This window comes from Phyllopteryx taeniolatus, chromosome 16 (assembly GCF_024500385.1).
Source record: "Phyllopteryx taeniolatus isolate TA_2022b chromosome 16, UOR_Ptae_1.2, whole genome shotgun sequence".
Lineage (NCBI taxonomy): Eukaryota > Metazoa > Chordata > Actinopteri > Syngnathiformes > Syngnathidae > Phyllopteryx > Phyllopteryx taeniolatus.
Window position 1 is genome coordinate 8,215,650 of NC_084517.1, and position 144,179 is coordinate 8,359,828.

The 144,179-nt window shown below is 41.9% G+C and overlaps 5 protein-coding genes across 16 annotated transcripts; 1 reads left to right on the forward strand and 4 right to left on the reverse strand.

Annotated features, from left to right (window-relative positions):
• Positions 1-5,834: 5,834 nt before the first annotated feature.
• Positions 5,835-34,732, reverse strand: smarca4a (SWI/SNF related, matrix associated, actin dependent regulator of chromatin, subfamily a, member 4a). Of its 4 annotated transcripts, none has more exons than XM_061750206.1 (34): positions 34,574-34,732; positions 33,152-33,415; positions 32,645-32,777; positions 29,222-29,674; positions 27,451-27,549; positions 23,680-23,935; positions 23,448-23,574; positions 23,176-23,349; positions 22,765-22,938; positions 22,486-22,653; positions 22,351-22,401; positions 21,917-22,047; positions 20,120-20,183; positions 19,922-20,031; positions 19,442-19,589; positions 19,184-19,347; positions 18,668-18,734; positions 18,477-18,587; positions 18,156-18,398; positions 17,823-17,936; positions 17,496-17,603; positions 17,300-17,386; positions 16,781-16,827; positions 16,501-16,667; positions 16,011-16,174; positions 14,322-14,549; positions 13,770-13,847; positions 13,469-13,687; positions 13,126-13,388; positions 11,175-11,283; positions 11,005-11,106; positions 9,325-9,457; positions 9,101-9,240; positions 5,835-6,509 (listed from the first exon to the last, which is right to left on the reverse strand). In XM_061750206.1, the coding sequence occupies exons 2-34, from the start codon at positions 33,371-33,373 to the stop codon at positions 6,477-6,479; spliced, it is 4,887 nt and encodes a 1,628-aa protein (XP_061606190.1). In that variant the 5' UTR covers positions 33,374-33,415; positions 34,574-34,732; the 3' UTR covers positions 5,835-6,476. The 4 variants fall into 4 exon arrangements, with proteins under 4 accessions (XP_061606190.1, XP_061606191.1, XP_061606189.1 ...); XM_061750207.1 differs by having other exon boundaries at positions 11,175-11,280; positions 34,574-34,731; XM_061750205.1 differs by having other exon boundaries at positions 11,175-11,280; positions 14,283-14,549; positions 34,574-34,731.
• Positions 34,733-35,766: 1,034 nt separating this feature from the next.
• LOC133466468 (cysteine protease atg4da-like) lies at positions 35,767-44,848 on the reverse strand. The gene is made up of 11 exons (XM_061750208.1): positions 44,698-44,848; positions 42,207-42,453; positions 42,033-42,116; positions 41,762-41,935; positions 40,118-40,418; positions 39,947-40,011; positions 39,684-39,832; positions 38,924-39,002; positions 38,754-38,830; positions 38,324-38,443; positions 35,767-38,225 (listed from the first exon to the last, which is right to left on the reverse strand). The coding sequence occupies exons 2-11, from the start codon at positions 42,400-42,402 to the stop codon at positions 38,055-38,057; spliced, it is 1,416 nt and encodes a 471-aa protein (XP_061606192.1). The 5' UTR covers positions 42,403-42,453; positions 44,698-44,848; the 3' UTR covers positions 35,767-38,054.
• Positions 44,849-44,935: 87 nt separating this feature from the next.
• LOC133466466 (microtubule-associated serine/threonine-protein kinase 1-like) lies at positions 44,936-106,801 on the reverse strand. 8 transcript variants are annotated; one of them, XM_061750197.1, is made up of 28 exons: positions 106,479-106,801; positions 106,160-106,288; positions 86,809-86,840; positions 73,582-73,676; positions 72,291-72,366; positions 71,018-71,090; positions 66,089-66,249; positions 65,863-65,938; positions 64,693-64,902; positions 63,696-63,797; positions 60,617-60,749; positions 59,053-59,120; positions 58,682-58,758; positions 58,350-58,558; positions 57,804-57,942; positions 57,489-57,621; positions 56,686-56,851; positions 56,492-56,593; positions 53,586-53,711; positions 53,364-53,473; positions 53,059-53,219; positions 52,573-52,832; positions 51,688-51,870; positions 51,368-51,597; positions 50,563-50,685; positions 50,345-50,478; positions 50,057-50,244; positions 44,936-49,169 (listed from the first exon to the last, which is right to left on the reverse strand). In XM_061750197.1, the coding sequence occupies exons 2-28, from the start codon at positions 106,196-106,198 to the stop codon at positions 47,530-47,532; spliced, it is 5,046 nt and encodes a 1,681-aa protein (XP_061606181.1). In that variant the 5' UTR covers positions 106,199-106,288; positions 106,479-106,801; the 3' UTR covers positions 44,936-47,529. The 8 variants fall into 8 exon arrangements, with proteins under 8 accessions (XP_061606181.1, XP_061606180.1, XP_061606183.1 ...); XM_061750196.1 differs by having other exon boundaries at positions 106,433-106,801; XM_061750199.1 differs by having other exon boundaries at positions 86,809-86,837; positions 106,160-106,801.
• Positions 106,802-122,580: 15,779 nt separating this feature from the next.
• Positions 122,581-132,264, forward strand: rtbdn (retbindin). The gene is made up of 6 exons (XM_061749993.1): positions 122,581-122,755; positions 124,534-124,695; positions 124,783-124,882; positions 127,688-127,816; positions 128,609-128,705; positions 131,223-132,264. The coding sequence occupies exons 2-6, from the start codon at positions 124,536-124,538 to the stop codon at positions 131,574-131,576; spliced, it is 840 nt and encodes a 279-aa protein (XP_061605977.1). The 5' UTR covers positions 122,581-122,755; positions 124,534-124,535; the 3' UTR covers positions 131,577-132,264.
• Positions 132,265-141,163: 8,899 nt separating this feature from the next.
• Positions 141,164-142,894, reverse strand: junbb (JunB proto-oncogene, AP-1 transcription factor subunit b). 2 transcript variants are annotated; one of them, XM_061749877.1, is made up of 2 exons: positions 142,618-142,894; positions 141,164-142,528 (listed from the first exon to the last, which is right to left on the reverse strand). In XM_061749877.1, exon 2 carries the CDS (start codon positions 142,518-142,520, stop codon positions 141,615-141,617), a length of 906 nt encoding a protein of 301 aa, XP_061605861.1. In that variant the 5' UTR covers positions 142,521-142,528; positions 142,618-142,894; the 3' UTR covers positions 141,164-141,614. The 2 variants fall into 2 exon arrangements, with proteins under 2 accessions (XP_061605861.1, XP_061605860.1); XM_061749876.1 differs by having other exon boundaries at positions 141,164-142,894.
• Between the last annotated feature and the right edge of the window lie 1,285 nt (positions 142,895-144,179).

Here is a 144,179-nt window from a genome sequence, read left to right on the forward strand (position 1 = left end):
TTTGTGCAAGTTGACATTTTAAAAATACTTCGACAACACCTAAACCAGTGGTGTCCAAATTATGGATGACATAATTATCCACCAGTCCATTTTTTTTTTAATGCTGTCCACAGCATATATATATATATATATATATATATATAAAACATTTAACACAGCCCCCAAAGAAAAAAGGTGGAGGGGTAGCATGCAAAATGTGGGTGTCAAACATCAGAGTGTCGCAAAACCCACATTCTGGGTGCAACACCCCTAAAAACTATTACGACTGTTCATTGGTTTTATATAGAGGTTATTTAGATACACAAAGATGCAAATAAATGATTTACAACTATAATAGAAACATATTTGTCTTAATTACATCCAGACGAATCAAAGATAATTCAGTGTCAGAAGCAAAATTGGTTTTCTCCACTTTTTACTTGGAGCCAAGGTCCAATCTGTGAACATATCACATTAATGATCCTCAAGGAACTGCTTTTAAAATGTTAAGCTTACTGCAGTTTGCTCTTGTTTTGATTCTGAATGTGGAGATGTGATTTGGCTTCTGCTCAGTGTGAGGTTGGCCCTATTCTAGTGGATACAGGGCAGCAGGCCACCCCAAAATCCTGAAAAATACTAAATTATTTGCCTGTCATCTTTAACAGACTGCTTTAATGTAGCAATTTTTCCAAAATATTTGTAATATATAAGTGCTGGATGGACTGGTTTTAGCATGCTTGATGAATTCGGTTAAAGAATGTAAACGTGGTTCTTGTATTTGTAGATTTTTCTGTATATGACCCTCGGAGAAAAAAAAGAGTTTGGACAGCCCAGCCCCTTACCTGCACCTCTACGGCTACATGTATTTGTCAATGTTGGGTGTTAGCTTCAAAAGGGCATCTTTGCATCCATAACATTTGGCATTTACAGCTTGGGAACACACCTGCACTTTTTTGGAACTGGAAAAGGTCCACTGGCATTCATTAATTATCAATGTGGGGTACATTAGCTATCGATTCTGCCTTGAGGGACAGAAATGAAACCCTACGCTACGGTACAAACAGATTCAGTTAAGCAAATTATCATATTGGAATTATATCAAAAGTACATCTTTGATTAAAAGGATGCCATTACATTTGAGGCAGGTGTCACAGATCAAATCATGAAGTTTAATGTAGATGGAAAGCCCAATTTACACAGTACAAAAAGCAATAGCATGTTGGGGAAAAAGATTTTTTTATGATATAATAATTGGGTATATATATAACAACCTAATTGCAATTTTGTAGCTTAGTGAAAATAAAACAGATTCCGTGGGCTAACAAAAAAAATGTAACACAAGCCATCAGACCCATGAGCGCAAATGCCGAATCCGATATTGTTTGAAAGTAGTAATGCAGTGGCGTGCTCAATGTGGAAGACCACAGAAGACAGCTGGATGTTTGCAAAATTCCTTAGTTTTACGAGCAGGAGACTTCTATGTGTGTAACCTCGAGGATTTACCACGTGGACCAAGCCTCTACTGTCGTCCAAAAAGAGGTTTATGTTACTATTTACCAGAAAGTATTTAAAACAGACAGTTCAATTCCACAAAAAGAGAGTTACAGCACAGGAATAGAGATAAAGTGCACCCTGCAGACAAAACCTCAGAACAGTCATCTAAAATCAAAAGAATTATTGAGACTCGTTCTTTAACACATTCACTGCCATTGACGGCTTTAGAAGTCAGATATCCATGTTAACTGGGAAGGATGACGGTGATTGAGTTTTTAATAGTTTGACTACACTAAACGTCATCCATTTTCTCTAGCGTTTGTCTGCATTAAGGTAAAAGGTCAGGACAAACAACCATTCACACTCACATTTTCATTCATACTCACATTCTCACCTATAATTACGGTACTAATTGAGCATCTTTAATGAACATAAACATTTTGGGGGTATGTGGGAGGTTGCAGCAACCACAAGGCCACTGGACTGCCTTTCATCTACTTGATAAGAACATTGATTATTACAACTATGTAATACTACTATACTAGAATAATAATGCTAGCTACTTGATGGTAGCATTGAGATGATGCATTACAGAAGAGAAATGTGACGTTAGTTCTAACGATAACATGTTGACATTATCAGAGAAAGATACAGTATATAGAGTGAGATAATGCTAATGTTCTTTGGTGACCATCTGTGTGCTACACCAACAGTGATCAGTGCATACTGTACCTTTTTTGTTTTTCTTTCAATGGGCAGTAAGAACAGTCCATTTGTGATCTACCCAGAATACATTTGAGGCTTCTAGATCAAGAGAATAGACTATTTATCGGAATACTTTTCAATTAATGCAAGTGTATCCACCATTACTTGATCACACATCTGATCAGGGAAGAAAAAAAAAAATTAAAACAGCCTGAAGCAAAAAATAGAGAGCAGATCCCTTCCTCATAACATATTTTCTGAGAAAGCCAAGAATTTAACACACCCCTCTGTGGGAAACCATGGGCTCCGCTCTTTATTTCGTCCTCAGGTCATGTAAACGTTTTCTGGTTCTTCCGGTATGTTTGCTCTCATGTTACGCAGTCACTTTCATACGGCCTGCTTACACACGTCAAAAAATGTGCTACCTGCCTCCATCTTCACCCTGAAGGTTAAATCAGGTTCCCGTTGAAGCACTTTAGACAGTTTTTCTTCCCCCCTTGCTTTGCTTCACTGACTGTTTTTGTGGTTTGATATTATCTTGTCAAAGAAGCACGTCAATATGAAATCAGAGTCTGATGTCAAAAGTTGAATCCCCATCCAAGTCAAATGCATGCTCAGGCGTCAACTAACAACTAACATGTAATTATTAAGTATTCAATTTCACGTACATGAGGCTTAGGGACAAATGACTGTTACTGTTGTTCAGATCACAGACTGACCTCTTGTTGAAACAATGAATGGTTTGCAAACATTGGAAAAGCTCCCAACTCACAGTTGGGAACAGGGATCAAACAGCCGGCTCCTGCAGCCACTGTTTTGTTGACCCACCATTCACCTCTTGGCAAGAAGAGAAAAAACATATTTTGAGGTGGAAATATTTTCCTTCAATGTATGGGTTATATATGTGGATATGAAATTGGTTCTCACGTAAAAACAGACATTTTCTTTGATGGCTAAATAATGCATAGTTGATCTTAATTAATATTTACTCATTCGGAAACGGTAGTGGCATGTTGCAGATTGCTGGTGGATTGGGAGTGGCGTCTTAGATAGGTTTAACTGCCTAGTGAGTAACCTACTTTTATAGTTTGGTCTCATCACCTTGAACTTGAAAAAGATAAGAATGAGAGTTGGAGCGGGAAATGTCAACAAAGAAGCTGCAAGGTAAACAATCAATGTCAAAGTTTGCCGCTGCCGTAATGAAAACTACCGCTGTACAAATATCACATAGATCAACTTCTACTGAAGATTGTTGGACAAATCATCTCATGAGATCGTTTCATTCCTGGAACATGCTATGTCCTTACATGCCATCAGTCACTGGAAGTGAAGGAAGCTGTCCAGGTCAACCAACCACGTGCCTAATGTTGGAAATATTTAATGCGACCTTCTCCTTGTCACCTCAGCTAATATGGTGAATGGATTTACTATACTCTATGCAAGCATAAAAAAAACGATGAATGATTAATCTTGTGTCGACAAACAACTTCACACAACATGTAGACTATGCAACAAGAGGGTATAAAACTTCACCAGTAGAACCCAGCAATCGGCATATTCGCAGTTCGGCATTCTCTGATTCACCTACTTGCAGATTTTTGGCGGGAACTTATATATTATTTGCGGAACCCCCGCCTATTAGCAAAAATGTTTCCTTGAGGCCCTGCTTATTCACAGTTTGTTTTTGTTTTGTTTTTTTGGGGGGGGGGGGGAAATTTTTGATTAAATATTAAATGGACTCCACTTATATCGCGCTTTATCTACACAATCACAGTGCCCAAAGCGCTTTACAAAGCCTCACATTCACCCATTCACACACACATTCATACACCAATGGGCGGCTGCTGCCATGCAAGGCGCTGCCAGGCCCACTGGGAGCAAATTACCGTTCAGTGTCTTGCCCAAGGACACTTCGACATGCGGAGAGTCGGAGCCGAGCTCACTGGACGACCTGGATTAAAAAAAAGAAATCCTGGCAATTACATTTTCATTTCCTCAAAGTGAATGTATTTTCCCTAATTAAATGTATATACTGCGTTCAAGTTATTTTCCAAATGATATTTTTCTTGGATTTTCCTAAATAGTTAAAGCAAATGATAGTCATCATAATTTCAAAATTAGCAACTATTAGGGCATAAATGGAATGTTTTTGAACAAACCTGCCAATGATCTGAATATTTCTTTGTAAACTTAAAATGCACTGTTCCAAATTATTATGCACAACAGTTTCAAGGCATTTTATAGGTTCTAAAGAGCTGAAAATAGTCATTAGTTGAATTTGAAGCATCCGGAGGCCATATTTGCTAAAATCTTAAAACAAAAACATCTCACCAGGTCGAGTTACTTTTTAACATAAGAACCCCTATTTGATAGCAGCTGCAAAATTCTGACATCCTTGTTAGCTTGTGAGTATTTTGAAAGTTTCAGCTTGAATTTCTTTGGAGGATGTCAGAATAGCCTCCCAGAGCAGCTGTTTAGATGTAAACTGCCTCCCACCCCAAAACGATCTTTTGTTTGAGGATGCGCCAAAGGTTCTCAAGAGGGTTGAGATCAGTTGAGGATGAGGGCCACACCATGACTTTCTCTCATTCTATGCCCATAGCAGCCAATGAAGCAAAAGGATTCCTTGGAGCATGAGACTGTTCAGTGATGAGTGCCATGTAACCCTGGATGGTCCAGATGGGTGAAGTAGTGTTGGGAGATGGCCACCATGTTCCAACAAAGTTGCGACATCACCAAGATGGTGGCGGATTCATGTTTTGGGCCAGATTCATGAAAAGAGACCTGGTCGTACCCTTTAGAGTCCCTGCAAGTGTGAAAATGACCACTAAAAAGTATGCAGGTTCTGACTTACTACTTTCCTCCGTCGTACAAAAATGAACCGTGCTGTCTAACAAAATCATCTTCATGCTGCAAAGAATACCTTTGCATCAGCGGCTGCAATGTGCATAAAAGAAGAGACACTCATGTTGTGAAATGCTAAATAAAATAAAGTTCACTGGATGTTTTGTGAAGCTGCTATCAAATAAGGGATCCCATGTCAAAACGTGACTTGACCTGTTAGGATGTCCTACATTGAAATAGCTTTTGATTTTAGTAAATGACCTCCTAGTGCTGCAAATTCAACAAATGACTATTTTCAGTTCTTTAAAACTTACGAAATATCTAGAAACAGTTGTACGTAATAATTTGGAACAGTGCATTTTACATTTTAAATTTTTCAAAAATACTGTTATCATTGTTCAAAAACATCCCAATTATGGTCGAACAGTTGATAACTTGAAAATGATTTAGGAAAATCCGAGAAAAATATATGCATAATGATTTCGAACGTATTGTGTATTTACAGTATACTTTTATTCAAAATAAATGAGACAGCTAAATGCATGAGATTGGTGAAATAGCAAAAAGGGATTTAATCAGAAAAATTGACAAAATCATGTTTAAATGTTGCATATCATACCAATTAAACAAATGAAAACCTCAACGGTAACAGCAGTAGTAGGACATTTTAATAACAGTTTCAAAAGTTATGTCAAATAGCTGACTTGAATCAAACGAAAGCCACTTAGCATAATGATTTGCAGGTAATCAAGAGCTAACTGTGATCAGTAAGACATCTAGTGGTCAGGAAAAAAAAAATACAAACTAGCCTGCAAATTTATTACGAGATGCCTTTATTGTACTTTTTGGAATCCAGTGACATAGACCCGAGAAAATGGTCCCGTCCCTCCCTCCCTGTTTACATACACAACCTGAGAGGGAGGGGCTGCAGGTGGGCCGTACCATGATCCCGCTTGTAGTCTTAAATTACACAGAGATAATAACAAAGACACATCCAGGTGCATTTCCACAGACGCACAACATGCATTCAAAAGGGGATTTCAGGAAACACAGTGCGTCTTGGTTCACTTCTCAAAAGGATGACAAAACTAACACAACTTTAAAAAACAAACAACAAAAAAACCTGCTATCTATATGGCCCATGATCAGTTGTTGAGTCAATATCTTCCGTTTGAGGAGGGGGCGAGGGGGAGGCAGACACACACTATCTATCATAAGAAAACATGTTTAAATATGGAAGTGGATAGTTCATATCATACGTTCGTTCATATGTACTTTTTTTGCTTTTCAATCATGATACACTTTAATGAGAATACAACAGTCTCACTAAAAATCATATCTAGGTAAAACTAAACGTTCCCACTGAATGTCTCCCTGCTGTAGCTAAAGAAAAATATCTAAGTTCCAGTCAAGTAGCTCAGTGGGCTGTTGGTCCATTTAGGAGTGGTTCATGTTCAGTCCTCTTCGCTGCCGCTGGCCGAATGCTCCTGAAACAAACACAAATGTTTATTTGACTGATGAGCTTAATAAAATGCTTTAAAAAACATTTAAGACACCACAAATGCTTCAGGACACAAGTCTTCACCAATTACTGTATTTTCCGCTCTATAAGGCGGACTTACAAGCCTTTAATTTTCTCAAAAATCGACAGTGCGCCTTTTAACCCGGTGCGTGTTATGTCTGGACTAAGTTCCAAAATCTGTAAAAATGTTGTGCGACTTTGGTAAGCCCTCCGCTTCATTGACTGTCGGACCATTTCCCGCCGACATAGGGACGTAATACGTACACTACGTACGCTGACGTACGCTTACCTCCGCCACGCCTCCGGTAGGTATACTGTACTACCGGTATGCTGCTAAACACCGTTTGTTTGGCTAAGGGCCCCCCAAAATCGCATCAGCGAAGAGACATGCTTACGAGGGATAATACAAACTACAGGCTATCAGTTATGCGGCTGTAAATGGGAATAGAGCAGCCGCGAGAGAATTCAAAACCAAGCACAAGACCAGCCGGGAGAAGCGTCGCTACAGTCACCATTCGACCGAATGCAATAACGATAGCACAAGACATGAAGATCGAACACTTTCAAGGCGGTCTGTCTTGGTGCTTTCGTTTTATGAAAAGGCGCCATCTCGCCATCCGCGCAAGGAATACCGTGGCGCAGCAACTGCCAGCGAACTCCAGCCGCTGGACATTGGTGTAAACAGGACGTTGCGAGCGGCGTGCGAGCGATGGATGAGAGAGCGAACACACCTTTACTAAGACTGGGAGGCAGCGCCGGGCGAGTTACGCCACCATATGTGAATGGATTGTGGATGCCTGGGCTAAGGTATCTGCTTTGACTGTTGTCCGAGCTTTCGCGAAAGCCGGCATCATTGCTGAACAGCCACCCGGCAACGAGACTGACTCTAACGAGAACGAGAGGGAACATTGCATGTTTGATGGCGAAATTGCCCAGCTGTTCAATTCAGATACAGAAGATGAGGACTTCGATGGATTTGTGACATAAGATTGATCAAAAATGTGTATTTTTAAATACGTAGTAGAATAAAGTTCAACCAATCTCACTCTTTTGCTTCCGTTACCTTGTTTTAGCATGCGCCGAATAATACGCTGCGCCTTATGTATGGCTTAAGTACAGAAATAGACCCCGTAATTGAGACTGCGCCTTACAGTGCGGTGCGCCTTATGGTGCGGAAAATAATGTAGTCCAGCAGGTGTTGCGCTTCACCATTCATTCTTCAGCAAACGAAGGCTTTTTGGACAATACTGTAATGTGTGGGAACATGTTTGGAAGGCCCTATTCTGTTCAAACACGACCATACCCCAGAACTCAAAAGAAGGTCAATTGTACTCTGTTCCATCCAAACTATGTGTACCTTCGAGTCATCTAGATGATTTGAGGAGAATTTGAATGGTTCAAACTGTAGTCCTACTTTAATAGCATCACCATGACTCCTTCTAAAAATAATTCTTGACAATTATGGCAAATAGCATAGTATTAGCCTTGTCTTTTTTGATTTCCAGAAGGCATTTGGGTTGTTCATTGTAGGCAGCGGCAAATTTCTTGAAGGTATCAATTTCGGAGCATGGGCTTCTTTCTTGGTCATCCCCCTCTAAGTCCACGGGAAAGTAAAAACTGCCTTAACCGTGGTAAGCGACACTGGTGTTTAACGGCAAGCTTGAGCCTTGGTGGTTCCTGGGTTTTTTCTGAACATCCTAACCAATTTCCTTTAATCTGAAGCTGATGTTTTCGGTAACACATGCTAATAACTAGTACTTAGTATGTACAATAGTTTGAATAGATGATCTTGAAACCTACGCAACTCTTAGATGTTCACTAAATTTCTTGTACCTTCCTTCCTATTGTTCTGAGTACTGGCCTATCCAGTTTCATTCAATTGTGATCCCTCATGAGAAGTTAATAACACTTATACGTGTATGCATTTCAGGATGTAGCGCGGATTAAAGACAATTCTAAATAATATATAGCGGCACGGTGGTAGACTGGTTAGAGCATCAGCCTCACAGTTCTGAGGACCCGGGTTCAATCCCCGGCCCCGCCTGTGTGGAGTTTGCATGTTCTCCCCGTGCCTGCGTGGGTTTTCTCCGGGCACTCCTGTTTCCTCCCACATCCCAAAAACATACATTAATTGGAGACTCTAATTTGCCCGTAGGCATGACTGTGAGTGCGACTGGTTGTTTGTTTGTATGTGCCCTGCGATTGGTTGGCAACCAGTTCAGGGTGTACCCCGCCTCCTGCCCGATGACAGCTGGGATAGGCTCGAGCACGCCCGCGACCCTAGTGAGGAGAAGCGGCTCAGAAAATGGATGGATGGATGAATAAATAAATAACTCTTTGCAAAGGTACATTGTATAATCATTTAACCTCTTGAAAAAGAATGGTTCAAATAAAATCATTAAAATTAGTATGACATGCATGCCCATAATGAGTGTGTGTAAATATCTGGCCACTACTTTAAATTTTAAAACACTAATTGATTGCGCAATTTTTCATAGCACTGGTTAAGTGAGGTGAGAGGCCAACCTTTGGAGTAGTAACATGAACAGTGCTCACCTCTTCCTGTTCGTCCTCACTGTCGTCATCGCTCACCACAGGTTTAGCCCGGACGCCGCGGCCCCTCCGTCGCTGTCCTTTTCCACCACGCTCCCCCTTTTCTTTCCGGCTCAGTTTAATCTTTACCTTCACAGAACGGGCTGGAAGGGAACACAGCTTGTCATTACCTCTGAACATTTGTAAACATGATTTGGTACAATCCATTTGCAATTTCTGATACTTACATTCAGACTCAGAACCTTCGTCAAGCTCTTCCTCTTCTTCTTCGCTCTCCTCTCCTTCACTGTCCTCCTCCTTTTCAATCTTTTGTCTCACACTGGTGAAGACAGACTGAAGCACAATAGAGTCTTCGTAGATCTGATGGTTTACAGAAAGGGGAAAAAGTTAGCCCAGAGCTGTGGATTGGAAAATATACAGTTATACCTTGACTTATGAGTTTAATTTGTTCTTTGACCAAGCTCGTAACTCAATTTACTCGTACATTAGGGGTGGGTAAAAATATCGATTCAGTGCATTCCAATACTTTGCCCGACGATTCAATAAAGATTCAGCAAATCCTCTGAATCGATTCACTTCCTGGCCAGTCGGGGGGCGCTTTGCGTGTGATGAGTGTTGTATAGGACAAAAGCCGCACTTTTTTTTTTTTTTTGCACAAATAAGTTATTGTTTAAGTTTTTCAATTTTATTTCCAGAAGGAAATAAACACAATTTAAGTTTACATGAAAATAAGTTATTATTGTGCAAAATTTAATTTTTATTACAAATTCCAAGAGGAAATACACACTATTTAAGTTTATATGCACTTTACTTTTTGTACTCCATACGCACAAATAAGTTGTGATAATTCTTATTTTTAGATGTTTTATTGCTTAAAAAATGTGAAGTGACATACGAAATATTTTTACATGGCATCAAAAACATAAAAAAATTAACAAAATATACTCTTAATTATCAATGTATTTCAACTTCTTGCTGAATTGATATTGGAGCATTTAAATCAATATCGAACTGAAATTGAATTGAATTGCGAGTTTAACAATGCACTATTGTACATGAAATCAATTGTTGCCGCTGAAACGGATTGCAGTGCCATTAATTCTTTCCAGCACCCCAAAAACCATCATACTTTTTGGTTTTCATAAAGGAAAATAGCACAGTATTATAAAATATACAATTGAAGCCATATGTTTACAGGCATAGCAATCTTATTATATGTAAACTTATTTTGCTCCTGCTGCCTTTTTAAAAACATTGTTTTCGCGTGCGTGCATGCTACTGTATGTTTTACCATCCCTGCGCCCAATAATACGGTGTGCCTTATGTATGTGTTAAATACAGAAATATACCTCATAACTGAGACTGCGCCTTTTAATACGGTGCGCCCTATGGTCGTGAAAATATGGTAGTTTTCTGAAGTGAAACTAAGCAGAAAGTCCTGCACGTATCCCCATCGCCCCCACCTCTAAGAAACGATGATGTATACCATTAAGAGACGTGGCCTATTGAGTAACATCAGGAACTGGAGCCTGTCTGGTTAGCAGTTTACCAAACGGTTAGTTCAGTGTGAGGATCTGTTCCATCTTCCTTAGGAGTGTTTTCACGTTTTATGTTTGACTGTTTTCCCAAACGGCTTAAAGTGATGGGGCGACTGCCGCTCTCCATTTGTTACACCTAACTTGAGCGGCGGTGTATCTGAAGCCAGCTCCTCACTAAAATTTTAGGTGGTTACCTGGAACAAAATTTTTTAAATAATAATCAATTAATAAATCCTTCAATATATAAGTAAATTTAAAAAAAAAAAATCTGCCGAGTGGCGGCTCGTAATTTGGAAAGCTCATACGTTAGGGAACTCACAAGTCAAGGCACCACGTATTTGTAAAAAGCAGCTGGAAGTTGACACCAACCAGAGATCCCTCGAGGTTGAAAGTCTGAGCATTCTGACATAGCAACATCACGTCCTTTTCAAGGTCATTCAAGCTGCGGTACTTATGACTGCGGATCCTCTCCTGATAGATGGAACGCATGTGAGGTATGGATAGGCATGAAAAAAACGAACCAAAACCATCATACATACCTTGATCTTTCTGAAGTCTACTGGTTTGCGGATAAGCTCATAGTACTCAGGCAGCTCCTTGCGGGAAGGCAGCTGGATGAAGACCTCACTCAGCTGTCGTCCATTACTACTGAGGCGATAACACAGATGTACGTCAAATTGAGAACTAAGGCTACATTTACACTTTGTTCCAGGTGGACATGGCAGCCTTTTTTTGCCCAAAACCTAGTGCGGTGTGGGATTTTGGCCATTTTTTTACTCCGTATTCTGGCATTAGGTATTCAGTCTATTATGGCATCTGCGACGGTCCGTGGGGGGCGGGACTACTGAGTCCTGGATGCTTAAAGGCGCGCTACGTTTCGGCCTGTAGTTTACCACAGATGTCAGTAGGTTTCCTCCCAGTCTATCTAGTTTTGATGGGTTCCCTTACATTTCTCACATTCTGTCAAAGCTTTCTATAAATGAAGCGTGGACGCCATGCAGCTTTGGAGCCCTTCCGTTGCCCCGGCAGAATCGAATGAAGCTCCCCTGCCCGGCCCAGCTCCATAGTAGGCATCACCGCGGAGGATAGGGTTTTAGGTCATGTACTGTATACTGCCACTCAATAAATGTTTGATAATTACTAGTTTTCTGTCAACAACCTATTTACTAATCCATCTATTGTACAAAAACATGCAAAACAGCCTGTTATTTACATACACACGCTCTGAGAGGGAATGCGAGAGCGAATGCAAGAGAGAGAGCAAGTGAGAGAGAGTGCGTGAGGTACTCGTCTCTCTCACACACATATTCAACATTAAGTGTTATTAAAAGATATCCCACGGCTTAGCTTTGCGGTGAGGGTAAGATACCGGGAAATGTATAAGCTTCCCGCCCCGCTATGGGCCTCCTCCAAGTTGTGTTCTGGCCTATTACATACTGTCAGATTTAGTTGCGTGCACCCTAGGGCTGGGCGATTATAAGATTGAGATCAAAGACCGTGATAAATTTCCCGTCAATCTTGGTTATGAGATGTGTGCGTATTTCCTCGATCTAACACAGCAGTAATGTGCGTGACAACAGCCAATCAGAGTCGTCATTTTCCTGCTCCAATTCCGGTTGCTGGATGTGGGAGTAATCAGAAACCGCGCCTCCTCAGCTGACCTGGCCCGTAATGAAACGAAACTCCCTGTCCGACACAGTCGTCGTCACATGGAGCACGCCCTGGCGATTGAAGCGGCCGGCCGCTTAACGTGTTTGCAACGGCGGTTGTGTGGCGGCGTCTCCAAAGTGAAGTGGAGCAATGCTATTAACTAGCCGATGTGCAAGGTATGTCGGCGCTCTAAAAAACGGGCAAAACTTTATTTATTTGAAGAAGCACCACCCAAGTGATTATGTGGAAAGCATAAAAATGTGAGTGCAGTCAGTACAGCCTATCACTCACTGCTACCAGCTCCAGGATCATTTGCAGTTAGTCACTGCTAGCAGAGAGGTCATCATACCAAAGCAACAAACCAATCAATCGATCGTGTCATCATTATTCAAGTGGTTTGTAAAATGACAACCTTGTTAATCTGGATTGTTATTAAAGATGATGCACATTTGAAAGTAGCAATAATGTTAAGAGGGTATGTAGCATCACAACTGGAGAATGCTAATGTTTATAATCCAAAGTGTCTTCATTAAAAAAAATAATGCAATCATTTTATTCGTGAGATCACCCAGTCCTAGTGCACCCCATTTTACTATGGGCGACTTGGTTTCTCATCTGCACCGCAACTGCTGCGGCAAATGTTTTGACCATTTAAACATCTCACCGGGTATCCACAGTAATCACGGCCCATCCCGTCCCCCAGCGTTCACTCACAAACATCCCGTTTAATCCACTGTGGCCTGAAACGAGGCTGCCGGGAATATAGTATAAATGTAGTCTAAATCCAGAAACAAAATTGTTGTCATAACAACTGTTTGCCAAACCAACAATTTAGCTCACCCGTCCTTGTATTTGATGACGGCATCAACTGTCTTTTTCATCTTCTTGGTGAGGGACGCAGGGTTAGGAGAGAGTTTCTCAGCAGGTGGCCGACCACGTTTCTTTGCTTTCTTCACCTCCTCGTCCTTGTCGCGTCCTCGCCCGCTGCTGGAGCTGGGTGTAGCGGGTCCACAGTCATGGTCGCGGTCTCGCTTGCGCTTTCTGGTTGTCTTTTTGTGGCGCACTTCCTCCTCGATGTCTTCCAAATTACCCTCTTCAATGGCCTATTGAAGAGACATATTAGAGAGTTGACCCATGACAAAAGTACATCTGTTGTTTGAACTACCCGCTCACTGTGACAGACCTTCAACCACTGTTTCTCAGTGAGTGAGTCGCTGTAGTCCACCTCCTTACGCTGACGGGATCCTCGGCCAAACATCTTCTCCTCCTCCTCTTCGCAGGTAAGCCTCTCAACCTCAGCGTCATCTTTCAAAATCCAGCTGGGCAGATCATCCTCCTCCATCAGACGAGGTTTTCTCTTGGGGTTGCGGGCATCCTCGCGGCGTCTGTCGAGATCCATGCGCTGTAAACGACAACACCACAGATGGTTAGTGGATTCAGATTATTAAATGACATCTCATGATTGAAAGTGGGTAGAGATTAACCATGAACTGTTCAAACTCTTCTTCACTTCTGGCAATCATCTGATTGACTGTCTCATCATCAGGCACTTCGTCTTCCTCCTGCAGCGAGATTAAACAGTGGGATTGAGACAAGGCAACTGGCAGAATATTCGGGTACCTCTGAGCCACTTCTTTCAAACAGAGACTAACTTCAGCAAAGCAGAGCAGAAATCCTTCAGTGCCTGGTGTTATACTGAGTAAGCACTGACAACTGCATGTAAGATGTTTGCACTGATTAATGCTCAAATTAAACATAACAAATTAAGCAGGGATAGCAGAAATAGGAGGAAAAAAGCATAGAAGATCAAGTGTTATATTAACTATCAATGAGAAGCATAAATACAAAAGAGAAAAGGAAGGGTCTGGATTGACGAAATCCTGGGGAAAGAAGGATGAGAAATAGGGGGAAGAAAAATGAGAGAATGAAGATGTGGGAACAGCGCACAGGCAGATGTGAGTGGGTGGGCAATGTGGGAATGTTCAGCTAACACCCACCCACGCCCCCCTAGTGCGGCAGCCTCCACGAGCCCCGACCTCATCCTGTTCCTCGTGCTCCAGAATGGCCTGTAAGAAGGCCCGGCGCTCACAGCCTGATGATTTCTGGTCAAACATGCCCGCCTGGATGACCTTCTGGTCCACGTTCAGTTTATACTTGGCTGCCGCCAGAATCTTCTCCTCCACACTGTTGACAGTGCAGAGCCGAAGGACGCGCACCTCATTCTGCTGTCCGATACGATGGGCCCTGTCCTGAGCTTGCAGGTCCTGCAAGATAAATGGAAAATTAGCAGGTTTCCACAGTCCCATGAAAAAGTATTTGCCTCCTTCCTCGTAAATATTTATCACACTTAAAGGTTGCAGTTCATCAAACCAATTGTAATATCTCACTCATACTATCTAAGTAAATATAAAAATCTGTTTCATAGGGGTGAAAAAAAATCCAAACCTATCTGGCCCAACTTGAAAAACATAATTGCACTCTCAACCTAATAACTGGTTATGCCAATAACTGAAATCAAGGGTTTGCGATAACCGGAGATGAGTCTTTCGTATTGTTGGAGACATTTTGGCTCACACTTCTTCGCAGAATTGTTTTATATTGTCATATTGGAGGATTTTTTTTTTTTAAGCTTGAACCGCTTGTTTAAGGTAATATCACTACATGTCATTTAGATTTAAGTCCGGACTTTGACTTGGCCACTCCAATTCATTTTGTTATAATTATTTTTTTGCCATGTGGAGGTGGGCTTGGTGGTGTGTTGCAGGTAGTTGTGCTGCTGCGTAATCCAAGAAGGCTTGACCTTAAGGGAGCAAACTGATGGCCGGGTGTTCACCTAAGGATTTTCTTGTAGAACATAGAATTCATTGTTACATTAATCACAGCAAGTCCTCCAGGTTCTGAACTAGTAAAGTAGCCCCAGACCATCACACTGGCACCACCATGTTTGATTCTTGGCAAGTTGTGCTTTTAATCAAATGTTATTATTATTATTATTATTATTATCATCATGCCAATCTTACACACCTTCCGCTTCCAAAAAGTTAAACTTTTTCCTTGTCACTCCACAGAATAATTCTTCAAGATATTTCTTGGCAAAGTATGAGATAAACCTCCATGTTCATTTTTTGTCAGCGGTGGTTTTTGCTTTGAAACTCTATGGATGCCATTTTACCCTCATGGTTCCCAATTTTCTCCATTGTGACTCTGGCCATGGTTCGCTGGATTGCCAAAGCCTAGGAAATTGCTTGGTGATTTTTTTCCAGATTGATAGAGTTCAATCACTTTGTTTCTCATTAGTTCTTGATTCTTTTTGGGGGATTGAAGCATTAAGCGTTTCTTTTTTAGACCTTGCAGCCGACTGAACTTTGTCTGACAGGTACGTTTTGATTATTTATTTATTTTTATTCAACAAATCTGGCAATGATAAGACCTGGATGTGGCCATGGAAATTGACCTCAGCTTTCCAAAAACGGTGGTCAATTACAGTTAACAAGGAGTGGAGGATGGGGATGGGTGAAATGTTTCCACATATGGCCAGATAGGTTTGGAATAAATTGACTTGATGATCTGAAACATTAGTATGATAAATATAAACAAAAAAACAGGACTCCGGAATGGGGGAAATACAGTTTCACTGCACTGTGTATGTTGTAGAACAACTTTAAAAAAACAATCTTCACTCAAATAAGATCGTTCACAATTCACCAAACCTGATAGTACATTACCTGATGGGGGTTCCAATCGCTATCAAAGATCACAACGGTGTCAGCAGACTGCAGGTTGAGACCCAAGCCTCCAGCTCGGGTGCTGAGCAAAAACACAAAGTACTCAGACGCTGGGTCATTGAACGTTTTCAACAGCATCCCACGGTCCTCCGCCTTTGTGGTTCCTGTGAGAAGGTAATTAAAATTGATTAATATACTGATTCTGACTGCTATTTTTAAAATTTGGGCCAGTACAGTGATTAAGTGGACAACAGGTATGCCTCACACTTGAGAGGTTCTGGGTTTGGTTCAGAACCTCCTGTGTGGAGCTGCATGTTCTCCCTGGGGTTTCTCTGTACTGAGATAAATGCTATGACAACCACATTTGCAGCTGAATAGAAAAACTGATGAGCAATATTTGCACTTTGGTAGTCAACAGAATTACCATAAATACATTTGGGACCGGTTATCTTTGTTGTTTAAAAAAAAATTTAAAAAAAATTTGTCTCACCATCTAGACGTAGGTACTTGAAGCTGCGGTAGGCAAAGTAGTCTTCCATGATGGTCATGAGTGAGGTCATCTGACAGAAGAGCAGCACTTTGTGGTCGGTGGCCCTCAGCTTGGGCAGGATACGATCCAGCAGCTCAAATTTCCCAGAGGAGCGATATAAATCAGGACTGGACCGACAGAAGATTATAATAATGAAGAATGAGCAGGGGTGTATATGACAATATTTCTAAAGGCACACAACGCAGGCGTGCCATATAAACCGAGTTTAAGCTACACATACCCAGTCACGATTCCGCCTGAATAACCCAGATGCTCAGAGAAAGACTCCTGTAAAAACACATCATATAAAGTTTTATCTCAATTCTTCACTCATCACATGTATTCATATGTAAATTATTCTTAATCCATCCATCCATCCATTTTCTTTACCGCTTATCCTCACTAGGGTCGCGGGCTGCTGGAGCCTATCCCAGCTATCTTTGGGCGAGAGGCGGGGTACACCCTGAACCGGTTGCCAGCCAATCGCAGGGCACACATAAACAAACAACCATTCGCACTCACATTCACACCTGCGGGCAATTTACAGTCCTCAATCAACCTACCACGCATGTTTTTGGGATGTGGGAGGAAACCGGAGTGCCTGGAGAAAACCCACCCAGGCACGGGGAGAACATGCCAACTCCACACAGGCGGGGCCGGGATTTGAACCCCGGTCCCCAGAACTGTGAGGCAGATGTGCTAACCAGTGCCGGCTAAATTATTCTTAATCTCCCACTAACTTTCAACAAAACATTTGTACCTCAATGTGTTGGAACATGAAGGGGTGATTACAAATCTTTCTCAGCTGCATGATCGTGTTCATCAAAGTCTTTGTGCCACCTTTACCCTGGTGGAAAACAATGAGACATACACCTGTAAATTGACTTTCCCCCCTCCCAAACATTTACTGATATATTAATGTTTCCACTATTATATTTAAAACCACTCTTTTTTACCTTCTTATCTTTCTCTGACCCATCTGTGAGCAAGACCCCCTTCGCTTGCATGTGTCTATACAACACTCTTTGAAGGGCTGACATGTCACATTTGATCACATACTCCACCTAGAAGACAACACAAAGTTAAATCCGGAAACTTCTACTTTGGTGTGGAGAGAGCCAGAGCGAGAGAGTGAGTGTGTGTGTTAGAGAGAGAGAGAGAGAGAGAGAGAGAGAGAGAGAGAGAGATGCTTTTACGCTAATCTAGACTGTCTATTAATCTGTGTGGGAATTTTTTTAAATTCACTCATCAGACATGCTATTAACATGTGGGAGGTGCCAAACCTTCTCTGGAAGCTGGGCCTCGACCTCCTTCTTGAGCCGGCGTAGTAAGAAAGGTCGCAGCACCTTATGTAGACGTCGAATAATGAGAATGGTCTCTTCTTCATTGAGGTCAACCTGGAGAGAGGGGGAAATTGTAGGGAAGAGAGGATGAAAAGACTTATTCAAAACAACTATATATTGATTCTGTGGCGATTTATGTGTACAGTACAGTATTATTGTATTAAGCCTCTTGTTGACACACTGTTGAGTTCACACCATATACAGTATCTCAAGTTGCATTGAGCTTAACAGGACCAATTTTTGGTAAACTAAAATCTTATGAATAATGCTCACTTTCTCTCCAGTCATGGCGAACGGGGCATTGAACCATTGTTCGAAGGTGCTGCAGCTTTTGAAAATGGTGGGTAGGAGGAAGTTGAGCAAGGCCCAGAGCTCAGGGAGCTTGTTCTGCAGAGGAGTGCCTGTGAGCAGCACCCGACGTGGGGCCAGGTAGTGCGTGTTCAACACCTGGGTCAGCTTACAGTGGTGGTTCTTCATACGATGGCCCTCGTCCACAATCATATACTTCCAACGAAGCTTTTAGAGGATATAGAAATGTAATGAGTGAAGCATGGATTCCAAGTTCACGGTTTTGACTTTACAGTGGATACATACCTTTGCTAGCACCTGCTTGTCTTTGATGATGTATTCATATGTGGTGAGCAGCACATTGAACTTGCCACTGCGCAAGATGGGAACAAATGCACGACGAGCAGCTGGAGAACCCTGAAAAATGAGCAGAATCACTCCAAATTATTGTTATGAAGTCCTGAACAATGGAGTTTGATATAACTTGAAAAACTGACCTTGTAGGAGACCTTCACAACAGATGGGGCCCACTTATCAAACTCATACACCCAGTTCGAAAGAGTTCTATGATGCAATTTGGATAAGGATTGGTTTGGATTAGTGTATAAAAGTAGATAAAATTAACATGCAAACCTAAGCAGACACAAAGAAGCAAAACTGTTGGTAAACCTTCACCAAACAACTCAACAGTCACTGACATAAAAAAAAAAAAAAAAAATTAACAGAAGAGATTCATGGTTTTTCGTGGTCTGACAAAATTACTAAAAAAAGCAACTATAAAGCCAGCTTGGACAAAAATTATAGTGCTCTTAAAGGGGTTAGCAATTTTCAAAAAATGACTTCATGTTATTTTTTTTGCTAAAACTGTCAACACAACCTTACAGTAGCAGTACATGAGGAAAATTATCTTTGAAAAAGTTGTTCTCTCTTTACCACAACGGTACCAACTACTCTGCCTGCGTGTTTCAATACATATCCTTGCAATGATCAACAATGACAATTTCTGGACTCACGAGAGTGGTACAATGATGAGGAAGGGCCCATTGATGCGCTTGTTTTCCATGAGGTAGGTGATCAGGGCAATGGTCTGGATAGTTTTCCCCAGACCCATCTCATCAGCCAGGATGCCGTTTAAGTTGTTGTTGTAAAGTGATACCAGCCACTCTAGCCCTTTGATCTAGATAGAAAGGGAAAGTTAGGATCATTTTCAATAATGCTACCTGTAAGTGAAAGAAATGAGATCATTCTGTTGTTTTCCCACACTTGTGTACCTGGTATTGTTTGAGTTGGCCATTGACCAACAGTGTAGACTGTCTGTCCACTTTCTCAGTGACTGCATGAGCAACAGCGTAGTAGGACTGCAGGCCTCGGTTGAAAGATGCACTTCCATACTCATCATCCACATCCTGCTTGGCATGCCTGAGGGAAATAAAAAGAATGTGAGTCACGGTAAAAAAGTTTCAAAAACAAAACCTCAATCAATATTTGAAAGTAACAAAAATGACATACTTCCATAGGTAGTATAGATGTATGATTGTGACACACTACACAGTAGGCAATTGGGGCCTTTATAAACATACTCAAAAACAGAAAATGCTCTAGGACTTTTGAAAAGCATTTGATTTAGTTTTGGCCTCCAATAATTCGCTATAGTCGGGCACCCACCACAGAAAGATAAAGACGGACTGACAGACGTGATGTGGTCTTCTAGTGTAAAGGACACAATTCCAAGGATAATGATGGCGTCTTACTCGATGATGTGCTGGACATCCACTTCAGAAACGTCTTCACTGTCTGGGTCAGGGATCTTCTTTTTCTCCTCGTTCTGAGCTGAAGAAGCATGAGGTTTCTCACCCTCGTCCTTCACAAACAAGGGTGAGAAAAGGTCAGGGAAAACCATACAATACACCTTTCTTCTCTGGTTATGAAGAGTAACTTGCTCAGCGTACCTCGTCTTCCTCCTCCTCTTCTGAGCCACTGTCTTCACTGTCTGAACGTGGTGCTACTTCATACCTTTAAAAAGCCAAATTATTCAAGATATAAGTATATGGTTGAAAACAGGATATTCATCCATACTGTAAGTATACAAGTATTTATGCAGCATAACATTATACACATACAGTGGGTATGGTAAGTATTCAGACCCCCTTAAATTTTTCACTCTGTTATATTGCAGCCATTTACTAAAATCATTTAAGTTCATTTTTCTCCTCAATGTACATACAGCACGCCCATATAGACAGAAGAAAAACAGGAATGGTTGAAATTTGTGCAGGTTTATTTCAAAAGAAAAACTGAAATATCACACAGCCGTAAGTATTCAGACCCTTTGCTGTGACACTAATATTTAACTCAGGTGCTGTCCATTTCTTCTGAGATGGTTCTATACCTTCATTGGAGTCCAGCTGTGTTTGATTACACTGATTGGACTTGATGAGGAAAGCCACACACCTGTCTATACAAGACCTTACAGCTCACAGTGAATCTCAGAGCAAAGGAGAATCATGAGGTCAATTGCCGCTGTACTTAAGGTTCCTAAGAGCACATTGGCCTCCATGATCCTTAAATGGAAGACGTTTGGGATGACCAGAACCCTTGCTAGAGCTGGCCGTCCGACCAAACTGAGCAATCGGGGGAGAAGAGCCTTGTTGAGAGAGATAAAGAAGAACCCAAAGATCACTGTGGCTGAGCTCCAGAGATGCAGTCGGGAAATGGGAGAAAGTTCTAGAAATCAACGATCACTGCAGCCCTCCGCCAGTCGGGTCATTATGTCAGAGTGGCCCGACAGAAGCCTCTCCTCAGCGCAAGATACATGAAAGCCCGCATGGAGTTTGCTAAAAAACACCTGAAGGACTGCAAGAGGGTGAGAAATAAGATTCTCTGGTCTGATGAGACAAAGATAGAACTTTTTGGCCTTAATTCTAAGCGGTATGTGTGGAGAAAACCAGGCACTGCTCATCACCTGTCCAATACATTCCCAAAAGTGAAGCATGGTGGTGGCAGCATCATGCTGTGTTTTTTTTCCCCCTCAGCTACAGTGACAGGACGACTGGTTGCAATCGAAGGAAAGATGAATGCGTCCAAGTACAGGGATGTCCTGGACGAAAACCTTCTCCAGGGTGCTCAGGTCCTCAGACTGGGCTGAAGGTTCACCTTCCAACAAGACAATGACCCTAAGCACACAGCTAAAATAATGAAGGAGTGACTTCAGAACAACTCCGTGACTGTTCTTGAATAGCTGAGCCAGAGCCCGTACTTAAACCCAATTGAGCATCTCTGGACAGAACTGAAAATGGCTGTCCACCAATGTTCACCATCCAACCTGACAGAACTGGAGAGGATCTGCAAGGAGGAATAGCAGAGGATCCCCAAATCCAAGTGAGAAAAACTTGTTGCATCATTCCCCAAAAGACTCATGGCTGTATTACCTCAAAAGGGTGCTTCTACTAAATACTGAGCAAAGGGTCTGAATACTGGCTGTGTGATATTTCAGTTTTTCTTTTTCAATAAATCTGCAAAAATTTCAACAATTCAATTTTTTTTTTCTATCAATATGGGGTGCTATGTGTACATTAATGAGGAAAAAAATGAACAAATGATTTTAGAAAATGTCTGCAATATAACAAAGAGTGAATAATTTAAGGGGGTCTGAATACTTTCCTTAGCCACTGTATGTAGAATAAAATGGTGTAGATCATATATACAATATATTAATAAGTGAGAGACACAGCAGGCATTGTACCGACCCTGGGTTCATTTCAAGCCAAGTTTCCAGCTGACCCGCCTTAGGTGCATCAACCCCAGTCAGGATTTTCCCACTGTCCACATGGATGACCTTCACTGGGAGGTCACTCATTTGACTGGTCTCATCCAACGGCTGGGACGCGAGAAAAAAATTATCACATTAATTGTACAAATGTAGGATGTGAATTATAACTCAATCAATCTTATTACATGATTTTATGGCGCATGCCCTTAGGTGCAAGTGAATATGAGTTGTGTGTTGTGTCCGTCTAATTATTTAGTTTGTTAAACCATGTGCAACTAGACATCAAGGAGGCACATGGAGCAAAATGAGTTGTCACAAATCTAACCACATCCCGTTTAAAAGTAAGAGCACTTAAACCAAGGCTTATTGCCATTTTGATTACAGATTTAAATTTTAAACATCCTATCTCACCTCTCCATCAGGTCCAAGAGCAGCAGTACCACCCTCTACAGCCTCTGGCTTCTGAAACCATTAAAGACACAAGACAATGTTTTAACAGTTTAAACAAAAAATTTAAGGCTTAATTTATGATGAATATATAGTTGCCTTCTTTTTCTTCTTCTTTTTCTTCTCCTTGAGCGCTTGTTCAGCTTTGTGGGCTCGCACCAGCTCAGTGAGGTTGGCCACATATTCATCTGTCTGCTGCAAGAGGTAGGCCAGACGCTTATCCTTCTTCTGGTCAATAAGTTTACGATAGCCCTCCTCATCTTCGGCCTGGAAGAAAAAAAACAATATTGCATACTGTGATGGTCCTGCTGAATGCACTCACTGAAATTTGGTAAATGTGTATATATTTGTGCAAGAAAGATTTGAGAGACATCTCACCATCAGCCTCCGCATTCTCTCTTTTTCAATGCGCTCATTTTCTTTCTTCTGCTCACGCTCAGTGTTTGCGTGGTAGGTAGTGATAGCTTTGGTGGCCTTCTGAATCTTTGCAGTGATGGAGCGATGGTACTCCTTAAAGTCCTTGGCGTGCTGCAGTATGCTGTTGAGGTATTCCTATGATGGATACACAAGACCAGAATCTAAGTTTTCACCCTAAACTTTGTTTTATTCTGTATAGTCTCCAATTCCTTGCAATATTTTAGAACAAGGCACAAATAAACCTGACATCAGTGGATGAATACTCCCTGAAGACAGTCATAAATCAGTAATAATTTTCATGATTCTCCCCTGACTATAAATTGAAAAAATGCTACTTTCTTACACCTGCATAGGCCACCTCACACTGCTTACCTGGTGTTTCTGTCTTCGTTTGCGTTCTTGTTCAATCTTCTGTTGTTTTTCAAGCTTCTCTGTGATACGGGCCTCACGTAGAGACTGACGCTTGCTTCGTTTGTAGGCCTTGGCATTAAGAGCAGTTTCTAAAGCAGTGTCACGACGCATGCAGACCACCACCTCTTGGCGTAGCTGAAAGATTAAAAAAAGCAAAAACTGTTCGATGCAAAACAAATGTAATGGTGGATTTAATTAGGAGTCATGTAGGGTGTAACAAATGTAGTTTGTACCTGTCTCTGGAAGTTAAGCAGCCTCAGGGCTTTGAGCTCAATGGTCGCTTTGGTACGTAGGTCACCTGCAAGGGAGCCAGGTAGATTCTCCAGTTCCTGAATACGGTGAGCAATACGGGCTTGTAGCCTGCAAGACAAGGAGCACGAACACCCTTTCAAATATTATAGTAAGTGCAAATACCACCAAAATAGTGAATGTGCAATAATGATTCAAAGAAATCATTATTCTCACCTGAACTCCCTCTCCTGGAGGATCTCCACTGGGTCCAGCCCCCTGGGTTTTTGGATAGGGGTTATGCGATTCTGTTTCTGGTGAAGCATCATTGGAGGGGGCTGTGCAGGCTGACCTGGAGACTGCATCTGAGGGGGCATTACTGGTGAGGCAGCAGGTGGCACAGAGGGAGGAGCAGGGGAGGGTCTGCCTGTGGACTGAGGAGGAATCAGCTTCTGAGGAGGATTGGATGGTGCTGCAGCATTCACCATTGGTCCTATAAGAGAGGGACCGGATGGGATTTTATCCAAGGCAATGTTAAAACACAAATGCCTGACGTAAGTAGGGTGCTGTTATTAGTCAGTGTGAAGAACATTATTTTTTTTCACAAATGAAAAAAAAAAAAAAAACTAAGCCCACACAATTAAAGCATTGATTGCATTTTTATTTGCAGCACTTCATCAACAAGCCGCAGAACACTTGTTAGTGTCCGAAACTGCAAATGCTTGGCTGTGGTACATGCAGCAGACAAATCCGCTAACACAAAAATCACCCACAACATTGATAATTTCATCGAACAATTGCGTGTGTGTCGGTCATTAGAAACTAGTAATTTATTGTTAAAATTATACAACCCCAACCGCTGTGTTTAACTTAAATAAAAACAGAATACAATGATTTGCAAATCATGTTCAACCTATATTTAATTGAATACACTACAAAGACAAGATATTTAATGTTCAAACTGATAAACTTTATTGTTTTTAGCAAATAATCATCTCAATTCCATCGACACGCCTTCCCATGAGGAAGCAGAGTGTGTGTTCTCTGAGGTGGGCTCTCCTATCTCTGGGTTTGAGGTCACCGAGGTAGTTAAAAAGCTTCTCGGTGGCAGGGCCCGGGGTGGATGAGATTCGCCCGGAGTTCCTAAACGCTCTGGATGTTGTGGGGCAGTCTGGTAGATACACCTCTGCAACATCGCATGGACATCGGGGACAGTGCCTCTGGATTGGCAGACTGGGGTGGCAGACCGGAGGGTGTGTTCCAACTACAGGGGGATCACACTCCTCAGCCTCCCTGGTAAGGTCTATTCAGGGGTGCTGGAGAGGAGGATCCGCCGAGAAGTCGAATCTCAGATTCAGGAGGAGCAGTGTGGTTTTCGTCCTGGCCGTGGAACAGTGGGCCAGCTCTACACCCTCGGCAGGGTCCTCGAGGGTGCATGGGAGTTCGCCCAACCAGTCTACGTGTGTTTTGTGGACTTGGAGAAGGCGTTCGACCGTGTCCCTCGGGGAGTCCTGTGGAGGGTGCTTCGGGAGTATGGGGTACCGAACTCCCTGATACGGGCTGTTCGGTCCCTGTACTACCGGAGTCAGAGTTTGGTCCGCATATCCGGCAGTAAGTCGGACTCGTTCCCGGTGAAGGTTGGACTCCGCCAAGGCTGCCCTTTGTCACCGATTCTGTTAATAACTTTTATGGACAGAATTTCTAGGTGCAGCCAAGGCGTAGAGGGGGTCCGGTTTGGTGGCCTCAGTATTGCATCTCTGCTTTTTGTTCATCAAGCCGTGACCTCCAACTCTCACTAGAGCAGTTCGGAGCATAGTGTGATGCGGTTGGGATGAGAATCCGCACCTCCAAATCTGAGACCATGGTCCTCAGTCGGAAAAGGGTGCCATGCGCTCTCCAGGTCGGGTAAATGAGATCCTGCCCCAAGTGGAGGAGTTCAAGTATCTTGGGGTCTTGTTCACGAGTGAGGGAAGAATGGAACGGGAGATCGACAGGCGGATCGGTGCAGCGTCTGCAGTGATGCGGACTTTGTATCGATCCGTTATGGTAAAGAAGGAGCTAAGCCGAAAGGCGAAGCTCTCGATTTACCGGTCGATCTACGTTCCTACCCTCACCTATGGTCACGAGCTGTGGGTCGTGACCGAAAGAACAAGATCCCGGATACAAGCGGCCGAAATGAGTTTCTCTAAGGGCTTGCCCTTAGAGATAGGGTGAGAAGCTCGGTCATCCGGGAGGATCTCAGAGTAGAGTCGCTGCTCCTCCACATCGAGAGGAGCCAGATGAGGTGGCTGGGTCATCTGATTTGGATGCCTCCCGGACACCTCCCTGGTGAGGTGTTCCGGGCACATCCCACCGGGAGGAGACCCGGGGATGACCCAGGACATGCTGGAGAGACTACGTCCTTCGGCTGGCCTGGGAACGCCTCGGGATCCCCTCGGAAGAGCTGGATGAAGTAGCTGGGGAGAGGGAAGTCTGGGCGTCCCTGCTAAAGCTACTGCCCCCGCGACCCGACCCGGCTAAGCGGTAGAAAATGGATGGATGGATGGATCATTAACTTAGAATGTTATGGCTGCAACACGTTCCAAAAAAGCTGGGACAGGGTCATGTTTACCACTGTGTAACATCACCTTTTCTTTTAACATTCAATAAACGTTTGGGAACTGAGGACACTAAATGTTGAAGCTTTGTAGGTGGAATTCTTTCCCATTCTTGCTTGATGTACAGCTTCAGCTGTTCAACAGTCCGGGGTCTCCGTTGTCGTATTTTACGCTTCATAATGCGCCACAGATTTTCAATGGGAGACAGGTCTGGACTCCAGGCAGGCCAGTCTAGTACCCGCACTCTTTTACTACGAAGCCACGCTGTTGTAACACGTGCAGAATGTGGTTTGGCATTGTCTTGCTGAAATAAGCAGGTGCATCCATGAAAAAGACGTTGCTTGGATGGCAGCATGTTTCCCCAAAACCTGTATGTACCTTTCAGCATTAATGGTGCCTTCACAGATGTGTAAATTACCCATGCCATTGGCCCTAACACAGCCCCATACCATCACAGATGCTGGCTTTTGAACTTTGCGTACATAACAGTGCAGATGGTTCTTTTCCTCTTTGGCCCGGCGGACACAACGTCCACAATTTCCAAAAACAATTTGAAATGTGGACTCGTCGGACCACAGAACACTTTTCCACTTTGCATCAGTCCATCTTAGATGAGCTCGGGCCCAGAGAAGGTGGGTGTTGTTGATAAATGGCTTTGGCTTTGCATAGTAGAGTTTCAAGTTGCACTTACGCATGTAGCACCAAACTGTATTTACTGACATTGGTTTTCAAAGTGTTCCTGAGCTCATGTGGAGATATCCTTTACACATTGATGTCGGTTTTTGATGCAGTGCTGTCTGAGGGATCGAAAGTCACGGGCATTCAATGTTGGTTTTCGGCCTTGCCGCTTATATGCAGTGATTTCTCCAGATTCTCTGAACCTTTTGATGATATTATGGACCGTAGATGATGAAATCCCTAAATACTTAGCTATTGTACGTTGAGGAAAATTGTCCTTAAACTGTTCGACTATTTTCTCACGCACTTTTTTCACAAAGAGGTGAACCTCGCCCCATCTTTGCTTGTGAATGACTGAGCAATTCAGGGAAGCTCCTTTTATACCCAATCATGACACCCACCTGTACCAATTAGCCTGTTCACCTGTGGGATGTTCCAAACAGGTGTTTGATGAGCATTCCTCAACTTTCTCAGTCTTTTTTGCCACCTGTCCAAGCTTTTTTGGAACGTGTTGCAGCCATAAAATTCTAAGTTAATGATTATTTGCTAAAAAAAAATAAAGTTGATCAGTTTGAACATTAAAAATCTTGTCTTTGTAGTGTATTCAATTAAAGATAGGTTGAACATGATTTGCAAATCATTGTATTCTGTTTTTATTTATGTTTAACAACGTCCCAACTTCATTGGAATTGTACATACATAGTGTGCGGGACAGTGTTGAGACGAACCCTACCTTCAGGCCATGATTTAGGAGGTCCGTTGGCAGGCTGCCCTTGCATGCCTGGTGGAACTCCTGCCGGTCCAGGGGGTGGCATATTGGGACCAACCATGCCTGAAAGCATAAATTTTTTAGAGAGGATTTACACAATCATGATTTTTGGGACCGATCAGCGAGCTTAAAAAAATTATAACCGATCCGATCACAAGATGGAGCAATGTGTCTATTTAAAGGCTTCTCTATACTCGCGCGGGCAGCGACCGCGCTGACGTCACTGCGGCTGTCCCGTGCGCAGTTTGCCTTTATGCTCGAGCGCAACCCACAAATGGACCTAGATGACCAGATGATACGTTTAATTATGCTACAAAATCAATCAAGAAGGCGGCGGCGTAGAACCAAGGGGCACGCTGAGTAAGTCATCACAGCATGTGACTAAAACAGACCAATCACGAGATGTTCTCCGTGGCGTTCAACGTGCAGCAACAATTTTTGTTGTGTGCGCGTCAAGCTACGTGGAGGGGCCGCGCGGGCCAATTCGTCGGTCACGTGATGAAATGTGGGCGTTGTCGGCCGCGCGGGAGTATAAAGAGGCCTTAAGACTTGTTCATTTACTGTATATACTTGTGTACTTAATTGCTCAAAAATTTATATTCATAATAAATGTATCTTTGTTCGTCTATTTATGCCAGTGAGACAGTGACAGACAGAACAAATTAATGGTCTTCTATTAGATGGCAGGAAGTACATACAGTAATTAATGTATCCACTTTTTGTGACGTTTTTGTTTGTTGGTGTGCCGTTAAGATTTTTTCAATTGTAAAATATGTGCCTTGGCTCCATAAAGGTTGGAAATCACTGCTCGAGTCAGATCATATATTCTAATCAGTCAGGTCAAAGCAACATTACAACATGACAGAAATAATGGGTGCTAACTTACTGTAATCAAATTACTTTATTGTAATAAAATTACATCACACATACCAAAACTTTAGAGCATGATTTGACAGAATGCCAGCATGTTCGCTTACAACTGTTAATGCTAGCACTAGCTTGCTAGGCTACGTAACATTTGTTGCCTGCTTGCAAGCCGTATCGTATTAAAAGTACGTGAATATACCTCAAGCAAGCCTTAAACGAACGTCCTCCCCCGAGCACCGAAGACCACCTTCACACGTTTCCCCCCATTTTATTCTTATAAACACACGGCGCGATCCATTATTGTTGTCATCGACATGGTAACGAGTGTATCCGGTCACGTTTGAGTTGAAGATGCAGCCCAGTGATCGTAAAAAACGGGATGCGGTGGTATCGGAATACAAGATTTTATGGCAGTAGTCTGACAATCGTGAAAGACCAAATTTGTCTTGTCGTCTGATCCGGGCATTACGTGTTGTCTGTCCAAGACACACGACGAGGCTAAAAATAAACTAGCTTTTGGATTTGACTATATTGTACACGACAGCGACGTGGAAAAATGTCTTTTGCGGAGCCAATCAATGACACCGAATTATGACATTAAAGCCGATCAGCATAAAATGCTAATTATCGGCCGATACCGATCAGCTCGGTGTAAAGACTAGTTTTAGATAGTAAAAAAAAGGTTAGCTCGGATAACAGGAGACCACGAGGTAGCGCAAATGACCTCTGCCAGACTACTCAAACATTTAAATGTTAAAACACTGGGAAAGCTCAGTTTATCAACAAGATATTAAAATGCTATTATGCACTGCAGCATACAACAACAACAAAAATAAACAAATGTTTCTAGCATCCTTCCTTTGCTCACCATGAGGTCTGTTGTAATTGGCCTGTGCTGGTCCTGGCCCTGGTCCGCCTACAGGACCTGCAGAAGAGGGCATGTTGGGCATGGGCTGTTGCTGCATCCCAGGCATGGGCCTCTTTCCTTGCACGGCCATCTGCAAGTGGTCTGGTAAGGGCTGACTGCGTGCCAGCATCTTGTAGGCCATAATCTGAGCCCTGAGCTGGTGCAACTGGTTCTGGTTGAAAGGCGTGGGTCCTGCTGAACCACCGGGTCCTCCTACAGCAACACCTGGTCCAACTGGACCCGGAGGACCCCCACGGTTGGGTTGTCCCATTCCCTGATTAGGGTCCCCGGTACCTTCCATTGGGCCAGCCCCTGGACCAGCTGGACCACCAGGCATCATGGAGCCAGACGGAGGACCATTAGCTGGGACTGGGCTTGGTGCATGCTCCGAGCCTCCCAATGGAGAGGGATAACCTGTGGAGCAAGAATGCAGGGATTGGATTAATTTAAGCACCTTTTTTGGAACAGGAATTGAATATGTTCAGGAGCTGGATCATAAGACAGAACACCAAGATGAAAAGTTTTAGCTGGATTGTTAAAATTGTATAAATGAAGCAGTGGACCTTACTAAAACTGTTGCATTTCCTTTGTTTTGCTAGATAATATGGCATTAGTTTGTAAGACTTCTCTCTCAAGGACTTTTTCATCTTATACATGCATCCTAATGTATATTCACACATTTACGATTCAGTAGATGGAACAATGTTTAGTTCGTCTCTCAGTCTTCTTTAGCAACTATCATTTTTGTTGTATGACAATGGAAGTTGGCCTTCTGATTGTCTTTACGTAAGCCGTCGGCGCATGCTGCCAAATTTATAACACGAGAGGAAAAACCGGCTAGATGAGTTCTTTGTGTCTCTCTCACCATTGTGTTTACTATGCTTGGATGACTGGCTTGTCTATTATGACTATGTGCATCTGGGGGGGGACAAGAAACGCTTTACCATTTAATCTCTGTTTCGACCAATTGTAAATTGACAATTCAGTCAAATTAGAAACTGTTATGAGGTGAAAGTCCTCCTAATATTATACAGTACCCTCCAAACATATTGGAAAGGCAAGGTCAATTCATTTTTTTTTTGTTGTATACTGAAGACATTTATTTGAGTTTCAGATCAAAAGTTGAATATGAGACAAAAATTCAGAATTTTCTTTCTATTGGAGAAAAGCAAACCATTTTGAAGCTGAGAGAAGATGGAAAATCGATCAGAGCTATTGCACAAACATTAGGCATAGCCAATACAACAATTTGGAATGTCCTGAAAAAGAAACTACTGGTGTATTGAGGAACAGACATCAAACAGGTCAGCCAAGGGTATCAACAGCAGTTGATGACAGAAACACTGTGAGCGCTGTGAAGAAACACCCAACGACAACAGTCAGTGGCATCACTGCCAACATCTACGGGGCAGGGGTGAAGGTAACACAATCCACTGTTCAAAGAAGACTTTGAGAGAAGAAATATACAGGCCATACAACAAGATGCAAACCACTCATCAGCAAAAAGAATCGGAAGCCCAGATTTTGCAAAGTAGTACAGTGATGAGCCACAAAGGTTTTGGAACTAAGTTTTATGGATTGTTGAGACCAGGATTAACATCTACCAAAGTGATGGAAAGGCCAAAGTATGGCGAAAGAATGGATCTGATTATTATGATCCAAAACACACAAGCTCATCTGTGAAGCATGGTGGAGGTAATGTCATGGCTTGAGCTTGCATGGCTGCTTCTGGAACGGGCTCACTAGTCTTTATTGATAATGTAACTCATGATGGTAGCAGCAGAATTAATTCTGAAGTCTACAAAATGATTTTATCTGGCAATTTACGGAAAAATACATCCAAACTAATCGGGAGAAGCTTTACCATGCAACAAGACAATGACCCAAAACACACTGCCAACACAACAAAGGACTTCATCAGGGAGAAAAAGGGGAAGGTCTTAGACTGGCCAAGTCAATCACCAGACCTTAATCCAATAGAGCATGCATTTTACCTCCTGAAGAGGTGAAACACCCAGAAACAAACAAGAACTGAAAGAGGCTGCAGTAGAGCCCTGGAAAATCATTTCAAATGAAGAATGCAACAGTCGGCGGCACGGTGGACGACTGGTTAGAGCGTCAGCCTCACAGTTCTGAGGTGCGGGGTTCAATCCCCGTCCCCGCCTGTGTGGAGTTTGCATGTTCTCCCCGTGCATGCGTGGGTTTTCTCCGGGCACTCCGGTTTCCTCCCACATCCCAAAAACATGCATTCATTGGAGACTCTAAATTGGTTTGGTTGTTTGTTTCTATGTGCCCTGCGATTGGCTGGCAACCAGTTCAGGGTGTACCCCGCCTCCTGCCCGATGACAGCTGGGATAGGCTCCAGCACGCCCGCGACCCTAGTGAGGAGAAGCGGCTCAGAAAATGGATGGATGGATGGAATGCAACAGTCTGGTGAAGTCAATGGGTCGCAGGCTTTATGCAGTTATTGCAAGTAAGGGTTTTGCCACCAAATATTAAACATTCACTTTTAGTTAATTTAATAATGTCTGTTCCAATACATTTGCTCACTTGAAAAGTGGGTGGCTTCAAACAAAAGGTGCTTTGTCCTGACTTGTTTAACACATCTAGATGTAAATACCATGAAATAAAAGCTGGAATTCTGAACTTTTGTCTCATATTCATCTTTTTATCTGAAACCTAAATGTCTTCAGTATACAACAAAAACAAAGGAACTGACCTTGACGGTCCAATAATTTTGGAGGGGACTGTATGTGCAATGTTCATGTGTTTTAACAAGCAAAATCAGATTATCCTCACTAATGTGGTGGTTCGGATTAGTTACATTTTGTTCAGTGCATCAGCCATGCAGAGGAGAATTATTTCTTTCCATCATGACGTGGCAATCTGCTCGAAGGTGCGCGCAATGAATCTCTGAACTGAGTTGCAGCAACATAAAATTTCCAAGCCTGGATGATTCTCACTTGTTACAGTTCCATAAACTGTATATTTAAGACTACAGGATAACAGGATGTCCTTTGTGAGAACAACAATATTTCAAGTTGCAAACAATTAACCAAGCTTCTTTTCCGTGAAGATTTTCTGTCAACTAAGAGCAATAATGTTTTTTTCAGTTCTTGAATTTTACCAATTTTTAATCACTGCTAATAGACCACAAACTGTTTGCCATTAGTTTTCTCAAATAAATAAAAATCTGCAACACTTTTTAACCTGCTGTTACTTAACACAACTTAATGAGACCGTAAAGTGAAAAAGAGCCCCTCAAACTGTATTATATTCAAGACAATTCTGTCTAGATTCCTGAGAAGTGAAAATCCATCACAGTGAGTGTGGCCAAAAGTCAGCTGAATCCATGGTCACCTGTGTGGCCTTGTGATGCAATACCTTGGGAATGTTGGTCCATGGGGCTAGGAGGTGGCCCCATCCCACTGTGCCCTCCCGGTCTCATGCCCATGCCTTTCATTTGATTGTAGCGAGGGTCGTCAGGCATGCCCTTCTCATGCATGGCATCCATTGGCTGAATTAAAGGTACACAATTACTATACAGCGGACTGAAAAGAAATTCATTGAATTTGAATCATACATTTTGAACTAGATTCTGGTCATTGTAGCTTTACAAAAGTAATTTAAAAAAACAGCAACTACAAAAGTACTCATAAGCTTGCAAGCAAAATTAGGACAATTAGAAATCTGTTCTATATTCATTTAAACCACAACTCAATTTATTCAACACCTATGAATACAAATGGGTGGCCAATATCAGATGATAGCGAAATAGCAAAGGCTTTTTTTTTTTTGGCATACTATGCTTTCCAAGTCACCATTTTTCAATACAGACAGCATATTCAAAATAAACAAAATAATCAAAAATGCAAAGAAAAGCTTATGTACTTTGTGCATCTGTTGCATGTTTTCCTGAGGATATCCTGAGGGTCCCTGTGGAGGGTGTGGGTGTCCAGATCCAGGAGGTCCTGGGCTGGGCCCCATCATACTATGGGCAGAGCCAGGCGAAGGACCTGGACTTGGGCCCATCATTCCACCTGGAGATAGCCCTGGGCCTGGGGAAGGACCGGGCCGAGGTGTCCCTCCCATTGGGGGGTCAGGAGTGGACATCTCTCAGGGGAGAGTGGGGATGTGAGGCTGCAACAAGGACCCCTATAAAGAAATATATAAAAGATAACAGTGGGAAAAGTGTGTCTAAAAATGCTGTCACATTCGTCCAACATGACAAACATGAAAAATAGAAAAAGTCAGTCAATGTTTTGAGTGCTTAATTTTAAAGTCTTTACATTACCAGTAATTTAAACAAACTAAATGGGAACTATTAGGAGACATATCTCAGGACTGACCTTTTGTGTATGTCAAATAGTAAACTGGAGTGTCATCTGCAGACACTGTTCACCCGGAGGCAACTAACAAATCAAAAATAAATATTGTAATATATAGTGCTTACACCTCATATTCCACAGGAATAAGACATTTGCATAGTGTAGGAAAACCTGGTTATTATTTGCTACATCTATAACATAGCAGTTCAAACCCCCTTTAATTAACGAGTCAATTCGTTTTCAATGCAACTGAGCGAGAGTTTACGTCTCAAAGTTAGACATGACAAATATAAATCCACACTTTTAACAGCCCGGTAGAACAATGTCTATACGTAAACATCCGTAAGATGGGGTTGGTAGTCATCACAATATTATAGTCATTTTTAGCCAAATTAACGTCAGCTGGGCCTAGCTTGTTTCATTGTCAACGTTACTTTGTGTCGGTTCACATAACTGTTTGTCTATAACACTATATTTGTTATTAACGGTTTAAATAATACCACCATTAACGTCACATAGAACCGTGCCTTCGAAAAAATACCACCCACACATATGTATGCGAGGTAAAAACAAAACAAAACTTTGAGCTAACAAAAGTTATTTTATGACGGGAGCTAACATGCTAGCGGAGTTAGCAGAGTTAGCCTAGCCGGCCATGCTCTTGGAGGCCAATTAGACAAACAAGTACATTCGGACGAGCTGTTTGTTTAAAAGCAGCGGCGAGCCAAAGTGTGGCGCATCCCTCGCCGCTTCCGTTGATTGATCCAATGCGCCTCCCGTACCCTCGACTCTACTCCGCTCACAACACATTTCCAAATATCATTTTCATTCATTGCTCGCAGTCGCTCCACCGCCGATTAACTGCTGTGCTGTCCGTCTTTTCTCAAACATAACACAACCTACAAACACGAATCCAATCTGGAACGGTCTTGTCGTTCACAAATGCCAGCCCGTCAATCTACTAACAACATCGAATTTGACTTACACGAACGGTGAACAGCGGTGTTTAAAATCTTGCCGGTCGCAGAGTCTCTTGGTTTTCCTCCCTGCCAGAAAACAAAGAGCGACCTACCCAGTCGTTTTTCCTCACCCCTCCTCCTCCCTGAGTAAAACGTAACTGCCAGAACGGCTCAACGGCGCCCCCTTTCCACCGCCTCTCACTGCCTGTAGGCCCCGTGACTGCAGCGACACATGCTCGAATGGAAGCCGGACTGGGGGGATGGTAGCGCGACTTTCACTCTAGCATCTTCCGCGGATAAAACGCACGTGTTGTTGTTGTTGTTGTTTTTTTGCGATTGAAGAAATCATCTGCTTATTATTGTATTTCACTTTGTGGACAGATTTGACATAAAAATAGGTTACGTAATGCGGGCAAAAAAAACAACAATAAAAAAGACTTTGCAGTGGTGGGAAGTACTTGATTACTTTTACTTGAGTATTTATTTTCCAAACTTTTTTTTAACTACCTACATTTGAGAAGAGATAAGAGTTCCCCTAATCCAAGGATGTCAAATTTATTTTTGTCGCAGGCAACAATATAGTTACGGGTTTCCTCAGAGGGTTGTGACTCTGAACCCATATAAATGTTTCATTGCCACATCATATGATTATTTATGCACACCAAATTCATTGATAACTAGTTTTGAAATCAGAAGTCAAGGTCCAACTACTGATCGAGTTACTGGTTAAAGGTGTTTGTTAAACATAAAAATCCTTGATATAGCTCACGATATTATTTATTACATCATATGATAATTTCAAACACATGATTTGCGTTCATGAGCCACGTAAAATGATGTGGCGGACTGGCTCTGGCCCCTGGGCCATGAGTTTGACACCAGTGCCCTAATCTAAGCGACTTGATGTTTTGGTGACATGGTGACCTAGTGGTTAGCACATCCACCTTGCAGTTCTGAGTTTGAATCTTCCTGAGTGAAGTTTGCATGTTTGTGTTCTTTCTCTGGATACTCCAGCTTCCTCCCATATTCCAAAAACATGCATATGGGGTTAATTGAAGACTAACATATTCGTAGGTGTGAATTGGGTTGTTTGTCTTGGGTGTATCCTGCCTTTCTCCCAAAGTCAGCTGGAAATGGATAGGCTCCAGCATGGCTAATGCAGTGTCCATCAGCTTCTGGCTTTTTAAAATATCTGAAAAAACATACATGTAAGCTGTGGTTGTTTTTTCTGTCGTTATTAGTTTATTTAGTATTGCTTATTACAGACCGTCATCACAATCACAGACCGAACTGATGCTTCCCAAAACCTCCCAACCAAGCATGAGTCTCCCACGAACACTGGAGTCATGTCTGACTCCCCCAATCCACACACACACACACCAAAATAATTGCTCCCCATATGACAAAGGATGACGGCAAAAATTATTTGGTGGTATTTTTCACATTTGCCTCAAAGTTCCTTCACAGGAATCGGGAATTAAAAGAAGCAAGTAAAGGTGTGCAAGGAGACACAGATTTTCAAGTTTATTCTTAATCATCCTTGTATAAAATTGTAGAGTACAGTGCAACACTAAACATTCTTTTTAAATCATTTATTTATTCAGATAGTAATATAATCAAAATTTACAACCCCAATTCCAATGAAGTTGGGACATTGTGTTAAACATAAAAACAGAATACAATGATTTGCAAATCATGTTTGACCTATATTTAATTGAATACATTACAAAGACAAGATAGTTAATGTTCAAAATGGTAAACTTAATTGTTTTTCGCAAATAATCATTAACTTAGAATTTTATGGCTGCAACACGTTCCAAAAAAGCTGGGACAGGGTCATGTTTACCACTGTGTTACATCACCGGGACTTGAACACACTTACATCACCTTTTCTTTTAACAACATTCAATAAATGTTTGGGAACTGAGGACACTCTAATTGTTGAAGCTTTGTAGGTGGAATTCTTTCCCATTCTTGCTTGATGTACAGCTTCAGCTGTTCAACAGTCCATAGTCTCCATTGTCGTATTTTACGCTTCATAATGCGCCACACATTTTCAATGGGAGACAGGTCTGGACTACAGGCAGGCCAGTCTAGTACCCGCACTCTTTTACTACGAAGCCACGATGTTGTAACACGTGCAGAATGTGGGTTGGCCTTGTCTTGCTGAAATAAGCAGGGGCGTCCATGAAAAAGACGTTGCTTGGATGGCAGCACATGTTTCTCTAAAACCTGTATGTACCTTTCAGCATTAATGGTGCCTTCACAGATGTGTAAATTAAGAGTTATTCAATTAAATATAGGTTGAACATGATTTGTAAATCATTGTATTCTGTTTTTATTTATGTTTAACACAACATCCCAACTTCATTGGAATTGGGGTTGTATGTAGACCACTGAGTGTACATGTTTTTCCTGAGGTCAGTTAAAACAATTGAAGAAACTTAATAAGCTATATCCTTGGCAACATTAAGTTATGTGTCACATGTTCATCAGACTTTATCATCTCATCTTTAGTCACATGCTGTCAAACAGTGAAAGGCTGTATTTGTTGCAGTAACGCTTCCAGATCTATTTTTATTGTTAGTACAGTAGTACTTATTTCATGTTTTTTTAATACATTACGAGAAAATAAAATGTTGCCCAATGGAGCAATATGTTTGTGAAATATAGAAAATAGACATAAAATTATGTGTTGTGGCAGCATATCTGCTGATGTACTAACCACGACTGGTTAGTACATCTGCCTCACAGTTCTGAGGACCGGGGTTCAAATCCCGGCCCCGCCTGTGTGGAGTTTGCATGTTCTCCCTGTGCCAGCGTGGGTTTTCTCCGGCCACTCCGGTTTCCTCCTACATCCCAAAAACATGGGTGGTAGGTTGATTGAAGACTCTAAATTGCCTGTAGGTGTGCATGTGTGTGCGAATGGTTGTTTTTTCTTTTTGTGTGCCCTGCGATTGACCAGTTCGGGGTGTACCCCGCCTCTTGCCCGAAGATTGCTAGGATAGGCACCAGCAGGCCCGCGACCCTTGTGAGGATAAAGCGGTACGGACAAGGGATGGATGCTGTGTTGTGCCACTGGTCCAATGACCACTCAGTTCAAGAGCCATCCATCCATTTTCTATTGCAGGGGTCACCAACATGGTGCCCGCCCAGGTAGCCCCCAAGGACCAACGGGAGTAGCCCGCGGGCCTGTACTACAAACAGCTCTCCAGTGAGATCAAATTTTTTGTGTACTGCTAATCTAAAAACAAAATACTGCCACTTACCAGTAAGCTGCATCGAACATTTTTTGTTGCTATTCTTTTTTTAAATTACACCTGCATCAGTGTAAATTTGGAAATGCCAATATCTTTTACAAAATACTTGTATAGTTCAAAGTGAAGGATTGTATGCACGCAAACCATAGCTTGTGTGGACAAGCACACTCAATATTTAAATCACTGTGTGTGAGATTGCCTACTCGATGATCACTGAACACCCCAGCAAACCATATCTGATGTTTGCTCACAATAGAACAAACTCATCCATGCTGTTACTCGTGTCAACCCTCCGCAGATCGCTCTTCCTCTGGACATAAGTGATGTTGTTGGTGGGGCTTTTGCTTTCCTCCTCCACTCGACTATGACCTTCCGCAAATATAAACATGGGGTATGTCTCTGCAGATGTGGAGACAGCCTGAGGGTGAAGAGAGCAATAAAAATCAAACACTTAATGATAATATAAATGCCACAACATTATGTAGTTGGATGTCAATTTTCCACATATCCACCTACCTCATCGACAACTCTGCGCAGCATTTCAAAGTCCTTTTGTCCTTTTGCATAGAATCCAATGGTACAGCTGGGATCCATGCGAGAGAAAAGCATTTTCCTTGGAGATTTACAGTGAAATGACTGCAACGTGTAGAGATTAAAATAAATAACATAATCAACAGTTTGTTTTTTCATACAGAATTGTGCAAAAGTCTTGGGCCACCACCAGTTTTGGTGTTTTTCACAGGGGTCATTTTGACATGGTATTAGATTAGTCAAACAATCAGTATTCCATGACCCAAATCATGTTTTGTTAACATGTTTGACCTTGGTAAAGGTCTACACTCTACGGAGTGTACAGTATATTGTCATTATATGATTGCAAAAGAGAAAATCTAATGGTGGTAGCCAAAGACAAGCAGAAAGAAAGTGTAACAGTGTTTATGGATACCTCTACAGGAAAGTTGTCCTTTGTTATATCCACTGTGGGCTGACAGTAATGAGGGTCCAAGTACAAAAGATGTTCATCTTCAACAAAGTAAAGTCAGAGTAGGAAAAAGTAGAAAATGTTCATACGACTGAATAAAATAACTACAAGACAATACATTGAACTGGACATACCCTGGAAACCAACAAAGTAGAGAGAGTGCTTTGGTTTGCCCCCGATGATACCAATGCAGCATTTTAACTTCAAGAGTTTCTATGATGAAAAATAGTGGAAAAATTTTATGTTGTTTGTAAACACATCCATTAAGTAACTACTCAATACTCCCGACTGAATATACAATTGAAACAGCAAAATGTGAAATTACAAGCTACAAATGATTGTTAATGTTACACTTGTCTCTGTCATTGCAATTGCAACCCCAGATTGCCTTCTCATCAAGAAGTCAATAATACCTATAAGCGCTTCACCATTTAGGACCATTATCATTTCAGCACTACTAATAAGACTCATACTGACCATGTTTTTACCAGTTACAACAAATTTACAGGGGCCAATTTACTTCCACATTTTTTTAACAGTAAATAAACATTACTGATCTATGGGAAGCCATTGAGCAAACAAACAATTACATTGAGGTTACGAACTAGTTTGGGCAGTGGTGTAGCAATATGTGGTCATGTGACACAAGAAGGCAAACACACTTACCGCCATTTTCATTGCCAAGAAGTGTTTTTCACACACCTATTTACTGTGATTATGACTTAACTAATCTGTTAGTAGTGTAGGTTAGTGTTAGACTATGGTGCAATGTGACTTACAAATTTGCCTTATGTCACCGCCATAGGAACGGAACCCTAAAACGAGGACCCCCTATAGTCCTCACTTGTTATTATTTATGTTCCCTGAGACCAAAACAAATTTAAATCAGACTACCTTGACACAGGTGATATAGGCAGGATTGAGATTTTGTCCTCCAAGTCGCACAGGCACCAGGAGGATGATAGCTTTCCAGGGCTGAATAGATGCAGTAGAGATCCCAGAAAGACGCCGTCTACACAACTCTTTCACATCCTCTATGTAGACTGTGTAAATAAAGAGAGGGACAAAAACATGCTGTCATGGTTAAAGTTCTACTTTCAAAGTAGAAGTGGGTGACTATGTATAAACACATTTCTGGAAAAGAAGAAAGTACTAACTGGTGCAATCTTGTGCAACATAGATGACAAGATTGGGAAGGTCAGTTGATGCCTCAGCAGCTTTCCTAAAGCATAATTATATCAAGAATTTTCTGAGTGATGTCACCATATACTGTATGCAAGCTAGGATAGGTAAACTGTGGACTGTATACAAATAGAGTAATTACTAACCGCAGAATATGTGCCACAATTGAGGGACCGTACCAGTCCCCTGCTTTCTTCCCTAAGCTTTTGCCAAACTCTACCAGCTGATGTATCCCAAAAGGAGCTGATGGGTGATCTGCAAACCATGATACAACCTTTCTGTGTGTGGACTCCATGCATTTGTCCAGGAGGGAACCCAAACTCAGTTTCCGACCACTCTTATTAACTCCTTTGGAATTCTGTATAGACACTGCTCTGGTTTCAGTGCGGATCTCTGGGAGATCCATATCATCTTTGAACATGTGATGGATCACAGGATATGTTAAGCCTGGAAAAGATTAAAAAAAAAAAAAAAAAAATAATATATATATATGCATACACGCACACGCACACACACACACACACACACACACACACACACACACACACACACACACAGAGTATACTGTATATTGTTTTTACAGTGCCCATGATGGGGACTGTAAAAATACTGTGTAATCTATATTATCCAGGGAGATTCAACCTCAGTGTAATCTCCCTGGAGAATATAACTGTGTCCCCAGCTCTCTGCAGCGATTGAACTTCCCCCCCCCCCCCCCCCCCCACATGCTTTTATGTACATATCCTCTGTTTCAGGTCATCAAGCAATGAGCACAGTGAGTGACAATGAGACCAGACTTGCTAAAGTGAATCATCATCCGTGACGAGTCATGGATCTTCGAGTAGGACCCGGAGACCCAACGCCACAGCCTTTAGTGGAAGAGTCTGACGTCGCCAAGGCCGAAGACAGCAAGACTGTCTTAGTTCAAAGTCAAAGTAATGTTGATTGCATTCTTCGATATGGGGGGCATCGTCCAATGTGAGTTCTTGCCACAGGGCTAGGCAATTGAGCAGCACTAAAAAGAGCTCCTGCAGCTTTTGTTTTGCTCAGTGTGAGAGAAGAGGCGAGTGTTGTGTAGTTTGGATGTAAATACATTTGCTGTGACACCAATCCTGGAACGTATCTGACACACCTATACTAAAATACAATGTTCCATCACAACCAGTAGACATAAAGTGAGTACAGTATAGAAAATGGATGGATTGGTGGAAGTTTCAGGGTCACAATCATAAAACCTTTAGTAACTGTACAGGCAACAGTTTAACATTTTTGGTGGAATTGAAAATTGTACAACTTTAGTGGTGTTTGAAAGAGGTTGTTCCACTTTTAAGATCTAACAAAAATAAAGTACTGATTGTTTTCATAGATGATGATTTGCTCTTGGTTATTTTGACAAAGAGTAACCTCCACATTCAAAATACAGTCTGGCTGTGAGTTTACATGAAGAAATATTACTATTACACTGAATACATGTATTTTGCAGAAATTTAGTATGGCCAGGAAGCCTCATAAATACAGTGTAGTATTCTTTACATCCAGCATTGTGTATGAAAATACATTCTAAATCTAATGTCATGCTGAGAATGGTTAGACTGCTAATAATTCTACACAATTGACTCCTTTTTAGAAATGTTGCCAAGTCCTTGTAAGCCACTAAATAGAATGCAAGCTCTTCTACGAAGTCTTTTGGAGCCTTTTGAAATGGTCTATGGTTAATCGTTGTTCATATTGTCACTCATTCAATGTGAAACATATTAAGGTAATATTGCAATGAGTATGTGTAGTGTCACCTTCTGGCATCAGGTGTAAAACCAGGCCTCGCGCAAACAACATCTGCCCTGTACGGAGAAGACATCCCCAGCCACTATCAGTGGTCAGACAGCAGCCCGTCAGTTGAGGGAAACCTCGTCTGTATGTCAACCACAGAAGAGCTGCAAAGGAGCAGTGGAAACACTCGTTCTCCCCTGACATTATAATTAGAAGACACAAACTAGATTATCCGGCAAAGCAATGAGGCATCATGCCTAAATTGTCTGCTTGAAATTGCAGAAGCAACCTCACCTTGATCGCTGAGCTGATATGACTTTCCAAACATGATCACAGGAGAGCTCTTACTCAAATTTGATTTCTGCTTGAAGGACCAACCTAATAAATGGGAAACAAGACTTCAAGATACTAAACATAATCACACAGAAACAAACAAACATGTAATGAAGTCTCACAGCTAAAACAAACCGTATTTGACACTATTCCATACTGAGACCAACTTAGATTTGAGTTTGCCTCCTTCCTCCATGTCTTGCCTGCTCTTGTCTTCATGGCAAGGGGTTGCAGCTGAGGTACAAGGGAGGAAGAGCCAGTCGTCCATATATTCATCTGCAGGAGACTGGCTCTCAGAGCAAGTTGAGGAGGCATTGGGGTTCATAACCATCAGATTTGAACAAGACTGGCCACGAGGGAACACCCTTTATAGCCATAGCAGCTACATGTTCAGATGAAGAACAAACATAATAAAACACTATAGTTATTGACCACTGACATATGACCCAATACATGCTTTTTGCAACAATATATTACCCATAATCTGACAATGTGCATTTAACTACATCAAACTTAATAATTAGCTATGGTAGTCAAGAGAGAGGAAAACCATGTGACTGCACCCTGTGACTCAAGGAATTTCAAATATTTACAGTGGGGCAAAAAAGTATTTAGTCAGCCACCAATTGTGAAAGTTCTCCCACTTAAAAAGATGAGATAGGCCTGTAATTTTCATCAAAGGTATACCTCACCTATGAGAGACAAAATTAGAAAAAAAATCCAGAAAATCACATTTTCTGATTTTTAAAGAATTTATTACCCAATTATGGTGGAAAATAAGTATTTGGTCACCACCAAACAAGCAAGATTTCTTGCTCTCACAGACCTCTAACTTCTTCTTTAAGAGGCTCCTCTGTCCTCCACTCGTTACCTGTTTTAATGGCACCTGTTTGAACTCGTTATCAGTATAAAACCTGTCCACAACCTCAAACAGTCACACTCCAAACTCCACTATGGCCAAGACCAAAGAGCTGTCAAAGGACACCAGAAACAAAATTGTAGACCTGCACCAGGCTGGGAAGACTGAATCTGCAATACGTAAGCAGCTTGGTGTGAAGAAATCAACTGTGGGAGCAATTATTAGAAAAAGGAAGACATACAAGACCGCTGATAATCTCCCTCGATCTGGGGCTCCACGCATGATCTCACCCCGTGGGGTCAAAATGATCACAAGAACGGTAAGAAAAAATCCCAGAACCACACGGGGGGACCTAATGAATGACCTGCAGAGAGCTGGGACCAAAGTAATAAAGGCTACCATCAGTAACACACTACACCGCCAGGGACTCAAATCCTGCAGTGCTAGACGTGTCCCCCTGCTTAAGCCAGTACATCTCCAGGCCCGTCTGAAGCTTGCTAGAGAGCATCTGGATGATCCAGAAGAGGATTGGGAGAATGTCATATGGTCAGATGAAACCAAAATAGAACTTTTTGGTAAAAACTCAAGTCGTCGTGTTTGGAGGAGAAAGAATGCTGAGTTGCATCCAAAGAACACCATACCTAGTGTGAAGCATGGGGGTGGAAACATCGTGCTATGGGGCTGTTTTTCTGCAAAGGGACCAGGACGACTGATCCGTGTAAAGGAAAGAATGAATGGGGCCATGTATCGTCAGATTTTGAGTGAAAACCTCCTTCCATCAGGAAGGGCATCGAAGATGAAACGTGGCTAGGTCTTTCAGCATGACAATGATCCCACACACACCGCCCGGGTAATGAAGGAGTGGCTTCGTAAGAGGCATTTCAAGGTCCTGGAGTGGCCTAGCCAGTCTCCAAATCTCAATCCCATAGAAAATCTTTGGAAGGAGTTGAAAGTCTGTGTTGCCCAGCGACAGCCCCAAAACATCACTGCTCTAGAGGTGATCTGCATGGATGAATGGGCCAAAATACCAGCAACAGTGTGTGACTTACAGAAAACATTTGACCGCTGTCATTGCCAACAAAGGGTATATAACGAAGTATTGAGATGAACTTTTGTTATTGATGAAATACTAATTTTCCATCATAATTTGCTAATAAATTCTTTAAAAAACAGGTAATGTGATTTTTGGAATTTTTTCTTTTCATTTTGTCTCTCACAGGTGAGGTATACCTATGATGAAAATTACAGGCCTCTCTCATCTTTTTAAGTGGGAGAACTTGCACAATTGGTGGTTGACTAAATACTTTTTTGGCCCACTGTTTTTATTATTCTACCCACAGCATCAAGGATTTTACAGGACATAGTTAATATTACAGTCACAGAAAGTAAAGTTCATGTCAGTACAGAAAAAGCTGTTTACATCATCACTCGTGAATAAACTAATATTAAGATTTTCATACGTAAATTAAATATACAAAAATGGAATACTGCATACTGTTTAGTACATAATGTTTCAATTATTCTGTTTTATACCCTCTCTATTATGTGACATAGTGAAATGGCAATATATAACAGCATGAGCCTATTGCTACCAAAAAAAAATACCTAACCTACGTGTAACGTGACTGGCAGTGAAATACTTATCGGTACTAATTATGGCTTCTGTTTCAAAAAAAAAATAATACCCCAGCGCTAAATATCGCACTTCAGACTGTCAAATAAAGTTAAGTTAAGTAGATCGATAGTAAAAGATGGTGTTGTGTTTACCTTCATTTCGATATTATCTTTCTGTAAACGTCAACGAGTCAAACCTGTTAGTGAAGTTCAAGAGGACGCAATATTGTTGACAGTACTCAGCAATGGAAGCCATCAACTTCTATTTCCTTATGTTGGGAACAGGCTAGCTCTGATGTGATTGGCTGACAGTGAGCCAATGAGTGAGCAGTGACAGTGAGCCTCTCCGGCAGAACCATGTCAGGCTTCTCGTAAAGAAAGAAAACGAATGGTCATTTCGTCACTTTTTATTGTTCCGCCCCACCACCTCCCAAGTTGCAGTACAGGAACTAATAACACACATCCTCTTTGTCATACATGAAATCATGAATTACAGTACCCCAAAGAACCGAGTGTGTGGTGGGGTTCAATTGTTCTTATTTCATAGAATGGAATTTTATGACTGGCGATCTCCATCTCAAAATAAACACACGAGTATATTTACTGAAATCGAAACACGAAATTATGCCAACTTTAAATTGTGTGTGTGTTTGTGTGTCTGTGTTTTGTGTGTCTGCGTGTGTTTGTGTGTGTACGGCGAGCTTTGAAATGCAATGAGACACTTACTTTTCCAATTGACGGATGCTTATGTTTGGAACGTAAACAGGTATATTGAAATGTATGAATACATTTAAATGCATTAACAATAATATTATAATAATAGTTGGTAAACACAAGACAATATTTGACAAAAAATAAAGTGCAACTCACTGCACACAAAACATTTGTGTTTAATGCAAGAACAAGTGATTCTACTCTGAACCCCTACACAGCATATTGGATGAAAGAAAAGGTCGTAAGCTTATATAGAATTTACCAAAAAAACCTTTTAAATAATATGCACATCTTCACTGACATCAGAATTATGAACATAAGTAGACAGATTTCTCACTAAACCTATACTCCTGTCAGCCACAAGATGGCAGTGTAAGGTAAGTCTAGGTGTTTTGCACGACGCACGAACAGAAGACTGAAAATGCACTGGGAGGAGGCACACGTCTCTTTACAAATGAACATATTCAAGCCCTATCGTATCTTGATACAATTAACTGTAATGTTAAAATTGAACACACGTATTTTAAAGGTGACGTTTTAAATCCAAGAGGCCAGGGTGGAGGAACAAACGCTGCGATCAAGGACTTTATCATGGCATGGGGTCCTCGGTTTACTAGGGAGATGCGTTCTTAACCCGATGTACGAAACGCGACGTATTTCGCTAACCTGCGCTAAAGTCATAATTCAAGTAAATATTTGTAAGACAAACATTTCTAGGCCATAACTATAAAACAATCAAATGAACAACAGTAAGTAGCATACAGCGGTAACTGAAGTTTCTTCTGTCAAGTGACTTCGAAATGTCATATATGGCCTCTGTACTTTTATTTTTTAAAGGACTTAATCTGAAATTAGTTGAGTGTCCATGTCCAGATAATTACTTACACAATTACACAGGATTTCTAAATAGGATTCAAACTGTACCTGATGTGTTGCAGAACGTTCGAAATGTACCTAAATCCCCCCAAACCTGTCGCCAGCTAACTGCATCTGTCGACAGACTGTGCCCAAATGATGAAAATCAAACGTGCACAATGGCCTTTTGACAGTACCATTACATTTTCTTCAAAGACTTTTCTGACCTGACACACAGTAATGCTTGATTTACACTTTGCATTGCGGCAAAGCATGCATTTACAGCAGATTATTATTTTTCATTTTTTAAATTGCAGTATTAATGCTGATCGGAAATGCTGGTTGGACATTCAGTTTGAGTATTTATCCTTACTCCTTGCATAGGAGAATCTTTTGATATACTGATTGCTAAAATGTATTTTTTTGTCAGATGAATAATGTCCAGAACATTTCACATGCATCAGTTTTTCATATACATTATAGCAGACACCAATATGTTTTTACTTTAAACAAAACTAATGAGAACACCACAACATTCTTCCACAATAAATTATGAAATATAAAATGGATCAGCATATGTAGAAAAGACTTATGTATATTCAACCAACTTTTTAAGTGCTAATTTATGACCGTTTAGTCCTCAATAACACTATAACACACGATGAATTCACATACAGTAGCAATTGCACACATCAAAAGGGACAACTTTGAAAGCAAAATAGATTTGCTTTGCTTATTGCAACTACTTCTTTTTTCACCTTTACTGGTTGACAACACAATGTAAACTTAGTAATCCTAGTCACCTAAAGTGGCATTATTAGCACATTGCATAGTGTCCCTGTGCAAGTTCATCTCATACTTTATCCCATCTGAATACAGCCCTTGAACCAATCGGAACACCAGCCAGCTCTTTTGACAACAAGTATTTTGGTCCAGTGTGTGAGTCTAATTTGTTTTATTTTCTCTGTCATTTTATGATACATAACTTAATTATATCATTTTGCTAAATAAACTTAACCAATCTAAGTAAATGGAATGTGGTTTGCATGTTTAGATGGTTGCAAAGTTGTTCACAGTGTTTACTACCTTAAGGTCCTCTGTATTTATTTTTTTGTAATTTTTCATCTATGTTCTAAATTTCTTTGATTTTCTATGTACAACATGCATTGTTTTTTTTGTTTGTTTTTTAAATACATCTACAGCACATTGTGACGAAGACATCCACAGGCCTATAATATGCTACACGGCGCTGACAGTAGTTGATTTATTTTAATTTTTGTCCCCATTTTGTCCAAAGTCTCGGATTCAGATTATTTCTGTTCAGCCATTTATGTTTGTTAAAAAGGTGTCAAGTTATATGATATGTTTGGATGCTTCTACAGTAAAAGGCAATGCATTGGAGGGTCTGCTTCTTCATCACGAATGATGCTTTGAGCTCCGAGTGTTTCCTTTATCCAACTGGAGAGCGCTACCAGCAGAGGTTGTTTGAGCCCCACGGCGCCCAGGCCCGCATGAAGCCTCTGCTTTTCCCGCTGAGCTGCCTCGTTTCTCCTCACTTGATTTACAGGCATCTTTGCCCTTGGAACCATCTTGTGCCCCCCCTTTCATAGGCCCAAGTACTGTTTTGGCGACGCTTGTGAGTTGCGTGACAAAGCTGGCTCTGTCCCCGGGTGACATGACGCGTGGCTTGCTCGAACAAGGTGAGGTTGCATTAGAAGAAGGAGACATGGGGTTTTCTTCCAACACCTCCAGGTGCGCCCTTTCCTCCTTCACTCCCCGGTAACTCTTTGATGCCCACTCCACTTTGGAGCTGCCAGCAACTGGTACATTTGTTGCACTGTGGACCTGCACTGGGGTGGGAACTGGAGGTGCAGGACCTTTAACCTTAGTCGTCTCTGTTTTTTTATCACCACCACTGCCTTCCTTCTCAATGGCCTCCGTGCTTTTACGAGGTTTGGATGACTCTGTACTTGATCCTTTGCGACAGCCACCTTTCTCTGTACCTGGTATGTATTTGGTTTTGTCTTCGGCATTTCCTAAAACTTTATTTGAAGAGACACTTTCTATGTGAGCATACTTCTGCTTTTTCTCTTGCGGTTGGAGGCACTTTGTTGTCCCTGGAGGGGATATTTTCTCACAAGGTTTGCTCTTAGAGACCGTAGCCTCAGAAGGTGCAATGTTTGCATTTAAAGGTTTGACCCCGTGTTTCGGCTTGCTCTCAGTGGTGGATGGGGCTGCTACTGGAGGAGGGGTCGTCTCAATTGCAGATGAACTCTGTAGAACCCTAGAGGTGGATAATGTTTTATTTGGGTCAACGGCGGATTCACTTTTTGTTGCTTTGGTCTCAGTATTGCACCCAGCAAGATCCGATGCCATGGTTTGAGTATCTGTCTCTGTTACTGGTACCATTGTGTCACGGCTAAGTGGTGTTTCCTGCCTTCCCAGCCTTCTAACAGGATGCAAACTACTGGTTTCCCCTCCTAAAGGTGGAGAAGGAGACGAAGAGGATGAAGGAGAAGGTGGAGCAGGTCCATTCTCTCCCTCCATCTCAAGCAGACTCTGTAGGCTGTGCTCACAGTGGAAGGACTCTCTCCTGTAGTCCCCATGTGTCACCTCCAAACTGTGCTTGCGGAGGCACACCCCTCCCGTCAGAGGAGAAGGCGACGAGGATGATGATGAGGAAGAAGGCAGAATAGGCGCTCCAAGCTTCTCTGCTGACTGTACTCGCTGCAGAAGGGGGGATCTGGGTGGCTCTGCACTCTTGGGACGAGGACGGGCAACTGGTGGTGAGGAGTGTAGCTTGACGGGGAACATCTGCGTGGTGTTGGAGCTTCCGACAGTGTGGCCGCTCAGAGGCGGCGGGGAGGACGTGGTAGGGGAGGGGGTATGGGCTAAAGGCGATAAGGGGATGTTGCCAGCAGATTTGCAGCGAGCAGAGCGGTACTGGCGGTGAAGTTTTGGCGACAGGCCATGCAGAGAGCTGGGCCTCATGTGGTGCGATGTGGCTGGGGAGTTGGGGGTGCTCGATGCCGGGGAGCTGCTCTGTGAGGAAGTGCCTGGGGAAAGAAAGTCACATCTTAGGGGCCGTTTACACCACGTTGTTAAGTGAAAATGGATAAAAAGAATGACCTTCTGGTCTTTGGTAGTTTACACAGCTTGAAAACAGGGCTCTGAGTATACATTTTGACAATAATATTGTCATTGTCTCCACATAAACATTGAGAGTGATGGGGTTTGTGCTTTGCGGTGCTCTGCCAAAATGCATGTGCTCTCGGCACTACTTGAATACGTCACACTCTAAAACAGGGGTCACCAACCTTTATTCAAACTGAGAGCTACTGTAACAGCTAACAGTTTGATACAAACTTCTAAAATAACAAATTTGCTAAAATTATGACAAATCAATTATATGTTATTAATAACAATATTAATCTATGTAAAGACACTGATCATGTTAATGATTAATCATCCAAATATCCAAATTAATAAGGTTCAAAATGAATAAGGTAAGAAACACAATTATTAATATAGGCATCATATAGGCATTCTACCCACTTTTTCCCCATATTTTTAAGACTCCCCTGTTCTACGTAACCTGTTTGTTTAAACTTGTAATTAAAAAAAAATTGTCTTTGACAGTTATTTGGTATTTGTTAAATATACTTGTGAATGGAAGGGAACGCTATCAATGCCTATTTATTAAGTTAAAATACTTAAGAGCTGGGCTTGCCAAATTTCAAGAAGCTCAAGCGTTTTCCACATGAAACCCTATTTTTAAATCTACTCTAGCATCTTGTCTTGGAATATACCTCTATTTAGCATTATGACATGGCCTTTGCATAGGTCTGCCCTCTATTAAGTATTCTTGTTGTACAGTAATTGTTTGCATCCACACAGAAAGATGAGTAAAGGGTAAATAGTGCTCATGGTTACCCATACTAACCCAGGTATGGGGATTCCAGAGTTGAGCGATATGTCTGAGTGGGTGAGCGGGCACAGAAGCTGTGGGTGGGAGATCCGGGTAAACTGTCTCCAGATGATAGAGAGCGGTTCAAAGAGGAGAGGCTCCGACTGGTGTGGAGCAAATTGGACTGCTTGGTGATTTTTCTGAACAGGGAGCTGCGCTTCTTACTGTAACATAACCAAATGAAATACAGCAGTGAGTTGACTGATGATAAACTAAAAGGTGTTTATCATTGCATGCTTATAATTGCATGTTGCATGAACTCACTCTTGCCCCTCTTTGGCTCCTGGTCTTTTGCTGCGTCGGGCCATTTTGCATTTATAGCTGGTCTTGCGTGCAGGTCCCACTTTTATAGAGGTGTTCTCAAAGGGAGTCGTTGTAACGGTCACCTTGTTTCCACTCTGAAGATTAAACATCACTCATGTTAATTTACATTACAAGTCAATTATTTATTGGAGTCGTGTAGCTAGCTAACTCCATCTAACCTTCAGGATGAGCTCCACCACTTCTGTATGGACCAGACCGTGAACTGACTCCCCATTTACATGTGTGATGAGATCACCAGCACTAAGTCCAGCCTCCTGGGCGGGGCCTCCATCCTCCACATGCTGAAAATAAAAATAAATTGACTTGTTAAAGGAAACAGGCAGTTTTGGCTGAAAAGATGACTTGTCTGCAATTGGCTGGCGACCATTCCAGGGTGTACCTCACCTCTGCTGGGATTGGCTCTAGCTCACCTGCCACCCTAATAAGGACAAACAGCATAGACCTTCTCATAATGTTTGTAAACATAAGGCGTCATGGTAATTCCGGGTGGCAGAAAGTGATTGACTACTAATGAGTATATCTGAAAAAAATGACAAAAACTTGTTGTGTTTGGAGTTCTACCGCTAGATATGCCAAAGAGTCTTACAGTAAATTATGACCAGCAACCGTCTCCCTTGGAGCAATTTACAGCGGTAGAGAAGAAGGCTAAAATAATGATTTCAGACATTAACCCTATTTTCTCAATGACCCTTGGTCAAACGACATTTTAAGTGTTTGTTTTCTAGCGATGCAATCGGCAATCGATTGAGCTGTTACCACCCGGAAGTTCGTGTGATGTCTAGTGAAAAGGTCTATAGAAAATAGATGGTTGCAAGACTACTTATGAAGTATAGCAATCTATTTCCTTACAACGTGTCCTTTTCCAGGCCACAGAGATGGAGTCTATTTTGGCTGATTGGGCAAGAGGTAGACTACACCCTGGGTTGATGCCATCGGCAACTGGTCTCACTCATGTCCACTCACCCATATCATATGGTGTACGCTGTAGACATCGCTGTCTCCTATATAGACTCTAATTGCTCGGAGAGTAAAGCCATACTTCTTGCCAGAGCGGTGGATGGTGATTGGGGAATGCAGGACGTTTACCACTGGACAGTAGTCTCGACTGGGAGAGGAATCCCGAGAGGAGGGGTTGGACGAAAGGGAGCGAGGAGACATGGGGCTCGCTAGGGGGGAGGCACCATGTTGCTCCACTGAGAGAGGAGAATGAAGTAACACCCAAAATGCACTTGATTAATTAATTCATTTTTTAAAGTGTGGTTTGACTATTAAAAGTTTCTTACCTGCAGGAATGATGACAGATAAAGCAGTAGCAGAAGCAGATTTGATAACTTTATTTCCAGGTCGAGAGTTCCGTTTTTCTCCCTCAGCTGAGAGCTGCTGATGCCGAACTCTCCGCAGCACCAAGTCACTGGTGGCCCCTCTGGGCCCTTGGGGCTCTGGAAGCCCCAGAACAGTTGCACTGGCTGGTAAACATAACATTGGAGCAGGGGTGGACAAATCATTATTCGAATAGGCCATGTGAGCAACTGCACTGGTTTTTGAGGACCACACCAACATGCTAACCTCAGTTGTGTTGAATATGAATCAAATGTCTTTTTAAAGCCCTAAATTGTTTAGTTTAAATAAGCTGCTACTTGTGTAGCTATGTTGTTCTAATAAGGAAATACAAATTAAAATAAAAAAATAATTATAATCAGTTGCATTAAAATGACAGAATTAACACTACAACACTATTTAATCAACATTCACAAACAAACATGTCTACAGTGTCCATAATTTGTATAGAATAATATAAGTATCATTTGTGCAGAAAATAAGAATGTTGCTAACATGAGGACCACAGTTGTCATTGGTGCTATTCCTTTTTTTGAAGAGAAAAAAATGGTTGCTGGAATAGCCAGAAAAGTCAGTAAATAAAACGACAATATCTCCAAGTTGGCAACACTGAAAACAAGTAATTGCTCCTGTTCGCACTGCCAGCAGACATGCACATCAAAATAAAAGCAGTGCATACTTTTTGTATTATTTTGACTTCATAAAAGCTGTGAGGGCCAGTCAGTCTATGGATGGGCCGGATGAGGCCCATGGGTCGTACTTTGCCCAGATGTGCATTAGAGCGTTACATAAACATTTTGGGTCATTTAATTGTGATCTACTCTTCTTACCTCCAGCTGTGAACCCATTGCTTTCTTTAAGGAATGTCCTGAGATCGCCTTGCGAGGATATGGCACCCATGGCTCCTTCCAGAGAGGTGCCCCTGGCCTTCACTTGTGGCTGGACCCTTGTTAGGGACTGCTCAGAATCTACCTCCAGAGGTGAGGCCAAGCGGTGCGTGTCCATGAGGGCAGAGAAGCGCCTTCGGGCTCCAGATGGAGGACTGTAGTCGCTCTCGGTGAAGGACGACTCTGAGCAGGACAAACGCTTCCTTTAAGAAACAAAAAAGAATAGAATTGATTAAATTTTTTAGAAAAATTATTTTGAAGCCAACTTGTTTAAATGGCCTTAGTCAATTTACTTCTTTTTCAAGTCATGAAGAACTGTAGTCTTCTTAAAAAAAAAAAAATCAATAAACAATTATCATTTGAAATGCATCACAAGGAAAGATACAGTAGATCTTCTATTCTTGTATCTTTTTAGTATTCGGCACTCACATTTCTGGTGATCCAGTCCTCCAGCTCTTGTCCCTGAGCGTAAAGCTACCCAGGCTTTCTCTCTTGGCCATTCGGTCCTCTTTTGGAACTTTGTGCTCCCTTAATGTTACACTTGGGGGTTTATGCTCCAGCTGGGACAGATGTTCCATACTGCTGTACACCTACATTTGCAGTTAATGTTATAGTTATGAGTGAATTCCCATGTAAGAAGCTGAACAATGATTGGCATTTCAAAGTTGCATATACAGTAGTCCATCAGTCACAGTAAGAGAAGGATTTTAATGCATACTCCACGCAGGTCTGACCTTGCTAAAGCGGGGTGAACACGAAGAAAAGCGATGTAACTCCACAGGCTCATCATCATTGGTATCATCCTCATCATATGAATGCACATGATGGTAGCGCTCAGACCGTGCTATTGTAGGGAGATTAGGCAATAATAAATACAATCAGCAGAAAGAAAAGTTATCACTTTCATCAGTGTGCTAATTTTGGGTCACACCCTGAATTCACAGCAGGAGACTTACTGTCAAAATAACTGGTGTCCTCCTCTGACTCCAGGTGAGGGATGAACTCGGCCTTTTGTCTCAGCAAGCTGTTCCAGTTCACCTCTGTGAAGAAGGAGTGCTGCTTCACTTCAAAAGCACCCCCTACTGGGCAAAGATTGGGGAGGGATGGGGTGGGCGTACATATGAAAAAGAGGGATTGAAGGACAGTGAAGAACTTGAGCCAGAAAGCAAGAAAAGATACAATGGCAAATGGAACCAGTGAAGTTCAGCCACCTATTAAATAATAACGCTTAAATTTAGAAGATATTTAATAGAAATAATCTCAAAATAGGTATCTGGGATTTGTAATTAACACAGATAAAAAGACTGAAGTTGAGAGTGACCTCTGAATATTCTCACTCATCCAAGTCATTTCATTCTTAGGGCATTGAATAAATTGCAAATTGCAGTGGTGATCGATTCAATGCCCTAAGAAAGTTGAGACTGAGTTTTTAATTTTTGCTTGTCTTTCTTGGCAATTCATTTTCTGTATTCATTGTAAACAAGGACATTCAAATATGCTGCCCCATTTGCGCAAAAGCAATTGGAAGTTGATGGGAAAATGGGATTCATTTAAAAACTGCACTAAACCAAGAGGAAAACACCAACGAATACTTATCTTTAAGTATGTCATGAATGAGCAAAAAAATCAACATTAATAATACAACATCTGTCATTCTACAGTTGTATAATACAACCCCAATTCCAATGAAGTTGGGAAGTTGTGTTAAACATAAATAAAAACAGAATACAATGATTTGCAAATCATGTTTGACCTATATTTAATTGAATACACTACAAAGACAAAATATTTAATGTTCAAACTGATAAACCTTATTGTTTTTAGCAAATAATCATTAACTTAGAATTTTATGGCTGCAACACGTTCCAAAAAAGCTGGGACAGGGTCAGGTTTACCACTGTCTTACATCACCTTTTCTTTAACAACAGTCAATAAACGTTTGGAAACTGAGGAAACTAATTGTTGAAACTTTGTAGGTGGAATTCTTTCCCATTGTTGCTCGATGTACAGCTTCAACGGGTCTCCGTTGCGCCGCACATTTTCAAAGGGAGACAGGTCTGGACTGCAGGCAGGCCAGTCTAGTACCCGCACTCCTTTACTATGAACCCACGCTGTTATAACACGTGCAGAATGTGGTTTGGCATTGTCTTGCTGAAATAAGCAGGGGCGTCCATGAAAAAGACGTTGCTTGGATGGCAGCATGTTTCTCCAAAACTTGTATGTACCTTTCAGCATTAATGGTGCCTTCACAGATGTGTAGATTACCCATACCATTGGCACTAACACAGCCCCAAACCATCACAGATGCTGGCTTTTGAACTTTGTGTCCATAACAGTCCGGATGCTTCTTTTTCTCTTTGCCCCAGAGGACACGACGGCCACAATTTCCAAAAACAATTTTAAATGTGGACTCGTCGGACCACAGAGCACTTTTCCACTTTGGATCAGTCCATCTTAGATGAGCTCGGGCCCAGAGACGGCGTTTCTGGGTGTTGTTGATAAATGGCTTTTGCTTTGCATAGTAGAGTTTCAAGTTGCCCATGTGATGATATCCTTTACACATTGATGTTGGTCTATGATGCAGTGCCGCCTGAGGGATCGAAGGTCACGGGCATTCAATGTTGGTTTTCGGCCTTGCTGCTTACATGCAGTGATTTCTCCAGATTCTCTGAACATTTTGATGATATTATGGACCGTAGATGAAGAAATCCCTAAATTCCTTGCAAATGTACATTGAGAAACATTGTCCATAAACTGTTGGACTATTTTCTCACGCACTTGTTCACAAAGAGGTGAACCTCGCCCCATCTTTGCTTGTGAATGACTGAGCAATTCAGGGAAGCTCCTTTTATACCCAATCATGGCACCCAATTAGCCTGTTCACCTGTGGGATGTTCCAAACAGGTGTTTGATGAGCATTCCTCAACTTTCTCAGTCTTTTATGCCAACTGTCCCAGCTTTTTTGGAACGTGTTGCAGCCATATAATTCTAAGTTAATTATTATTTGCTAAAAACAAACAAGTTTATCGTTTGAACATTAAATATCTTGTCTATGTAGGGTATTCAATTAAATATAGGTTGAACATGATTTGCAAATCATTGTATTCTGTTTTTAACACAACGTCCCAACTTCATTGGAATTGGGGTTGTACATATTATTAATATTATTTAAGTTAAGGTTTAGAATTCTTCATAAATTCCCCTTAGAATAATTTGAAGAAAGTTCTTACGGACATATTTGTTGATGCCTAATTTACCATTTGAACAATTTCCGTGTATTAAACTGCTGTTTTATAATGCAACATAATGATAAATGGTGAGTAAAATTCGAGGTTAACAAGACTTGTAATATCCATCCATCCATTTTCTGAGCCGCTTCTCCTCGCGGGCGTGCTGGAGCCTTGTAATATAATATCTAAATTTGAATGGACATGACATAACGGGTTGAAGAGTTGGTCTCTTAAAATAATTTAAATATTTTTACTGTTTATTAGCCATTGATTTTCTATACGGCTTGTCTTCATTCGAGTCACAGGTGAGCCGAGATCCGAACTCAGAACCTTTGCTGTGAAGCAGATGCGCTAACCACCGTATTGCTCAAATGCTTATTACTCAATGACTCACCGCTTGCCATTGTGAGCATACAGTACATCCCTGCTTTATATCATTATATTATTTTTCTTAATTTTACTATTTTTTTTAATCTTATATAACAAAATTCCCTTTGTACACTATCTTAGTGTATATTTATGATGTTACTACCAGTCTAGGCGAAGAAAGGAGACATTTTGAAAATGTATAATTTTTTTTAAATGCAGTTTAAAAGTGTGCAAGAATGTGAAACAGTGTCTAACTTGCTGACCCGTTCCTAGGCGAACAAGTGGATTTGTCTGTAAAAGAGAGGAGATGAGATGTTGGGCATCAACAGGGAGGGCCTCATCTTCTTCAGGCCATACAATGTCATCTATGGTGGACACATAACATTGCAAAAGAGGTCAGCGATAAAAAACTAATGTTGTGTATGCACACATGTAAAATGCTGCTTTGGTATCTCACCTGTTATGACTTGTCCAAACAGCTCCTCCGGAGTGTCTCCAAAGAAAGGCACACACCCCACCAAAAACTCATACAAGATGATACCCATAGCCCACCAGTCCACTGGCTTTCCGTAACCTTGACGAAGAATTACCTCAGGAGCAATATACTCTGGGGTTCCACACACCTACAGGCAAAACCACGTTTTAAATCTTTAGTTCGACTAAACATGTCACTGCGGGAGCATCAAGAAAGAGCTGAAAATTGAGGTTTGAAAATGAGTGAGCTTGTGAATGCCATGTGCACACAATTAATCTCGACATGAGCACAGATGTATTAATCTAATAGTGATGACTGAGAATACATGCAAAGTCTTTGTAATCATTGCACACTTGACAACATGCAGCATAACAGAAGAAGAAGGGGCAGAGAAGGTACACCACTAAACTCCAGTAATATTAATTTTTCCCCCCACAATGAATATACGATGTTTAATATTCTTTTGTTTTACATGTCAGTTTTACACTAAACTTCAACTGGGAGTGACAAATAAACAGCTTGAAGCAAGCACGCTGAACCTCTTATTTGGACAACTGTGTAAGTCTTTTTCGCTTCCTCAAAGTGACGTTATACAATAGTCTCCCATTTCTTGACAAGAGAGTGGAAACAGGTGCTAAGGAATACTTTAAAAGTGTCTTTTAATAGGTTAAAGTGTGTCTTAATGGGTTTAAACTGTTAAAGATTTTCACCTATCACTGGTGGTCCTGGAAAAAACAGGGTTCACTGTATGGTACATCTCTGTAAGACTGTTAGTGCTCGCCTACCTGTTTATCCAAGAACTCACGCGTGTCTTTCTCGATGTGCCCTTCATACAGGTTGGTGGTCAGACTCATTAGACCCATCTTAGACAGGCCAAAGTCTGTAAGCTTGATGTGGCCCATAGATGTTATTAGAAGGCTGAGCAGAAAAATGAACAACAAAAGTTTTTAGATAATTGAAAAATTTAATAAAAAATGTTTTTAGATACGGTGGTTTGTGATTTATTTATAACATTATTTTCAATGAGTAACCAAGTAAACACTGCCCCATATGTTTTTTTTTTTTTAACAGTTACTTAACATTCTAGGAAAGTGTCTTACTTGTCAGGCTTGAGGTCACGGTGAACAATGCCATAGTTGTGTAAGTATTCGAGTGCAAGGACAGTTTCAGCAAAGTACATCCGAGCCATTTCCACTGGCAGAGCCCCAATGTTCTTCAGCAGTGTCGCACAATCTCCTCCTGACAGTGAAATGTATAATTTGTTTGCTTGTCCCCAATATTATCAATGATGACAAAATGAGGAATTTTGTATTTTATACTTTAACGTGGATGTAGATTTAAATGACTCACAAGGTTAAAACAAATAAATTAACACTAATACTGTATAGTATTTGTCCACAAAATTGTTGTTGTGCGATTAGATGCTCAGCATCAATACCTTGTATTTTGCTACCAAGAGGTTAAACTAGCTTCTCTCCTCAGTTTTATTCTGTGTCCAAAACGTGGTTACGAATACAATGTTTTTTATTTGACAAAGACAAGTCATGTAAAACTGTAGGTGAATTTTTAATTTTCAATGTTTTAGGTTTTATTTGTGAACAGTCTTTTCACACGCCACCTAAACTTAAATGCATACAGATTCTGACCTTCAACATACTCCATGACCATGCACAAGTGCCGTCGGGTCTCAAAGGAACAGAACATGGAGACCACAAAGGGGTTCTCAGCAAATGTGAGGATGTCTCTCTCGACAAAGGCCTGTTGGATCTGGTTCCTTAGGATCAGGTTTTGTTTGTTAATTTTCTTCATGGCAAAACGCTGGCGTGTCTCCAGGTGTCGGACCAGATACACAGCACTGATCAAAAAGAAAATAAAAAAACACCAACACAGCCATTCATATGCAGGTTTATTTTCAGTTCCTTCCCATTACTTGTCTAATGGAGTACATCATCATTAGTGAACTGGCTGCTCTGCTTACCCATATGCTCCATGGCTAATGAGCTTGATGGTCTGGAAGTCAGCTTCACCTGGTGGTTTCATTGCTCTAATCTTACCCTTTGGATAACAAAATATTCATTCAATATCTGCCTAGCAACATAACTATCAAATACACATGATAATCCTAGGAATGAAGTAAAGCAAAGACATATTTCATATGAATATGAAAGACATGACCAAGGTTGGGACAAAATATTGGAGACTGATTATACTGTCCTTTGTATAAGTGAATGCGAGTTGTTATAGTTATTGTCTATAAAGGGTATTCTTCACATAAGAACTGCATGGAAAAAATTGGATGGACTTAATTGTTGTCATTTGACGCTACACAAATACAACTAAATAGCTCACCTCTGTTGAGTCATCTGTTTCTGGTGTTAGAGGTCCTTCACTGTCATAACTATCAAGGTTTACCATCTCTGATAAAGAACATACATCAAATCAGAATCAATTGTTTGTGAAATATGTACAACATGTAGCTTTGTACACGGATTTACAAAAGTATTGGGCCATACAGAGGTATGCAGTCAGCCTTGCAAACATTTGAGAATGAATGGATTGCGCAAAAGAGTAAAAACAACAATCTCAACTAGTCTCAGCTGAATTATGGTAGAAGTATTATTTTCAACTGTAAGAAAAAGAAATTAATAAAAGCTAAAAAGTAAAAGGACAGAAAATCGTACAGGAAAGTGCACTAAAGTCACCAAGGTCCTGTTGACTCAATAACTGCATAGCTCCAAACCTTATTAACATCAGCACAAAAACTGTTCATTAGATCGCCATGACCTTTGTTTCCATTGCCCAGCAGGTGCATTGGCATCTTCAAGTTTTGGAACTATTGCATTCCAGACTGCTGTAAAATAGGAAATATCCCATTTTGAACTTCTGAGGTCCGACCTCAAAGCATTCCAGTCAAAAGTAAAAAACATGGCTGACACCCTTGATAAACTTGTCATTTGTAAACTAGAGGTACATTATAGTTGATTACACTAAAAAGATGTTGTCAACATGTCTAATTTTGTTTATTATTTTTGTTCATTTTACCAAATCACTTCATCCAGAGAGAATATACTGAAGTTACCTATCCTGTATTAAATAGGCTGTTTGATCCCAATAAATCATCCATCCATCCAATAAATCATCCATCCATCCATTTTCTGCACCGCCTATCCCAGCTATCTTCGGGCGACAGGCGGGGTACACCCTGAACTGGTCGCCACCCAATCGCAGGCCAATAGATCAATAAATAAAAATAAATGAAGTTTATATAATATTGAGATTTTTACATTCACTATGGAAACCCTCATTGTTACTTGATGTCAAATTTGTCGATTTAAGAACTCTCAGTTTGTGGCATTCATATGCACTTTTCCTCGTCACACGTTAGAAATGTCTAACTTCGTTGTTGTCGGGAAAGCAGCACAAAGCAAGGAGCCAATGGACTGTAAGTAGTGGAAACGTTTCTTGGCGTGATAAAACAGACTATTCCATTTGGTGTTTTGATTAATAGAGCAATTGCACTATAAGGTAATGCTCATTGTTCAGTTCTAATGCTTCTGCTACTGCATGCTTCCAATGAAAGGCCCTCTTCAGGTCCAGTGTGATGGTGTCCCAGTGCACAAAGCAAGGTCTTGGATGAGTTTGGTTTGTAAGAACTAGACATTCCTGATGTCAACCCATCTGAGATCTTTGGCATGAACTAGAACAGAGACTGTGAGCCAGGCACAATCATCCAACATAATGACCTCAAAAATGTTCTTCAGGAAGTAGTGGGGGGGGATCCCACAAATAAAGGGAAAACAACTCCATGTTGATTCTAATTGATTTAGACTGCAAGATCAAAAAAGCTGGAGGTGTAATGTTTAGGTGACCCAATGCTTTTGCCGTTAATGTAGGTTCTGTCTTGCCCCCTCACCTTCAATCGGGTCCCTGGTGAGTCCCAACTGGCTGACAATATAACGAGGGATGTCAGTTTTCATCAGGTGACCCTCCTTGGCAACATCCTCCGCTGCCTCCAGCAGATGGTAGAACTCCTCAGGGTTGAATTCCTGGGAGTAGAATGTAACACGGCGAATGACACATCGGGCGATTACATCACTATAAAATCACACGGATGGACTGATGGCTGGAAGACACCTCAGTTAAGGTGAGTTTAAACTTTTCATACTGCAAATAAATGATTACATACAAGGTCAGAAATATACATTTAGGATTAGTTACAGGCGAGGTTATCAGTTTATTGATACTGTGTGATAGAATAACAGATACATTGGGGACTAATTTTGTTTCCGTCAAATATATTAAAACAGTGAGGGAGCCTCTTGTGGTACATGTAAGAATCACTACCAAAGTATAGTGCAATATATTTGCATTTAATCTTCAAGCAATGTTTATTTTTAAATATTTATTTGTCTGCAATTTTTTTTAAAATTTCATGTGCAATAAATTTTAATTGAATAATTATTTAGTACAGTATTTCATGTACCTATATTTAAGCGCAGTGGTAATTTTGAAACTGTCCATAATGTTGCAGTGTCTTACAATGATATTAAATATACTTTTTAGGAATCAAACCGCTTAGGCCTACTATGCCACTGTATTTTAATGTTGATCATCATGGAGGGACTTGGAGAGTACTCGGAATTTTTTTTTTAGGTGGTACTTGGTGTATAAAGTTTGAAAAGCACTCTATTAAAACATTCTTCCTCTGCTAATACGATACAATTTCTGCATAATTGATTTTTTTGGGGGGAAATGATTAATTAGTTGCATCAACCATTGCTTATTTACATACTACGTTGTATTTTGTATTACAAAATGAGCTGCTTGATGAGAGTACTACATTGTATGATTGTAAAACTCTTCAATGTACAGAAAGCAGGAGAGACAACATTGGCTGCTGATAGTTCTTAACAACAATCCCCAAATGTGCAATGTATAATCTCATATAATCCAAAAGCAGAGACTTTCAAAAAATGGGGGAAAGTAAGAGTGATGAACAACTTCTTTGCATGTGTCACCTGTCAATAAAAAGCTGCATTAGTGTGTGACTCATCGAGATCGTTGGATTGATTGACTTCGCACCGGAATCCCCAGACACGCTCAAAAATGCATCTTCCATCTTTAAATGGCACCGTGGTCATGGTCTGTCTGACTCAGACGGGAAGGCAGTGAGCAGCAGAGGGCTGCTGCCAAGTGTTAGTCGCACTATGCCAGGGGAAATTTTAATCTAAATGCAAATACCATCCACACAGACAGATGGCAGTTTTTTTCCCCCCACATCAGTGTTAAATGTTTGGATTTCCTGCCTCCAATACCTGGAGCATGCATTAGTGTGCTTAAATCTCTATAATGGGTGGATAAACGCTTATGAGTGCTAATGTTTATTTAAAGATCCTCACATTAAGATTCACATTGAAGCAGCATTTTTATGTATTTATTTTTGGGGGCATGAATACATCTAGCTTCAAAATACTATCAAAAATGCATGTGTGGGATATTGGAAATGCATTTTGTCAAGTTTCAAATTCATATGCTTGTGCCTATTGAATTTAATTGGTCAGTTCATAACATAATATCCATACGATCTATATTTTAAAAGTACCTGTCCTTTTCCAGACAGTTTCTAACAACCCTATTACAGGTTAAAAATCCATCCTTCCATTTTCTGAGCCGCTTCTCCGCACAAGGGTCACGGGAGTGCTGGAGCGTATCCCAGCTGTCTTTGGGCAGGAGGCGGGGTACACCCTGAACTGGTCGCCAGCCAATCGCAGAGCACATATAAACAAACAACCAGTCGCACTCTCATTCACACCTATAGGCAATTTTAGAGTCTTCAATTAACCTACCATGCATGTTTTTGGGAAGTGGGAGGGTTCAATCCCCGGCCCCGCCTGTGTGGAGTTTGCATGTTCTCCCCGTGCCTGCATGGGTTTTCTCCGGGCACTCCGGTTTCCTCCCACATCCCAAAAACATGCATGAATTGGAGACTCTAAATTGCTCTTAGGTGTGACTGTGAGTGCGACTGGTTGTTTGCTTGTATGTGCCCTGTGATTGGCTGGCAACCAGTTCAGGGTGTACCCCGCCTCCTGCCCGATGACAGCTGGGATAGGCTCCAGCACGCCCGCGACCCTAGTGAAGAGAAGCGGCTCAGAAAATGGATGGATGGATGGATGGATAATCCATTTTGTGTGTCACTGTCTTGCCCCTTCCTTTCCATTAGAAATGACAGATTACAATGGAACCTCTAAAATAAAATGCAACGCACTCCGGGATGCTGGTTGACCTACACTACGACCTCAAGCTCCTATCCTCTGGAACATTTTATTATCTTATCCTAATTACTTGACGATATTGAAGATAAAAATAAATTTGTTCCAGTTTCAAATTGTTGCCAGACTGTCACCATCATAAAACCGTTATTAACTGAACAGTACAATTTATAAAATAACATTTTACTATTCTTAACTGTCATTTAAGTATAAGAATAGGTGAATCACTATTAATAGTAAAACATAAAACAAAGGGTAACAAGGATTAAAAACAGGCTAAAACATAAATACAATAAAACGCTCCGCCTTAAGTATTAGGAGTCTGGAATCTTACTGCTTTGATGTGAGTGATATTTGGAATAGAGGTCGCAAAACATAAGGTCTTGACGTATTGGCTGTTCGAACAAATTTTGGTGGGACTTTGTCAGGGACAATTTTCAGATATCTTTGGTTGAATTCCAATTGTTATGACTTCAGGGGTATTTGCTGTATTGTATGAGTTTCTAAAAATTAGATTACAAGATGCATCCATATATACATACTTACAAAGTTCATTTTCAATGTTTTTGCTCTGAAACCTGATGTACTGTATGTTTATTATTGCATCAGCTTCTAATCAGTGAGAACTGAGACAATTCTATATATTCATTAACTATATCATCATCCTTGTGGAGACAAACTCATTGCACATACATAGAAACGTACGAGTGTGAGTTATCTCACCAGACACTCCAAGAGCCTGGCCGGTCGGGAAATGATGATAAGAAGCTTCTTCACCAACTCTGTGACGAAAGCCACCTCCGAGCTCTCTGAACGTTCAAAGGCCTGCCAGTTCAAACAGAGACAAAAAGAGACTAAACCAAGATATAAATGGGTGGGAACAATTGAAGATACAATAACAGAGAGAATCAGTCAGGTTCCCATGGGCAATCACAGCAATGCAAACAAGCATTCCAAATGGAATTGAAGATAAAACACAAATGTGTGAAATTAGAGGCACATCAGCCTCCATTTATCATTATTTGCACCCACTCAATGTTTATATCTAAAATAGGAAATTCATGAAATGTTTTTATTAATTTATTGTAACTGTTAATTGTTGATCCCCACAGGAGAAAATATTAATGATATTTTTGTTGCATTGCATTATGCACTCACAGATCCATTGCACATAAATGTATAAAATTGATATTCAGGCAAGGGGGAAATTCAGTCGTGGATTTATGGTGCTGCACCCAGTAGCAGATGAAAGATTTTAGTGCCTTGCTCAAGGGTTTCAGACTCGCATCTCTCCAACAACTTGTCTTAAAGTTTGCTGTCCCACAGGATTCACACCGTTGTCCCATTTCTCTAGCCAGGTTTTTGACTAAACCAGTTACTCAATAGCACAAATGCAAATTTATCACAAATAATGCACTTAACAATAGCACAAGGAAGGAGTTGTTTGCACAGCTGCCTCACAGTGCTGAGGGTGTGGGTTCAAATCTCGGCTCTGGCCTGTTCCTGCCTGAGTTTGCATGGTCTTCCCGTGTTGGCATCCATTTTGTTCGGGTACTCTGGTTTCCTCCCACATTCCCAAAACATGCATGTTAGGTTGTCCATAGGTGTGAATGCACGCATTTCAGTCTGCTGGTTGCTTGCATTTCTCCTCCAAATTATGAAATTAGTTGGTAATTGGATCAGTCAGACACCTCCTATGTTGTTTTTTACTTCCACCTACGTCATTGAGAAGCTTCTCCAGGTTTTCCTGCAGCTCGAAGAAGTAGACAGATGTGATGAGTCCCTCGCAGGATTTCGTCAGGCAGTCCCTGGAGAGCTCAGCGATCTGGTGGTGGATGAAGCTGAGAACGCCGTCGGCCAGCGGGAGAACATTTTCAGGAGAGTAAGCGTGGATGAACTCTGCAAGCCTCCCTTCCATCTGAGCAGTGGCCTAGTGGAAAGAAAGGGCAGGGGTTGATCACAATAATGGGCAGGGGAGTAATGAGTAGCCAAACACAAATGAGCTCAGACTCAAGAGTACAGTAACGTGATTTCCGTTTGGAGTGTTTACTCCATACGATGTCAATTCTAATTGATTTGTCCCAAAACGTTAACTACAATTGCACAAGAGACTATTTTTTTGGGTGGGAGGGGGGGCATACAGCTCTTTTCCTGTTGATACCAACTTCAATGCCTGCCAAGACATTGAAAGCAAATGAGGTGAAGAATGAGGCAAAGGTTTTTGGCAGTGGTTGCGCTAGAGAGAACATGACTTGATTTGGCAGTTTAACGCTACCCTGTTATCTAGAGCTACATTACGTATCATTGTGGATTTAAATTCAATCTTGATCCTGGAGAAAAGGGTCACAACATGGACACAAATATTGGGACATACTCTACATTTTAATTAATAAATAAATTAGGGGTGGAGACTGGATGAAGTGGCTGGGGAGAGGGAAGTCTGGGCGTCCCTGCTAAAGCTACAGCCCCCGCAACCCGACCTCGGACAAGCGGTAGAAAATGGATGGATGGATGGATGGATGGATGGATGGACTCTCAAAATGAATGTTGGTTTTGGCTTCCTTTGTTTTTCCTTTCATTTCCCTGTGTCCATCGTCTCAATGTAAGTTTCACTTGTGTCTCCCTGCCTCTTCCCCGCCCCTCATGTTTTCCACCAATCAGCTCTGACCTGTCTGTCTTTGCACGTGTCACCAATACCGGAGTGTATAGGTTTTTGTTCAGACTTTGTCTTTTCCCTGTGGTCTTCATGCTCCTAATGTATTTGCAACTCTATTTTTTATCCTGGCTTTCAAGTGCTTTGGTCTATTTTGAATTTCCTTGCCTGGCTTCTTGCATTTGGGTCCACCTGTATTTTGTCATGCGCTGTACTACTTTTGTATGTGAGTCTCACCTTCGGAAAGCGCTCCTTGTACACGTGGTTCATCATGACTATCTCGTTATCATAGCAGGAAGAGGAGCGTCCTGGGCTGGAAAGAGTTACAAAGAAGTGAAAAATGTAATAAAATACAGCACAGAAATAAGCAATACGCTGTGAAAAAAGGCACATCTGCACATTTATTAAACTTTGCAAGGGCAATCCTGTGCAAATCTACTGTCTACTGTGTGGCGCCACTGACCTGAGACTGCGGGAGCGCGGGCGCATGTGTGGAGAGGAGCGTCCGCCATCATCGTCTGTGATGCTCTCCGTGCTGCCAAAGTGCTTGGATAAGAAGTGGAGCTCATCCATGGTGGGCTGGAAGGGCAGCTGGTGCAGCCGCTCCTGAGAAGAGCTGGACGACTGGAGAATAGCGCGACATGGGAAGAAGAGGAGGGGAGAGCCGAGGGCAGAGGAGGAACAGGAAGCACATGGTGATGGGGAAAGGAAGGGGAGGCAAATGTTGAATGTCGAAGAGGAAGGGAAACAAGAATTGGGTTGGTCAGGAACAAAAAAACAAGAGGATGTATGACAACAAACATAAAAGACTATTTGAATACATGTATACACTTTGACACTTTGACCCCCTACACTTGCCAACTCAATGATTTCCTGGTATTATCATATGTAAATAATAGTCCAGCTATCCATTTTGTATACTACTTATCCTGTTCAGGGTCGCAGGAGTAACTACTAGTACTTCCGTACTTAAAAATGCGTTAAAGCAACCATATTAGCAAAATGACAATACTAGAAAACCATATTTTGTCTCAAAGCATTATTAGTGATGCAGTACATTGATGTTATCTAAAGGGAAAACACATTTTCGGGAAAAATATATTTTATTTGCACATTATGCAAAATGCAATGATATACTTCATTACACATGGATTTGTTAAGGTCCAGTACGAGAGCTGTATCACAAATTCTGCTTTTGTAATGACACGGTCAGAGTTATTGAACTAAGTTTACTAATACGAGTGTAGTTTGCAATGGTGGCACTTTGTAGCGTTACTTATAGTTTGGCTGTGTCATGTAGCAAATTATGGTCAGTTATTAGTTAGTATTTTAAAATTCCCACAGTATATTGCAGCATAGTTCTACATCACTGTAAAATTATAATAACATCTAATAAACTCTGAGGATATCAACGACAACTGTTATTATCTTTGTGAATTTACTACATTGTGCATGTATAAAGCAGTCTGTATGTGCATTTCTGCCCTAGTTAAAGTCCTGTGGAACAAAGTGGGCTGCATCTCAAGAAAGCTTGAGCCCTCTGTGCCACACTTATCAAGTCCCACTTGTTCCACCAGCCTGGCGCTTATCACTCCCCCATCTCCTCCTCCTTTTTCCTCCAATCACAGTCAGATGGCGAGCGGCTTCCTGAGTCTGAGACACAAACTTACGCAATAAGACACACACCACAATAAGACACGTACCAAAACACATTGAGGCTTGGTACAGTGACTACAGTAGATATATATATAGATCTATATAAAGGTGCTGATCCAGAATTGTTTTCACTTAGGACAACATTGTGAGATTTTCAACAACTGCCCAAATTTCTCAGTGACTAATATATTAAAAATAAACTCAGCACAGACGTGGTTACTTTGAAGGTGTGTAAATGATACAAGTGCCGATCAAAATTAGGATTGTTGGGCTTGGGCAAAAGTCTGCTCTTTTGAGCACTACAGTGGCTATAAACTCTACACACACCTGTTTAAATGCCAGATTTATGTGATGTAAAAGAAAAAAATGAGACCAAGATGATTTATATGGAAACATTTTCCATCATTATTGTGACCTATAACCTGTACAACTCAACTCAATGAGAGGAGAAATAAATAAATAACCAACTGAGATAATGCGGTGGTAATAGTGCAGTCACCCTCTTATAAATGGGGATGTTACTATGTTCGGAATTAACCAATCACATTTAAATTCAAGTTAAATGGGTTTCAGCATATACCTGCCACCATTTGAAGTCTCTCCGATTAACCTAAAAAAAAGATGAGCATTTCTAGTAGGGCTTGCCTGACATATTTAGAACTGTTCATAACTGCCTTTAGGGCCCAGTTCCAGCTGAAGGTAAACACTTCCAAAGCATGATGGTGTCACCATCATGCTTCACTGTAGGTCTGGTGTTCTTTGGGGAAGAGCAGTCTTGTGTTAGTGCCAAACATACATTTTGGAAAATGTTCAACCTTGGCTTCATCAAACTATAACACACTTTCCGATAAGAGTTTGAGAGATTTCAAGTGCGTTTTTTGTCTTTGTAAGATAAGGTATCCGTTTTGACAACCTAACCCATAGCCGACATACAGAAGCTTTAATGCAGTAAGATGTGGCTACAAAAATCTCAGGAAAAGCCTACTAGAACATCTGAACTTTTGGAAGAGGGGTCATCCGAGGCACTTTAAATGGAAGCAGGTGTGTGCTGACTCCAAAAATTAATATGAGTTTGAATGTGATTAGTTGATTCTGAACACAGCCACATCGCCAGTTATGAGGGGAGGTTTTACTTCTCCTCTCCAAAAGATTTAAAAAATCAAAAACAAAACAAAAAACAGACATTAATGGTGGATTTTTCTTAGTCATATTTTTTATATTACAAAAAACTGGCATTTGAACAGGGGTATGTAGACTTTTCTAAATCCACTGTAAGAAGATACTGTATATTTGAAATTGTGAGTGGAGATATTTTTGCAGGTAATTTTGTCATTTGTACATTTTTGCTACTATTGGTCATTTTTGTGTCACAATTCAGATTCTTAATAATTTGAGCATTGATTTTGTACTTAAATTTGAGTTGTGTGTCACTGTTAATCCATCTGATATTTGAAAATGTGCAAATGAGCCCAAAAATCTCCCAGTCGTTACTACTCTGCGTGATTAAATGTGGTTATGGTTAGATACATGCTTGTATGCGTTCCCCTGTGCAGGTATCGTCAGGGACGGAACAAAGGACAGGACCCAAAATGCACGACTCAAATTCAATGGACAGTTTCAAAAAGAGAGATATAATAAACGGGCAGAGGTCGGTACACAGGCAGGGAATCCGCAAAGGCAACAGTATCCAAAAAAACGTGAGGCAAAAAGGCAAGGTCAATAATCAGAAGAGGGTCTCGGCTTACTATGAGTCAGTAACGTGGAAACAAGGAATGCTGGAACGTGACAACAAGGTACAACTAACTGGTGACCAGAAAGAATGAGACACGAGGTTAAATGCATGGGGTAATTAGGGTAAACGTGGCACAGGTGGGGAAGATGCTCTCAGGCCGACGTGAAATGCAGGGTGGACCCGCATCGACCTTGGGAGCCTAAGCTTCATGGTGACATGATGACCTTTGTGATGGGGAAGGCCCCAACGAACCTGAGAGCGAGCTTCCGGGACTCCACCCGGAGTGGAAGATGCTTGGTGGTGAGTCGAACTCACTGACCCACTTTGTAGTTTGGGGCCGGTGTCCTCTTACGGTTGACGTTCCTCAGGTTAGCGACTTAACCTGCCCAGTTGCATGGGTTCATCCGTGGTGATGCTAGCCAGTGGTTTGAGACTGGCAACAGGGCATCTGCCTTGGTTTGGCTGGTCATCGAGGCTCGTTCTCCAAGTGCACACTGATGCATCCTTCCGCCGATCTCTGTCCAGCTTGCGATCCAAAAGCCTTATGTCGATCTTTATGGCGAGAGCGATGAGAGTGTCCAAGTCGGTCGGCAGGTCCAGTGGGACCAAATTATCCTTGACGGCGGGGGATAGTCCTTGAAAAAATGCATTGAGTAGTGCCCTGTTGTTACACTGACTCTCAGCTGCTAGAATGCGAAACTCAATCGCGTAATTGACACTCTGCGCTTGCCTTGTTGTAAGATGACAAGGGAGCGAGCTGCCTCACGATCTGGTGTGGAATACTGAAAAACATGCTCCATAGTCTTTACAAAATATGCCCAAGAATGACACGTGGCAGAATTGCGTTTCCATTCAGCAGTAGCCCACGCCTCCGCACGACCAGTCAGGTGGGAAATGACAAAAGCGATCTTTGCCCGCTCGGTGGGGAAGGCAGCTGCCTGCAGCTCAAAGTGAAGTTTGCACTGAGTGATGAACAGCTTAATATTCTTGGAATCTCCAGGGAACCTCTCCGGTCGAGAGAGCTGTGGGCAGACAGCAGCGGAGGTGGCAGGTGGCTGCATGGTGACTGATCCACATGGAAATGGTGGTACAGTGGCGGTATCGGGTGCTGTGCCAGCTGGTTCCTTCTTTTGAACCATATTCAGTAGAACTTCAAACTGTGAGGCCACCTGTCTCATCATAGTGTCCTGATGCTCTGACAGTTCCTTTAGATGAAGGTGGAGGACAGCAAGCTGCTCATCCTACTTCGAGATGTGTTGACCCTGCGCTTGAAGGGCTTTACGCACCAGGTCTGAGTCTGCTGGGTCCATGTTTTGGCCAGTTCGTTCTGTCAGGGACGGAACAAAGGACAGGACCCAACATGCACAACTCCAATTCAATGGACAGTTTCAAAAAGAGAGGTTTAATAAACGGGCAGAGGTCGGTACACAGGTAGGCAATCCGCAAAGGCAACAGTATCCAAAAAACGTGAGGCAATAAGGTAAGGTCAATAATCAAAACGGTCTAGGCTTACTATGAGTCAGTGACAACAAGGTACAATGAACTGGCGACCAGAAAGAATGAGATATGAGGTTTAATGCATTGGGTAATTAGGGTAAACGAGGCACAGGTGGGGAAGATGCTCTTAGGAGCAGGTGTATATGAGACAGGGGGAAGACAACAACCATAACACACACCCATGGCAGGTATGGGGTTTCTCTTGGTACTCTAAGTGCTTTATGCAGTCCAAAAACATAAATTAGATTATTTAGTTTAAATTGTGAGATAAAACATTTAGAAGAGCTGTGAATTGAAGTATGAATGTTATTTGTCTCTCTATGTGAGCCCATTGATTGACTGATTTACGCTCCAGGTCTTAACCCACCTCTCAGTCTTCACCTTACCAATTACCATGAACAGAATGAGCAGGGTGAAAAATGGATGGATGTCTTTTAAAGTATTCAGTTAGTCATTGAGGCTCTTGAGCTGGAAATGGAGGATGACTCTTTTCAATCAGTTACCTACCGTTGAGCTGGGAGTGTTTGTGCCGTAACCAGACGAGGGCAAAGACGCTAAAGACCAACGGCGTCCATCAGCTCTGTTGAAAACACAAATGCAAAACACTTAAAGCCGTTATGCACACTCAAACAAATAATATCACTTGTGAGATAAGCTCCATCTAAAAACTACGGTATTTGACACGGTTCTTCATTTATTGTTCAGGTTTTTAACACTCAGGTTATTCGTTGAAGAATAAAAAAATAGTGGTTTTCTTTGACAGTGACAGGCACCCAGACACATTTGATAAAATTTGGAAATGCCGCAATGTGTCTGACTGAGGATATACTGGGGTAAATAACAGATCACAAACCATTAAAGTGTCTAACACATACACATATATATACATATTACATATTCTGTGGCATGACAACATTCATCTCGTTACAAGAATGGATCAAAGCCTCAAAGCTACTGATCCAAGTGGAGTCAACTGCTGCGCTCACACAGCGTCACGTCTCACTGCGACGAATCATCAAACACTCCCTGCTGCTATTTATGAGGCTGTCAAGAGCATCATCTACTGTATACCCCCAAACACTCCTCTGCATTTACAGTAAGACGTTAGGTTAGGGAATCTCATCAGAGTGAATATTCAACACCCAAAATGATTTACTCCTTATAATTGGCTCTCAATCATTGTTCCGAGTTCACCACAAAGAGGTTGGGTTGCTTTGTGTACAGAAGAGTTATTTCACACCAAAATTGAATGTAATTGACACTGTTCTTTGTGTTAAATGTAAAACACATACTCCATCAGAAAGAAAGATGGAGGCCATGGTGGGGTACTGTGTAGAGTTACCACTGTAGAACAGATTTGTCATCCGAAACGGCTGCTGAAAAACAATGCGCTTTCCTACAACATACAATTGTAAAGCCACTAGTGGTTGCATACAGTATGTGTGGACAGACACTCAAATGGTACAAATGTACATAAAAAAAAAAAAGCTCCACACTTACACAGAACCACCTGTCCTCACACCGGCACAGTGCAGAGTCAGTAAACACAGCGTGGCTGTGAATCTAATGGCTTGGCCCAATCACACCTGAGTCAGCCAGTTAGGCTGCCATATGCTATGAATACAGCGAGAGGCTGCCTGCTTCCCAGCATGTGTAAGACCTCACAAAACAACACCTCATGGATCATTTATCCCCGTGCGCACTTGTTGTTGTTGTTGCCTGTCCTCTCGCCCCACTCAACGTTACACTTGGTAGGTAAGTATATACACTATATAGTGACCTTCTGGAGGAGGCAAAGGAGAAGTGAGCAGGGGTGCTTGGGGAGAAGTTTCTCGGGCTGTCCAGTGGACTGCTTCCTGCAGGGACAACAAGGACGATGAAACACAAGACACAAATGGGAAAATGAGTCCTGGTACACAAATCGAGCTGTATTCTCTGCGGGCATAGCCTAATGTATCTCTGAAGTAGCCTCATAGTTTGTGTCTTGATGCCAGTAAATGAGAACTTTTAGGGCAAATTGGAGCAAAACTGATCAAAATGTTCAGTAAATAAGGGAAACATAGGTCATTATTGATTTCCTACTTAATCCAACTAAATCTTACTGAAAAAGATATAGTTGAATACCTTTCGTTCTTGGAGACATTGAACCTTTATTGATATTCACACTAGCCTGGATTTATGTGTATTTTAACATCCAAAACAGTTATGGTGTGGTTAGAATTCAATGTGTTTTGATGAAGCAGCATTAAATTCACAACCTGTTTTTTGTCAGATAACGTACTCTAATTAGTAGGACGCAGACATATTTTAGGGTTATGTGGCGATACAATAAAATTAAGACAATAAGAAGCCACTAACCTGCACGGCACAATGAAATTCTTTGGCTGCCACTAAGCTTTGTTGTTTTAGTGACCTTTTTTACAGCATGTTAGCAACTTAGGACACGTACAGCTATTAGTGAGACATTGCTGTTTTTGTCTCAATTGAGTGTTTTTTGTTGTTGTTTTTGTTAAGATAATAGTTACCTTTGTTATGTACAGTCTTGGGAATAGTTTTGAGGTACATTTGCAGCATGCAATACAATCACTGTACTGTACATATCGTGACATAGATCGTAAGGGCAGGAAACAGTTTTCTACTTTTTGTGCCTTTTCTGATTGTATTCTAAAGGAAAGACAGACTAAAGCGATTACAGCAATTCTAAAACAACAAACCTAATGATGGCACAAACCCGTTGCACAGCACTATATAACTAATTGTTTTTTGGAAGTGTGTGTCTCTTGACATTTTTTGTGCATTTTACTACTAAATTCTTGTGAAAACACTTTAGCGTGTCTTGCCAACATTTTGTAATCCCTTTGTCCTATTTCTTCTTAGCATGTTTAGCACATACAAATACATTACATTGCAAATTATGTGTTATTTAACTTTGTTAAATAAAATGCTAGACTTTATACTGTTAGCTCTGTTGGAAATAATTAAAAAAAGACAAAATAAACAGTAATATTGTGCCACTTTAATAAAAAGATGATCCTAGCTGAAGTGTGAAATGCTAGTGCTACTGTACTTACCAAGGTGTCCGGGGAGAGGCAGAGGAGAGTGTGGGCGAGGCAGAGTGGGGGAGGTGGTGGTCAAGATGAGACTTTTCCTGTTGCTTGTTCGACAGCTACGGATAAAAAGAGAAATTTATACATACAGTATGTTACCATACCCTGACATTGTTGCATGTATGTATCCCAATTCGTATCACCACCCAGCAGCACATACTTTGGAAGAGACAGATATGAGTGAAAGTGTAGCTTAGTCATTCATCTCTGTGTACCTTCCCTGAAGCAAGATACAAAATTTTTTAAAAGTGAAACGACGCATGGGAGAGAGAGCAAAGTGTGACGGGTTAGATGAGCATCCCGAAAAATTTTCTAAATCTTCAAACTCTGTGGATCTATTTTTGATCACACATTACAACACTGGGGCCAGTCCATAAACAAACAAAACAAACTGAGGTAGCTTATTTATAGAAAAGATCCAAATGCATTTTTTAATTCATTGTTGAGCAAATCATTCACACATAACAATAATGCACAAGGAAAAAAATGGCTATATGGACCATACACTCAAACTATATATACTCATATAATCATGTGATCTGGAAAAAAAAAAAAATCTATAAAATATATGAAAACTCAACTTTGCATTGATGGGCCGCAATACGAAGATATAATATGTCTCCTTCCTTTTGATGTATAATATTATATTATAACAAAAACATCTACCCTGTATATTCAAATCCTGCATCCAGTGGCTGAACTGGCTTTCAATTCATCAATTGTGGTTGCAAATGAACCACCCCAAAAGGTTGGAGTCTATGTCAAGCTTTCACTGGAACATCAGGTAAACTTGCAAAATCTCTACAAAAGTGAATTATATTTAATTGGATCTTGCTTAGATTTTTAGTAAGAAGCCTCCTACGACATATACTCACCGGCCACATTTATTACTGTGGTTATACTTTATTTCCAAAGTAAAATATTACTGTGACCTCGCTGAGCACCCTATCCAATACAAGATACACTGATCGCTCAGATCAATAACTAGCTTTACGGATATTGATCACGAATGCTAATACTGTAGTTTGAACTTAGTTACTAAAAAGTGCAAATAAATATGTCCTGTAAATTTGACACACAGAGTGTTGATAACAACCCTGCCAAATTTGAATGATAAAAAAAATAAATAAATAAATATAAAATCACCAAATACAGCTATGTACAGTAAAATGAGGCTTTAAAAAATCAGGAAAAATGAAGCCATTCTCTACGCTCTCAAACGCTCTGGGTGTCTGCAGAATACATGAACCCACGACACGCTAAAAAAATGGGTACAACTTCATTTAGCATCTTTCTTATGCGTACACATCCCTACATGTTTGAGCCGTGAAAATATATCCGCAAAATGGTGAAATGGAAAAAAAGAGTTTAGCGCTATTTACTGAATTGAGGTTCAGTCTTTGCATGTTTTCAGCTAATTTAAACATGTATTATGTATTTTTAAACAATTCTCTGAAAAACCTTTACAAGGTCTTTAACATGGACTGTAAGTCACTCAAATGTTTACAGTGGAACCTTGATAAAATGGAGCCCGATATAATGGATATCGGATAAAATGGACCGTCGGGACTGAACAATATGTCCAAAAATAGTTTCCATTTGTCACTTAAACTGCCGTTGACAAAGTCTGTTAGTTCCAGAATTGGCCACTGTTGTTTAATGGCAGGCGGCACGGTGATCGACTGGTTAGAGCGTCTACCTCATAGTTCTGAGTTCAAATCCCGGCCCCGCCTGTGTGAAGTTTGCATGTTCTCCCCGTGCCTGCATGGGTTTGCTCCGGACACTCCGGTTTCATCCCACATCCCAAAAACATGCATGGTAGGTTAATTGACGACTCTAAATTGCCCGCAGGTGTGAATGTGAGTGCGAATGGTTGTTTGTTTAGCCTTGCGATTGGCTGGCAACCAGTTCAAGGTGTACCCTGCCTCCTGCTCGAAGATAGCTGGGATAGGCTCCAGCACGTCCGCGACCCTTGTGAGGATAAGCGGCTCGGAAAATGGACGGATGGATGTTTAATGGCGCTGTGGTGCAATGCAGGGAGAGAATGGGATTGATGTATTTCCGGGTCACAGATATACAAACTGACTCGATCCAATACCAGAAGATGTGCCTCCCGTGCCTATGTGGCTGCCATGTTGAATGTCGGCCATTGACATGGCGGCCATGTGATGATGGTTCAATCTATTGTCTATTGTGCATAAAGCACTGGCAGATAGAGAGCAGCATGGCTGCAGCGTTAAGTCTTTGGAGTCTTCAACATGCTATTTTTGGTTCAGCAACAGTTGTTGTCACATTTTGAACTAAGAAGCACATAAATTCCTGACGACTCATGAAAGCGACTCACCTATGATGAGTACTGTATGTCAACAATGTCATCATGACCAAGGACACTGGCGTGGTAAGTTTGGATACAATGTGAAACTTTCAAACATTTTCAACATTTTTAAAAAATATTTATTTACAATAACTTTGTACTGTACTGGATGTTTTAGGCTACGAAAAAACCTACAAAACAATAATTTTGTACTGTACAGTAAAATGGGTACATATGGCCTAAAAAAACGCATGCTTTACACGATCAGGATTTTTGGGGCCGATCACCGATCAGCGAGTTTAAAAAACCGATGACCGATCGCCGATCCGATCACAAGATGGATGACTGTGTCTATGTAAATGACCTGTTCATTTACTGTATATACTTGTGTACTTAATTGTTCAAAAACTATATTTACAATAAGTAATGTATCTTTGTTCCTCTATTTATGCCAGTGAGGCATAGTGACAGACAGAACAAATGAATGGTCTTCTATTAGATGGCAGGAAGTAAATACAGTAATTAATGTATCCACTTTTTGTGACATTTTTGTGTGTTGGTGTGCCGTGAGATTTTTCAATTGTAAAATATGTTCCTTGACTCCATAAAGGTTGGAAATCACTGTTCTAGTCAGATCGTGTATTCTAATCAGTCGGGTCAAACCAACATTACATGACAGAAATAATGGGTGCGCACTATCCATCCATTTTCTGAGCAACTGTAATTAAATTACTTTATTTTTAATTAAATTACTTTACCCACACCGAAACTTTAGAGCATGATTCGACAGAACGGCGAAATGTTTACGGCACCGGTGACCACCAACACAGGTTTTTCCCCATTTTGTCCTGATAATACCGTTGGCGCGCTCCACTCTTGTTGTCGTGGCCACGGTAACGAGTGTATCCGGTCGCATGTGAGTTGACAAGATAAAGCCCAATGATCGTAAAAACGGGAGGCGGTGATATCGGAATACAAGATTTTATTGCAGTAGTCTGACCGTGCAATCGTGAACGAGTAAATTTGTCTAGTTTCATCCGGGCATTACGTGTTGCCTGTCTCAGACGTGTTTTCTGTCCCACACTGCTGACATGTTTTTTTTTTTTGTTTTTTTTTTAAATAACTTCATTGGCCATCAGATATTATACGTCAAAAGACACGCGACAAGGCTAAAAATAAACTAGCTTTTGGATTCAAATATACTGTGCACACGGCGACGCAAAGTAAATGTCTTTTGCGGAACCAATCAATGACGTCATTGATCGGATCGGCGAATTATGACATTAAAGCCGATCAGCCGATCAGCATAAAATGCTAAATATCGGCCGATACCGATCAGCCCAATAAAATCGGTGTAAAGTCTAAAAAAAGTGCTTCAATGTAACGGACAATCGGCTATATCGGATGACCCCCGCCTCTGGGAGTCTGTTCTATCGAGTTTCCGCTATATGTGCCATTTGCGATTTCTGAACTGGGTCAGTTTCAGTATATCCTAATATTTACACAGTAATTTTCTTTATGGATGTTAAAGTGAAGCTGAATCAACTTGTGCAGGCACAGATGCACCACACTGTATATAGCACCAAAGACTTCCATTAGTTACTTATTCTGTAGGGTAGAAAGAAGAGAAAATAACAAAAGAAAGCAACTGGACTGTTTGTAATGGATTCTCAGTGCTGTGATAAATTAATAGAAAACAGGATGGGACACCTGTAGGCACAAACTAGCATCTAGCCACTGTATTTACCTCAGGTAAGTCCAAAGAGCAACACAAACTGCCTGTTACTGTTTGTTACTGGCACTGATGCAGATTTCAAAGGGATGCTCAGAGTCCTTTAGTGGTCGTTCAAGATGAAGTAAGGGCGGGAGCGAGTGAGGCACTTAGTGGAATGAGGCTGGACAACACAGGCAGGCATGAATGATGCGTGATGATGAAGAAATAGAAAGTACAGTATATAAAGGCTGGGGTTAGCTGTTCATAATCCAGCTGCATCAAGGGAAGTGCAGTATAGCTCTGGGGAAAATGGAGGGACTTTCAATTCAGAAAAAGGAGTAGAGGGCAGTTATAAGTAAAACAAGGAAAATAATCAGAGGCAACGCCACGCACTCCCAGTGGTGCTCATCACTATCATAGGCGCAAGGTAAACATGACCTAGATTTTTCTCTCACACATACACAGATGGTGGGAAGTTTTGTATATTCACACTTCACAAACAAGACAGAATGCACAGATGAACCCCATCCGTAATTGTGTGCTGGGTTTGTGTGGAAAAAGACGACTGCTCATGCTCTTAGAAAGCCAGGCGAAAAGGCGCTTTCATCCTCTGCATGTTTCTTTGACAGCAAGAGAGGCAGTAAAACGTTACCACTAAATTAATATTGATTCAAGACAAACCAAACATTCACACCAGACCACACAAATGCTTGCTATCATCCCTCCATTTTTTTATACCACTTATTCTCATTAGTGTCACAGGTGAGCTAGAGGCTATCCCAGCTGACTTTGGGGAAGACATGGGGGATACCAGCTAATCACAGGGCATGTATAGAAAAACAATTCACAGTCACATTCACAACACTAGAGTTGAAAACAAATAAGAGCCTTCAATAACCTAACATGCATGATTTTGAAAGGTGACTAAGCCATACAAGCACGGTGAGAACATGCAAAACATGCAAAAAGCCTGGGCCAAATTTAAACCCAGGACCTCTCAACTATGAGGTTAACGTGCTTTCCACTAGCACAGCTTGCTACCCGCTTGCTATCCTGTGAAGGAATATACACCTTGCTGAATGAGGTCATCAAAACTCACTGCAAAAAAAATAAAAAAATGAAGGGAACATTTAACCCTCACCGCATAACGCCAAGTCATCAAGACATCTGAGATGTCAGGCTATAGAAGAATAAGAAGAAGAAGAAGAATCATCTTTTATTGTCATGAACATGCATGCATGCACACGAAATTTATTCTCTGCATTTAACCCATCACAGTGAACACATACACATGTTAGTGGAACACATTGGAGCAGGGGGCAGCTGAAGCGCCCGGGGAGCATTTCGGGGTATCAGTGTCTTGCTCAAGGACACCACAGCCGTGAGTCTGGGGGATGTTGGCGGATGGTCCAGTCGGGGTTTTGAACCTACGTCACCCACGGTGGTAGGCGATGATCTTAACCATTGGGCCACGGCTGCCCAATGGTTGAACACTATACAGTGAAGAAGCAAAACACTACCGAACTACATAAAGCGATGTCTGTGGAAAATTCACAAAAGTTAGATCAGCCAGGGATGTCATTTTTTGATTTTTTTTTTAATTGTTGCTACTTATTTGACTCATTTTGTTCTTAACAACCTATGTATGCAACAAAGCTTTTCAAATGGAATATTTCACTCATGAAGACTAAATTGCCCATAGGTGTGAGTGTGAGTATAAATGGTTATTTGTCTATATTTGCAATGTGACCGATTGGCTCCATCGCAACAGCAAACCTAATGAGGACAAGCGGTAAAAAAAATTCAATAAAATGGATGAAGATAAAAACAGATATATGAACAGATATTTCACTCATTGTGATTTAACGTCTGATTTTAATGTTAACGTTATTTTTAGCAGTATAGCAAAAACAGGTGCAACAATAATAATGCTTTCCTTTCGTAAAGGTTGCATCAAGGCAACCTTTTTTCAAGCATAACAGAATTGCTGTTGTAATGGATCTGTATGGAGATATCGAATGTGGTGTCCAGTAAATGTCAATATATCAATTGGAAATGGGTGGTAGTAGAAAAGAAGAAAGAAAACACCACCCACTAAAATGTCCAGTGACATTGTTAACAGTAGACAACCCTGTTATGCCATATTTAGTGAGACTGAACGATTACTGGGGCAATTTGCAGGAACCCATCCATCCATCCATTTTCTGAGCCGATTCTCCTCACCAGGGTCGCGGGCGTGCTGGAGCCTATCCCAGGTGTCATCGGGCAGGAGGCGGGGTACACCCTGAACTGGTTGCCAGCCAATCGTAGGGCACATAGAAACAAACAACCATCCGTACTCACAGTCATGCCTACGGGCAATTTTAGAGTCTCCAATTAATGCATGTTTTTGGGATGTGGGAGGAAACCGGAGTGCCCGGAGAAAACCCACGCAGGCACGGGGAGAACATACAAACTCCACACAGGCGGGGACGGGGATTGAACCCCGCACATCAGAACTGTGAGGCTGACGCTCTAACCAGTCGTCTACCGTGCCGCCAATTTGCAAGAACCAAAAATAAATAAATAAATAAATAAATAAAATAAAATTGAAAAAAAAAAAAAATAAATAAATAAAATATAGAGCATTTCTGAGTATGCTTATGCATGATGAACTGCTCTATGCTCCTAAATTACGCTCAGATATATTGCAAAATGCTGAGTGGTCCAAAAATCTGTCATGTTTAATCTTCTATTCCATTACAGTACTGGACTGTATATGCTTGGGGGAATATGCAACAGAAAAAGGACTGGAGTGTCAAAGCTGGAAGCAGAACTGTCCTCCCTAGACTCCACCTGATCTCTGCTCTGATTTCTGTGTTGAATGTCAAAATCATCGACAGAGCCCCTGACAAGATGACCAGGATAAAGGTCAGTCACAATGACCTTTACGATGACCTCTATCATTCCCACTTGGCTCAGTCATCGGGCAATCTGAACATCACTGACAGCATTTCAATTTCACTTATAACACGGAGGAGGCACTGTTTAAAATGAATTTGATTCCATTCTGTGTAACCGACATCATCGGAGCGTATTGTTGATTTAAGTCTCTAACGTGACACTATGGTAAACATGGTTGCTGTCCTATTGCTTTAAATACTGCTGCAGTAAAGGATTATGGGTAACATGTCTCCTTTCCTTTAGTAAAGGTTGCATCAAGGCAACCTTTTTTTGCACCCAATGGTGGAAACATGTCACAAGACAGATGAACAAAACAACTTTACTTTACTTATTATTTACTGCATATAATATTTATCCTGCCCATCTAAAAATAGATGTAAATATATATAATTTTTTTTGGTCTTCTTAAAGGTAATGTGATGAGCGGTGACCGCTAGCGCCCTCTCTTGGCTCAGCCACTGATAAAAATATCCATCCATCCATCCATTTTCTGAGCCGCTTCTCCTCACTAGGGTCGCGGGCGTGCTGGAGCCTATCCCAGCTATCATCAGCCAGGAGGCGGGGTACACCCTGAACTGGTTGCCAGCCAATCGCAGGGCACATAGAAACAAACAACCATTCGCACTCACATTCACACCTACGGGGAATTTAGAGTCTCCAATTCATGCATGTTTTTGGGATGTGGGAGGAAACCGGAGTGCCCGGAGAAAACCCACACAGGCACAGGGAGAACATGCAAACTCCACACAGGCGGGGCCGGGGATTGAACCCCGGTACTCAGAACTGTGAGGCTGACGCTCTAACCAGTCGTCCACCATGCCGCCTGATAAAAATATATCACTTATAATATAATGTATAGATTGTAAAACACTCAAATCTTTTGCTCAGTCTGGAGAGTTACACAGCAGCTGACAGTAGCAATGTCTATCAAACATGGAACATTTAGTGCTGTCGGAAAACATGTATCTTCAAAGGCGTTTTCCTATGAGACAAGTTCAGTGAGAGAGAGACGTGCATGAGAAAGCATCAAACGGAATGGTAGTACAATTATTCTGAGAGAAGAAAGATGAGAAGAGGGCTCTGAAATTGAGGAGCCAGCAGTAGAGGATGCAACTTGCAAGGAATTCTGGGATCCTCTTGAGGGAAAAGCAGCACTTTACAAAAGAGATTCTTCAGAGTTATCCAGGTAGCTGCTTCACAGTGGTTTGCCCATAAGTGGCTGAGTGAAGTCTAATGGCTTATTTAGTTACAAGGAAGGTGTGTGGCTTCAGAAGACACAGGCGCACACACAAACATGTCCTAGCATCACTCCAAACTACTTAAGAATTAACAGACAAAAACAGTATACACATATATATTGACTCTCATTAAAGGTTTCACATGTAGTAGCTCCTCTCCAATACAAGACATAGGACCAAGGTGGGGCGCTACATTCCAGCGCCCCGAACTAGCAGAATTGTCAATCAGTGATATCCAAATATGATAGGCTCCATGGTCGGAGGGTCAGCTCAGAATTTCGGTAGTTCAGTCGATTGGAAAATGGAGGAGATATTAAGGAATTTGCTGAAGTCACCGAAGAGGGCAACTTTTGAGAAGAGAACATACTAGCAGATTAGCAAAACCTTGATGGGAAAGAGCGAGAACGTACAGAGCACTCCATTGACACGCTCTTTGGAGGCCCTTTATTCTACTTAGCTGCCTCCTTTTTCAAACATCAGTATCTGACTCAGCATGTATAAGCTATGGAAATGGATAACACAGGTATGACTCAATAACAATATTAATAAGAAATAGCTTTGTATGGGTGGCAATATGTTTTTATACTTTCGTCAAGTCGCAGAGGGTTACCTCACGACTTCAAGGGGCGTGTTACAAAATAACATAACATCCGTAAATTCATCAAACATTACTTTTCCCTTTTCAAAAGCAATTAGTTCTGCTCAGGCATAAACGATTGGCTGGAAACCAGTCCAGGGTGTACCATCCTGCTTGCCTGAAATCAGCTGGGATAGGCTCTAATTAACCCAAGACCCCAATGAGGACACAAAATGGATGAATGGAGATACATTTGGCGCTATTATATAAATGTGCAATGCTATACAGTATGTAAAGTATATCTACTCCAATGTATCACAGCACATAATGGAATTGTTGTTTTTAACATGTGCCTTATGACTGGACCTTTTCGCTCCTGGCTGTTCCGTGCATGAATGCGAATGAAAAAAAAAAAAAGAAGGACTCGAGACAAAAACAAAAGTAGCAGGATAATAAAGGATGAAAGAGTGAGTGAGCTAGTAAAAGCCAGTATGCGTGTCTTGTACGCTCATGCAACCTCGGCGAGCTGAGTCCTAATGGGAGAGCCGACACAGATATCACCCGAGGGCCTTTCACTCGATCTCAGCCTTTCTATCCTTCACCTCTTGCATAACCCCCACTTTTTCCATTCTCTGTGCATTCATCTTCCTGAGACTTCTCTTTCATTCGCATCTTCGATTTTGTGTGTATATCTTAATAATACGTGAGAACTGCACTTCATAGCAAGTGAAGGGTTGTTGAAATGTTAACTCTTTTCACGGCATCTAATCATATTCAGATTATTAGCTCTCAGCATCCAATAAAATCAGTATTTAAAACAAGACCTCTGGAGTTCAGTGAATAGAGTTGGTCTGATATTGAAAGTGCTTTGCGTTGGGGCTCAGGTGTGCTATAGTGCTGTTCTGTAATAGGAGCTGCTTTAATCCCTGAGCAGTAAGGCGCAAATAAAAAACGCTCAACATGACATCCAATTTCCAATAGTGCCTCTCCCTAAAGAAAAAGTGTTTTAATGTGCTACCAGATTTTCAACTTGTTGACATAGTGATACAGTAGTGGAAATAATTAATAATCAAACAATTATTGATTTAAGAGAGGGAATGATGGCTGCATGGTGTATTGATTTTTGCCAGAGGACTTTACAGTAGCAACTATGTCTTAATAGAACTGAAATAAATCACTTGTGTGTCCTTGTTAAATATTTATTTGATCAAAACAGTCTGAAATGTCAGTTATCATAAAACAATACGAGTCAATATACATTGCTGTAAAGATTAAAGGGTTTTGTTCGAGATGCTTTGTGATATAAAGTACGATGCATTAAAACATAAATTCTCTGTAGGCATTTGCACTTGTTTCCTAAAAATGCATCAGTCTATAAGAAGAGAAATATTTAGAAGAGTATATGATATAATAGAACTTTATTGTCGTTACAGAATCTATGAGATGCCGTTTTGGTTTTGCAACATATTACAAAGAGGTAAGTAAGATGCGTGCTTCACAAAAAGGATGGCGTTTGTTTTTATTTGTATACAGTATTTTGTTGAAATGCATACCTAAAGTGTCATCAAAAAATTAGTTATCGTGTGATCAACTGGAAAACCATGTAAACATACGAGCCCCTTCAATTCTCTCACTACGGATGCGAATCACATACACAAAACTCTGCAGCTTGCAGGCCACAACAAGGTAATTGCCCAATCTCCAATTTCTTCAAATTATCATCTTGTATCTTACTTGTTATTAATGAAGCCAGCAATTCTGTTAATCAAATGAATCTCAGCATGCATGCAATGAAAACAATCGTATTGACAATTTCATTGTCTGCATCATTCTTTTTACAGTAGTTCCCCATAATCTAGAATGCTATTTACAGTGTTACTGTAAATGGCCACTTAATTATGCCTTTTAACCCCACTTTAAAAGGGTGCTATAAAAGGTCATTCTTGATAAGAACACAATGACGCAGGTCACCATACAGCCTACCTAAGGAGAACAGCATCAGCTTCCTGTCTTTGGCTCTTACTCCTTTTAGCGCGTCGGAACATGTTGGCGCAGCTGACTGTGACGTGAGCTGTCAGAAAGCAGCAGGTCTCTCAGTGCACCACAGAGCTCCGACCTTATTTAAAGGTGCACTGGTGTGTGTGTGTGTGTGTGTGTGTGTTTGTGTGTGTGTGTGCATGCATGTGTGTATGTGTGTTTGCAGAAAATCAAGGCAGCTCAGGAAAAATGAAGCAGCAACAAGGGATTGTGGGTAATTTTTTCAAGGTATGTTTTGCCACATTTATGATGCTTTTCTTTCCCTCTGCTCTCAGTGTGTGCACTTAAAGATGAGTTAAAAGGTTTTACTGCAGGCAGTGGAAACTATGAATAAATGAAGATGAGAGCAAGTGAAGATCCAAGGTTATGTGGACTATTACATAACATGTTGAACAGATTTAAGAATTTTGTAGAAGCTGGTAACAACAATGCATTCTCTGAATGGGTCTGCAGGGTGTACCCATGAATGAATGCAGCAAGCAGACTGAATGTGAAGCCAATGAACTCATTTATAATGTATGGAGACTGTTCATATCCGACCATGCAGGGGAGATGGGATGGGATACGAAGCTCAGCCTGCATTTAAGTGAAAGATGTCTCAGGTGGTAGAAGAAAAATGTCATTAGTGGCGGAAACAGAAAGGCATGCATTCGATGGATGACAGGGGGCTCAATCCAGGTTTGATTACTAAATTGTGACTCTTAGGAAGAGGAGAGGAGATGACCAGAAGGGACAAGAGAAGACCGTGTGGAGGCTGTGGGCTGAACCCAAGGGGAAAGGTTAAACACGATGAGGCTGAGAAATAGATTGGAAAATTGTTACAGCTCTCACGTCTGGGGAAGATTAATCAATAGTGGTTATTTTTTACACAGCAGTTACATAAAGTATATGGAAGCCTTAGTGTTACAACTACAGGAAGTGACTGTGGAAGCAGTCCCTCCCAGTAGAGTTTAACCACTTGACTGTGGTGATTTTGAAAAAAAATAATGTTGTAGTTCTTCCCAAAGACATTTGATTGACAATGAGGTCAGGTTTGTCCAAACCAAACCCTCCCATCAATCCCCTACTACAATTGTATCTATTTTTCTGACTGTCGTAAATCCAACACTGCACATGGCGTAACACTGCTAGTAGGCAGGCTAGACCCACTTTTGGTAATTTTGTGGACCGGCGTACCCTTAAAAGTGGGATGTCTGCGCTGGTGTGGGCATGTTCACAGCCGACTTTAATCCTGTCCAATCGAAGTAGCTTCTTTTCATTCCCTTTACACAGTACTCTCGCGTGGAGACGTCACTATATCCAGAAGAGGACGCAGCGATCCGTGCGTGACTGGAGCATTGAACGTTAGTGGGTATCCTTATTAAATACAGAATGAGCTGATTAAAACCGGACCTCATGTATCTATATCCCCTCCAACAATCGTTCATTAAATCAAATTCACCAAAATCACGCGTTAGATCACCTGCACCAAAACCTATCTGTGGGCGTAGGTTTATACGGACTTTCTGCCACCAAAATCTCACTCGGCCAAGCGCATCTCCACGGGTACACGCGCGCTGCGCCGACACGTTCAGCACGGTGCAGAAGGGTCTGCCAAATTGGCAAATACAGGAAGTGAGCCTTGGGCTTGCAGGAAAATCAAGATGTGTCAGTTTTTACACTGAAGTGCAGCTGTGGCGTCTTTGAATATACAGTAGAGCCCTAAGAGTGAATTAAGTATGTACTTCCACGGAGATGAATTTATTAATTTAAGGGGTGCATCCAAAGACTTTTTCCTATGTTGAATATGTGCAAAAACAATTTACATTTTCTAGGAGCATCAAAGCCTGGTAAATTACTATAGGCAAGAAATACTGTTTAGTAAATGTGATACCATTTTGTTTCCAACCATTCATTTTCTATACGGCTTGATTGGTTCAGGATGTGGCGAACTGACTTTGAGGAAAATATGGACTGCACCTTGGAATGCATGCTCACTATTTCATCGCAAGCTACTTGAAGTTGGTTCATTGAGCTTAAAATCAGCTACTATTATTGACCACCATCCCCAAGGTTTTTGTACAGATACAAAACACAAATGAGATATGCCAGTTGGGAAGAAAACAACACTGCTTAATAACAGAGCAGAAAGGAGATGTAAGATGTGAGATTGAGCAACTGAAAAAGGATGTACTGGCTTTCAGCACCACGGACAGCATACAGACTCTGACAAGCTCCCCAGCATAACTCCACCTCCTTCACAACCGCACACAAAAAACACACCACACAAACACCACTGAGCTTCCTCGAAGAAACACTCTTCAGGGACAAGAGCAAAGATGAAGGAAGCGAGGACAATGGAAAAAGGAGAAATGAAGATAACACTCACCTGCTGCTCTTGCGAGGCAGGGGCAAATCCTTCTGGAAGAAACACAAACACAATAAAAGGAGATCAGGTACAGAAAAATCCACAATATGTGTGCAGGTAATTTCTGTACACTGTACACATTTTTCAACAGCAATCGATAACACAACATCAATATTAGAGAACACCAGAATAGGAGAAATGCTTTTCTTCCTTATTAAAATTAAGAGAGGCTGTACGACACATTGTGTCATGGTCTGTGTTTTGGGTTTGGGTTGTGTTTAGTTTTGTTCCATGTTTTCCTGTGTTCCATGTTTGTCGTGTGCTCATTAGGTTGTTGTGTCCACCTGTTCTCGTCTATTTTGTGTCGACCAATCAGCTCTCTCCAGCCACTCGTGTCTTGTCCAGGTGTTCCTCGTTGTCTCGTCAATTTGTTTGTATTTAGTTCCCTGGGTTCTTTCAGTCCTTGTCGGTTCATTGTCGTTGTCACATGTCTTGCCATGTCATAGTCGCCAGTTGTTTTTGTCATAGTCGCCTGTTGTTTTATCATTGTGATTAAATATTATTATTTTGAGATTCCCGCACTCCTGCCTTGCCTCCCTGCTTCCCTGCAATTGGGTCCACCATGTTCTTGCCTTGCGTTCCTCGCCGTCGCCCTAACCATGTTCATGACACATTGTTCAACATGTATAAAAATTGTTACAGTGCTAAATGCATTGCACAGAACAATGTTTTGGTTGGCTATTTCTATATAATTTTGGGAAACTTGAATTTAAAAAACTGTTAAATGAAGACCAAAAAAGTGTGGGATGAGTTAACGATTACATGCATGGTAGAAAACTGAAAGAATGAAACATAATCTGTCACATTTACAACTCACGCTCAAAAGTATGTTTATTTTTGTTGTTGTTTAAAATAGAACAGAAAACAAAAATGGCTTTTTCCCTGCCAAGTCAGATTACATATTTACTGTATACATTTACTTATAACATTTTTAAATGTTGTTCGATTACATTTGCTTTTAAATAATGGGGAAAAATCAATTTGAAGAAAACCTACTGGCATCTTATTGCCTTTCGGTTTTATTTCTATGATGTGAATGTTTGTGAACTATTTTCCTTCTCCTTATAAATGGTCAATGATCACACAATTCGACAACACGTGTACGTGAGCATTTATTTTTATGTATAATCATAAATTTTAGCCACGCTTTGCCCCTTTCTCCATCCTCCCCCTCTTGTGTCCATATGGACAGGGAACACTGTAAGTACACAGTAAGAGCAGTGTCATGCCAACAAAATCTGGCTCAGAACAAAGAGACAGGGAAAGCGCAAACAAGTAAACAAGGGTGGAGTGCAGGGTGAGAGGACAAGCTTGTGAGAGCTCGTGCCTGAGGTCTTTTCTCTAAGCCTTGAATGTACTCTGACTCTCAATGTATGTTTTCTATTTATGCATGAGGGTCTCAGATGAGAATCAATGCACAATTTACAGTGGTATAAGTGTTAGGTATCATTAATGCATTGGAAGCTTCACACCTTCTCCTATCACGTGGAGATTAACATTGTTAAGGTCCTGTTGGCCATGAATCGATTACCTGGTAACCACAGACCATGTAATTATTAGCTTAATGATAACTTGTGTGTGCGTGTGCAATATGTGGTCAACAATTACCTGCTGATGCAAAAAGCTGACAGTCACCACAATAAATAAACTTTTCCTCCTTTTGATCAAAGCACATCCATGTGTGTACTTCCCTAATGCAAGGATGTCCCTGAGGCTTTCCAGAACATGTTAACAAATCCCTCTTCACAAGGTCGACCGAATATTAGAGCCACTGATCCCTCTTCGCTGTCCTTCATCGATCAGGCTAATTGACCCTGAGCCAACAGAGCCAAAAAGACAACGACTTCCAAGAGCAAAAGGCATTGCCACCGACTTTGTGACAATGAAGATAGTTATATACAAACATGCCTGATCTTCCATTCCATCCTCTGCACCAATGCTGTGTTCCACTTCATCGCTGTCCACATCTTACATATACTGTACATATGTACAACCCCAATTCCAATGAAGTTGGGACATTGTTCATTCATTCATTCATCTTCCATTCCGCTTATCCTCACTAGGGTCGCGGCCGTGCTGGAGCCTATGCCAGCTACCTTTGGGCGAGACGCGGGGTACACCCTGAACGGGTCGCCAGCCAATTGCAGGGCACATAAACAAACAACCATTCGCACTCAGATTCACACCTATGGGCAATTTAGAGTCTTCAATTAACCTACCATGCATGTTTTTGGGATGTGGGAGGAAACCGGAGTACCCGGAGAAAACCCACACAGGCACGGGGAGAACATGCAAACAACACACAGGCGGGGCCGGGATTTGAACACACTTACATCACCTTTTCTTTTAAAAACATTCAATAAACGTTTGGGAACTGAGGACACTAATTGTTGCAGCTTTGGAGGTGGAATTCCTTCCCATTCTTGCTTGATGTACAGCTTCAGCTGTTCAACAGTCCGGGGTCTCCGTTTACGCTTCATAATGCACCACACATTTTCAATGGGAGACAGGTCTGGACTGCAGGAAGGACAGTCTAGTACTTTTACTACGAAGCCACGCTGTTGTAACACGTGCAGAATGTGGTGTGGCATTGTCTTGCTGAAATAAGCAGGGGCGTCCATGAAAAAGACGTTGCTTGGATGGCAGCATGTTTCTCCAAAACCTGTATGTACCTTTCAGCATTAATGGTGCCTTCACAGATGTGTAAGTTACCCATGCCATTAGCACTAACACATCCCCTTACCATCACAGATGCTGGCTTTTGAACTTTGCGTCCATAACAGTCCGGACGATTATTTTCCTCTTTGGCCTGGAGGACATGACGTCCACAATTTCCAAAAATAATTTGAAATGTGGACTCGTCGGACCACAGAACACATTTCCACTTTGCATCAGTCCATCTTAGATGAGCTCGGGCCCAGAGAAGCCGGCGCCGTTTCTGGGGTTGTTGATAAATGGCTTTTCCTTTGCATAATAGAGTTTCAAGTTGCACTTACGGATGTAGCGCCGAACTGTATTTGCTGACATTGGTTTTCTGAAGTGTTCCTGAGCCCATGTGGTGATATCCTTTACACATTGATGTGGGTTTTTGATGCAGTGCCGCCTGAGGGATCGAAGGTCACCTGCATTCAATGTTGGTTTTCGGCCTTGCCGCTTCCATGCAGTGATTTTCCCAGATTCTCTGAACCTTTTGATGATATTATGGACCGGAGATGATGAAATCCCTAAATTCCTTGCAATTGTACGTTGAGGAACATTGTCCTTAAACTGTTTGACTATTTTCTCATACACTTGTTCACAAAGAGGTGAAGCTCGCCCCATCGTTGCTTGTGAATGACTGAGCAATTCAGGGAAGCTCCTCTTCACAATTAGCCTATTCACCTGTGGGATGTTCCAAACAGGTGTTTGATGAGCATTCCTCAACTTTCTCAGTCTTTTTTGCCACCTGTCCCAGCTTTTTTGGAACGTGTTGCAGCCATAAAATTCTAAGTTAATGATTATTTGCTAAAAACAATAAAGTTGATTAGTTTGAACATTAAATATCTTGTCTTTGTAGTGTATTCAATTAAATATAGGTTGAACATGATTTACAAATCATTGTATTCTGTTTTTCTTTATGTTTAATACAATTAAATTGCCTGGATGAATATACGGACACTGTCACATCCTATTTCAGTTTCTGTGAAGAGGTTTGTGTACCAACAAAATCTTTTCGCACATTCAACAACAACAAGCTGTGGTTCACTGTTAAACTTAAGCAGCTTCGCCAAGCTAAGGAGGACGCATATCAGAGCGGGGAAAGGGCACTGTATAATCGAGCTAGAAACCAGCTGACTAAAGAAATTAACATTGCAAAGAAGAACCATGCAGCAAAGTTGGAAAAACAGTTTAGCGAAAACGACTCTAAATCAGTCTGGCATGCATTCCAATCGCTGACTAATTACAAGTGACGATCCCCCCAAGCTGAGAACAATAGCACACTAGCCAACGACTTGAATACCTTCTACTGCAGATTTGAAAAGGACAGTTTCACACCACACACCCACCCGGCCGCACCCGCGACCACAATCACACCACTGACTTCTGCGTTAACCATTCATGAACAGGATGTGAGATGCATCTTCAACCAACAAAAGATTAACAAAGCGGCAGGCCCGGACCATGTGTCCCCATCCTGCCTCAAAGTCTGCGCGGACCAGCTCGCTCCAGTCTTCACTCAGATCTTCAATAGATCTCTGGAAATGTGCGAAGTTCCATCCTGTTTCAAACGCTCCACCATCATTCCAGTCCCCAAGAAACCTGAAATCTCGGGTCTGAATGACTACAAGCCTGTCACTTTGACATCTGTGGTCATGAAGTCCTTTGAACGTCTCGTGCTGGACAACCTCGAGAGTGTCACAGGTCCCCTGCTGGACCCCCTGCAGTTTGCCTACCAAGCAAACAGGTCTGCGGATGATGCAGTCAACATGGGACTGCAGTTCATCCTAGAACACCTCGACATTGCAGTGACCTACGCGAGGATCCTGTTCGTAGACTTCAGCTCAGCGTTCAACACCATCATCCCTGAACTCCTTTCATCCAAGCTTCTCCAGCTCAGCGTCTCACCTGCCATCTGCCAGTGGATTTACAGCTTTCTGACGGGCAGGACACAGAAAGGTCAGGCTGGGGGAGGCCACCTCATCCACACGCAGCATCAGCACTGGGGCGCCCCAAGGTTGTGTCCTCTCTCCGCTGCTCTTCTCTCTCTACACGAACGACTGCACCTCAGCGAACCTGACTGTCAAACTCCTGAAGTTTGCAGATGACACCACTGTCATCGGCCTCATCAAGGACGGTGACGAGTCTGCATATCGACAGGAAGCGGAGCGGCTGGAGCTGTGGTGCGGCCGACACAACCTGGAGCTGAACACGCTCAAGACTGTAGAGATGATCGTGGACTTCAGGAGGCATCCTTCGCCACAGCTGCCCCTCACGTTGTCCAGCTGCCTTGTCAACCGTCAAAACCTTGAAGTTCCTGGGAATTACAGTCTCTCGGGACCTGAAGTGGGCGACCAACATCAACTCCGTCCTCAAAAAGGCCCAGCAGAGGATGTACTTCCTGCGGCTTCTGAAAAAGCACGGCCTGCCACCGGAGCTGCTGAGACAGTTCTACACAGCGGTCATCGAATCAGTCCTGTGTTCTTCCATCACAGTCTGGTTTGGTGCTGCTACAAAAAAGGACAAACTCCGACTGCAACGGACAATCAAAACTGCTGAAAGGATTGTCAGTACCCCCCTACCCCCCATTGAGGTCTTGCACGCTGCCAGAACTAAGACAAGGGCGTGCAAAATCCTCTCGGACCCTCCGCACCCCGGTCACCAGCTCTTCCAGCTCCTTCCCTCAGGTAGGCGCTACCGATCAATGCAAACTAAAACTAGTAGACATTCCAACAGCTTCTTCCCTCTTGCGATCAACTTCTTAAACACCTAACCTATAATTCCATTACAACAAGCTGGCAATTTTTTGAATTGAGTTCGTTGTCACATTTCTGTGGGGCAAATTATGTATTACTCGTGCACTCACTGTAGTTGTCTCGCCATGCTGCACTATTTGCATATACTGGCCACTCATGCCAGAGTAGCATCTGCTCCATTTGCACACTGATTGAGGAGTATCTGTAACATTTGCACAACCAACATTGTCCCAGATTATCGCACTACTCGTCACTTTAAACCGCATACAATCCTTGAAGTCTCAGCGCCCTTTGCACAATGGTCATTGCACCGGACTATTGCAATATTAGTCATTCGAACTGCTCTAAGTGCTAGAGGACTCTGCATCTTTTTGCACAATTGTTTTTTGTCAATGTCTTTATGTCTCCAAAGTGTTCTGTAAATTGACTGTTCTGTTGTACTAGAGCGGCTCCAACGACCGGAGACAAATTCCTTGTGTGTCTTCAATTGACCTACCATGCATGTTTTTGGGAGGAAACCGGAGTACTCGGAGAAAACCCACGCAGGCACGGGGAGAACCTATACCGTATATATATATCTATATATATATATCTATATATATCTATATATATATAGATCTATATATATATATATATATATATATATATATATATATATATATATATATATATATATATATAGATCTATATATATAGATATAGATATATCCATCCATCCATTTTCTGAGCCGCTTCTCCTCACTAGGGTCGCAGGCGTGCTGGAGCCTATCCCAGCTATCATCGGGCAGGAGGCGGGGTACACCCTGAGCTGGTTGCCAGCCAATCGCAGAGCACATACAAACAAACAACCATTCGCACTCACATTCACACCTACGAGCGATTTAGAGTTGTCAATTAACCTACTATGCATGTTTTTGGGATGTGGGAGGAAACCGGAGTGCCCGGAGAAAACCCACGCAGGCACGGGGAGAACATGCAAACTCCACACAGGCGGGGCCAGGGATTGAACCCCGGACCTCAGAACTGTGAGGCAGACCCTCTAAACAGTCCTCCACCGTGCCGCCTATATATATATATATATATATATATATATATATATATATATATATATATATATATATATACAAAATAAAAAAAATCAGTTCAATAATTTAGTGTCATTGTTCGAAAGTTTGTAATTACAAAAAAGAGAAATTTGCATTCCTTTTTTAACTTGGAGGTTCTTCAACTCAAAAGTATAGTTTTACAATTAAATGTATCTGTTGAAGCTTTACCTGCCTCATTTTTTAAAAATGTATTTTTTTAGCTGTACCTACAAGTTAGAACCATATAAAACAAAAACAGTACCTTGAAAAAAATAATAAAATCAATAAATTAATCACTCATCTTCTGTGGTGCATTCTTAGCAGTATATCTAAAAAAAATAAGTCCAATAAATAGCTCCCTAAACATATTGTGAAACATAGTAATTAACATTTTGAAACATTCTAAGAACACAATATCAACCAAATACAGTACTGCATTTACAGATGATTATTTGCTTTGACCTGTTTGAGATACGAGCACGGTATGGTGGCAGTGAACTCAACTCACTTCACAACAAGAAGCAGTTTGGCAGATAGCAAATAATCCTTCAAAAAGGAGGTTTGAAGTTGTTTTTTTCCAACACTTTGAAGTTAACTGTCAAACTAAACATTCAAGGAAGAGAATTAAACGTGTGTTGTTTCCTTAGAAAAGTCAGTTTAGCAAAAATGCTAAAAGGCCATATATTAGACAGGCTAACGAATAACATCAGTGTCACGGTGCTATTAAAATTCAAACAACAGATATTTGAACACAAATGGTGGAGCAACACATGTAGACAGATAATATATGATAATCAAGTTTATATTCTTTATCATCTGCAAATAACAACAGATATTACTATGGCTTAAGACAAGCACTTTGTGACAGTTTCCATGTATATCTGTATGTCTGTATGATACTGTCCCCAGGTGTCCAAGGCACAAACACCTGAAGGAGCGACACCAATCGAAGCAAGAAATGTGGCTAAAACTGTATAATTCTTTACATTCTATTTACAGTAATGATGTCATTGTTGTATGTTTTCATAAGTACAATATTATAGTGTTATTATTATTAAAACCACATTACACTTTTTATGGGGGGTGGGAAAGACAATTTGAGATACCAGTGTTTTAAGTTACTTGTGTGGTCACAGAACGAATTCATGTCATATTTCAAGGGATCACTAACACTAATCAAGGAATCAGAGCATTTCAAACAGTCAATAAAATACACATTGCTATGTATTATTTATTTTTACAAGAAAAGAAATCATGATAAAACACACAGGACCTCTACAACAATTTTACTCAATGTTTTTTGTTCTACATTGCTTGCTCGATCCTTAATGTGTTTCAGCAATATCACACCAGGACTGTCTTGGTTAGCAGTCCATATAGAATGTTCAAAAAACAAATGCAAGCATTTATCAAAGGATCAGACAATACTTATTTAGCTGCTTTAGTGAAAGTCAAACCTGTGAACATCTGCTTGCTGTTCCTCTGAGGGACTCTTGACTCCTTAGGCATGTCTAGGCAATAACAAGTTGGCACATTAAACAAAGTACAGCTGTCTATTAGCCGTGGGTTTCCACTTCAGGAACTTGAGGGGAAAATTAGGTCAGCCCGCACTCATTGACTGTTGTGATCACCTCTGTAGGACGTCTTTCTTAGTCTTTTTGGCAGGAGAAATAAACAGCCGCTGCCAGACGGGGCACAGTTATGATTGCTCCACACTATACTCACGGATTGGCATAATCATTTTAGAACCACATCAGATGAACATGTCAAAGCAAGCAAAGGTCAGCATGACTGTCGATGATGTGACTGAAAAATTAATTTCACTAACCCACTAATTGGCTGTGATGGAAATGAAATGAAGAAATGAGGGATGATGAAACAGCTTTTCCAATAGATGCTTGCGCCACCTGAGCCTTGGAAAACCAATCATAAGAACACAGGATTGCTTTCACTAGTTTGATGATGCTCACAATGAACAAGTGCAGTTCTAGCAGACATCGCTCCATAATTAAGTCAAAACCATGGAGTGAGTCCAACAGGACTGTGTGCTTGAAAATCAAATCTTCATGCAAAGATGGCCTTAATTAGCCTACTAAAAATTCAATTAAATTAATTCTCCATCACTTCCACATTGTAATGCCTGGTAATGTCAGGTTGGATTACCTTCCAATCCTCGTCCTTAATTCTATATCTAAAATCAACTTTAATTTGCAAAAAGGTCAGTAAGAGACGACTCATTTGGTAATTCCAACCAAAGCTCGCATTTGGTCATTTTGTCAGAAGACCACATTTGTCTTTTTCAAACTCTTTAATAAGCCAACCAGTCAAAAAATCTGACCAGTTTCGGGTCCCAGTCCTAGATTGAGGAAACATTCATTTAAACCAATGAGATCCAAATGTTATTCTGTGTGACCTATTTTTCTCCTGGCTGCTGCTTTACAAATGCCTATTGCTGACTGCATAGTCGTTGCCTGCAAATTTAGTTTTACATCATGATGTTTTGCATGTGGGAGTTTAAGTACGTCACCTGCAGATGCCCTGTTTCTGTCAAAGCATGTTGACTTTGACAATGAATGACCTCATTTGTGATTAAACCCTGGCACTCATACAATTGTTCGCGCTGTTAGGGCATGTTCTCAAAATGTGAGTCACCAGTCTTGATGTGTCATTTGAAAAGTCACTCAACCCCGAGCAAAAATGTGCATAATGTGAAAATGTCATTTTAAATAACTTTATCCAGAACCAATTGATGCACATTTTCTTTTTTTCTAATAGCTTGTCATAAATTGCAACCGATCCAGTTGTTTGTCAGATACAACAGCTTCTCCCAGGTCAGGTGTGTCCTTCAATTCACGTTGCCACCACTAACACAACACATGTGAGCATGGGGTGTAGATTCAATCTACATATATGCAATTTAATGTTTGATGACTCGAATAAACCTCTTGATATGTAGCTGAAACATACAACCACCACCACCACCCCACCCAAAAAAAATAAATACAATCCAAATTATCAATACAAAGTTACACAGTTAGAATATATACAACAATTGAAATGGGGAAACACAAAAAAAATATGCTGTGATCACTGCCTTAACAATATCCTGTCTGTGTGAACAATGACAGTTTGAGAAATCTGGATTAAAACTGAGCTAAAATCCATACAAACGCACGATGTTCCGGATGACTTTTTGCCTGTAAGTTATCATAGTGAAATATGGTCATCAGCACATGTACACACTGTTGGACAATAAATCACATGGTTTATTATCTCTCTGCCTATACGGACAGTTCTGATGAAAAAAGAGATGGGTGTGGTCCATAAAAAAGGGTCCCGGGGATCAGGGAGAAGGATGAGGCAGACAGATTTCTACTTCATGTCACCTAAGGTTAGAGTAGATTCGTACAGTACCCCTATTCCTTCCCTTTACTTACAACCCCAATTCTAATGAAGTTGGGACGTTCTGTTAAACATAAATAAAAACAGAATACAATGAGTTGCAAATCATGTTCAACGTATATTTAATTGAATACACTACAAAGACAAGATATTTAATGTTCAAACTGATAAACTTTATTGTTTCTGGCAAATAATTATTAACTTGGAATTTTATGGCTGCAACATGTTCCAAAAAAGCTGGGACAGGGTCATCTTTACCACTGTGTTACATCACCTTTTCTTTTAACAACATTCAATAAACGTTTGGGAACTGAGGATACTAATTGTTGAAGCTTTGTAGGTTGATGTACAGCTTCAGCTGTTCAACAGTCCGGGGTCTCCGTTGTCGTATTTTACACTTCATAATGCGCCACACAATGGGAGACAGGTCTGGACTGCAGGCAGGCCAATCTAATACCCGCACTCTTTTACTACGAAGCCACGCTGTTGTAACACGTGCAGAATGTGGTTCGGCATTGTCTTGCTGAAATAAGCAACATGTACATGTACGAAGGAAATTTACTTGGATTCATGAGTAAGTTTCATACATCAGGGGCCTCATGTACAAAGACTTGCGCGGATTTCCTTCTAAAACATGGCGTACGCTCAAATCCAGAAAACGTCGTACGCACAAAAATATCCAGATGTATGAAACTCCGCGTACTCATGAATCCAAGCACATTTCCTTCATACATTCCAATCAACGTGGAATTAGCGCACATGTTGGACTAGCCGACTCCTCCATGTCCACGCGAATATGTGTGGACATGAATATGCAAATCACATTTAAATGAACCCTGCACCTGAGATGCCGATCTCTGCATGATCAGAAAAAAAGGAAAATGAGCTCCTTTTTGATTACTCAATTTATTATTTTAATTCACAGGAGTGGACACGCACACTGAAAAAAAATCATGGGTTTTTTTTTAGGAGAAGAGGGGTAAATTATGTCTTTTTAAACACATTTTAATCATGTGCAACCGATGTACATGTTCAAATTAAGTAAATTCAAAGGACTCTTTTTTTCAGTGCATGTGCTGGAGTCACAAAGCGATTGTGAGGGCAATAGGCGGCATAAATGATCGCCTTGATCAGTTAATATGTGTCCTCACAAATATCAGTGGTTCATTAAATACACTGGTTAACAAATGAATTCTGAGTCCTTGCCTCAATTACATTGTTGAAATCAAATGTTGCCGGGCATGGATTGTTCATCAGTGCTAAATTGTTCATGTCTCTCTGATGTGCAGATTTATGATAACAGTTTCCCAGCATCACCTCTAAGTGTCGCCAAAGCACCAAAAGCTACAGAAACGTGCGTACGCCAGCCATGCAGTTGGCGTGAGGCACCGCACATTTCCAAGGTCAAGTCACTCTTGATACATCTGAACTTTGCCGTGAAAAAGAACGGAAGCCACGTTTTTGTGCGTACGCACCTTTTGTACATGAGGCCCCTGGATATTTTTGTGCGTACGACGTTTTCTGGATTTGAGCGTACGCCATCTTTTAGTAGGAAATCCATGCAAGTCTTTGTATATGAGGCCCCTGGTGACAAGAGTTATGTCAGCACTGTTTCTATAGCAGAAATGTTATTATCAACAGAAATTTGCAAGATAAACACTGTGGTATGGGTGAGATCAAAGAACACTTGACATCACCACTCCCTTTTATAATGTAGAACACAAACCTCTCTATAGGATTTAAAGTGGTCAGCGGCTCAAAATGAATTACAATCAAAGGGGCGGTTTATGTTCACAACATTGTGATCACTGGTACAATGCACTGAGATCCAGTACATGAGCCATATCAAATATACTGACATTAAAGGCTATGTTTTTATTGACACTATCACAGAGGTTTTAATTTAACAGTATAAATGTGGTTCTTGTTTGGGTGTCATTTGTAGTGGTGGACAGTATTGGGGTTATCCATCCATCCATCCATTTTCTGAGCCGCTTCTCCTCACTAGGGTCGCGGGCGTGCTGGAGCCTATCCCAGCTGTCATCGAGCAGGAGGCGGGGTACACCCTGAACTGGTTGCCAGCCAATCGCAGGGCACATAGGAACAAACAACCATTCGCACTCACATTCATGCCTACAGGCAATTCAGAGTCTCCAATTCAGGCATGTTTTTGGGATGTGGGAGGAAACCGGAGTGCCCGGAGAAAACCCACGCAGGCACGGGGAGAACATGCAAACTCCACACAGGCTGGGCCGGGGATTGAACCCGGGTCCTCAGAACTGTGAGGCTGACGCTCTAACCATTCGTCCACCGTGCCGCCTGGTTCCGTTATGTTCATCTAAAATAACATCTAGTGAATCAAATGGCAGTTCCATTCATCTATTTTCTATAGCGCTTATCCTCATTACTGTCAGGGGCAGAAGTTGGTAGAGTAGCCAAATATTGTACTTAAGTAAGAGCACTGTTACTTTAGAATAATATGACTCAAGTAAAAATAAAAGTAGTCCTCCAAATATTAATTAAGAGTAAGAAAGTACCCAGTGAAAAACTACTCAAGTAAAGAGTAGCTGATGAGTAACTTCTGATTATTTTTTTTTTTTTACATCAGAGCATGAACGTAAAAAAAATAAAATAATAATATATGCGAGTCCAAACCCTCCTGCCACCTTTTAAATTTTTAAGTGCCCTGAAACCAACAACACATGCATTGGGCCCTACAGAAACATTATTTGCTTTATTCACTTAAAAGACTTGAAGAAGCTGTTTCCTTGAAGAGACTTATTGATAGCGTGTGTGTGTGTGTGTGTTTGTGTGTGTGTGTGTGTGTGTGTGTGTGGATGCGTGCGCACTTGCGACAGAGAAAGAGAGAGAGAGAGAGAGAGAGAGAGAGATTACAGCATGGCACATATCCTGAAGAAGCATGTTTTACAGTGACTTATGATCATAAAATACAGCTAATGTTGCCAGATGCACTGCCAAAACAACAACAGAAACATCTGCAACTTACCGCAAGGTGTTTTCTCAAGTTATAACCGGGCTGAAATATCCACGTTTGGAGAGACGCAAGACTACACTAAAGCTGTTGTTTTTCAGAGTCTGTAAAGTAAACACTTGTGTGGCTATTTTTTCCCCCCAAAGTGAGTCATTTGTGTGCGGTCATGAGACTGCCTTGTGCCATCTGATTGGTGAATTAGAGTCAAATGACACGAGGGATCACGTTGGACTGGCACAACAGTGCCTTATGCGGAAGTCAAAGGTGAAGTCTAAAAATAGATCACGCAATAACATATATATAAAAGTAGCGCCCCTCCTTGAGCCGTCACCTTGTCGTGGTGGAGGGGTTTATGTGTCCCAGTGATCCTAGGAGCTAAGTTGTCTGGGGCTTTATGCCCCTGGCAGGGTCACCCATGACAAACAGGTCCTAGGTGAGGGACCAGACAAAGCACGGCTCAAAGGCCTCCTGATGATGACGACAATGGACTTCGTTTTCCCTTGCCCGGTCACCGGGGCCCCCCACTGGAGCCAGGCCTGGTGGTGGGGCTCGAAGGCGAGCGCCTGGTGGCCGGGACTGCACCCATGGGGCCCGGCCGGGCACAGCCCGAAAGGGTAACGTGGGTCCCCCTTCCCATGGGCACACCACCTGTGGGAGAGGCCATAGGGGTCGGGTGCAGTGTGAGCTGGGCGGTGGCCGAAGGCGGGGACCTTGGCGATCCGATCCCCAGCTACAGAAGCTGGGTCTGGGACGTGGAATGTCACCTCTCTGGCAGGGAAGGAGCCCGAGCTGGTGTGTGAGGTCGAGAAGTTCCAACTCGATATAGTCGGACTCGCCTCCACACACACCTTGGGCTCTGCTACCAGTCCTCTTGAGAGGTGTTGGACTCTCCTCCACTCTGGAGTTGCCCATGGTGCACCGAGCAGGTGTGGGTATACTCATTGCCCCCCGGCTCGGCGCCTGTACGTTGGGGTTCACCCCGGTGGACGAGAGGGTAGCCTCCCTCCGCCTTTGGGTGGGGTTGTGGGTCCTGACTGTTGTTTGTGCCTATGCACCAAACAGCAGTTCAGAGTACCCACCCTTTTTGGAGTCCTTGGAGGGGGTGCTGGAGAGCGCTCCCACTGGGGACTCCATTGTTCTGTTGGGGGACTTCAATGCTCACGTGGGCAATGACAGTGAGACCTGGAAGGGCGTGATTGGGAGGAACGGCCCTCCCGATCAGAACCCGAGCGGTCTTCTGTTATTGGACTTCTGTGCTCTTCACGGATTGTCCATAACGAACACCATGTTCAAGCATAAGGGTGTCCACACGTGGACTTGGCACCAGGACACCCTAGGTCGCAGTTCGATGATCGACTTTGTGGTTGTGTCATCGGACTTGCGGCCGCATGTCTTGGACACTCGGGTGAAGAGAGGGGCGGAGCTGTCAACTGATCACCACCTGGTGGTGAGTTGGCTCCGATGGTGGGGGAAGATGCCGGTCCGACGTGGCAGGCCCAAACGTATTGTGAGGGTCTGCTGGGAACGTCTGGCAGAATCCCCTGTCAGAAGGAGTTTCAACTCCCACCTCCGACAGAACTTTGCTCATGTTCCGAGGGAGGCGGGGGACATCGAGTCCGAGTGGACCATGTTCCGCGCCTCCATTGCTGAGGCGGCCGACCGTAGCTGTGGCCGTAAGGTGGTCGGTGCATGTCGTGGCGGCAATCCCCGAACCCGTTGGTGGACACCAACGGTGAGGGATGCCGTCAAGCTGAAGAAGGAGTCCCATCGGGCCTTTTTGGCCTGTGGGACTCCTGAGGCAGCTGATGGGTACCGGCTGGCCAAGCAGAATGCAGCTCTGGTGGTCGCTGAAGCAAAAACCCGGGCATGGGAGGAGTTCGATGAGGCCATGGAGAAAGACTTCCGGACGGCTTCGAGGAAATTCTGGTCCACCATCCGACGTCTCAGGAGAGGAAAGCAGTGCACCACCAACACTGTGTACAGTGGGGAAGGGGCGCTGCTGTCCTCGACTCGGGACGTTGTGAGTCGGTGGGGAGAATACTTCGAAGACCTCTTCAATTCCATCGACACGCCTTCCCATGAGGAAGCAGAGTGTGGGATTCTCTGGGTTTGAGGTCACCGAGGTAGTTAAAAAGCTCCTCGGTGGCAGGGCCCCGGGGGTGGATGAGATTCGCCCGGAGTTCCTAAAGGCTCTGGATGTTGTGGGGCTGTCCTGGTTGACACGCCTCTGCAACATCGCGTGGACAGCGGCGACAGTGCCTCTGGATTGGCAGACTGGGGTGGTGGTCCCCCTTTTTAAGAAGGGGGACCGGAGGGTCTGTTCCAACTACAGGGGGATCCCACTGCTCAGCCTCCCTGGTAAGGTCTATTCAGGGGTGCTGGAGAGGAGGGTCCGTCGGGAAGTCGAATCTCAGATTCAGGAGGAGCAGTGTGGTTTTCGTCCTGGCCGTGGAACAGTGGACCAGCTCTACACCCTCGGCAGGGACCTCGAGGGTGCACGGAAGTTCGCCCAACCAGTCTACATGTGTTTTGTGGACTTGGAGAAGGCGTTCGACCGTGTCCCGCGGGGAGTCCTGTGGAGAGTGCTTCGGGAGTATGGGGTACCGAACCCCCTGATACGGGCTGTTCGGTCCCTGTACGACCGGAGTCAGAGTTTGGTCCGCATATCCGGCAGTAAGTCGGACTCGTTCCCGGTGAGGGTTGGACTCCGCCAAGGCTGCCTTTTCTCGCCGATTCTGTTCATAACTTTTATGGACAGAATTTCTAGGCGCAGCCGAGGCGTAGAGGGGGTCCGGTTTGGTGGCCTCAGTATTACATCTCTGCTTTTTGCTTATGATGTGGTTCTGTTGGCTTCATCAAGCCGTGAGCCCCAACTCTCAGTGGAGCAGTTCGCAGCCGAGTGTGAAGCAGCTGGGATGAGAATCAGCACATCCAAATCTGAGACCATGGTCCTCAGTCGGAAAAGGGTGACATGCCCTCTCCAGGTCGGGGATGAGATCCTGCCCCAAGTGGAGGAGTTCAAGTATCTTGGGGTCTTGTTCACAAGTGAGGGAAGAATGGAACGGGAGATCGACAGGCAGATCGGTGCAGCGTCTGCAGTGATGCGGACTTTGTATCGGTCCGTTGTGGTAAAGAAGGAGCTAATCCGAAAGGCGAAGCTCTCAATTTACCAGTCGATCTTCGTTCCTACCCTCACCTATGGTCATGAGCTGTGGGTCGTGACCGAAAGAACAAGATCCCGGATACAAGCGGGCGAAATGAGTTTCCTCGCAGGGTGTCTGGGCTCTCCCTTAGAGATAGGGTGAGAAGCTCGGTCATCCGGGAGGATCTCAGAGTAGAGCCGCTGCTCCTCCGCATTGAGAGGAGCCAGATGAGGTGGCTGGGGCATCTGATTCGGATGCCTCCCGGACGCCTCCCTGGTGAGGTGTTCCGGGCACGTCCCACCGGGAGGAGACCCCGGGGACGACCCAGGACACGCTGGAGAGACTACATCCTTCGGCTGGCCTGGGAACGCCTCGGGATCCCCCCGGAAGAGCTGGATGAAGTGGCTGGGGAGAGGGAAGTCTGGGCGTCCCTGCTGAAGCTACTGCCCCCGCGACCCGACCCGGATAAGCGGTAGAAAATTGATGGAGTGGGATGTCGATCATTTTAACGGCCTACATGTGTTGATTCTTCTTAACATCAAATACTGCAAGTTAAAGTAAAAAGTGCGGTGCATTCAAACTACTCTGACAACTACAATTTATCCAAAATGTTACTTGAGTAAATGTAACGGAGTCAATGAAGTGCATTAATACCCACCTTTGGTCGGGGGCAACTGGAGCCTATCCCAGCTAACTTTGGGTGAGAGGTAGGGTACACACTGGACCGGTCGCCAACCAGTCACAGGACACACTAATGACACTTATGAGCAATTTAGAGTCTTCAGTTAACCTAACATGCATGTTTTGGGAATGTGGAAGGAACCCAGAGATAACCGGCAAACTCCAAACAGATTCGAACCCCGAACCTTAGAAACTGTGAGGCAGACGTGCCCACATATCATCTACTGTGCAGCTGTTAAGTGCATTATTTGTGAGAAAGCAGTTTACATTTGTTCTTTTAAAGTGCGGTTGAGTAAGGTACCTCTCAGCAACCAGTCCCAATCTCCACAATTAGTCTGTTTTTCATCTCTCCATAGCCTCTGATTGTACATGTGCATACAGTATGTTTTGGGAATGTGGGAGGAAGGCAGATTACCCATACAAAACCCACACAAACACAACGAGAACATGTATACTGGGCTTCAGTCAAGATTTGAAACCGGGAGTTATCGACTGTGAGGCAGACGTGCTAACCACTTAGCTACGTGCTACTCGGTTAACAGTTCCACTGATGAAAAAACATTCTGTATGCAAACTAGCCATCTTACAATATAAGGAGTTTTTCATTTGCCCATGCGCCATTCCGCCACAAAGTTTTATGGAATCTGTTTTGTGTGTTTTCTGTTACCCTTTCTGCTGTATCTGTCCTACTACTTATTGTTTTACTATGTCAAAATAAGTGCTGTGGAAAAAGGTCATAAAACACCCATAGTGTCATTCTTAGAGGCTATCACCATCAGAAATACATTAATGGAAACTGACAGCACATCTCCAGTTTGTACCCTGACACACACGTTTCAAATTGAATTAAGTCTCACTGCGATGTCAATGAGTGCATCTGGCACATGTAGGCAAGATCCTAAATTTATGTTAGTTATTTTGAGGCAATGCATCATGGGTGTGACCCCTGACCCCTAACTGTAGGGGAGTGGGATGTGTCACCATATGGTGCAAAAAAAAAAAAGTGTGCGCGAGAGAGAAAGCAAGAGTGAAACGGTTGGGTTGATTAGACCCAAGGGAATGACAAGGCAGCCAATCAGATATCAACACAATTTTACACTGCACGCGCACACAGTGTAGACACAGGCGCCAGAAGAGCTAAAGGTCAACCGTACACATTCTTTTCACATACTGTACATGCAGAAATTAACCAGACAATCATCGAGTCACCGAGCAATGACTTTTGAGAGCCTGACTCTATGATGATACATTTCCCTGCAGCTCTTTTTATACATCACATCAGCACAGTGAAGAGTTGTAGGGATAATGAGATATGAAACCATCAGCACACTTCACTACTAATCCTTCCCTGATACCTTTGTCCTCTTTCCATCCCTCTTTCTGTTGTAACTGGGGTCAATTTGCCACTAATCAGCTTCAAAGTACAATTTCAAGCCTTTGCTAGCAATGTTAATTTGTAGTTGGCACATCGCTAACTGAATGAATAAATGGAAGTAAATGCACACACAGATGCACACATCGCATGCGCACAAGAAGCTGCACTCCCCCCCGGCAGGCTGCTCATCTCCGCTCAGTATACACTTGACTGAATCATGCAGAGATTGGAGATGGGGGGTGTAGAGCAATGATGAAGCAGGACGCTTTAAATTGGCTGACCACAGCGGTTTGAATTAACTCCCATGAGGTACAATTCATTAGCAGCATTTAGTCAAAAACACTTTTTGGCCTACATAAGCACTTCTAATCACATTCATGATCCTACTAAAGCACAGGTGAACATCACAGCAACAATGGTGGGATGACGAAAACATACCTTCAACACCCCCATTTACCCCCGCCCCTCCACCATTGGGACCATCAGTAAAGCGAAATAGGTCCTCTGTGGTCTATTAATATGAAAAAAAATAAATCTTGGTTCGATAATTTAAACATATAGCAAAAAAAATTTACGTTTTCATTGAAATCTTTTGTTTTGCTTAATGCCCTATAGTTGTGATGATTCTCCAATGTGGAATTTTACTTTGGATTCTGTATTTTTCCTTTTGCTTTTAAGGCTATGAATCTTTCACTGTTATTACATATGATTATATATAATTTACAGTTATAGATGACATTAGAATAACATATGTATTACTTTATATTAGTAGATGTTTACACTTACGGTTATTACAGTATAACATAAAGAAAATGTAGGAATGATAATTATATCGCTCATACAATATACATTATATATTTTATCCATTTTATTTATAATTTTAGATGGCAGAAGAATAACATATTGGTTAGGCTATTATATTTATATTACTACATGATATGTTTTATTTACTGTTGTTTTTATATCATTAAGAAAATGCACTGCAGAAAAATGAAAATTAATTATCATACAATAAACCGTTGATGTAGATAAAATTTAAGGTTCGACTCAAGTACACGGAAACAACAGTACCATGTCAATAGAATTGCATTGTTTAAAAAAAAATGATACTGATAAATGGGATATACCCAATACATTTCGAGCATCACATGACAGAAAGGCGATGTCCAGCATGAGCTCACCTGCAGCCTCCGGCGTCGTATTATGCCCGAGTCATCCATGTTTTAATAAAGTGCAATGACAATAAAATGATCAGCTCGCTGTGTTCTGTGTTCAGACCGAACGGGACTGTAGCTGCCAGCCGAACTGCACTGCAACAGAAGCAACAAAGTCCTGAGCGCAATGGTCCGCTGTCACGTCGAGGAGGAGCACGAAATGACACAAATGGCAAGCAGACCCATTGTGTCTGATCTAAATTAATGGCACGAAAAAGAAGCCATTGAGAGAAACCTCACTGTTGAAAGTCGTGCAGTTGTTGTCCGATCATCCTTGACAACCCACCTGAGGGTTTTGTTTGTCGGTCTGGATACAGTTCTTGGGAGAACTAACCCGGTCCTGGCTTGTCCTGCTGTGTCACAACACGACAGCATCCACAAGAAACGCGAGCTTCTTTCCACGCGAGAATTGCGACTTCTAAAGCCCAGCTCGGCCAAATGCCTATTTGACGTCCCGTAGAAGACCACCCGGGAACCGCTTAGTCATAACTCTCTTCTCGTTAAAAACGCAATTTCCCCCTCCGTCGTCCATCTTCACTTTCAATAAAACTGGGGAAGCTGCAGCAGCAGCAGCAGCAGCAGCAGCAACGCGATATTTGTGTGACTCCTTTCTGGGATTCCCTGTCGCCCCTCCTCTTCTTCATCCCCCTCCTCCACGCTCTCCTCACATCATTGGAGCTTCGCGCAACGTGCACGATGATGCGTCATCACATGTCCGCGTTGCGCTTCACATTTGGGCCACACCGGGCTTCGTAGAAACTGGTAAACCAAATTCAGCACCATAGATAGTGACAAAAAGATAGCTAGCTAGCAAGCTAGCTAGATAGCTAGACCCCCTTCTCAATTTTATTTTGCATAATTTCCCCACTTTAATGTTTATGATCATCAAACAAATGTAATGACAAGAAGCAACAACTGAAATCAAGCTTTTTCCATCACTGTCAATGAGTATTTCACATCTCTGAGGTGATGTTTTGGCTCACTCTTCCTTGCAGAATTGTTTTAATTCAGCAACAGTGGAGGGTTTTCGAACGTGAACCGGTGGCGCCCACCGGAAACTGACGTAAAGGCTCACTGTAAAGAGTAATAATGTACTACAAAAATATGGTTCAGACTTTCCTCCAATGTGGAAAAAAAGTATTGTTCGTTTTCATATGTCCAATACAAAATAGAAAAAGACAATTAAGCCAAGCTAAATTAATCAATGTTGGGGACAAAGACCACCATCAAGAAACAACAGTGAGGTCTTTGTAGAAATGAAGCTCAAGGAATCATCACATAGACTTTTGCAGAAGACCTTCCCAGAAGAGTCGATCCAAGCTGGTAAAGCTGCAAACTATAGTACGTGTAGGTGTAATAGCAAGATGACCCAATACCTTTGTCTATCTACTGATGAGCTACTCGTTGCTATTGCATAATGGCTTTTGCGGGGGGATTAGCTCTTTGATTTTATATAATATATTGTCACCAGTTTTTCAGGGCTGACTGCCACTTCCAGGAGGCAAATGGACAGATCGGCCACATGGAGTATTTTAGTGAGGCTATAAATGCCCTTTTGAATGGGTTTCCTGTACAAATGAAAGAGTAACATAACATTCATTGCGATACCACACTACCAGATCTGCCAGAAGATATACATTTACGTTTTAAGCAAACCACAAGACGGAATACCGATTACTTTCCTAAAATCATGATAAGGTGTTTTGGTGACATACTTCTTTACTTTGTAGTAACATTCCAGGTGACAGTGACGTTAACACTTTTTTTATTTTAACAAATATTTTCACCAGGTCCATCCATCCATCCATTTTCTGAGCCGCTTCTCCTCACTAGGGTCGCGGACGTGCTGGAGCCTATCCCAGCTATCATCGGGCAGGAGGCTGAGTACACCCTGAACTGGTTGCCAGCCAATCGCAGGGCACACACAAACAAACAACCATTCGCACTCAGTCACACCTACGGGCAATTTAGAGTTGTCAATTAACCTAGCATGCATGTTTTTGGGGATGCGGGAGGAAACCGGAGTGCCCGGAGAAAACCCACGCAGGCACGGGGAGAACATGCAAACTCCACACAGGCGGGGCCGGGGATTGAACCCCGGTCCTCAGAACTGTGAGGCAGACGCTCTAACCAGTCTTCTACCATGCCGTCATTTTCACCAGGTCATTAGTGTAATTCATTTAATTATTAAACAAAATTGTACCCAAATGGGCAGCAGGGTGAAATAGTGGTTAGCACGGTTTTTCACGGTGTCGTGTTGTTGCTAATGCCAACTCTTCCCTCTATACTACTGTTGAGTCAAAATGACTGCTGTGAAACTGATCATTATAAACAACAAAGTGAATGGTGATATAAGACTTTTACACAGTACTGTGACTCAATAAAAGCTAACTTGGGCTTTGTGAAAGGTTTGACCAAGAGTAGATGAACCTTCAATTTGACAGAATTGGTGACAGAATGTGCTCAGAAACATAGCCAGGAAAAGGCTCCAGTAAGCAGGCTGTTGTGTGTCAGATTAAATGGAGCTATGAAGGCCATCTGGTTGGCAGTGCAGGAGCCAAACCGTCTCCGGGTTGACGTTGGGGCTTTGTTTTGTGGCCTGAAGGCAAACTGTGTAAACCCCAACACACACACCTTCCCTGCACCATCGAGCCCCCTCGCAGCTATACACAAAACCTTGTTGCCTCTCAGCTCCATCAAAACCTGCAAAATCCGTGTTTAGGCTACACTCCAGAGGACACATAGTGGAAAAATGAGGCTAAAGATTAGTGCTGTGGCACAAGAGGTGTAAAAAGCCAAGTGCAGGTGGAAGTTGGGCCCAAGACGTCACATTTAAGTGAGTTTCACAATGGCCTCATTATAGTTGTGGAATTAATTGCTTGTGCTAAGCAGCTTATGAACACATAAGAGATGATGGCGCTGTCATATCCTCTTACATAACAATCGGGTAATCCTTTTGAGTTTGGAGAGTGACAACTGCTCAGTTTTCTTGATACTTATCATCGTCACAACCCAAGCCCAGTCAATATCCATCCATCCATTTTCCATAGCGCTCGTCCTCTTTTGGGTCGCTGGTGAGCTGGAGCTTATCCCAGCTGACCTTGGGCGAGAGGCCGGGTACACCTTGGACTGGTCGCCAGCCAATCGCAGCCAGTCAATATCACTGAGATAAAACATCATGACAAATATCATTACCATTACACATAGCACTCATTTATCATGGATTCATCAGTTTGCTGACTGACATTTATGGTAAGTGCCCACTCCATGGAAACTATGGAAATTAAAACTGATGAGATGCCATTTTTCAACTTTTTGAAAACAATATCACCATTTTTAAAGTCAATACTCAAACACTATGAGAGTCCTAGCAACTTCAGCAAATTGAATTGCATTTCAAAGCCTATGAATGGTCTGTTTTGGTGTGCGCTTGGAGCCCAGTCTTAGCTCTTTTTTTTAAATGGTTTTACAGACTCAACACCAACAGGAGTCCGGAAGGTCACACTGCACATGCACCAGCAAGGCTCTCTGAATGCTTTATGGATATCATGAGCTCACATTGTGCGTGTGTGTAGGTGTGTGTAAGTGTGTGTGTTGAGTACACAAATAAAAACAAGACGATTGTATTAAGGGGGCCTCCAGTGGATCCCCATTACCAGGAAACACAAACTGCAAACAAGTGGCCTGATGTCATTGCAAGGAAGTTGAAGGAACAGTGAGTGTGTGTGTGTGTGTGCACCCATTCATTGGTAAGCCACTGCGACCTCCTTGTGGTTGACGATTGTATTACAACAGAACTGTAGTGCTGTAGGGTGGAGAAAAAATAAACATGCAGTGTCATTCTTAAGGGTGTTTTGTGTAGTAATCAATATCTGACATCACAGCTTCACTGGGAGGATGTCAGAGTAATCATTTGTATTTATTAGTTTGCATCTCCTGCTGCATCTGAATTCAAGTGATTTTATCTTACACTTTTGTAGTGCCCCCATCCCTCTTTGTCTGAGAGTAGGACAGCACACAGAGGACATTGTGTGTAATCCTGATTTCCACAGCGTCTCGTTCTGAATCAGGGGGCACCTCTCCTGCTGGCAGCCCGCAGGCCAGACCCAGCAGGATGTCCCGAAATCCTCCTCAGTAAACTGCATGACAGCCTGCCTGCCTGTCTGCCTGCCTCCATGGAGAAGGGACATCATAAGAGGATTGCGATGCACTCTGAGCAGAGCACCAACACACAAATGCACACAAATTGATTGACACACTCACTGACACACAACTGAGCATTTGAGGTTACGTGAGGCAGATATTAAAGGGACCGTAAAGTCATTTTCGTGTTTTGTTTCTACAACCCCAATTCCAATGAAGTTGGGACGTTGTGTTAAACATAAATAATAACAGAATATAATGATTTGCAAATCATGTTCAACCTATATTTAATTGAATATACTACAAAGACCAGATATTTAATGTTCAAACTGATCAACTTTATTGTTTTTAGCAAATAATCATTAACTTAGAATTTGATGGTTGCAACACGTTCCAAAAATGCTTGGACAGGTGGCAAAAAAGACAGAAAGTTGAGGAATGCTCATCAAACACCTGTTTGGAACATCCCACAGGTGAACAGGCTAATCGGGAACAGGTGGGTGCCATGATTGGGTATAAAAGGTGCTTCCTTGAATTGCTCAGTCATTCACAAACAAAGATGGGGCGAGGTTCACCTCTTTGTGAACAAGTACGTGAGAAAATAGGTCGATGAAGCAAGATGGCGCCTACCTGTGTGGTCGCCTCGGTTACGCCCGCTCTAGTATTGTTTTTGTTTTTGTGTTTTTCGTTCGTCTTTGGAGACATTACACGACTCACTTACACAAGGGGAGACTTGCTAACCATCAAGGAGGTCACTCCGGACTTTCTTTCACCAACTTTCGCAAATCCGCTCAGTTTTTTCCCCGAGTTACTCACCGGAGCGGCGACCACAGTCTTCGGCGCATGGAGGCGAAGGCAACGCCACAGAGGGAAGCGAGCCGGCATCCAGGTGAAACTCCGCAAGAGAGAAAACAGATTGGCGTTCCCGTCGATCCACCTCGCGAATCTACGCTCCCTACCCAACAAAATGGACGAGCTTCATCTTCTGATAAAGACCAGTAAAGACGTTCCGCCGTCATGTGCTTTACGGAGACTTGGCTTTGTGAGGCTGTACCCGATGGCGCCGTCATGCTTCTGGGCTTTCATTTTTACCGAGCAGACCGCATCACGGAGTTAACGGAGAAAACAAAGGGCGGCGGGATATGCTTCTATATCAATGAAAAATGGTGTACGGACGTCACGGAGCTCACCACACACTGCAGCCCGCATTTGGAGTCGCTGTTTTTGAACTGTAAGCCATTCTACCCGCCTCGTGAATTTGCATCATTCATACTGGCTGGCGTGTACATTCCGCCTCAAGCTAACACGAACGCCGCACTGCTAATGCCCACCGAGCAAGTCAACGAAATTGAAAAGAAATACCCGGACTCACACCTCATTATTCTCAGGGACTTTAACCAAGCTAAACTCAACCACGAACTCTCTAAATACCAGCAGCACATCGACTGTCCTACCAGGGAAAATAACATTTTGGACCACTGCTATACTACGCTAAAAAAACACATACCGTGCCAAACCTCGTGCAGCACTGGGCTCGTCTGATCACTGCTTAATTCACTTAATACCGACATACAGGCAAGAACTTAAATGCGCGAAGCCTACAGTGAAAACAGTTAAAAAGTGGACCAATGAAGCAAAGATGGAACTTCAAAGCTGTTTAGACTGCACAGACTGGAGTGTCTTTGAAAATTCAGCTGGCAGCCTGGATGAATATACGGACACTGTCACATCCTATATCCGTTTCTGTGAAGAGGTGTGTGTACCAACAAAGTCATTTCGCACATTCAACAACAAGCCGTGGTTCACTGCCAAACTTAAGCAGCTTCGCCAAGCCAAGGTGGACGCATATCAAAGCGGGGACAGGGCCCTGTATAATTGAGCTAGAAACCAGACTAAAGAAATGAACATTGCAAAAAACAGTTTAGCGCTAATGACTCTAAATCAGTCTGGCATGCATTCCAATCGCTGACAAATTACAAGCGACGATCCCCCCAAGCTGAGAACAATAGCACACTAGCCAACGACTTGAATACCTTCTACTGCAGATTTGAAAAGGACGCTTTCACACCCCACACCCACCCAGCCGCACCACCGACCACTATCAAACCACCGACTTCTGTGTTAACCATCCACGAACAGGATTTTTTGAACATACTTGGCAAATAAAGATGATTTTCATTCTAATTCTGAACACTTTAAGGACAATGTTCCTCAACATACAATTGCAAGGAATTTAGGCATTTCATCCTCTACGGTCCATAATATCATCAAAAGGTTCAGAGAATCTGAAGAAATCACTGCATGTAAGCGGCAAGGCCGAAAACCAACAGTGAATGCCTGTGTCCTTCGATCCCTCAGGCGGCATTGCATCAAAAACCGACATCAATGTGTAAAGGATATCACCACATGGGCTCAGGAACACTTCAGAAAACCAATGTCAGTAAATACAGTTCGGCACTACATCTGTAAGTGCAACTTGAAACTCTACTATGCAAAGCAAAAGCCATTTATCAACAACACCCAGAAATGCCGCCAGCTTCTCTGGGCCCGAGCTCATCTAAGATGGACTGATGAAAAGTGGAAAAGGTTTCTGTGGTCTGACGAGTCCTCATTTCAAATTGTTTTGGGAAATTGTGGACGTCGTGTCCTCCTGGCCAAAGAGGAAAATAACCATCCGGACTGTTATGGACGCAAAGTTCAAAAGTCAGCATCTGTGATGGTATGGGGCTGTGTTAGTGCTAATGGCATGGGTAACTTACACATCTGTGAAGGCACCATTAATGCTGAAAGGTACATACAGGTTTTGGAGAAACATGCTGCCATCCAAGCCACGTCTTTTTCATAGACGCCCCTGCTTATTTCAGCAAGACAATGCCAAACCACATTCTGCACGTGTTACAACAGCGTGGCTTCGTAGTAAAAGAGTGCGGGTACTAGACTGGCCTTCCTGCAGTCCAGACCTGTCTCCCATTGAAAATGTGTGGTGCATTATGAAGCGTAAAATACGACAACAGAGATCCCGGACTGTTGAACAGCTGAAGCTGTACATCAAGCGAGAATGGGAAAGAATTCCACCCACAAAGCTTAAACAATTAGTGTCCTCAGTTCCCAAACGTTTATTGGATGTTGTTAAAAGAAAAGGTGATGTAACACAGTGGTAAACATGACCCTATCCCAGCTTTTTTTGGAACGTGTTACAGCCATAAAATTCAAAGTTAATGGTTATTTGCTAAAAACAATAAAGTTCATCAGTTTGAACATTAAATATCTTGTCTTTGTAGTGTATTCAATTAAATATAGGGTGACCATGATATGCAAATCCTTGTATTCTGTTTTTATTTATGTTTAACACAACGTCCCAACTTCATTGGAATTGGGGTTGTACATACATTCAATGTTTGAAGATACTGTACGTGCTGAAAACATCCAAAGACTGAGAACAGTTTAGTACTGAACTGTTGAGCTATAGCATTAAACAGTTTTTCAACATCTCTGTTTTTAGGATGGGGCTTCAAAAGGGCCAGATGATGCAACCAGCCCCATAAGTCGGCCCTCCCCCACTATTTTAGTGCTGAGTGCCGCCTGTGGCTATTTGGTGTGCTTGCGAGTTACTTAGTAATAATAGTTTATCCCATTTGCAGTTAAGATATGCCTACAACCCGAAACGTGTCTTCCCTGTGTATTATTTGTTAGTTCTTATTTGGGCTACAGTGTCTCTGTTCTGGTGACCCACGTGTGGTGTACAGAACAGGCAACGGCGTATTGGACACCCCCAATGCTGGTCTCTGACGCCCACTAGCTGCTTCTAGCTATGCAGCTTGTCATCACAACAGAGACACTTCATGGAAAGGTAACTGTTTATAACATCCGCTAGCCTGCAAGCTAACAAGCTCTCTCAATCGGTGCTTAGTCATCCAACACATAACCACCTCGCTCGGTGGTGTTGTGTGGGTCCCCACATAACAGCGACGTTTAAGGCAAAGCCAATTGTTTATTGAAAATGGCGACACACATTTTTCTGCCTGTAGGTGACTCACTTGACCCATAACATGCCAACAAAGGTATTTGGTTGACAGGTGATGGGCTCTTTTCCAGTGCCTTCAGCAGACACGCCCACACAGTCTTGCAGCTCAAGGGCCTATTTTTCATGATTTTAGAGCTTATTTTATATACATGGTGATTTTTTAAATTCATTAAAAAATTGGCAGGCTTGTTAAAAACACTTCTCTGTGGTGTGTCAAATTTACGATTTTATTTGCTCCTTTATAGTACCTAAACATTTAAAACTAAATTAATGAGTCTGTATACTGATTATATTAAGCTTCAGTTTGTATAGAATTTGATATGGCTTTATTGTATTATACTGTATCTTTTTAACATGTGTCTTTCCAGTTTAAAGATACCTATGGTGCCCCCCAATATAGCCAGGAACTGGATCATTTTGTCTTAATTATATATATTTATTTATAATGTGGCGGCACGGTGAACGACTGGTTAGAGCGTCAGCCTCACAGTTCTGAGGACCCGGGTTCAATCCCCGGCCCCGCCTGTGTGGAGTTTGCATGTTCTCCCCGTGCCTGCGTGAGTTTTCTCCGGGCATTCCGGTTTCCTCCCACATCCCAAAAACATGCATAAATTGGAGAATGGTTGTTTGTTTCTATGTGCCCTGCGATTGGCTGGCAAGCAGTTCAGGGTGTACCCCGCCTCCTGCCCGATGACAGCTGGGATAGGCTCCAGCACGCCCGCGACCCTAGTGAGGAGAAGCGGCTCAGAAAATGGATGGATTTACAATGTTAAAAGGCTCAGCAAATCAATCTATATTACAATCTATACATTATATTATAAGTGATATATTTTTATCAGGCGGCACGGTGGAAGACTGGTTAGAGCGTCATCCTCACAGTTCTGAGGACCCGGGTTCAATCCCCGGCCCCGCCTGTGTGGAGTTTGCATGTTCTTCCCGTGCCTGCGTGGGTTTTCTCCGGGCACTCCGGTTTCCTCCCACATCCCAAAAACATGCGTGGTAGGTTAATTGAAGACTCTAAATTGCCTGTAGGTGTGAATGTGAGTGCAAATGGTTGTTTGTTTATATGTGCCCTGCTGGCGACCGGTTCAGGGTGTACCTAGCCTCCTGCCCGATGATAGCTGGGATAGGCTCCAGCGCTCCCGTGACGCTTGTGAGGATAAGCGGCTCGGATAATGGATGGATGGATGGATGGATGGATGTGCCATGTGAGCTCAGCAGATGTGTCACGGAGAACTATTCAATTAAACTTAATTGTTTAAAAATATTTATCTATTCACTACAAATATTGTATCTTTGTTCATCTATCAATACCAGCGACGTATAGTGACAGGCAGAACAATTAAATGCTCTTACACTAAATAGCAGAAGGTAAAAATTACCTGCATATGTATTCATCATTACGTTTTTGTTTGGTGGCATGCCATGAGCCTTTCCTAATGTAAAATATGTGCCTTGGTGCAACAAGGGTTGGGAATCCCTGCATTAGAAAATGATTAGTTAGCAGTCCAGTCAATAAAAATGTCTCGTTCCTCATGTGGACCATGCCTCAAATTGTTTTGCCCGCTTCAAAATTCATGGGAAGTAAAGGTCAATTATTTTATGTCAACAGGTGCATTTGTATGCAGATCAAAAATATTTCAAGTAAACACTGCAGAGCTTTTTTCTTCTTATTATTTTTTTTTTACCTGAATAGACTGTAAAGCTTCTTTGTTTTTAAGTGTTTTTAAGCAGGCCCTTTCAAGCATGAAGGTATTTTGTTCCCTCCTATGAATGGCATCAGTCGATTTGCGAAGGAACAGATTGATACACAGTAGCGAGGATACAGAAAAACAAAACAAAAAAAAGACACAGCTTTTGTTGTCTTACTCATTCTTTGCCAAAGCAGTAGGGGGAGAAAACAGTCAATAAAGAGACACAGAGAACAAAGGCCAAAATGTTCTGAGTGAAGAAGAGCCTGGGAGCCTGGGGCCTAAGCATGTGCGTGTGTGCGTATGTGTGCGTGCGTGTGCGTGCGTCTGTGTGTACTAGTGTTTTAGTCTTTTGCATGAATGGTAATTGGATGCAGCCTCAAAGCAGACTTGGCAAGAACAACCAATAGAGCTTCAAACACAAAGATACACACAACTAAGCCTATTACAATGAAGCAAAGAATCCTGCAAGAGTACACAACAGCACTGCCAACGGGACTGACTGCTGTTGCTTTGTGTTCTGTAGATATTACCTGCACTGACCTCCTCCAAATGTCATTTTGGCCAAGTGATATGTTTTTCAAAGGTGCTTAAGCTGATTTAAAAATAATTTTGTCATGCTAACCCTATTCATATTGACTTCTTATTTGAGCAGAGGAAACTAAATCGACGATAGAGAAGCCTCAAGATGTAAAAGTGTTGTAAAATTCCAATCAGAAAGACAGCAATACCATATACAGAAGTAAGTGTTAAAAAGCGGACATAATGTGAAAAATTGACTTTCTAAAGTGCTTTAAACAAATTGTTGGGTCTCTGGAGTGCCTGCCCACAGTCGAAATAAAACAACCAAGTCATTTTTTTGTTATCTGCCTACTTCTGAAAATATTTGACAGTGAGCCTTGATGCATTACTGCCCACTGTTATGCAACAGTAGGGGTTATCTACATGGTAATCACCCTCCACACCAAGGGGGTGGATAAATTGTTCTTCTACATAGTAATCGTGCAATGACATCATCATGCACGACAAACATGGCATTGAGAATTAGCAACTTTTAGCAACAAATAGAGCCTTAGGGAACATTCCCTGAAACTTAGTTGGAAACACTGGTGGTGGCTTCCCACAAGCATCATTCATTTGCAGTCTGGACAAGGATGGGTGAAACACTACATCACAGCCAAAAGGTAAGCAGAGGTTCCCTATGTTGGATGGAAATATTTGTATTAGGCTAGCCAACAGCATTTGCCTATGATAAGTGGCACATACTTGATTATTTGATACTTGATATTGAAATATTAAGAGGGTCACACGGATTGAGCTTTGTTGTAGTTTGTTGGAGAGTCGCTGCTGAAAGTCAGCAGCCTGTTGCAGAAGCTTTGATTCACTTACTTCACTTTCTCTTCTTAATTTTTTTCACCAAGATGTATCATCAGAGAATATTGACGCTGTCTAACACCCCCCCCCCCCCCCCCCCCCCCCCCACACACACACACACTTGTTTACAATGCTTCACCTAAAACCGCAAGGAGCTACTGCCTTTTGCTTCTAGAATGGAACCAGCTGGCCTCCCCTTGACGAAGAATGCATCCCAGAGGAGATATGGGGAGGGACGGGAGCCAATGTTAAAGTGAAGAAAATTGAGAGCGAACTGTTCCTTCCATTGATTATTATTGGGGATGTGAGGTAACTTGCCATCACACGAACTAACGGATGTTTAAAAAAAAAAATTCACATTCAACCATCAGCTGCAGTAGCAAATACGAGTGACGTTATGCACACTGTGATCGCGAAATTACAATTTCAACATCCCAGCACCCTCATGCTGGTCAGTGGAGACTTCAATCATGTTCTTCTCTCTCATCTACTAACAACTTAACACAACATGCCAACCAGGATGCTGTGAGAGATCATCAGGGGTCGCACAGGAAATTATCCAATTTCACTTAATTGGTCAGAAAATCATTATTTATTAATTACACATATATCTTTGTTTATGCATCAATCCATGCCAGCCATGTATAGTGACAAAACAAAGAAATGTTCAGTACACTTGTGTACCCACCGGTTGCCATTCATAAAATAATATTGCTGGGAATGTATCAGCTCAATTAAACAGGCCCAGATTTCACACTGAGTCAGTACATTTGTGATTAAATTGAGACGAGAAGATGATTTCAGTATTTTTGTTTGGTGGTGTGCCGTGACATTTTTCGTATGTAAAATGGGTCCCTGGGCTCAATCTCGTGCTCAAAAACACTGGTGTAGACTGTGCATTAAGAGTGAATCAACCCATGGACCTCCCGTGTGCCAATGTGAAGCGGTGCTGTAGTTCTGCTGCTATTCTTTTCTCTGACCACAACTTGATACAATTTAAAAACACCACTAGTGAAACAGCAGGTGGCCAACATAAGGACCATTCATACTCCTTTGCAACAAATAGTGCTCTTTTCTTTTTGTCTAAAACAAAATGTTATTGCAAATGCTCTGAAATCAACGTTATAGTTTTAATTATGAATTCTACTGGTTCCTTGCATGCAATAGTGCAATCTAACCACTGGGAGGAGAACTTGAACAATTTACCGGTAAATACTTTTACTTTCCATCGATCTTAATATTTAATGTGTATGTTGAAGCTTTCTTTTAATCCTAAATATTCCATTCATGTGTTGACAATTGTAGTATTAGTTTAAGTACAGCAAAAATAGAATTCATTACAGCAATAACTCTTAGGAGGCGGTAGAAGTATATCAAAAAGGGTACCTCATGACTTGACAATATCTCGTCCTTAAATAAGTGCTCCTCATGTGTGCTTGTGAGCATCTCTTGTGTAGACCCCCTTCAGGTCACCCCAGAGACTGGTTATTCCAAAACATTTACTGCATCTTCTTCTGTGAAGCATTTGGACCATTATTAGATAAGTAGATGGACAGACTTCACAGTTAAAAAAAAGAAAAAAATATATATATATATAATTTTGGCTTCAGTGTTTCACTGTTGATAGTTGACAGTGTTTCAGTGTTGACTGGTAACATTTTCAAGCGAAAAAATAAAATACAATAAAAAAATACATGAAATATACCTATATAAATAATGACAGATACTTTTCAACAGCTCGATTCTTTTGACGGCTTGTGAGCTGCCTGTCACCCACCTAATCACTACCTATCATGAGTGTGGATGTGATTGGTTAATTCTAGCTGTTGAGTTGATTATTGATTGTTAATCAGACAATTTCTAGATTTACTCAACAAGTTTTTTTCATCAATCCATGCATTTCGTGTTCACGGTCATGGGTGAGCTGGAACTTATGTCGGCTGACTTTGAGCAGGAGGCAGGGAACGCACTGGACTGGTCAGGTATCATCACAGGGCACATAGACAACACCTAGGTTTTAAACATAGGTTTTTGGAATGTGGGAGGAAACAGGAGTATCCAGAGAAAACCTAAACGAGCACAGGATGCATCTGCCACACAGAAAGATTTGAGCTGAGAGTCGAACGCAGGACCAGGCTTTGACCTATGGGCAGTTGGTCTGTTATTTGTACATCACTTTTAAAACTTTTAAAGAACTTAAAGCACCGCAGCAGCACATAATATACTGTGGAACAACAAGAAAGTTTGATATAGGAATTTTGTGGTCTCACAACTCATTTTTCTTCAGAATGGCACAGACTTCCAGATACAGTATGTCCTCCACTTCCACCTTTTTTTAAATTCCAGATAATTGCTACTGTGGAGAATAGGTCAGTGGAATGTATCAGAGAAATTCCAAATGATTGCTATGAATGTCTGTCATTCAGTGAGTCAACAAAGATGGATGGCACTGTTTGCTAGCTGAGGACCAGCCGGAGGCTCCAAGACAGGTCGTGATCCAACTCTGTTAAATGAGAACGACAGCAAGGATACACAGGGAGCAGTGATGGCCTGCTTTTCTCCTCCCTCTCTCTGTTCCCTGAATAGCTCTCACACAAAGGATATCGTTATTTCTCCTCTAATTACCAGATGGTGAACTGTTTGTCTGTCCCCCACTCCTCTGCTCTCACCCCCAGAAATCAAGTCCTCTGTGATGCTGACCCTGTGCAGTTATGAAACAGTCTGCTGGGCCAGAGTGATCCCTCTTTTCTGATTCCATTTCTTCCACTAACACCTATGAGATCAGCTGTAAAGCACTTCTCCCCTGAGACCATTCAGTGTTGTCTAATCTCATTAGGCTGGAGCAGGATTGGACTGATCATTTTTATGTTAGTCTATGACAGGGAACGTAATCATCATAGCATGACATGGTTAAAGGAACTATATTTAATGCAAATTCACAAAGCAGGGTGCCCACATAACAATTTGTAACATCTGTTTAATCAGTATTTAGATTTAAAACGTGAATGACCATCAAATATGATGAGGAAAGAATCGTGAAAAAATAATGTGCTTCCTACTCTTATCGTGTAGTATCAGTGGTTCTCAAAGTGTGGTACGAGTGCCACTGGTGGTAATTGGTCTTCCTCTGGTGGTACGCAAAGGAATCATGGAATTAATGTTGAAATTGGCCATAATATTACTGCTGCTTCAACCTTTTTTTTTTTTTTTTTAATCCGGTACAGTACATTTGTTAAGTACAGTTAGTTCCATTTAACATTTAATTTCAAAACATTTGCATATAATTATTGAAAAGTTTGTTTTTAAACCTTTATTTAGGTAATTTTTCAATGAAACTTTTGTATGCAATACATATTGATTCAATTATTATTTAGTTAGTTTTGTTTTATTTTCCTATAAAGTGCAGTGTAAATCTTCAAACTATGCATAATGTTATGGTGTGGCTTATAGTAATATTACAAATCATTTTCAGGAATACAACCGCTGCCTTGTTTTTGATGAATTCTTTGGTGTAATATGCGACTGCATATTAATGTTGGCCATTATGGTGGTACTTGCAGAGCCAAGTATGAGTATCAAGACCAAGATGGACCAAAACTGTGTTGTTGTTTTTTTATTGTGATGAATGACTTGTGAGACAAGTTATACAAACATTTAACACAACAAGTTGCTCCTCTTTCAACAGTGCACGCTTCAGGTTGTGTGTGCTGACAGCACAGAGATTTGTATCGGAAATATTGAACGGGTTCAAGATTGTTGGTTTCAACTGTTTACCGTGCAGATCGGGGAGGCAAAATTATTCTTAACACACACCACAGGACAATCAATCAAGATAACACTTTTGGGCTAACTAATCGGGGGGGATGCTCAAATTTTGCCAATTAGCGGTATGTGTGTACCTCACTTTATTTCGCAAATCCTTGGAGTACCAAGGTCTCTTAACTGTATTTTAACCTATGGAATGTTTACTCCTGACAAAACAACTGTTCACATCTTTTATACATGACCATCACTTGCCAGTTAATTGCTGTATATAACCAATTTTGTGTAACAAGATATATCTATATTTGTAAAAAAAACCTCAAATGAAACATTTCTGGAAATGCTCTGCCCCTTTGCACTCATATTTTAGGGCGTTGTGTTCATTTAATGGCTGCTCTTGCTGAGCTTTTCTTGCCCTTACTCAGTTTTGTTGCTAAATTCAATCAGGTTCAAGGCATGTCATCAGTTTCCCAATCTTTGGTTTTAGGCGGGGTATGTAGGCCACAAGACGGTCTCCATCTGCTCCTCTGTGGCCAAAAGCTTTAGGAGGGCACTGTAGGAAAGAGAGCTGCACCAGGGATTACAATGACACACCGGGTCCAAGTGGAGGTGAGATTAAAACCCTTACAAGCATTATTACACACATGCAGTGGAAAAACAAAGTATGATTTCCACATATTTCCATTCATGCCACATTTGAGGAATAAGGCAATAAGGATGTTTAAATTTTGTATTCTCAAAATGGAAAGGATAACCAAGTATCTTTTCGGGGGAATTACACCTTTAGACTGCATTGCATTGTTGGCAAGGTTACAGCTTTGCTGATCACCAATGTACATCCCCAGGCATCTAGCTCTGTATTTGGGCTCAGGTGGTAAAAATAATCCCATCCTGTTCAATAGGTTTAGGTGAACTCTGGTGCTAGCCGGAAGGGTTTTGCAACATGTCGCATCCTGGCGGTGAGGTCACTTTGTTTAGTTCAGCCGAGATTTGTGCTGTCAGTCCTCAGATCAACATCCAGTATTAAATCTCATATACCTCCTCTAACCTTGTCATGTGGAAAAAGCCATGACCTCAGTGTTTATGTGTGTGGACAGAAAGATTGGAAGACCAGTGTGACTCAGCACCACATGATGCGAATGATCCCAACGGGGTCTGGTTTGGTCTTGAAATCAATTTGAGAAATCTAATTGCATTGTCTCGGACGAAGTGGTGCAGAAATTACACTGTCAACGGGGGGATTTAGCAAACGTCTTCACTGGGAGATTAACAGGGAGGGAGCAGAGAGACAGAGAGACAGAGAGAGAGAGAGAGAGAGAGAGAGAGAGAGAGAGAGAGAGAGAGAGAGAGAGAGAGAGAGAGAGAGAGAGCATAGAAGAGGATGGCAGGGGGTGTGTGTTGCCAAAGGGACGGGAGTAAAATGTCCTTCATATAAACCAGACATAAACGAGCAGCAGCCCCAGCCGGCACGAGAGCGAGTGACAGGAGCCTCTTTCTCAGGAAACCGTTTGTGTGAGGAAAAAACATTTGGAAGTAATCCAGTGGAGAATATTTTCCGACAAACAGCAGGTAAGCATATCTAAGTCATTTCATAAATAATAATTAATTTGAGGAAATACTTGTTGCTCTCACAACAAGAAAGATCATGAGAAGATTTTGTGCCTCGGTTACCTTAAAAGAGAGAGAGAAAAAACACGACAGTCTTTAAAAAAAATTATATAATTATAAAGTTAGTGGTATGTTTGAATATCTATCTAATGGATCCAATTTCAACAAAGGGCTAACATAGTTTATTTTCGTTGTTGTCTTGAAAAGTAGCTGATTTAGGGTGATAGTTTTTCAAAGCATTGTGGTTTATAATAAATATGATTGTAGTTGATGCAACTGTCCACCTTGTAGTAGAGTCATAGCATTAATTAGTATAATATTACTAGGAAAAAAAACACTTGCCCAAATTAATTTAATGTATCCGACAACCACATTATTTTAAATCCGTCCACTCGTAATTCATCATGTGCTTTTTAACCGTATATCTCTGTGGGTCAGACCCATCCTGAGGCCATGCAGCCAGCCGATTTGTTTAATTCGTGTTCTGCAGCCTACACATGGGTGCAGCAGCTTGTCAGATTACACGACTACGCATGTCATCCATCTGAGCACGGTGTCTCAGTCCCACCTAATTAGGCTCACCCTGCTATTAGGTCACCACATGCAGAGCGCACAGTCTGCGGGGCGTCTCAGCCACTCTTACTGGGTGGACAACAGGGACAGGCTCGAGAGAAAATGATGATACAATTATTTCAACTATTGGCTAGAGAGAGAATAAAATGCATTACAGTGAACCTCCGTTCATGACGAGGCATTTGCTCCAGACCAAGACGTAATAGGTGAAAATTTACGATACAAAGAGGCTATATATAGGCCATATATAAACATATAAACAATAGTTTTACCCTTCCCACACATTTGAACTTATTAAAAGACCCTTTTCAAACTATAGTATTCCTTAGCTTCTGTTCTTTCTTTCTGGCTCACAAAGTTCTTCAAATAAGAGGCACAGCGTGCTTGCTTCCAACTGCTTATTTTGTTGTTCCCAGTTAAAGGTTACTTTGTAACTGACACGTAAAGCAAACGAGAGATAAATATATATATATATATGTATATATGCCTGCGTGGGTTTTCTCCGGGGCACTCCGGTTTTCCTCCCACATCCCAAAAACATGCATTAATTGGAGACTCTAAATTTCCCGTAGGCGTGACTGTGAGTGCGAATGGTTGTTTGTTTCTATGTGCCCTGCGATTGGCTGGCAACCAGTTCAGGGTGTACCCCGCCTCCTGCCCGATGACAGCTGGGATAGGCTCCAGCACGCCCGTGACCCTAGTGAGGAGAAGCGGCTCAGAAAATGGATGGATGGATGGATATATATATATATATATATATATATATATATATATATATATATATATTGAGACACCAAAACATTCAACTAAACCACGTAATTTCATCTAACGAAAGTCCGCTATCTTAATGCTAGGAGACATATATTCTCTCTGCTCTGTGGGAACAGCGAATATTACTTCCGGTCAGTTGGACTTGGGGACCTTCTATGCCTCTTCTTCTTGCTGTTAATTACACTGGAGCTCTTCCAGTAGACTTCAGAGATACTACACTGATGGCGCGCAACTCTAAATTTTGATTTGGCTGTATACTTCTAAAATGCTTAAAAATCTGTGATATAGCAGGAGTACGAATGATGAACCGCAATATGTTGCGGTACACTGTAAATGCATTTTAATGGGTTGAGCGCATGCTACTCTCCAATTCACTAAACTCCTTGTGGTTATAGACATGATCATCCTCTTGCTCGCTCGTCTGTTGATATGCGCCTATTGGACAACTGCGCTAATTATTGGAGTCAGCTCAGATGGGCTGTGTCTTCAAGATGGAAAGCACAAGGCCACGCCCAGCCCAGAGCCTCACCTGAGGGAGTGTAGGCTCTATGCCGACAGTGAGTGCTTGGGTCATTAGAAACACTGCAAGTGAGACTACAATGGCACCTTGACTGACAGATGGCTGTGTGTCCTCTGTTTGACAGATAGTTGCTGCACACAGGAAGACATCCAGGACATCTCCCATTCTTTTTCTGCCAACAATCAGAATGAACCGTGGGACAAGTGTGGGCCACTAAATCCTGCGTAAGACTTCAACATTGATCCAATACACAACCAAAATATTATGCATCAGGACTTAGCATGAACACCCACCAACCTCCCAAATGTGGGTGAGAATTTCAGCTGTGGCGGATAGCACAGCCACTCCGACTAGTCACTTTGGAGGGTTGTATTTTGATCTGAAAAAATGTATGTCAGCACCCCCCCTCCCACTCCCCACTGTTGATGAATGTACTTCGGTTGGGGAAAAAAACAACAACATATATATACAGTACTATAATAAATTGTGTTTTGTTAAAATGCTGAGTGGCTATTAACTCCGGGAAACCAGTAGCCACAGTGGCTGGTGACCAAAAAAAGTTAATGTCATGCCTTGTACTGTATATAATGTAATTTATATGAAAACAAATATAAGTTGCAAACCAGCGAAACTCTTATTGACTGATCTTTTTTCAAAATGGCAATTCACTAAACTGTACAAGATGAAAATAAATGTAATTAGAAAGAACTTTTTGGGGGGAGGTAACAGAACAACAGAATTGCTTGTATTTCTTTCTCGCCAAATAACTTGCAAATTGTTGTTTTTCTAAAGGTCTATGTGCCCTGCGATTGGCTAGCAACCAGTCCAGGGTGGACCCCGCCTCTGTCCCAAAGTCAGCTGGGATAGGCTCCAGCTCCCCAGTGTAGAAAATGGATGGATGGTAGGAATGTAACAATATTCACGATACCGCGATATCGCAAAATTAAAAGTGCCTCGATATTGTCGTGGTCTTGTCTCAGTATAAAATAATAAGCCGTTGTGTTTAAAATTTAGTTTGGGGCTGGCTATACGCAGTCATACCGCTTAGCCAGGCTGCTACCACCAGAATCCAGCGCTCCACTGCCTTGGGAGGTAGGCAGAAACCCCTTGGTGCCCCGAGTACCTCCCAAGGCTACAGTGTAGTCACTATGCCGGTCTGAGTGTCGCGTCGCAATTGATTGGGCCTTGTTGTTCGCGCCAGCCTCCGTCCCGGAAATCGCTGACCAACGGGCCGGCATCGGCTACTACTGGACCTCCAAAGTAGCCAAATAGTGTACTCAAGTAAGAGTACTGTTGTTTTATAATAATATGACTCAAGTAAAAGTAAAAAGTAGTCATCCAAATATTTACTTGAGTAAGAGTAAGAAAGTACTCAATAAAAAAACTACTCAAGTAAAGAGTAATTTGTAACCAGATTTTTTTTAATTTTTTCTTTTTTTTTTTTAGATGAGATCATGAACATCAAATTAAAAAACATAATATATGGGAGTCGACACACACCTGCCACCATTTAAATTGCATGCATTGGGCCCTACAGAAAAATTCCTCCATTCTCTTTTCTGTACCGCTTATCCTCACAAGGGTCACGTGCTGGAGCCTATCCCAGCTATCTTCGGGAAAGAGGTGGGGTACACCCTGAACTGGTCGCTAGCCAACCGCAGGGCACATATAAACAAACAACCATTCGCACACACATTCACACCTAAGGGCCATTTAGAGTCTTCAATCAACCTACCATGCATATTTTTGGGATGTGGAAGAAAACCGGAGTGCCCAGAGAAAACCCACGCAGGCACGGAGAGAACATGCAAACTCCACACAGGCGGGGCCGGGATTTGAACCCCGGTCCTCAGAACTTTGAGGCAGATGTGCTAACCAGTCAGACCAGTCACCTCTGCCCCTACAGAAAAATGATTTGCTTTATTAACTTAAATGATTTCATGAAAATGCTGATGGTGAGTGATTGTGTGTGTGCGTGTGCTAATTTTGCCACATCCACTGCCAAAACAACAGCAAAAACATCTACAACTTACCTCAAGGTCTTTTCTCAAGTTAGAAGTGGGCCGAAAAATCCAAGTTTGGGCAGTCACAATTTAAGAGCTGCATGACAAAGCTGTTGTTTTTTGGAGTTTGTAAAGTAAACACAGTTGTGCGTCTGTTTCCCTCCCCCCCAAATTGAGTCATTTTAATTGGCTCGCAAAGGCTACGTGTGTGGTCATGTAACTGCTTTGTGTCGTCTGATTGGTGAATTGGAGTCAAATGACATTAGTGTTCACATTTGATTAGCGCAACGGGCGCACTGTGCGGAAGTCGAAGATGGAGTCTAAAAAAAGACGCGCAGACACATGAATGGATAAATAAAAGTAGCGAATGGCATGTCGATCATTGTAACGGAGTAAAAGTATCGATCGTTCTTCACTTTAATACTCAAGTAAAATTAAAAAGTACAGTGCATTTAAAGTACTCTGACAAGTGCATTTTATCGATTACGTTACTTGAGGAAATGTATCGCTTTACCACCCACCTCTGTGTAAAACATACTGGAAGCAGTGCAGCCAAGAGAAAGGATTCGAAATGAAGAGACTACTCGACTGTTGGGAATAAATCAGTCCAATTTAATGGAACAAATATTAGCATTTTGGCTGTACCTGTAGGTGTTTCCGATAATGTTTAGGCCAGCAGAGAAAGCCTTGCTGAACCTGACCGCTCACCACTGTCGCCACTATCCATCCATCCATTTACAACACCGCTTATCCTGGTTAGGCTCGCGGGGTGCTGGAACCTATCCCAGCTGACTTCGGGCGAAAGGCGGACTACACCATGAACTGGTTGCCAGTCAGTCGCAGGGCACATATGGACACAGACAACCATTCGCACTCACATTCACACTACCACTGAGTGGGAACTGAACCGCACCAAAGTCAGGCGCGTGTACCCACTACACCATCAGTGACCACTGTCGCCACTAAAGAAAACTAATGCATATCAAGACATGACATGAGCAACGACTGTCCCCTTTTTCTCCTTAGGTGTGAAGGCTTCCTGAAGCGTGTGTCATGTTTCTACAGCTGCTCCCCAGATGCCGCCCGCTGGCCTCATCCCCATCGCCACTCTTACATCCAGGCTGTGCCTCTCTGCTACAGCTTCTGCCACGATTGGTGAGACTGCCAAGCACATCACTGAGCTTGCCAAAATCAAAATGAGTGCTTGTCTTGACTCAACCCTGGAGATTAGCAACCAGTGTACCAACAGCCCTAAACCGTGATATCAGAGGCTGGAAAATGAAGCTGACGAAAAAAATAAAGAAATAAATGCTTATACCCAAAAATAAATAATGTTATTTTTTAAAATTCAACCCAAAACTGTCTGGCAGGTAACACTATGAAGTTTAGCCTGTACCCCTTTTGTGTGATATCTCATTAAACCCTAACAGGCAAGACAGAATCTTCTTTTTTCAAGAGCCCTATTGGTCACATGATTGACACCTTATCGGTCACGTCTTCTGTCTCTGATAGACTGTTCTTCCTTGGATGCAGTGGTTTCTTAAAAATCTAATTAGTGGATGGGGCCAGAGGGGGAGTACCTTTTTTTTACATATCATTTTACTAATGTATTGCTGTTAGGTTTACCGTATACTGACAGTAATATGACAAAAAGTGATTTTTTTTTTAATACTGCAAACTCCCGCTTTAACCCATCCAAGAGGAGCTGTGGGCAGCTGCTGTGTCATGCCCAGTGATCAGACATTCTCTGAAACAATCTTCAGATACATTGAAAATATACATCCATACTTTATGCTATAAGCAGTATTGTGACAAAAACAGGACAATATGGCTGCCTCAAAACAAAGGTCTTTAATTAAGTTGCAACAAGCTAAAAATGTATTGGAAATATCATTTTTTACACACGATAGCATTAGTATGAATTATTGTACACATTTTTTTCTGCAGGTTTGATGCCTGCAGAACAGACCTGACATGTGCCCGTAATTGGGCCATAGACCCAAGAGGAGGCAACTGCACTGGAACCTGTGTTCAGTATCAGCAGGTAGGCAAGTATGTGTGTGCACGTGTGTTTCCATGTGTACCGAGAATGACACTGTTGAATCAAACATTTGGTGTATGTCGAAATGAGATGAAGGCAAAAGGTGAAATTTTGAAGGGTCTACCTATGGTCAGAATAAAATCCGCTAATATCGTAAAAAATAAAAAAATAAATCGAAATGGAGCTTGAAAAAATATTTTAAGTTCAACATACAACAGCTTATCTCTCTTGATAAGACTCAAAGAAAGATGTGCCTGCTTTGAACAATTTGGTCACAAACATGAATTTTACTTCAGAATTTTTACATTTGACAGTAAACCCAATAAATCCACAGGAACAGTGTTGGTTAAAAATGCACAGCAGTTTTACACAGATTGGCCATTTGCAAATAACCAATGAGCTTCGATTCAAGGGCTGTATTTAAATTCTGCATCAATAAAGATGACAAAACACAGCTTTGCTTTGTTTGTTTGTTTATTGTGATGGGTGTAGTTTGCAACATAGTTCTGTACTGCACCTTATAAGCCATTTATAATATTTTGATTACATAGTTTGGCTACAAGATGAGAGGACCTTAAGGCTTTAATAAAGCTATTCTAATGGATACCAATAGCTACAGTGTGTGGTCATAATGTTGTGGCTGATATGGAATAGTCTGTATGATTGAGGTGCTCCACATATTTCTTTTTACGTGCTGTATGTCAAAAGACAATTCTTTAAAATTGCAAATAAATGAACTTTTGCCATTTCTGCCACCAAAGATTTCCCCCCCCCCCTCATTTTGTACTCAAAAAAAGGTCCAGTGTAAGATTTGGGATGGAGAAGGGCAGAAGTGAATAAGCAAAAGATGTCAAGGACAGGGTAGAGCCCCGGGAAATTTGTGCTTGTACTGAATAAGCTTTGGCAGCAAACGATGTGTCCCCAGGGAAGGACACGTTTGTGTGTATGTGTGTCAGGCATGTTACACAGTGAAAGAGCTGACATCCTTTTTGTCCTTCAAACATGATGAATATATTACAGCTTTTTGCCCTCTGAACACCTTGTGTGCCTTAGTCTTAATCCCCCAACAGACGAAAGGAAGAAGACATCTAGATGCAAACAGGAAGAATAAGCGAGGTACACAAATTAGGATTTTGGCAAGAGAAGGAAAGTAACACACTGGAGACATAAAGGAGAAGTTGTGTGGAAAGGGGAGCAAATGGGCTGCAGTACACAGTGGCTTGGCAGTACATCTTAATTGCTGGTTATTAGGAAGTCACTAGAGAGAGAAAGGCAGCTAATACGCACACGTACACAGTGTGCGCACGTGCGTGCTTGCTTGTGTGTGTGTGTGTGTGAGGAAGATTTCCCAATCATTTTAACTCCTTCTCAAGAGTGTAGAGTTTTTGACAGTCAACCCTGTGTTTCTAATCTTAAAAAGCTTTGATCAAGTTCCACGTTTGTATTTTTTCAATAGGGTCTCTGGAAAAGTCAGATACCATAAACATAAATCATGCACATTGCTGTTCCATGAGCATGTTCACGTTATGCAGCGAAACTCCATGGTATGTCCTGCCACTTTACGAACTTGGTGGACATTCCACAGATGTACTGCATTGAACATATTTTCAACAAACAGGCTTCTTTCTTATTTTTCAACCACAAGCAGGAAGTAATACTGAAGATAGAATGTGAACACACCCTCTCTTAAAATTCCAGGTTTGTGTTATATAAACAAATGATAAAGTTCCCAAAATTATCAGATTTAATTGATGAAATAATAAGAAATCTCTTACAAGTATGCAAATACTGAAACAATTACTTTTTTGAAGCACATTTTGCTTTAATGAGAACATTCAGTCATGTTAGTAGGAATCTATTAACATGGCACATCTTAATTTGACAATATTAGCCCACTCCTTTTTGGCAAGGCACTCAAAATATGTCAAATTACGACGGCATCTCTTTCCCCCAGCTTCCTTCAGGTACCCTCACAGATTTAGGTCTTGGCGCTACTGGAATAATCAAAACTTTTCTTCGATTTGTATTTATATTACTACTTTCTATAGCCATTTTAATCTTTAAAAAAATACACACATTTCCTACATATTAGAATGTATCACTTGTACAAAATGGTTTCAGAAAACAGGAGGCAATAAAATATGTTGCAAGTAATCATGCTAGATGTGTTCATCTTTGTGAGGCCTGACAGAATCATCACTGTATCATAAAGATGATGAGGAGGCTAAATCCTTCAAGGTAGTAGAGTTTCAATGTATGACCTTTTTATAATCTGCCATAATTTGCAATGGCAAAAAAAACCTCCTACACCTGGCAGAGGGTGCCCAATTACAAAAACCCGGTTTAACCCACCTCTGCGCAGAATTACACACACACACGTCTGATTTAAGCAGTACACGAAAAGAGCCCTTGATGGGTGGTCAAGTACTCCAGAGACCCAATTATTTGTATATAAGTGATTAAGAAGTCTGTTTTCCATAGTAGGGCCTGTAAAAAAAATCTGTATATATTTTTGCTCAGATGTATCAACATGGCAGAGATCTGTGTGAAAGCCTGTGGGGTGACGCCTTCATGATTGTTGAAGATGCATCTGAGGAGGCTGGAGGTGCTGGAGCAAATGGCAGCCCCGGCGGTGGTCACCCTTGTGGCTGCCTGACCCTCAGTCCCTCTGACAAGGATGTGATCTCTGCCCTCCGGGCCCACCAGGACGACCCGGAGGAGCTGGATACCACCAAGACTGGGCTGCCTCCGTATCTGTCTCCTTGCCAGACCAAGCTGCCCCCACAGACGGGGAGCGGCAGGAAGGGGAACTCTGTCCTGCGCAAGCGTTCAGTCATATTGGACGACGGGGAGGGGAGTGGAAGTGGCTTGTAGAGAATCATATTCAGTAAATGTATTTAGAAATAATTGTCTAGCTCTTATTAAACCATGTATTGAAGTGGAGTTTTACCTCATTCCTTTCGCTAACTTTTCCAGCTGTCGTTATCATACTTCTAGCATGATGAGATGACATTTCATGAATGTTGCTTATGAAATATTAACTGCATGGGTGTTTTGTCTCCAAATTACATGGCAAAGCTTAATTTGCTCAGTAATTGGGCAGTTTTTGCAAAGTGCATCATGAACTTTGACATTAGGAACTCGAATGACAATACAATAATAATGACATCTGTTTGAATCTGTGCTCTAGTCAGTTTTTCCAAGCAAGTTCTTGTTGTGATACCATATTGTGGAGTGTGCTTGTCATGAAGTATTTTAAAGAGAAAAGGTCCACAGCAAGTAAGGGTTATAATGCATGTAAGTGTTTGGGATGGGAAGGGTGTGGTATGATAATGACACTGGAAAGGTATGCTTTGTACCTGGAGGAAGGTTTATTCAGAAATAAAATCTGCTCAGAAGTTATAGACTAAATCCACAGAGAGTGCGACATAGTGAATGTTTCTATTCTGATTATATTATATAGCGCCATTTTGCGGTAAGATTAGATGTAAATGTTTTTTAAAGGGAAAGTTTTTGTGTGGTTATCGTCATGTTCTCAATAAAGAAAACCTTCTATTCGTCATCCTGTAGTACATATTTGGAATAGGCTTAATCTTTCAACTTAGTTTAGATTTTTAAAATACACTAGAAACAACTCCCATGTAAAATAAATAAGTAAAACGTTTGAAGCATTTTGACAAGAACAACATGGCATCAGCTGTGATAAATTGAGCAACATCAACTATGGCAACTCCCTTGTGCAGTATCTTAATTTGATTCTTAATTTTTCTTGTCCAAAATACAAAGTTTTTTGCATACTTTTGCATTCAGTGCACACTTGCAATTACCGGTAGTTAAATTTATTCAGGTGCTGTCCATTTTAATACAATGGACAGTACCTGAGTAAACATTATTGTGTTTGTATGATCGAGTAGGATTTATTAATTTGGTTCCTTCCATTCCATGGCCCAAACTGGCATATAAGATATCTAATTGTTGAACGGTATCAGTCAGTTACGTAGAGTTGAGTAAAAATTCATTAGAAAAACAATGGATTGTCTGCCTTTAAGGTATGCCGGTACTATAATTGCTTCCAACCAGGCCGAAAGATAGACAACAACATTATTTTAACAGTGCTGCACAGATCAGCCAGCCAGGGTGCTATCATCCGAATCCCACAGGTATGTTGTCATTTTTTTAAATACTTTTAAAGTTATTATAATATTCCTACTCTGCATCATGTGGCCTTAGTGAAGGGAATTCAGAGCAGCCTCTGTAAGGTCAGATTTGACTCAGCTGAAAATGAAGAGAAATTTCGTATTTCAGGAGCAGAATGACCCAGAGCATACATGAAAAGATTGGCGTCTTCTGGAGTAGATAACCGAATTTGGAAGCCCGGGCAGCCAGCTAAAGCCCTGACCTGAATTTAAATTGCCAAACTGTGGAGTGACCTAAAGAGAGATGGAACAGAGCGATTCATTCACGATCTAATAGGATTGGAATGCTTTTGCAAGAAAAAGTGGGCCAATAGGACCACATCAAAATGTGAGTAGTTTGAAGGTGTGCACAATTGCGCAACCACTTTTATGTTGTTTATCTTTAATGTGAAAAAAAATGTTTACTCCAAAATTATTTATTGGCACTTGTCGCCATTAGGGCATTTCAGAATGTTTGTAAACAGTAGGTGCCAGGATAGTTCTGGGTGGCAGAACGCAAGTGATGATTGCTGACCAGAACCGAAAAGATGACAAAAACTTGTTTTGAGAAAAGTTAGCTAAGCAACTAACAATCACAATACTGTAATTACTTCAGGGTAATTTAGTTAAATAGAAAATATTTATTTGTTTGGAGGCTGGTTTCACTTTTGGAATGCACCCTTCTCCTTGGGAGCCTTTCCCTGCGAGAGGGACGTGTCCACCAACTAGAGCAGAATAGTTTGGTAACTATATAAGTGGTGGGCACACCTAATAGCATAGGTTGTTGCCGGCCTACTAGTCCTGTTAGCATTAGCTCTGAGTAGTTAGTTAACCGGTGTGAGTCTGTTTAGACGCATAACAGATTCCCTCCTTTAGCTAGTACCATTCCTTCTCGGCCTACTGGCACCCTCGCGTTAGTCGTAAGTGACTCCATCACTTGTAACGTTAAGTTTAAAACCCCAGCCACTGTAATGTGTATCCCTGGGGACAGAGCACCCAACTTTGAAGCTAACATTAGGGACCTCACACGCACCAGGCTGACACAACAACGTGTGGCTAACAACACTAGCTACTCAGAAATAGTTTGACATGTCGGCTCCAATGATACAAGGATGAGGCAATCAGGGATTACAAAGAGGAACATATCTTGGATTTATAATCTTCCCTGAAAAATGAGTCAGAATCGAGTAATTGTCTCTGGCCCATTGCCTACGAGAGGCAATGATGAGAGGTTTAGCAGATTATTCTCACTTAACCGGTGGCTGGCAAGCTTTTGTAGCGAACAGGGACTGCAGTATGTAGATAATTGCCCTCTTTCTGGGGCACACTGGACTGGCTCAGGAAGGACGGCCTTCATCAGAATGGGGTAGGTGCCATCACTCTTTCTTGGTATATAGATTACTGTTTGAGCCTTCCATGACAGCTCACATTACAGCAGGCCGGGACAGCGGTGATTAGTGAGTCTGTAAGGTTAAGGTTTACTAGCGCTATGCTAGACTCTAAAAGCACACATAGTTCTTTATGTAGAACAGGGCGTCATACTGTCTATTCTCATCCACTAACCAAGAATGCAGACTGATCTGCTTTCGACTGAGGTAGTACTGTGTGATGAGTTTAAGCATTTTATTGACTACAAGTCATCAAATAACTACTGGATCCGTACAGTATCAGCCACTCGAAAAACAATGTGGAGTACAGATAAATAAACATTATTAATATTACTACTAGAAATACTGTGAGGGAAAATAGGACTGATCAGCCCACTTTAATGAAAATCAATCTTATGAATAGGACCGTAATTTCTCGTGTATAATGCCTACCATGTATAATACGCACCCCCAAAGTTGACTTCAAAATTCTGGAAAACCCTTCTACCTATGTATAATGCATTTTTACAATGCATGATTTTGCTTCTACCCATATGATCAAAACATGAAGTATTATCAATATTTTTTTTCAAACAATTATTCTGAAATTAAGTACTTTATTTGAACATGTAATACTTTCTATTTTTTTACTTGATCTTATTTTGAAATGCATAGCCCTACTTTTATTTAGTAAATGAGAAAACACACAGTTGTGCTCATGTTTGATTAACCAGGCAGAATTTGTAAATGGGTACAATTCTATAAAGAAAACATGAAGGGCCATCCGAAACACATTTAATTTTATTTTTTATATATTTTAGATATATGTAGTCATACGTACCCCTGTCATATTGGAATGAAAGTGTAGGCCACACCTTTTTCATAACCTCTATGTGGCGGTGGTATATTAGAATCAAAGTGTACCCCTTTCTCATAACCTTTAGATAGCGGCATACATTTATAAAATGGGAAAGTTTTTTTTTTTTTTTTTCATTTTCCCCTACACCTATGTATAATGCGCACCACTGACATTTGGCAGAAAATGCACATAACCGAGAAATTACAGTAGATCACTTCCCTTAAAAGCCTTGCCAGTCTATAAGCTTATCAGAGACCATAATCTAATATGATTAGTCTTTATAAGTTTTTACCACTTAATGAGGTGTCTCCAGCAAACTTTGTGAGTTCACGTTGCACATCCTATTAGGAAATGTGGGGGCATCGCCTTTATCTCCTAATCTGTTCTCTACCTTAGCTCTAGCTTTAAAACATTGGAGGATCCCATTATGTGATCTGCAGCCATTTTATCTTAGTTATCTACCATCCCCCCAGTATCCACCTGTTGCCATTCATTCAACAGAATAAGTAATGTGGAATTGACTGAATTGTTGGAAAATAGAGTGAGGTCATACATTCTGATGGTTTCTTCGCCCAATCATAAATTGTGACCACCATATTTGGAATGGTGACCGTGTCACAGTTCTGAGGACCCGGGTTCAAATCCAGCCTCGCCTGTGTGGAGTTTGCTTGTTCTCCGTGTGCCTGCGTGGGTTTTCTCCGGGTTTTCTCCCACGTCCCGAAAACATGCACGGTAGGTTAATTGAAGACTCTAAATTATCTGTAGGTATGAATATGAGTGTGAATGATTGTTTGTTTATACTGTATGTGCCCTGCAATTGGCTGGAAACCAGTTCAGGGTGTACCACGCCTCTTACCCGCAGTTAACTGGGATAGGCTCCAGCATACCCGTGACTCTACAGATAAGCGGTGTAGAAAATGGATGGATGGATATTTTGAGCTCTGGGGTGAGATCACAAATTATGACTGTTGCATCCCACGATACTAAATTGTGACCAACTTATTATGAGCTCATGGGGGGAGCATAATTGAGAATATTTGTGTCCAGATGAAAGTCGGGGATGTCAGAATGTCTGGATGAAGTTTTGTGGCTGTCAGAAGGGCAGGTTAAAGTTCTTTGGAATTGGGATCGACCACAAGCAACATAGAGTGAGGTCACACTTTCTGATGGTTAATTCCCACTATCATAAATTGTGACCACCGTATTCTGAGCTAAGGGGGGCATTACGTTTGAGAATATTTGCGTACAGATGAAAGTGAGGGGATGTCAGAAGGCCAGGACAACATTCTATGGCTGTCAGATGGGCAGGTTAAAGTTTTGGGGAATTAGTATCAACCACAAGCAAAATAGAGAGAGGTCACAATTTCTCACAGTTAGGGTTAGGGTATCATAAATTGTGACCACCGTATTCTTAGGTCTGGGGGGCATCACGTTTGAGAATATTTGTGTCCAGATCAGTGGCTCAAGCCCATCCAAAACTTGCCTTAGCCCACCCTATGAATACGTCCTTAAAAAAAAGTTTAAATTCCTGCTTCATATCTAAAGTCACAGTTAAAGCTAATGATTAGGTAATGCTTGATTTACAACCCTGACACAATCTATTAAATGACAGTTGAGCACATGGTGATGCTTCAATCCCTCCTCTGGAATTGCTCTATGTTATGTGTCGGCACTGACTCGGCAGGGGCTTGTAATGGTGCGTACTGGGTAGCTATTAGCTAATTAGGCACATTGAGCTCCCGCTCACTAATTGAATAGCAAAGAGGTTTTTCCCAGTGAATCTGATACAATATGAAATGCCTCCGTGACGTATCTTATGCCAAGATAGGTCATGTTCGTTTTTTTTTGGTTTTTTTTATGGGGCAGAAAATCTTAATCTGACCAAGAATATTTCATTTCTAATCAAAACTAATTATTTGTTATATGTTTATTATTTAATTATCTTTATTATTAAAATAAGATGAATCACATCAATAATTATAAAATAAAAAAATTGCAGGGGGCATATAAAAAAAATAACTTACTGCCCTGGAAAACTTTTTGTCTACTTATTTCAAGTAAAAAAATGGCTTGAAGAAAGTGAAAATTGTTTTTAAAAACTTATAAAATAAGACTCATCACAGTCTTATTTTTTTAAGATTTTGAGATTTTGCAGTGTATGTGTTTATTTTCAGTTTTTAAAAAAACACTAGCAGTATCAGGTCACTTTCATTGCCATAACTATGTGTCGGATCTAGTTAAATGCTACTTCACAACAGGACACCTTATGAAACACTGCAAATGTCTGCTTTTCAGTAGCTGGGCATACGCTATTTTGTGCAGATGATCGACTGTTAAAAAAATACATCATGGAGTTTGTCTTTGTTTCTTTTTTGTGTAGTTGTTACACTGTATATAGTACATTTCCAACAGTATTTGTCTATTCCTCAAATCAAAAGGTGACCTTATAAAAAACTTATTTTTTATTTGATAGAGCTAGAGACGAGCAGAAATGTTTTAAATATTCGTTTCCTCTGAGATGAAATACTCATATTTTATTCACACTGTTACAAAGGTATGTGCTTTTCTGACAATAAGCCAGAGTTTTATCATGTATTGAATACATAGAGATTATTATTATTATTATCATCTATTAGTAGCGAGGCTACCCCTATTTTGTGTAGTCCACCAAATGGTCTTTTTCAAGGTCTAACAGGTTCAATCAAATTTCAGAAGGGTACTTACCAAAATTAGGTCATGGGCTTAGCCCACCCAAAGTACTCGACCGAGACTCACCTGTGGTCCAGATGAAAATCAGGGGGTGTCAGAAGGCCCGGATAACATTTTATGGCTGTCAGAAGGTTCTCAGAGGGAAGAGGCCATGATCGTAGAGCGTCACAGTGAAATCAGCAGGCTGCAACAGAGATTGGAAGAGTCACAGAATGGAATAGAAGTGGATGTCCTTTGACATTTTCATGGATCAAACACCTGTAGTGAATTCTATGAAGTTATGCGAAAAGTAATAAAAGAGTGAACAATTAGACATGTATTCAAAAATTCAGAGGTCAAATGAAGTTCACTTGTAAAGGTTATAGAAAGAAGAATATCCAAACATTTTGTAAATAGTATGATTTCAATCTAAATTGCCCGTAAGTGTGAATGTGAGTGTGTATAATTGTTTGTTTATATGTGTCCTGGGTGTACCCCGCCTCTCAAAGTCAGCTGGGATAGGCTCCAGCACGCCAGCGACCCTAGTGAGGTTAAGCGGTATGGAAAATGGAAGGCTGGATGGATCATTATGCTGTTGGAGATTGCAATTTTACTTAATCTCCACTAGAGGGCAATGTAACCCCACAAAAGCGCTTCATTCCATGGACGTTCTATGGAGATAGGATAAGCGTATTTTCTTGGCCACAATTCAGTACAAATAATACTGCATTACATATTCAGACGTGGGCACATTTCAATTATGTACTGGTTCAAGGCCAATACTATGCTGTGTGAGTGTGTTTCATCACACTCGTCATCCCTGCAGTCTCATTTTACTATCAACATTCAGAAGATAAACATGCTCTGTGAGTAGGCTACTGTACCTAACTGCAATACTGTGCAGGCTACATAAATATGGTCGATATACAGGGGAATGGTAATTTAAACTAAGAAAGGTCAATATCTGCGATATTATTTGTGGTTAACGTATTAAAGTGTTGTGTGTGGTTGTGCAGAAGACAACAGCCGGGTCTGCGTGTCTGTGGGAGGAGAAGGGAAGGGGACTCGTGCAGAGGAAACTAACAAACCCACCCAGAGCTCTTCAGACGTCACTGCTCGCATCACAGATGTTCCCACACATACTCGGTGTGGGTTGTGGGCCGAGGCGTGCGGAGCGCCAGGCTTTAATTGTCTTTTTTTCCCTTTTTGTTTTTTTTGTTTTCAGTGGGCATTATTATCACGTCAGCCTGCCTTGTGCGTAAATTGAGACTACGCCACCGCGGCGGTGACACTTGAGCCTTATTTATTTCGAGTGGGGAATGCTAGTGCGATGTTTATGATCGTAATCAGTGTGCTCGCGGTGACCTATTTACATTTCAGTGTGTGACAAAATTGGTCAGTGTGTAACCACTTCCTTTGCACGTTTATTTATTATTTTGGACGAAAATTGGAAAATAATCTAGAAAAACAGAAGTTGTGTGGGTGCTCTGTTTCCACGAGTGTCAAAAATAACAGACTTGTTATTGATGGAAAGGTATTTAAATATGTTCTAAAAGCTTCCTCTTCAAATCAAGTTGTGGGTGAACAAGTTGTTACTATTAGGGACTACTCCATCCGTGTTTTCTTTTCTTCCATAGAATGTTTAATAGGAAAGAATTACCCCTTCGGTTTTCCTGAGTTCAGTTTTTGGACAAAGCTTCTCTTGGCCAACTGTCACCGAAGCTGTTATGACACACTTTTTATTTATTTATTTATTTTTGCTTCAATTATCTTCCAGTGTATGGGCATCACTCAGGCAGATAATTCATTGAGATTCTCTGTTGTTCTTATCATAATTTATCTCAAGACGTCTGTCTGTGAGCCTTAGTCATCCACGGGACTTTCCCCCCAGCCCACCTCATAATCTTCCTTTGAGCCCCATTTTTTTTGCCGCGGATATTTGCGCACTGACGTGTATACCATCATTGTCGTGCACTTCTCCAAGCATCCACGCAGATGCTCTATGTAGGATCCAGACGCCCACTCGTGCCTGATGCCCTGCCAAGTCGTGGTGCGTTCAAGAGCCCCGGCATTCCTAAAAGTCTCTGTCACTTCCCCTCATCTGTATTAAATTACCACTGAGCCATGTGGGATTAACAGCAGTGTCAACAACACCAGTAGCCCCAAATCTATAATTATTCTTATTGGGTATTGCATCATTAGCATATGGTAGGCTTTGCTCTTTGCTTGCGTTGTGCTATACATGGGTGTCGAATTACAAGTTGTAAATTATTTGATCTGTCTCTCATTAAGAATGATCGTAGTCAATGGTACTCTTCAGAGACCGCTTGAAAATACTCACTTGGGGATATTAAACTCATATACGTATTCTAGTGTCGATTTACAGTATGTCACATAAGGTTCACTGTACTCCATCCATTCATGTTCTAATTGCCCTCATTAGGGTAATGGGGGAGGTGAGGTGACTTTGGGCAAGAGGTGTGGTTTCCTCTGGACTGGTTCCCAGCCGAAGGCTAGGCACATAGACATGCAATCAATCATTCACACTATGGACAATTTACAGCCAAACTCTACACCGGAAGGCCAGAGCCAAGAATCAAACCCCAAATACCACTAGGTACCAGTAGGTCACCGTGCTACCCACAATACAATATTCGCAACCAGGGTGCCATGGCACACTAGCGTGTTCGGTTAGAGATTATCGGGGGTGCCATGCATGGGAAATTATGCAATTTCACTGAATTTGTCTGACAATTATTATTTATTAAGTTCAAATATGTCTTTGGTTGTCTATCCATCCAGTGACGTATTGTGACAGGCAGAGCAATTAAAAGCTTTTCAATTAGATGCCAAAAATCGTGTATCCACCTGTTGCCATTCATTCAACAGAATAAGTCATGTCTTATGTGCGTATTTCAGCTTTGTGTTCAGTTAAACATTGGACCAGTCTCATTTCACACTGAGTAAGTCAATTTGTGAGTACATTGAGATGAGATCATCATAATTTGAATATTCATACTTTTGTGACATTTTTGTTTGGGTCCAATAAAGGTTGAGAAACACTGCACTAATGAACCTCTTATTAGACTCCAAGGTATAAGTGTTTGTTCTTTTTCTATGGTGAAAGTACTGGTATGTTTCTCGACTGTAAAGGTGAAGGATAATGCAGTATATTGAGAGCCCCTTAAAGGTAGCCTACACCCATGTTCCTTGTTGAGAGAGTTGATTAAAAAAACAATACAACAGCCCTGCAATAAATGCTTGCTTTAGGATTCATGTCAGGGTTGTTGTTTGTTCTGCATTTAAAAAAAATTGTTGTTAGCTGGTTAAATAATATTTGCACATAGAATAAACAACAACACATTGCCATCATGTTTTTGAGACGGTTTACTTAAATACACATCACACATTTAAAAAAAAACATTAAAAAAAAAGGGACATTGTAAACATTGGACACGGTTAGTTTGCCTGGATCAACCGGGACAAACAACAATAATTTACACGATATTTACAAAGACATGATAACCGCTTTCTGTCATTTAGTAAACCAGAATAAGTGCGTCTTCTCTCAGTGTTTGCCCAATTGGAATGTTTCACTGATGAAGTGTGTTGAATGGTTCTTTGAGGGGTGTCCAGCATCCGGAAGTACCATTTCAATCAGTCTTTTGCACAGTATAGACACACCAAGTCTACAAAGGCCCCCTGCCTCGTGTTGTTGTGGCGCTATATGCACAACATGACTCCAGTGTTATCACCTTAAAGTCAACTTTTAAAAAAACAATATTTATTTATTTATTTATTTACTTAGTAGTAGTCTCTTTGTCTAAAATGCTTCCATCTTGCTTGTGAGCATCAGCTGACAGCCGCTGCTCACATGGGTCAGGACCTTCTGTTTGAGATGGGCCACCTGGTCCCGGAGCACCGAGGCTGTGTTGGACAGGCCCGCGTTGTCGCTCTTCAGACCTTTCACCTTCTCCTCCAGGCGGGCGATGCGCTCCAGTTTGCGCCGCCGGCACTTGGTGGCCGCTAGTCGGTTCCTCAGCCTCTTGCGCTCCGCCTTGATTCTCTCCTGGGTCTCCAGATCGATAGGAGACATGGGAGGCGAGCCGTCGCTGCTGAGGAGATCCGGGACGGTTTGTGGCTCCTCTTTGAGAGCGACGAGCCGCTGCGGATGAAGTCCAGAACCCGGGTGGGGGTTCTGGAAAGCGGCGTGCGCGGAGTTCTGCGCGTGGTTCTGCTGGTGCGGCAGGTAGCTGATGGTCGCTGTGGGGTAGCTGGAGGCGGACGAAGAGAGGCCGGTGTTCGGGCAGTACGCGTTCAACGTTGTGTAGATGGGAGGTTCGGGTTGCAGTCCCGAGCCGAACACGCTGGGGGCCGCTGGCGAGCACGTGGTAACTCCGCTGCCGCCGATGGAGGACGCCGAATGAGGCATGTGGTTCATCTTGTGCAGCTCGTCCAGGGCTTTTACGAAGCCCTCGGCGAAGCCCTCCTGCTCATCGGTGATGCCCCGATTGTAGAAGTATTGCCCCGGGGTCGGAGTGGTGATGACACCGTTACTGTTTTGGATGATGAGCCTCTCGAGCTCCGGAGACGCGAGCTTCAGGGTCCCGACGTCCTGTTGCCCCCCGTGGTACGGGTCCGTGTCGGCCCTCAGGTGGGATTTCAGGTTGCGATAGGGCTCTGTCAAGTTCAAATTCATATTCTGCTTTAGCAGCTTGTAGTCGTGCATGGCGGCGTCTGAGTGGCCGTAAGCCGACAGAAAGGAGTCATCATGATAAAAAGGCTGTTCCATCTTTGTGGACATAAAGTCGGGAGAGTAAGCTTACCGGCTGTTTATTGAAACAGTCTCAACAAATGTCAAGAGTCAGCAGAGAACGAGCATCAATTCGTCTTGTCAACAGTGTCCCAACATCAGAAACTATCACGACAAGTATGTGGGGTGGGGGGGGGGGGGAGAGTAAAAGTCCAACAAGTCAAGACAAACACGCTCTTCTGAATCTGATGATGATTTATTCCCGCTCCTGTCAGGTCTCCCCAAAAAAAACTTGTGAACTCCGGTGACGACGTGTGCGCGTTGCTGCGTTTTGAGGTGTGTTCATTGGCTTCATATCGCCCCTTTTATAAAGGCACAGACACACGCTTGCTGCCAGGGGACTGCCGAGCTCCTATTGGCCAGTTTGCCAAGAGACAACGCCCCCGAGTGACGCAAATACCGGGAAGAAGCGACTGTAAATAAGCCTGTAGGCAAGACAGCACTCGGCGGAGGCATGTCTGTGGATACTTTCGTCATAAATAAAGACCATTTACTTGATTTATAACTTTAATTCAACAGTTATATCTCTTTAATATATCTCTATTGAACAACGAACGGGTGGTAAAGTGATATATAATTCAAATCGAGCTCTTCTTTTTGTCACAAACATGTATCAGTTAAATGGAATCACATATAATAGTGTTTTATAGGTTAAAGTCGCCTGTTTTGTCGTTTAATTGACACGAATTATATGAATGTCCACTAAAAGCCTGAGTGCAGCGTTGAAATCATGTCGCCGTCTGTGGAGGAAGTTCTCATACCTAATATGGGCACGAGTGACGTGCAGTTCCCCTCCGGGAGAACCGGGAACCCACTCCCACTAGGACTGCATTCCTCCTCCTGTGCCATCCATGTGCTACTCAGGAAGGGACTTTCTGGATCAGCAGGGAGGGAAAAAGGGCTCAGATATCATTTGTTTACCAAGGAAGATGCATACAGTCATTTAGAACGACAGGAATTTTGATTAGAAAATGTAGGATTTATCTGGCAATGCTGTACTGCATTTGTGTGTGTGTGTGTGTGTGTGTACAGTGGGTAAGGAAAGTATTCAGACCCCATAAATTTTTTATATTGCAGCCATTTCCTAAAATCATTCAAGTTCATTTTTCCACATTAATGTACACACAGCACCCCATATTGACAGAAAAAAACGGAATTGTTGAAATTTTTGCTGATTTATTAAAAAAGAAAAACTGAAATATCACACAGCCATAAGTATTCAGACCCTTGGCTCAGAATTTAGTAGAAGCACCATTTTGCGCGAATACAGCCATGAGTCTTTTTCGGAATGATGCAACAAGTTTTTCACCCCTGGATTTGGGGATCATCTGCCATTCCTCCTTGCAGATCGTCTCCAGTTCTGTCAGGTTGGATGGTGAATGTTGAAACAACCATTCACACTCACATTCACACCTACGGGCAATTTAGAGTCCTTAATCAACCTACCACGCATGTTTTTGGGATGTGGGAGGAAACCAGAGTGCCCGGAGAAAACCCACCGAGGCACGGGGAGAACATGCAAACTCCACACACGCGGGGCCGGGATTTGAACCCCAATCCCCAGAACTGTGAGGC

What these genes read in the sequence shown, in the direction of transcription:
- smarca4a (XM_061750204.1), bottom strand. Translation starts at nt 33,373, where the DNA reads ATGTCCACTCCTGACCCCCCAATGGGAGGGACACCTCGGCCCGGTCCT. An exon ending in TCCTAAATCATGGCCTGAAG is followed by an intron (nt 23,936 to 27,450) that starts GTAGGGTTCGTC and finishes CCTCTCTTATAG; the next exon opens with GACCAATGGTGAATGCTGCA. An exon ending in GCCAACTCAAACAATACCAG is followed by an intron (nt 19,348 to 19,441) that starts GTACACAAGTGT and finishes CTTTCTATCTAG; the next exon opens with ATCAAAGGGCTAGAGTGGCT.
- LOC133466468 (XM_061750208.1), bottom strand. Translation starts at nt 42,402, where the DNA reads ATGGTTATGAACCCCAATGCCTCCTCAACTTGCTCTGAGAGCCAGTCT. An exon ending in TTTACACCTGATGCCAGAAG is followed by an intron (nt 40,419 to 41,761) that starts GTGACACTACAC and finishes AATCTTTTCCAG; the next exon opens with GCTTAACATATCCTGTGATC. An exon ending in ATTGTGGCACATATTCTGCG is followed by an intron (nt 40,012 to 40,117) that starts GTTAGTAATTAC and finishes ATTATGCTTTAG; the next exon opens with GAAAGCTGCTGAGGCATCAA.
- LOC133466466 (XM_061750197.1), bottom strand. Translation starts at nt 106,198, where the DNA reads ATGGATGACTCGGGCATAATACGACGCCGGAGGCTGCAG. An exon ending in TGGAGAAGCTTCTCAATGAC is followed by an intron (nt 63,798 to 64,692) that starts GTAGGTGGAAGT and finishes TTGAACTGGCAG; the next exon opens with GCCTTTGAACGTTCAGAGAG. An exon ending in GGACACCAGTTATTTTGACA is followed by an intron (nt 53,474 to 53,585) that starts GTAAGTCTCCTG and finishes TCCCTACAATAG; the next exon opens with CACGGTCTGAGCGCTACCAT.
- rtbdn (XM_061749993.1), top strand. Translation starts at nt 124,536, where the DNA reads ATGATCATCCTCTTGCTCGCTCGTCTGTTGATATGCGCCTATTGGACA. An exon ending in TACAGCTTCTGCCACGATTG is followed by an intron (nt 127,817 to 128,608) that starts GTGAGACTGCCA and finishes TTTTTTCTGCAG; the next exon opens with GTTTGATGCCTGCAGAACAG. An exon ending in CCTGTGTTCAGTATCAGCAG is followed by an intron (nt 128,706 to 131,222) that starts GTAGGCAAGTAT and finishes ATTTTTGCTCAG; the next exon opens with ATGTATCAACATGGCAGAGA.
- junbb (XM_061749876.1), bottom strand. Translation starts at nt 142,595, where the DNA reads ATGTCCACAAAGATGGAACAGCCTTTTTATCATGATGACTCCTTTCTG.